We start from the raw sequence: 142448 nt of genomic DNA, 5'->3' as shown, positions 1-142448 counted from the left end.
GCAATCATTTTGCACCAAAGTGCCTTTGGGATCCTTACCCACACTTTCATGAACCATTCCAGTAGATGCTCGACTGCTCCAGGACAGCGTTTCCTCTCCATTCTCCACGTGAGCCGCAGAGTGACCTTGGATACCACCAATCTGACCACACCACTCCCACTCCTACAGAATAAAGGAAAAATGTCTTGGCCAGGCCTTCAAGGCCTCTGCCTATCTGTATCTTCCTCACTCCCTGCATTCCCCCAGCATTCCAGCTGCACTGAGCCTCTGAGGCCCCCCCTGAGAGTGCCATACTGGGCATAAAATGTTCTTCCCACTTTGTGGACAAGCAGAACCCCTGTTTAATCTACACAGCTCAGCTCAGACATCACATCCTTGGAGAAGCCTGCCCCGACCTTCACTCTCCCAGACAGAGTTAATCACTGCTTTTGCTTCCATGGTATTTTTCCATAACCCTTGTTGCATTATTTGTCTACCTGGAATACAGGCAATGTAACCTCCTGCAAATATTTTGTTTAGCTTGCATGGTGATTTGTGTGCATGTGTTTGTGTAAAAGAGAAAGACAGATTTTACATTAAAAAGGGGCGCGGTGCTGGACACAGTAGCTCACACGTGTAATTCCAGCACTTTAGGAGGCTGAGACAGGAGGATCGTTTGAGCCCAGGAGTTCGAGACCAGCCTGGCCAACATGGCGAAACCATATCTCTACAAAAAATACAAAAATTATCTGGGCGTGGTAGCATGCACCTGTAGTTCCAGCTACTCAGGAAGCTGAGATGAGAGGATCGCTTGAGCCTAGCAGGTTGAGATTGCAGTGAGCCATGATTGTGCCACTGCACTCCAGCTTGGGCAACAAAGCGAGACCTTGCCAAAAATAAAAATAAAAAGATTGAGCCGGGCATGGTGGTATGTAGTTAGAGTCCCAGCTACTTGAGAGGCTGAGGCAGAAGATCACTTGAGCCCTGGAGTTTGAGGCTGCAGTACACGAAGATCGTGCCTGTGAATAACCACTGCACTATAGCCTGGGCAACACATCAAAACCCTATCTCTTAAAAAAAAAGAAAAGATTTTCAGTTTCACTTAGAAAATTAGAAGGTCAGGCCAATCAGGGCCTCCATTTCCTTCTAACACCAATCCACTGCAGTGCAGCCACCTGTGCTCCTTTTGGATGGGTATATGGCCCCCAGTTTGCACCTGTCCCCAACTTATACTAGCCTTTTCTAACTTAGGTACCTACCTAGCCCTATAGACATTTGGGTTTTAACCTGCAGACCTAGGTACATCTCCCATATGTTCTGGGCCACTCCCATTTATAAATATTATTCTATCTCCTTATCCCTCTAAATGTCCCAGAAATTCCAATATTTTGGCAAACAGTAATGCATGAATAGAATCGGATCAATAAAAATATACGTAAGTCACAAAATTTCTTTGCTAACTCAAGTGGTCCAGTTTTCAGTTTGGAAAGCCCAGTTGCTGACCTCACCATCCTCCAACTCTCATTCCCATTGTTTTATGTGGGTAAGACCCTCCCACTAGGGTAGGACAAGGAAGATGCATCAGGACCCAGGACCAGTAAATGCCAGGTTTTCCAGAAGGAGGGGTCAAGGCATAGTTGTCTGTTGGAAAAGGGTTGCTTAAGTTATGATTAAATAGCAGGTTTTATAGGTTGAAAAATATTCACTTTTCAAATCAAAGAATGAAGTGGGCTGCTGGAAATGAGGATCCACTGAACAAGCCTATACAGTTAATGTGTTTGCAATTGGATAGAATTGAGAGCATGACGTCAGTGGGAATATGCAGAAGGTGCAGACAGTCCCCTGATGAGATGTATATCGGGGGAGGCAAGGTAGAGGGGTAGGGAGTTTACTGACTGTGCAGCCAGACAAGTGAATACCCAGCTCTGCTATGAGCCTGGAAAGACCCAAGCTAATGTTGGAGTCTTGCTCACTCAATTACATGTAAATCAACATGCTGCTCATCAGAAGACTGTATCTAAAAGGGAGCCTCAGAATCTCCAAAGCAAGGAAGGATTCTCCTATGGTCTCTAGATGTGGGGTGGCTCAGGGCCTGGCTCATGAAACAGTCCACCATGTTTCATACGAAGGATGCAGGTAGGGGTGGTCTAGACACTAGATACCCAGTGTTGCCAAGGATGTCTCAACCCTAGAAAATAGTGCTTACCCCTCAACTCACTGAGCCCTGGACCCTACTTTGCCCCTCATCCCTGTGTGCGTTTTCTTTAAGTCTATCAGACATCTATCAGACATGAGGAGGACATGAAGGTCTAAAGCAGTGGTTCTCAAACATAAGCACACATCACAATTATGGGGAGAAGATGTTAAAACACAGATTGCTGAGGCTCACACCCAGGGTGTCTGATGCTTTTGTAACAATTTCCCGAGAGATGCTGATGCTGTTAAACCCTGGTCCACATTTTGAGAGTCACTGATGTAATGAAATCTTCACTCCTGTTCATTCCTAGTGGCCTCCAGACCCTACAGCTCACTTAAGGAGGGCATGTGCAGTTTCCTCTAGAGAATATTCCCAGGCAGCTGGACATGGTGGCTCACACCTGTAATCCTAGCACTTTGGGAGGCCAAGACGAGAGGATCACTTGAGCCCAGGAATTTGGGACAATCCTGGGCAACATGGCAAAACCCTGTCTCTACAAAAATATACAAAAATTAGCCAAGCATGGTGGCACATGCCCACAGTCCCAGCTACTCAGGAGGCTGAGGTGGGAGGATCACCTGAGCCCCGGAGGTCCAGGCTGCAGTGAACCACGATTGCACCACTGCACTCCAGCCTGGGCAACAGGGCGAGACTTTGTCTCAAAAAAAAAAAAAAAAAAAAAAGAGAGAGAGAGTATTTCTAGGTAATGTTCTGTGCTCCTCCTACTCTTACCATCCAAGCTCCTTAAGGATCTTTATCTGAACTTCACTGAACAGAGAAAGCACTGGCCGACCATGATTTACATGAATTGACTCTTGGTAAAGAAAGTGGTAAAGTGAATCTTTTGATGCCTCTCCCAAGGCAGCCCAAATCCCAAACCACAGCTCTCCTGGGAAAATAGGCAGGGATGGCTTCTTGCTAAATAGTGTTACTCAGATTCAATTCTCCTTTCAAAGGACTTGCCCTTTTATTTAATTCAACACAATCCAATCCAATCAATGTAGCAATTCAGTTCCCTGGCAAGGAGACCCACACCAGCACTGGGGCAGTAAAGCTCAACCTTGAGTGTGAAGATTCCTCTGACTCTGTCCTCAGTCCTGATTCAGTGGATGGGGAAAAGAGAGAGAGAATTCCAGAGAAACTGCACTTTAACCAATCCCTGATGCTTCTGAAGCAAATGAGCTCGCCCATACCTTGAGAAATACTCCAATAGAACTCCAAGGACTCAACAATTTTAGGTGTTCTCATTCTTCAAGTATATTCCAAGAGGAGCCTGCCAAAATCAACCTTTCTTTTTAGGCTGGGGTGCAGTAGTACAATCTTAGTCCCTGCAACCTCCGCCTTCTGGGTTCAAGAGATTCTCATGCCTCAGCCTCCCGAGTAGCTGGGATTACAGGCGCATGCCACCATGCCTGGCTAATTTTTGTATTTTTGGTAGAGACAGGGTTTTGCCATGTTGGCCAGGCTGGTCTTGAACTCCTAACCTCTAGTGATCCACTTGCCTCAGCCTCCCAAAGGGCTGGGATTACAAGCATGAGCCACCGTGCCTGGCCGAAACCAACCTTTCTATCCAGAGTCCAGAAAACCCAGGAAACCTTAATCAACACAGCTTTATTTCCCATCTCCAGAACTGAAGCTGGGGCTTTACAGAGTGTCCCAAAGAGTAAATTATTCTAATTAAATTTAATATAACCAACCTTAATTAGTGACCTATGTATTGGTTAAAAATTGCACTCTGCCGCAAGTAACAAAATCTCAACAGCACTGGCTAAAACAAATTTCAAAAAACTTTTGTAAGTTGATATATAATAGTTGTACATATCCGGGGTATACATGTGATACATGTGCTATTTCATACATGTACACAATGTGCAATGATCAAATCAGGGTAAGTGGGATATTCATTCATCCCCTCAAACATCTATCTTTTCTTTGTGTTGGGAACATTACAATTCTCTTCCAGCTATTTTGAAAAATATAATTAATTATTGTTAACTATAATTTCCCTACTGGCTTAAACTAATTTGTTGTTTATTATGTGAAAAGGTTTGGAAGTAGTTGATCAAGGCTGGTATTGGGGCACCATAAGTTAATCAGAGATCAAGACTCCTTCCTTATTTTGGCACTGGGTAATAAGATGGCTGCCAGGATTCAGCCATCCGGTCTGTATTCCAGGCAGGAAAAGGGGGAGCACAAAACAGGGGAGCCCTGCTTCCAGCTGAGTCATCCTCCCATTAAAAGTTTTCCTGGAAGCCTCAACCCATAATTTCCCCTTCCATATCCCCGGCCACCCCTAGGTGCAAGGAAAGCTGCGTAAGTAGCCTGTTAGCCCAGTACTTTGCCGGCCCAAAGAATGATCAGGATTCTGTAATTACGGAAGAGAGAAGAATGGAAGTTGAGTAAGGCAACTGGCAATCTCTCAGTGGGATGGGATGGGGTGAGGATGGAGGAGACAGAGCTGTATAGCCCTTCATTCATTAGGGAGTAAACCCAGAGCACAGAAACAAGTACTCAGAGGAAAACTGCCACGTGTGCTCATAGAGCCACAGAACAAGTGCTGCCAGGCTCTTGGAAGGAGAGAGCATTGGAGCCGCTCCTCGATGTATGGATAGAACTATAACCCACAGAGGTGGATTGTGAAGAAAGTCACTCTGGGCAGAGGATATGTGCTTGGGGAATATTTGGGCCCAATCAGAAGAACCTACACAGAAAAAGCTTTAGAGCTAGAAAGACCTTTAATAATTGTGCATATTTTGGGCATACATGTGATATATCATACATGTACACAATGTGTAATGATCAAATCAGGGTAATTGGGACCACCGAGCCGACCACTCAGTGACCACTGAGCCGAGAGGTTCTTCACCTGGGATCCAAGCACAGCCCCACTGCATGGGCTGCGTGGGTTCCCTGAACTGCCTGAAATTCTATGCAAAATTTTTTACATATGGGTATATTATATTTTTCTCATGAAAGATGCTGAGAATAATCCTCGTATTATTTCCAATATGCCCCCCCAAGAGCCCACACCACCAACTTTTTTTCTTTTATACACAACATGAATCCCTCATTGCCTAACTCACCAGCCTCCGTGCCCTAACCCAACTTGACTCATGCTGTTCTTCCCTCTTATAATCACTCCTCCTTCCTTCTCCCCTCCCCCAAGATATGAAAAGATGGGTAGTGATTTCCCCGTCACTGAAAGTATTAAGCATAGGCTGCATAAGCACCTAGAAAGGAAATTATAACAAGAGATTTATATTAGTCAGTGTTCTTAATTGCAAGCAGTAGAAGCCAAGCATCAAATTCCAATCCAACCTGATATTCTAGAATTCCTTTTGGTATGAATATCCTTTGGCTGTAGTATTCCCCCATGAAGTCCTCCTTGACTATCCCCACCCACCTTGGTATCTTGTCTCCCTTTAATGCCAATACCTCCTGCACACGACTTGGTATTAGCTTTATAAAACCTATTTCGTATTGTTTCCCATTTTTTCTTATGTATAGATCAAATGTCAAACGAAAGCACCCCAGATTATAACTCATTCAAGAACAAGAACTGAGTCTTCTCTTGCACCTTGACTATGCCTTGGCCATAGGGTGACCAACCATCCCAACATGCCTGCGACTGAAGAGTCTCTGAAGACATGGGACTTCCCTGGCTAAGAGTAGGAAAATCCTAGGCAAATCAGAATGAGTCACCCAACTTGCCCAAGAAGTAGTAACTGCTTGTTAATTGCTAACTATGGTAGACATTATGCTATTTGCCAATATTTCTGATTCTCCTCTCCTTCTGCACACACATTGCACTTTCCCATCCTCTTAAAGTTGGGCATGATTGTGTGACTTGCTTTGGCCAATGAAATGTGAGTGGACCTAATGTGTGTCCCCTCCAAGTGGAAGCAGTTAAGGCCCTATGCACTATTCTCTGTACACTCCCTTTTCTTTGCGCAGCATATCCTAAAGCCATCATGTTGAGAAGACTGTGTTGTACGATGATGTGGAACTTCTCTATGAAGCAGAGCCCTCTGCCTGCCCATTCTGGGCATGTAGTGTGAGCAAAAACTTAGCTTCTCTTGTGCTAAGTCACTGAGATTTTTGACTGGTATGCCAACCATCAAAAATCTCATTGGCAACTTTGTCAGACTCATGCTACTCAAGTTTCTCAGGCATGAACTTCAAAACACATAACCAAAAATCCAGCAGTGGGAAAATGTGAAATCTGAACCTGCTCTCCCAGGAGGCTTAAAGAGGCTGGAGGCAAGACGTCTTGAGAGCAGAGGCTCCAGGGAAAGGACTTGCCTCCTAGTTCCCACCCACCACTCCAAGCTCTTCATTTTATTTTCTTCTACTTTATTTATTTTTAGAGACAGTGTCTTGCTCTGTCACCCAGGCTGGAGTGCAGTGGCATGATCGTAGCTCACTGTAATGACAAACTCCTGGGCTCAAACAATCCTTCTGCCTCTGCCTCCTGAGTAGCTGGGACAACAGGCTCGCGCTACCATGCCCAGCTAATTAAAAAAAAAATTTCTTTTTTACAAGGTCTCATTGTGTTGTCCAGGCTGGTCTCAAACTCCTTGCCTCAAATGTTCCGCCTGCCTAGGCCTCTCAAAATGCTGGGATTACAAGTGTGAGCCACCACGCCTGGCCCCAGGTTACTAATTTCAATTGTTGACATTAAAATTTGGGGTCAATTTTGGAGAGTTCGACTCTTCAACATATGGACGAGAAACTCTCAGAAAGGAGAAATGACTGATTCAGGATCACTTTACAGGTTTGGATCTCATGCTCACAGTTCAGCCATCTTTGCCCTTTATGTTGCTTTCCTACCCAATTAATCACAGTCATTGTCCATTTCTTTAGGATTTCACGGAACTGCCCATGGCTTGATGATGAAAAACTAATGATAGTTTCATGCATGGGTTTAAAAACATATTAAAAGTGAAGTTTTTCATATTAAAATAGTATTTTTTATTATAACAGTAATAAGTGCATACTCTTTTTTTTTTTTTTTTTTTTTTTTTTTTTTGAGATGCTCTGTTGCCCAGGCTGGAGTGCAGTGGCGCTATCTTGGCACTGCAAGCTCCGCCTCCCAGGTTCATGCCATTTTCCTGCCTCAGCCTCCCGAGTAGCTGGGACTGCAAACACCCGGCCACCATGCCCAGGCAAATTTTCTGTATTTTTAGTAGGAAAGGGGTTTCACCGTGTTAACCAGGATGGTCTCCATCTCCTGACCTCATGATCCACCTGCCTCGACCTCCCAAAGTGCTGGGATTACAGGCGTCCTGAGCCACTGCGCCTGGCCCTCATTTTTTAATACAAGGAAATGAAGCCAGTCTCAATGGTTCATGCATGTAATCCCAGCACTTTGGGAGGCTGAGGTGGGAGAATTGCTTGAGGCTAGGAGTTCAAGACCAGCCTGGGCAATATAGTGATACCCTCTATAAATTTTGTTTGTTTGTTTGTTTGTTTGTTTGTTTGAGACGGAATCTCCCTCTGTTGCCCAGGCTGGAGTACAGTGGCACGATCTCAGCTCACTGCAACCTCTGCCTCCCGGGTTCAAGTGATTCTCTTGCCTCAGCCTCCCTAGTAGCTGGGATCCCAGGCATGTACCACCAGGCTTGGCTAATTTTTGTATTTTTAGTAGAGACAGCATTTCACCATGTTGGCCAGGCTAGTCTTGAACTTCTGACCTCAGGTGATCCACCTGCCTCAGCCTCCCAAGGTGCTGGGATTACAGGCATGAGCCACTGAGCCTGGCCTACAAAAACGTTTTTGGTTTTTTTTGTTTTGTTTTTTTGAGAGGGAGTCTCGTTCTGTTGCCCAGGCTAGAGTGCAATGGCACAATCTAGGCTCACTGCAACCTCCGCCTCCCAGGTTCAAACAATTATCCTGTCTCAGCCTCCTGAGTAGCTGAAACTACAGGTGCCTGCCACCACACCCGGCTAATTTTTGTATTTTTAGTAGAGACAGGGTTTCACCAGATTGGTCAGGCTGGTCTCGAACTCCTGACCTCAGGTGATCCATCCACCTCGGCCTCCCAAGGTACTGGGATTACAGGCATGAGCCACTGTGCCTGGCCTACACATTTTGTTTTTTTTTTTTTAATTAGCCGGGCTTGGTGGCATGCACTTGTGGTCCCAGCTACTCGGGAGGCTGAGGTGGGAGGATCACTTAAGCCTGGAAGATTGAGGCTGCAGTGAGCCATGATCACTCCACTGTGCTCCAGCCTGGGTGATATTGCAAGATTCTGTCTCAAAAAACAAACAAACAAACAAAAAACAGTTTTAAAATTTCAAAATCTCACCAATACAGTGGTAGTCACTCAATACTTCTTTTTAATGAAAATGAATTTGTTACGTTTTGTAACACAAAAAAATTCACCTTCGGTATTTTTGCTGGTTATGTGGCATCCTATTTTTATGGATATAGCATAAGATATTTAACCAAGCTTCTTTTCTTGGCTGTTTAGGTTGTTTTGTGTTCTTTGTTTTTAATCACGAGCACTGCTCCAATAAACATTGTGAATTTAGGTATAATTTAAGTATACCCTGTTTCTTCAGGACCTGTGGAGCACGTCTTATGGCAGGGGTTCTCAAATGTAGCCCGGGCCAGACATGCCTGGAGTGCTCATGAAGCTATAGATTCCTAAGCCCCATCCCCAGACTTTAGGCCAGGGGTGGGGCCTGAGAATTTGCATTTCCAACAAAGGCAGCTGGTAGTGCTGACACTGCTGATTTGGGAATCACACTTTGTGAGCCGCCATTCTCTATTATACCTGCTTTTGAGAACCTAATATCACATTTCCTTAGTTTCCTTTCTCACACACTTTTGCAATTGGTTTTGTACTCTATGGAGGGAGCAATTTTTTTGAGGTCTCATATTCTTTCCCCATTCATGAGTCTAAGCACTTTTCGCAGCACACCTTTCCAAGAGTTTTGGGCCTGACTCTAATATTCCAATATACACGCAAATAGGCATACACACTGGTTTTCAAAATTAGTTATCTTTTTCCTGCATTGCCCTTCCAGAAACCTCAGCTAATAACAAAGTGAAGATAAACAAAAGCTCCTTTTCCTAGACACTGACATTTTATGTCTCATAGTCTCACCATACCTGGCCTGCCTCAAGAGGTTGTTGTGATGAATAACATCCATCCAAGATGCATATTACAGATGCTTGTGAGGTGGAAAAAACTATCAGCCCAGAAGTAAGGAGGCATTAAAATTAAACTTAGTATTATTGGCCTGGCATGGGATCCTAGGACTTTGGGAGGCCAAAGCGGGCAGATTACCTGAGGTCAGGAGTTTGAGATCAGCCTGGTCAAAATGGTGAAACCCTGTCTCTACTAAAAATACAAAAATTAGTTGGGTGTTGTGGTGTTTGCCTGTAATTCCAGCTACTTGGGAGGCTGAGGCAGGAGAATCACTTGAACCTGTGAGGCAGAGGTTGCAGTGAGCCAAGATTGTGTCACTGCACTCTAGCCTGGGCAACAGAGCGAGACTCTGTCTCAAAAATAAATAAATAAATAAATAAATAAATAAATAAATAAATAAATAAAATAAACTTATTATTATTTATTTGTAGGCCATTGAGTCAAAGCTTAGGTTCTGGAGTTAGAACTGTATTCTGTGCAGTGGCTCAAGCCTGTAATCCCGACGCTTTGGGAGGCCAGGGTGGGAGGATCGCTTGAGGGCAGTCGTTCAAAATCAGACTGGAAAAAAGAAAAGAAATTAGTTGGGTATGATGGTGTGCCTCTGTAGTCCCAGCTACTCAGGAGGCTTAGCTGGGAGGCTCGCTTGAGCCCAGGAGTTTGAGGCTGCGGTGAGCTATGATAGCGCCAGAAAAAAAAAAAAAAAAAAGGAACTGGATTCTCTCTGGGCTGTGGTAACTTACTAGCCATGTGACCTTAGGCAAATCATTTTGCATCTCTGAACACCATTTTCCTCACCTGTAAAATGGAGGAAGTAATACCTTTGTTGCACGGATATGGCAAGAAATATAAATAAAATGTATAAAACAACTGGGACAAAAACAGCCCTCAATAAATGATAGCTGTTAGTTTATCAAATAATTGTTTCAATTATTTTTTCCCATGGCCCTTTCTTAGCTGAGGGTTTGGAAAAGCATCTGTTGCTCCTCAAGGTTTTTGTTTCTGCCCTGACCAGAGCTTCCTATTATTTAGAAAGATTCTGGTCACCTGCCTCTAGGGTGGCCGCGCCGCTGGCCCTGCAGGCTACGCGGAGGCCCCGCTCTTCGGGTATTTACGGCGCGCGGCCGCCCCAGCTCAGGCTCAATACAGCGCTTCCAGGTTCAGTTTCAGGGTCTCGCCGGCAGCCGCAGCCGGCGGGCGCGGAGCGGGCAGCGGGGCCCGGACCGCAGGCTCCTCTGGGGGCCCCGGAGTTGGGAAGCGGCGTCCGGGAGCCCCCGGAGGAGGATGGGCTGCAGACATAGCAGGCTGAGCAGCTGCAAACCCCCGAAAAAGGTAAAGGGCGCCGGCGGAGAAGTTTGCTTTCCGAGGAGAGGGGAGTGCGGAATCGCTCTGCCTAGGGGACTCGGCGCCCCGGGTTCTCTCTGGTCGGCCCGGGGTACCGGACTGAGAACCTGGAGAGGCCGGCTCAGAGACGAGGGAGGCTCTGCTGGGAGGCGCCCTTTACCCCGACCGGAGCCGCACCAAGCAGCCGAGTTTACAAACACGGCACCCGGGCCAGGCAACGGCAGCTGATTCCCGCTGCCTCGGGTGGGGAGATGTCGTGTGTCTGTGGCAGGTGCCCTCTGCTTTCGGTCTGGGGCTGTTCGCTGTGTGGCCATGGACAAGTGACTTGACCTCTCTGGGCCTTCGGCTTCCTTCCCGCGGGGTTAGAGGCTGATAATCTCAGGGCTGCTCGAAGAGTGTGCCACAGACTCGCAGTATCGGCATCACTTGGGACCTGTTACAAATGCAGAATCTCAGGCTCTGGCCCAGTCTTGCCAGGAGAGAAGCTGCGTTTTAACAATATGCCCAGGTGATGACGCTTTAAAGTTTGAGGCGCTGGTCTTAGGACTCTTGCAGGCCCCGGAGCTGGTGAGTGTGGGCTGCCCTTGGGGTAACTGGGAGGGGCCAAAGAGGGAGGAGATCTACTGCCTTCTGTGGCCCTCTCCTCCCTTCCTGTCCTTCCCCCAAGGGGCCTCGGAGCTGGGTTAGGGCCCAGGGGACAATTCTCAGGTTTCTTGTAGTGAGACCAGCTGCCCCTTGGGGTCTACCGAGCCCAGAAGGTCGGAACCTGGAGCTAGAAGGATAGCCTCCTGGGGGGACACTGTGAAGCAGAGGGGAAGGAGGACCCTCAAATTCTGGCCCCTTTTCCTACCACTGCCTGCCCCCTAGCCGGGTGGGATTAGATAATCCCATAAGCATTATTATCATTCCCCCTTGAGACCCAGAGAGGTCCCAAACTGTGACAATATTTAATAGTTTTGCAGTGAACTTTAGTCCTCCCTCTGCTCCTGCTTTGCTTGTGCCCTGAGTACAGGTTTTTCTGCCTAACAGTACTGTCCTAGCCTGGAGGATTCTACTCCCTGCTCTGTCTGATACCTCCTGGCTTTCCTTGCTCTCCCTTTATTACCAGATCGAAAATCCTCACCAACCCCCGACCTAGAAACCCTCATGTCTTTCCTCACTCCAACAGGGAAACTGAGGCTTGGCTCTATCAGTAGAAGGAAGGGGCTGGCTGACAGGGATAACAAGATGGAGAGACCTGAGCCTCAGCTGGGACTTGTAACTGAGCAAGTGGTAGGCAGACGTTAGTCCTGGGTGTAAGTCCTAGTGGTGCCACAAACATACTGGGTGACCCCAAGCAAGCCCTTGTGGCTCCCTGGGTCTCAGTTTCTCCCTGTATGGGAAATGATGAGCAGGATGATCCCTAAGCATCTGAGAGTCTGTGTTCTCTGCACCTGTGTCAACCTTGTGCCTTGCAAAGTGGACCAAGGGTGAATTCCGTCTACCCAGAGGTAGAGGAAGCAGGGAAGAGCTTGACCCTTCCACAAGCTGGAAGAGGAGGTCACAGTAAGCACAGCTTCTTTGGCTCCTGCTTCTTCTGAGAGACTTACCAGCTGTTCCTGCCTGTCCCTGGCACAGCCAAAGCTCTGAAGGGCAAGTAAAGCTGGCACAGCCTGTCTGAGTTTGAAAGGGCCTTTAGGTACCACCTGGGCTGATGCATCCGCTATACAGATAGGAGGTTAAGGCCTAGAAAAGGGAAGGGACATGACTGAGGTCACAGAGCAACGCAGAGCAGAACGCAGGTATCTAGTCCCCTGGCCCCGTGTTCTTTGTCTCCACCTCATCCCGCTGTGCTTCCAGTGGCTTCTTGATGACTTTAGCATCAAATCTTTTACTTTTGTTGCCTCAGAACAGCCTGGCATGCATTCTTGGCCCCAGCCATGCCAGGCCCCTGCCCCTATATGGCAAGATTTATGGGCTGGTTTTGTTTAAAGTTGCCATCCCTGTAGGCTGTGCTCCTGCCCAGTTTCTCACCCAGGTGCTAACCCCTTGGAAGGCATGAGCTCCCAAGTTCATCCCCAACAGGCTGTCAGCCCCCTGGGAGAGAGGGGGACTCCAGGGATGGGATGGACGAAAATGAGCTCAGGCTACAGAGGAGTTAGGTTCTGATAATCATGACTCACCCTGCATGTTTGCAGAATGCTTTCACATCCTGCCCAGTCTCACAGAAGCCCTGAAAGCTAGGCTGAGCTGCAGAATCTTTCCCACTTTACCGAGGAAACTGAGGCTCAGTGAGGAATGATGGGTCCAAAGTCACACAGCCAGTTGGTGGCAAAGCTGTGCAGTTGAGCCTGGCTTTCTGCACTCCCCATCTGGTGCTCATTGCCTTATGCAGACCGCGGAACAGGTGCTAAGTAGATATTTGAGTGAATGAGGGACAAATAAGAGCCATGCTAGGGGTTGGCCCAGGGAGCAGCAGGAGCATCACATTCAGCCTTGAGAGATGCAGGAAGGGTTTTTGGAGGGAGGGTGGTTTGGAAAGTATGGCAGGAATTACCCACTCATAGCCAAGGCCTAAGCAAAGGCCAAGCCACTGAAAGCACAGCGTGAGGGGGTTCTTTGTGGAGAATGGAGGTGGCAGGCAGCAAGGAATGAGGCTGGTGCTTTTAGCAAGGATTATCCTGGCTAGGGACAGGAGCTTGACTGTGATGCCTTCTCATGTCCCTCCAGGTTCAAGGATCTGGGGGTCTGCTGAGTTCTGTGGTCTATGGTGCCTGTTGGGCTTGGCTGACTAGATGTTCTAGACCACCCTGAGAGGCCTGGCCTGGGACTAGGTCACTGCCTTATTGGGACAAGTTGAAATGCTGGGAATGAATAAATGGGGTTCCCAGCAGACTGGGAGTGGGTGCTGAGGAACCATCTGGATCATGTGGTCCTGCCTAAACCCTTCTTCTTGGCAAAGACCATGGCTAATGTGGTCACATGCCCCAGGAGGACTCAGGAGAAGGCCAGGCAGAATGGGTAGCGGTCAAGGAAACAAGCCTTCTGGGGGCTTGCCGGCCATGGTGGTAAGGAGAGGCCTTCCTATCCCCAACAGGGTACCAGCCTCCCTTGGGCAATAGGGTAGAACGGGGGCGGGGAGGGGCCAGGGGAGCGGTTCAGGAGGCACCTCGCGGCTGACTGCCTTTGTGTGACTCTGCAGAGTACCAGGAATGATGTTTGAACTCTCCAGTCCCAAAGGCTGTGGCTACGGCTCCATAGTTCCAAGCAGGGCCTCTGAGAAGGGGCTCAGCACAGCTGCCAAAGCTGGGCCTCAGGTGACAGGTACTCGGTGGATCAGTCATTCAGCAGCCCTTCATGAGCACGTCCATGTAGCAAGCCAGGTGACAGAAGTGAATGGTATGGAAGAGGCTGGTGCAGGCATGGGTAATTCTGAAATCAACCAGTAGACACCAAGGGCCTGGCCTTTCAAATTGAGTTCACCTATTCGTTTACTAACTTGGCAAACATTTGTGGGTCGACCACACTGGGCTGTGGGTTGGATGCTGGTTCAATCGTGACTACATGCATGGAAGATCCACTAAGTGAATTAAGAGTGGCCTGGCTTCTCCATGCCTCAGTTTCCTCATCTGTAAGACAGGCGTGGTATTAGCTCCTGTGCCATAGGGTTGTTCTAAAGGTTAGATGAAAGACTGTATGTGACAGAGTCCCTAATACCCTGACTAGCAGGAAGGATGCCTCTGAAAGAGATAAGGAGGCATAGGCTTAATGTTATGTTTTAAGGACATCACTGCCTAGAGTGTACCCAAGGCAAGTACCTTGGGACGTGGGAGGTAAAGGATATCAGTGTCCTTGGAAGGCTGATGTGGGCAGGGTGGGAGGATGCAGCCTAACGTCTGGCCTCTGCCTTCAAATCTCTGAAGTCTTATCAAGGGGCATGGAAAGCAGCTTTGTTCTTGTTGTTCCAGAAGGCAGCCCTGTGGCCAGTGGGTGAGGCTAAAGCCAGCAGGTTTCTACTCATGAGGAAGAAGTGGCCAAAAAAAGGCCTCAAAGGGTAGTGAGTTCCCATCACTGGAGGGTTCGAGCAGGGGTCAGGTGGCATTTTGGCAAGAATATTAGAGGGGATGCAAGCTTACAACTAGCAAATATTTACGATTCCATTAAAAAATGGAATTGTTCTGATTATTAGGTTTTGAGTCAAAATTTCAAAATTTGGGCAAGTATAAGAAATTTAAAAATCTTTTAATCTCACCATTAAGAGAGAGCCACTGTGTACATTTCAGTGTCATTCTTTGTACTATTTTTTCCTATGTATATTATAGATGTGAGTATGACTATCTGTATAAAGCTAAGAATATGTTTTATATGGTTATATTCCAGTTACTTAATATTCTTCCGGGGGCATTTTCGCATGTTAAGTAGTCCATGGAAACATGGACGTTTTAATGGCTACCTAATGTCCTGTGGCTGTTCCGTGGCTTATTTAACCGGTTTGGACACATGGTCTGCTCTCCTACCTTGGTAATCGATGAACATCCCTTGTGTTTTCCTCCTACCTGGGGCCAGTGTGGCTTTGGACTCAGAGGGGGTCAAGGAAGGCCCGTTAGAGAGACGGCATCTTGGCTGAGTTTTGAAGATGGGCGGGGGTTAGGCAGTTGTGGGGCAGGTGGGTTATACAGGAGGGCATCCTAGGCAGAAGGAATTTGGGAGCAGCCCTTGACCCCTGGTCAGGAGGAGTGGGCAGATCTGATCTTCTAGCATCGTTGGTAAGGGCAGGACAGTCGAGGAATGTGCAGGAAGGCTGCCTGTGCAGCACTCAGCGCCCTGCCCCAATCATCATGGAGATATTGGCGTGTACATGGCCCCCAAGCCGGTGATTTTGCCCAACCTAGAAACGAATGCCCACCAATCTTCCTAGCTAAAGCCAGTACAGGCCTCCATGCACGGGGCACTCTGGAAGACCTGTGAGATTAAATACCAGATTTTTGTGTTTGGCAACCTAAAACACATTAGAATCATTCCCAATACTCTCTGCCTTTTGAGATACGACCTTTGGTGATATATTTTCTGCACATGTACATATTTTTCATTCTTTTCCTCTATTGAATTCACGGGTGGCTAATATAGGTCCCCTGAGAGCCTGACGAGTTCCTAGACCCCTAAGGACTCCCATTTTTGCTTCAGTTGGCTGTTAGGCTTGGGACATATGCTTCATGTCAGCACTGTGTTTCTTTTTATCATAAAAAGGGCATAAAAGATGAAGTTTTAAATTAATTGCACAGAAGCAGGCTACTATATAAATCAAGACAGGGAAACTCTGGGTAGGAGGGGCTGCCCTGACATCTCAGGGTGCATAGATCAGCCAGTGAACAAGAGTCTGAGACCTGCCCGGAAAAGCAGCTCTAAGGGGTCTCAGTATGAAATTCATGAATGTTCATATTCAAAAAATAAACCTGAAGAGTGTAAGGACCCTCCCAGTGAAAGGAAGAGCCTCTCAGATGACCCTAGTTCTGGTTCTGACACCTCAGGGTGTGCTTGGGCTTCCATCTGCACAGCTGGCACTCTGTCCCCTGCATCCTCCACCCTCAGCAGTGTGAGCTGTCCCCAGTGACCAGGGGAGAGGGCCAGCCTGGGAGCCCCACTGCAGCAGGACTGGCAGCGGGGAGGGAGCTCCTGCTGCCCCACCTTGGCAGAGAGAAGGAGCAAGAGAAGATCCATCCATCTTCAGCAGATCTAAACCCATCCATTACCTGAAGACAGGCCATCCTATTTGTCTTGCCAGGTGAATCTTAATCCCTAAAAATAGTTTATCTTGTGTCACTTTATTTTCAAATCTGAACCTTCCAGAACATCTAGGCCAAACACTGTACTATACCTAAAACAGCCATCCACGTCCATGCATCCCCCCCAAGACAAGTGACATGCAGTCTGACCTACTTCCAGATTTCCTCCTCTCTCTGCAATGGAGTTTTTTTTTCACTGAGTGTACAATGACCTTTGTGGCCTTCCTCGCCATTTTCTACTGCTCCATGTGACCCTGCCCCTGTCCCTTCCTAGTGGGCTGGACATCAGAAAAGCTGTTACCTTTACTGGATTCAGCAGTGTCCCCTCCTACATTTATGTTCACTCAGAACCTGTAAATGTGACATTATTTGAAATAAGGTCTTTGCAGAGGCAATCAAGTTAAAATGAAGTCACACTGGACAGGCCCTAATCCAGTGACTAGTGTCCCAACAAGAAGAGGGAAATTGGGACACAGACACACAGGGAGAAGAGCAGGGAGTGGAGTGACGCATCTTCCAAGCCGGAGAACTGAGGATTGCCAGCACCCACCAGGAGCTGCGAGAGAGGGAGGGAACAGATCCTCCCTCAGAGCCTCCAGAAGAGACAGCTCGGCTGACACCTTGAATCTGGACTTCTAACTTCCAGAACCGTGAGAGAATACATTTCTGTTGTTTTCAGCCACCAAGTGTGTGGTAATTTGTTACAGCAGCTTTAAGAAACTTTCATATCACAAGGTTAACTGCTCCTTACCCACCCTCTCACCCCCTATCCCCATCTTGCCAGCAATCAAAAACAGCAGCAAGAACCCAGTGCCTCCCCTTTGGAACCCAGCTTGGCAGCAGAAGAGGCAGCACTGTAAACAAGGAGGTGCTTGGACAGGGCCCATTGCTTTTGGACACCAGCAGCTGCTTCTGTAGAGGAAAGAGCACTGGACTGGGAGTCAAGAATGGGGCCTGCTTCTTTATATTTTTTATTGATATATAGTATTTTACATACTGACAGGTACAAATGATATTTTGTTAGGTGTATAGACTGTGTAAGGATTAAGTCAGGGTGTTTGGAGTTTCATCACCTCGAGTATTTATCATTTCTATGTGTTGGGAACGTTTCAAGTCCTCTCTTCTAGCTATTTTGAAGTATACAGTTCATAGTTGCTATGGAACATTAGAATGTAGTCATTCTTCTGGCTGTATGTTTGTACCCTTTGACCAGCCTTTCTTTATTCCCCGCACCCCACACGCGTCCTTCCCAACCTCTGGTATTCGTCATTCTAAGAATGGGTCCACTTCTGCCTCTTTTGCTAACTGTTCTCTTCCCCAGCCTTGATTTCCCTGTCTGTACCATGACTCTGTTGGAGGCTTTCAGGTTCCAAGAGAGGTATCTTTTTCTTGTTGTTGTTAATTTCTTTGTATACAAGTAATTCTTGAATGCATTATTGCTTTAAAAATCCTAAGAATTGACCAGGTGTGGTGGCTCACACCTATAATCCCTGCACTTGGGGAGGCTGAGGCGGGCAGATCACCTGAGGTCAGGAGTTCAAGACCAGCCTGGTCAACATGGTAATACCCTGTCTCTACTGAAAATACAAAAATTAGCTGGGCATGGTGGCACGTGCCTATAGTCCCAGTTACTGGGGAGGCTGAGGCAGGAGAATTGCTTGAACCTGGGAGGTGGAGGTTGCAGTGAGCCAAGAATACGCCACTGCACTCCAGCCTGGGTGACAGAAAAGAAATAGTTTAATTTGGATATTGGTATTCTACCAAATGCCTTTCTGTGTTTGTATGTAAAGGTCTACTTCACTCTCTCAAACATATGAATGAAATGACAGAGTATTATGTCCCTGAGTGTATCCAGCCAGTCCCCAGTTTACAGCGTTTCCCTACTGCAAACAGTCCTGCCCTGAGCATCCTGTGCATCCTCTTCGTCCTCACTAATGGGTACTTACTTCTGCTGACAGTGCCACTGTAGAATTGGGAGCATGCTGCATGCAACTTGGGAGGTGGCTGAGCTCTGTCATTCTCTGCTTTCAGGCAATCCTGCCCTCTCTTTTGCAACCACCCTTACACTGGCTGCCGAAGAACAGGGGATGGTGTGGAGGGCTGAGGGCTCCAGGTTCTTACCCAGGCCTCCTGAGCAAGGGCCCCTCCTTTCCTGCTCTCCAGAGAAGCCCCCTCCATGACCAGAGCTAACAGCTGAGTGTGTCAAACTGCCCCTGCCCTGCCCAGAGCAAACAAGCAGGACAGGATCGACAGAAGATGAGATAGCGAGATGGCCTCACTGTGCCCCTTCTTCCCCATCCACAGCATGTCAAAACCAGAAGGGCTCTTACATATCCCATTGCACAATTCCATGCCATGCAGGGAAGGGAACAGAAGCACAGAAAAGGAAGGGTGCCCACCTGAGGTCGCACAGCAAGCAGATGGCAAGCTAGGACCTTGGCTCTGGACTCCCAATTTGCCATCGGACTGGGAGACAGGTATCTGGGCCCTTAGCCTGTCTCTTCCCCCACCCCCATCCAGCTACTGACACCATTTTCTGTCCAGCTCCTTCAGGGTCCTGCCTGCCAGGCTGACCCAAATGCTAGAAATAATGTCTAGTGTTTTTGCCAGCTCCAGGCCCTCTGAGGCAACCAGAACTAGCAGACACTCTGGGAAGCTGATACGGAACAAGAAAATGGGAGCTCTAGGGAGGAAGAAAATAAATGAGAGGTGTATTAGAAAGGCTTTCTCTAGGCCTCAGTGTCACTGTCTGCGAAGTGAGGCCTTGCACTCAAGGCCTTTCTGACGCTTGTCTGCTGTGGTCTGGCTCAGCAGGTGCAGGGGTGTTTAAGAAGGAAGTGGTCCTTTCCTCCCCTGAGACACCGCATCAATCGGTCAGACAGCAGCAGTGGAGACCACATCCGCCCCTGACTTGTGTGCTCTGCGGGTCCTGCGGGCGTTCAGAGCGTAGACTGTGTCCCTGGTGCAGCTGAGTAGTGCAGCCTGGCACTTCTAACCTTAAGTTGGTTGTACAGTCACATTGGACTGTCCTCCAGCCAGTGAGGAAATGTTGACCACACACTGTATGATATGAAGGGGATGAATTAAATCTTTAATGTCCCTGCCAGTGTTTGATTTTCAATGAAATCAAATTCAGGCATTACTTTGGCAGAATATCTCTGCCCATCTTAGAGATGGGGAGGCTGAGGCCTGTATTTATGGTGTTCTTCCTTCTGAGAGCTTCTGTAATTCGCGTGTGAACACTAACATTTCTCAACAGCCCTGAACATTTAGGCCCCGCCCTTCCTCCCTGAAGGCCCTGGAGTGGGGCCCCTTGGGCCTCCACCCCCACCTCCTTCCTGCCTCTACCCTTGGCCAATGGGCTCTGACTGTGGTTACTTAGATCCCAAAACTAGTGGTACTGGGTCAGATACCGGAAAGGCAGCTCTGATACTGAGGAGGGTGTGACCAGAGCCCCTTAAGACTCAGAATCACCTCTCTCCTACAGGCTTAGCTACTCAGATAAAGCTGGCCCTGGCATCAGGGGGCTGGAAAGGACTCCAGCCTCAGCTGTGAGTCTGGATTCTCCCCAGGGCTCTGCTTCCCTGCTTTGCAGCTTCCGACAAGGCATCTGCCCACTCTCCGCTGGGCCTCAGCTTTTCCATCTGGTAAAAGGAGGTGGGGATTGCAGTCAGCTGCCCCCTGGGGCCCTTCCAATCCTGCTCTGGGTCCAAGTAAACCTTCCTCAGCCAGGATAGGTGTGATAGAACTACACGCCAGAGGAAGCCAGGCCTGTGATGTATGGGACAAGGGGGAGCTGGGTGAACGGGTCTTCTTTAATTACTAAATTCTCTAAGTTAAGCAGGAACAATGAGGACACAAAGCACTTAATCCGAAATACACAAGCCTTGAAGGCTGACAAACAGAATGGAGTGATGGTTCCCAAAGAGGGCTAGCTCAAGTGTCTGCAGGACAGGCTGAACCTCCCTTGGGGCTACTCTTGCCTTCTATCCTACTAGGATTCCCAAGGTAGGGAATAGCTGGGCGGCTTCTATCCAAGTTGCTTCTGCCTAATTCACTCTTGCCTGACGAGGCTCAGGATTTGAAGGAAGTTTAGGAGTCTATTCCAAAGGCTTGAGTATGTGACTACAGCCATTTACCCCAAAATACTGCTCCCTGAATAGCATTCAACAGAGCTCCCTGAGGTGCCATTAATGCTGGTGGTCTTTACATACCACCTGTAGTAGATAAATTCTTTATGCTTACCAGAGGCCTTCACCTGCCGAACATCAGTGATGCTTTTTAGAATTACAGAGTGTTAGAGTTCAGGGTTCTCAAAGATCACTTAGTCCAATCTCCAGCATGAAGTTGGACTCTCCAACCTCTTCTTGCCTGCTTCTTGTGATGGAGTGCTCACTTCCGCCACCATGCCCCATCCTCTAGTGAGGCAGCCTACCTGTTTGTGATGGTTCTGAAATTTTTCTTCATACTGAACTGAAACTTCTGGAACCTCCTCGTGCCTAACCACAATTCTGTCCTCCAAGGCTGTAGATGACACACCAGCAGTTTCTACCCGTGACAGTCCTGCTGAGATTTGAAGACAGTAGTCAGGTCTTCCTGCCTGTTCTCAAGGCTGACCAACCCTTGTTCTGTTAACAGCCCCTCCAATAATTTGGTTTTGAGTCACCTCCTACATCCTGTCGGTTTCTTTGGGACATCTTCCAATGTATCAGTTTACCCTCTAAAAGGAGAGCATACTCTAGAGCATCTCACGAGTCCCAATCTCAGCTCGTGTGACTCTCCACGGCTCTGGACCCCTGTCTTCTCATTCTACCTTGACTGTGTCTGCTTTGACAGCTGTGTCCTACTATCTCAGGTTTGCTTCAGGTTGAATCTACGGCAGGGCTCTGGTCTGCTTGACAGCAAGGATCTGGGCCCCAGAGTTGTGAGTGTCACCTGGGTATAGGGGCTCTATTTCCAGACTTCTTAGGAGAAGGGCTGCCCTGGAGCTCAGGAGGACTGAAGAGAGCATCTGTTCCAGCCCTGACCCTTCACAGATGGGGCAACTGAGAAGGAACATGACTTACCTAAACTCACACAGTAAAGCTGGAATTGCGTCTCCTGGCCTCAACCCCAGGCCTGGGTTCTCCCTGCATCCTGTACTGCCGGCAGCCTCCGCTGCAGCTTTCTTGCTCCCAAGTTTCCATTGACTCAGGAAGCTGTCATCCCTCTTGCAGAGTATAGTCCGGATACCCCACCCCAGCCCTATGCTCCCCACCCCTCTTTTGGAAGGGAAAATTCTTATGTCCCCCTCCTAACTCCCCCCACAACCACCACCCACGCACACACACTGCAGGTGCCCTTTGCTCCATGACCTCTGAGGAGGAAGTGGTCAGGGCCGCAACCTGGGGATTTTCCACTCAGTAATTGCTTGTTGAGACCTACCCAGCTCAGGGTCACGTGTCCTCAGGCTTCTGTGGGCATTAGGATCACCTGGCTAGAATGCCAAAGATGGAGATTCTGGCCAGGTGCGGTGGCTCATGCCTGTAATCTCAGCACTTTGGAAGGCTGAAGTGGGTGGATCAGTTGAAGTCAGGAGTTTGAGACCTGCCTGGCCAACATGGTGAAACCCCATCTCTACTAAAAATACAAAAATTAGCCTGATGTGGTGGCATGCGCCTGTAATCTCAGCTACTCTGGAGGCTGAGGCAGAAGAATTGCTTGAGCCCCGGAGGCAGAGGTTGCAACTGAGCTAAGATCGTGCCACTGCACTCCAGCCTGGGCAACAGAGCCAGACTCCATCTCAAACAAACGAACGAACAAAAAGATGTAAATTCCCAGCACACATACTGTAGGTCTAGAATGCAGCCTGGACATTTGTGTTAAGCGGGCTTTCCAGGTGATTCTAGTACAGGAGGTCCATAGACCACATGCCTAAGAAATACTGTTCCGGGCATCATAACATACTGGGGCAAGTCCAATATAGATTTCAAAATCCTGTCCTCAAGGAGCCCCCTGGGCTAACAGGAGAGACAGATAGCCAGCCAGATGTGGATACTCTCAGGGGTGCCTGGAACATGGAGGAGACAGGAACTAACTCCGCCCCGGGGCAGGCCAGGAGAGAAGCAGAGAAATGGTGAGTGCACTGAGCCCGGGGGCCCGAGGTAGACCTGACCATGTGTCACAGTAGGATGGTCTTGAGCAGTGCAGGATGTCTCGAACACACAGATGTCTGTGTTGGGGGCAGGCATGTAATAGGTAGCACTAGGTTATTTTGGTTTGGTTTTGACCTAGCAAATTTGCCAACGTTTTTTTAAAAAGTGATAATATTCCACGTTGGCAAGGTTGCAGTGAAACTGGGCTTTCTTCTTCTTCTTCTTCTTGAGACAGAGTCTTGCTCTGTTGCACAGGCTGGAGTGCAGTGGCCCAATCTCGGTTCACTGTAATCTCCACCTCCCAGGTTCAAACAATTCTCATGCCTCAGCCTCTCAAGTAGCTGGGATTACAGGCATGCGCCACTACACCTGGCTAATTTTGTATTTTTAGTAGAGATGGGGTTTTGCCACGTTGGCCAGGCTGGTCTCGAACTCCTGGCTTCAAGTGATCCTCCCGCCTCAGCCTCCTAAAGTGCTGGGATTACAGGTGTGAGCTACCACACCCTGCTGAAACTGGTCTTCTTGTGTGCCATTTGAAGGTGAGTTAATTGGTCGAAACTTCCAATATTAGACATGTGATATTAGATGTATATAAAATTTTATAAAACAATATGTTTATTTTTTAATTTAAATTTAAATTTTTTATTTTTTGAGACAGGGTCTCACTCTGTCGCCCAGACTGGAGTGCAGTGGTGCGATCTTGGCTTACTGCAACCTCTGCCTCCTGGGTTCAAACGATTCTCCTGCCTTAGCTTCCCAAGTAGCTGGGATTACCGGTGCATGCCATTACCACCTGGTTAATTTTTGTATTTTTAGTAGAGACGGGGTTTCAGCAGGTTGGCCAGGCTAGTCTTGAACTCCAGATCTCAAATGATCCACCCACCTCTGCCTCCCAAAGTGCTCGGATTATAGGCGTGAGCCACCACCGCACCTGGCCTAAATTAATATGTTTATTAAAGCATAATCTGCAAATTAAAAAGTGGAAACAATTTAAACACTCAACAGTGAATGACTAAATTCATCCATAGGGATGTTCTGCTCATCATTACAATTAACACATTTGCAGAATAGTTAATGCTGTGTAGTAAATTCTCATAATGTATTTGAAAAAGTAAGATATGAGGCAGTATATGTAATATCATTGAATATGTGTATGTAGATGAACAATATATGCCACCAGGTTATGGGGTTCTCTCTGGGTCGTGAGATTTTCTTTCTGTATATTCATGTATTTTCTGTATTTTCTACAACAAATGCCTACTACTGGTGTAACTGGAAGAAGATGTTTATAAATATTTAAGTATTAAGAAATTGGGGCTGGGTGTCATGGCTCACGCCTGTAATCCCAGTACTTTGGAAGGCTGAGGCAGACAAATCACTTGAGCCTTGGAGTTCGAGACCATCCTGAGTAGCATGGCAAAATTCCGTCTCTACCAACAATACAAAAATTAGCCAGGTGTGGTAGCACATGCCTGTAGTCCCAGCTACTTGGGAGGCTAAGGCAGGAGAATTGCTTGAGCTTGGGAGGCGGGGGTTGCAGTGAGCCCTGATGACACCACTGCACTCCAGCCTGGGCAACAGAGCAAGACTCCATCTAAAAAAAAAAAAAAAAAAAGCCAGAAAAAAAAAAAAGAAATTGGAGTGGAGGTAGACTGGGGACAGATGGTGATAGCCTTGACTGCCATTCTGAAGGAGTTATCTTGTTTTGTCAAGAGCTGGGGACTCAAGTACAAGGCCACGTGCTGCCTGTGGTCTGAAAGCTGTTTGTGGAGAAGAGTTCTCCACCATTCTCTGGTGGTGGTTATCTGAAAGAAGGCAGCATTTCATGAGTTTATGACCTTATTTCAGATGATAAAACCTGAGACCCAGGGGCCGCCCAAGAGGTCTGCCAAAGCAGATCATGTGGGATCTTTGTTCTTGCCATGTCTCTGAAACGTGGCAATCGTCTTATGCAATATTTGAGCTCTTAATATGTGCCAGACACTGCAATTGCGTTATTTCATCTCATCCTAAAAGAGCCTCATGAGAAATCCGAGGCATGGAGAGGTCAAACAGTCACACGGTGTTGGATTTAGTATTTGAACCCAGACCTATGTGATTCTAGAATTCTAGAGTTCTTAACCACTCTGCTCTGCAGTCTCTAATATTCTGACACCTAGTTCTAATGCTGATTTGAACATTAAGGCACAGTGTGACAGTGTCTTAAACCTGCTTGAGCCTCAGTTTCCTCGCCTGCAGTGACCTTTGCCTCACAGTGCTGTTGAGAGGAGCTGAGATGAGAGCTTAGAGTTTGAACACCATGGGATCCTCATCCCCACCTCACAGAGGAGGAAGCAGAAGACAGAGCGTGAAGGGATTTGCCCAAGTTTGTAACAGAGCTGGAACTAGAATCTAGGCCTTCTGGCTCCCATAAAAACATTGTCTGAGTTCAGCTAATCAGTGGTGGCATCAAGGAAGAGACAACCATTTGTGTTTATCTCCCTCCTTCCCCCAGCCCAGGGTGGGGAGGCTGGCTGCTATCACTTCCCCAGATTCTGGCATTGACAGCTTCTCTGAGTCGTGCCTGGACCAGGCTTCCTCCTCTCCCCTGAAAGGGAGGATTGAGTTTTCACCAGGGTGGTGGGGGAGCTAAATTGTCAGGTCCGCCCAGTTACTCACAGATTTGGGGCACGAGGACCTGGGGGAGGCCCCATGCCTCACTCAGTCTTCCAGGGGCTTACATATGCCAGGCTCTGTGCCCAGCACCATGGGGGAGAAGCAGACTATTCTAGAAGACTTCCCTTGATACCCACCCCAGTGAGAAGCATGCTTTCTAGAAGTATTTCAGTGGTTCTTCAGTTTAGGACATTTAAAATAATTTTTGTCGAACATTTTCATAGCATCTTCATAGTTTGACTTGTGTTTTTGTTTGTTTTTTGAGACAGAGTCTCACTCTATTGCCCAGGCTGGAGTGCGAGATCTCGGCTCACTGCAACCTCCACCTCCTGGGTTCAAGCAATTCTCATGCCTCAGACTCCCAAGTAGTTTGGATTACAAGTGTGCGCCACCACACCCGCCTGATTTTTGTATTTTTATTAGAGAGGAGTTTTTGCCTTGTTGGTCAGGTTGATCTCGAACTACTGACTGCAAATGATCTGCCCACCTCGGCCTCCCAGAGTGCCAAGATTACAGTCATGAGCCACTGCGCCCAGGCCTGACTTGTTTTTCGAAAGTGTTTCTTAAAATTGAGTCTAGAACATCTTCCTTCCTTCCTTTTTTCCTTCCTTTCTGTCCTTTCCCTTCCTTCGTCCCTCTCTCTTTCTTTCTCTTCTTTGTGAGAGCATCTTGAAAAGCATACAAAAGGGCTTACATTTTTTTTACCCAAATCCTGGTCCAGTGACCACCGCCAGACTTCAACCAACTTTTTACCTCTCCCGCATGAAATGAGAAAATGATGGTGTGAGCGAGTGTGTAATGTTCAGTAAGCATGTCAGTTCTCCTTTCCTGGAAGACTGTTCTTAAGCTTTTCCTTACTATATTTTGGAAGATTAAAATGTCCTTTATTTTATAAAATGATGGTAATAATCTACAAATAATCTACAAATCTAAAAAAAATAGATTTTAGATGGTAAAAATCTAAAATGGTAATAATCTACAAATAATCTACAAATACAAAGTTAGGCCAGGTGCAGTGGCTCACACCCGTAATCCCAGCACTTTGGGAGGCCGAGGCAGGCGGATCACGAGGTCAGGAGATCGAGACCATCCTGGCTAACATGGTGAAACCCCGTCTGTACTAAAAATACAAAAAAATTAGCTGGGCGTGGTAGCAGGTGCCTGTAGTCCCAGCTACTCAAGAGGCTGAGACCGGAGAATGGTGTAAACCCGGGAGGTGGAGCTTGCAGTGAGCTGAGATCAAGCCACAGCACTCCAGCCTGGGCGACAGAGTGAGACTCTGTCTAAAAATAATAATAATCTACAAATAGGTTTTTTCAGCATCCTCGTTTATCAGCCCATATCAACTCTCCCATTAAAAAATATTACTCATTTGGCCAGGCACAGTGGCTCATGCCTATAATCCCAGCACTTTGGGATGCTTAGGTGGGCAGACCAGTTGAGGCCAGGATTTCAAGACCAGCCTGGCCAACATGGCGAAACCCCGTCTCTACTAAAAATACAAAACTTAGCCAGGTGTGGTGGCACATGCCTGTAGTCTCAGTCACTCTGGAGGCTGAGGATCACTTGAACCCAGGAGGCGGAGGTTTCAGTGAGCCGAAATCATGCAATTGCACTCCAACTGGGCAACAGAGCAAGACTCTCTCAAAAACAAAAAAAAAAAGGTTGGGCGCGGTGGTTCACGGCTGTAATCCCAGCACTTTGGGAGGCTGAGGTGGGCAGATCAAAAGGTCAGGAGATCGAGACCATCCTGGCTAACACAGTAAAACCCCATCTCTACTAAAAATACAAGAAATTAGCCAGGCAAGGTGGCAGGTGCCTGTAGTCCCAGCTACTTGGGAGGCTGAGGCAGGAGAATCACTTGAACCCAGGAGATGGAGGTTGCAGTGAGCTGAGATTGCACATCTGCACTCCAGCCTGGGCGACAGAGCAAGACTCAGTCTCAAAATTAATTAATTAATTAATTAAATTTTTTTTAAAATTACTCATTTATGAAATCTGGGAGCCACTGACACTGCTTTGTGATGCAGAAAGCCCTTTTGTATTAGTTATTCCTCTTAGAGGTTTGGGACTTTCAGCCCCACCAGACAACCTCTGGGGAGGGGAGAGGGACTAGAATGTCAAGTTGATCACCAGTGGCCAATGGTTCAATCAATCATGCCTAGGTAATGAAGCCTCCATGAAAAACGCAAGAGGATTGGGTTTGGAGAGCTTCCGCATAGCTGAACACGTGGAGGTTCCTGGATGGTGGCCCCCAAGGAGGGCATGGAAGCTCCCGCCCTTTCTCCCATACCTTGTCCTATGCATCTCATCATCTGCATCCTTTGTACTATCCTTTATAATAAACCAGTCACTGTAAGTGTCTTCCCAAGTTCTGTGAGCCACTCCAGCAAATTAATCAAACCCAAAGAGGAGGTCAAGGAAACCTCAACTTGAAGCCCATCTGTCAAAAGCTCTGGAGGCCCAGACTTGTGACACTGTCTCTGGGTAGGTAGTGTCAGAACTGATGTCCGCTGCAGAGCTGATTGTTTGTTTGGCGGTGGTGAGAGCCCCTCCCACACACACGGAAGTCTTGCATGTGGATGCTTATTGTGGTGTGAGAGCAGAAGAAAAATGGTGTGAGTTTTCTCCAAACAAAACTCATCTCTGAATTGGGGGTCGGGAGGTTTTTAGGGCACCTCAAGTGCATAGCTGGAGTGAGAATAATAGCAGGTCTGGTCAGATCCTGGGAGAAGAAAGAGGTGGTCTGGGAGGCCCCCAGGGATGGCAACAGGAGCCAGACTGCAAGGATCTAGGAACAGGTCAAGCAGTGTCAAACTCCCCCTTGGGTTTCCCTGACAGGGATGAGAAGTCCTGTTCTAGGGCCCCTCCCCTGGTAGAGGGTCTGCTGCCTGGGGCTGCAAGGCAGCCCTAATGCACAGGGCATGGGGCAGGGTCTAGTGTAACTGAAGGTCCTGCCTTGCCTTTGGAAGAATCGCATTGTAGCAGCCCATCCTCGCATTGACCTCCCACCCTCTACCCACACCTCACTGTTATCTCATTTCTTCCAGAAGCGCCAAGAACCAGAACCAGACCAGCCACCCAGACCAGAGCCCCAGGAATTAGGTCCCCTCAATGGGGACACAGGTGAGTAGCCAGCCCCACAAAGGCCCCAACCGCCATCTATGAGGTTTCCTACCTTATAATCAACACAGATGATATAGCTACTGAAATATCTCATGAGATCTTAGATAGGTTACCTTAATAGGAGTATTGTGTCTAAAATCAGGGAGGTAATAGTCCTGACCTGTGCTTCCCTATTCTGGGCTGTTGATACCACACCTAGAGTGCTATATATGTTTCTAGAAAGTACATTTTTAAAGGGATCTAGAAAAAAATTGGAGGGAGTGCAATGGAGCAAGATCAGACTGGTGAAGAATCTGGAAAACATGTCCTATAAGGAACAGTTAAAGGAACAGAGAATGTTCATCTGGAAAGAAGATGTGGCCATAGGGAGGGAGGGATGGGAACAAGGGTTGAAAAACTGTTGGGTACTATTCTTAGTACCTGGGTGACAGGATCATTTGTATCCCAAAACTCAGCATCACCCAATATACCCAGGTAATGAATCTGCATGCGTACCCCTAAATCTAAACAAAAGTTGAAAAAGAAAAAAATATATGTATAAAATAAGTTAAAAATCAATTTTAATTTGTAATGGATTGTCTGGGAACCTTCTAATTTAAATATGTAATTTTCTTTTTCAAATGAATACAGCTAAATACAATGAAATAGTATTTATTTTGTTTTGTTTTCTTTTCTTTGAAATTTGCGTGGTGTGAAAATAAAAATTACTACATCCAGAAAAACATATATGTTGCCATAAAACAACAGTTTTCTCCACGTGTCTGAAGTGCCCTAATGGAGAAGAAAGATGAGCCTTGTTTAGTGTGATACAGAGGTCAGTATTAAGGCCTCAGGGTAGCAGCAACATGCAGGCAGAATTCAGCTCATTCTCAAAGAATGTTTTGTGTGGTTGCTGATTTAAAACCGTCAGAGCTACCTGGTAATAGGAGGAGCTCCCTATCTCTGAAGGTGTTTAGTTACAGCCTAGAGGCTTTTGGGAATATTGTAGGTGAAGTTCAAGTACCGCGTAAGTAATTGAACCACAAAATCCAATCTGATTGTATATAAGAATTATCCAGGCCAGGTGCAGTGGCTCTTGCCTAAAATCCCAGCACTTTGAGATGGAATGCTTGAGCCCAAGAGTTCAAGACCAGCCTGGGCAACATGGTGAAACCCTGTCTCTACCAAAAATACACACACAAAAAATTAGCTGGGCATGGTGGCGTGCCTGTAGTCCCAGCTACTTGAGAAACTGAGGTGGGAGGATCATCTGAGCCAGGGAGGTTGAGACTGCAGTGAGCTGTGATTGCACCACTGCACTCCAACCTGGACAACAGAGCAAGACCCTGTCTCAAAAAAAGAAAAATTACCTGGAGAACTTCAAAGATGCAGATTCTAGGGACCTACCACAGACCAAATAAATAAAAATCTCAGTGGGGCTGAAGAAGCTGCATTTTTAATAAAATATATATATATGCTATACATATATTCATTTTTAATCTTTATTTTTATATTTTTGAGACAGAGTTTCGCTCTTGTTACTAGGCTGGAGTGCAGTGGCAGGATCTCAGCTCACTGCAACCTCCAACTCCCAGGTTCAAGCAATTCTCCTTCCTCAGCCTCCCAAGTAGCTGGGATTACAGGCACCTGCCACCACGCCCAGTTAAATTTTTTGTATTTTTGGTAGAGATGGGGCTTCACCATGGCCAGGCTAGTCTCGAACTCCTGACCTCAAGTGATTCACTCACCTCGGCTTCCCAAAGTGCTGGGATTACAGGTGTGAGCCACTGCACAAGGCAAAGAAAGATAGATAGATAGATAGATAGATAGATAGATAGATAGATAGATAGATAGATTGATTGATTTCTAATAAGCTTCTCTTCAGTTGGGGTCAATCTGGTACTAATCTTGTGGACCAAAATTTGAGCCAAATGAATTGTGAGAATTCAGGGCTTTCTGATCTTAACTGTTGCCATCACCTGACCTCTGTCTATCTGCTCATGGCCTCTGGGACTCAGTGGCACCAGCTCACTCCTCCTGTCCTGACAGGATTGACCAGCATTGGGGTCGTCCTCATCCTCACATTTCTTCCATATCCATTGCCAGACCTTGCTTATGGAATTTTCTAATAATAATCCTAACATTAATAATAATGCCAACAACACTAGTATTAGGCTCTAATGCTTGTCGTGAGCACTGATAAATATTTAGAGAACATTTCCTGAATAATAAGGAACATTTATTGAGTACTTCCAAAGTGCCTGGGCAACCACCATGTTGCCCAGGCCGGTCTCAAACTCCTAGGCTCAAGCAATGCAGACTCATTGGCTTCCCAAAGTGCTAGGATTACAGGCGTGAGCCACTGCAACCCGCCTGCACCAAGTATTTTTGTTTTTTGAAACGGAGTCTCTGTGGCCCAGGCTGGAGTGCAGTGGTGCCATCTTGGCTCACTGCAACCTCTGCCTCCCGGGTTCAAGTGATTCTCCTGCCTCGGCCTTCCGAGTAGCTGGGATTTTTTTGTATTTTTAGTAGAGACAGGGTTTCACTATGCTGTCCAGGCTGGTCTTGAACTCCTGGGCTCAAGTGATCCACTCACCTCGGCCTTCCAAAGTGCTGGGATTACAAGTGTGAGCCACCGTGGCTGGCCTACATTTCGTTTTGTGCACAAGCAAGCAGGATAAGGTGGTAGTTAGGAGTATTTGCTGTGGAAACAGATTGTGTAGGTTCATATCCCTGCTTCCTTAATTTTGAACTGGGTGACCTTGAACAAGTAGCATGACTCCTCTGAGCCTCAGCTTCCTCGTCTGTAGGTTGGGGGTAATAACATTACTCACGACTATTGGGTAGCTGTGAGGAGCAGGTGAGTCAGTCATCCCTCTGAGGTACTTGGAACAGTGCTGGCCATGTTGCAGGCATGGTAAGTTCTCAGTCCTCCTACCCTGATTTTGTTATTTTTATTGCCATTGTTTCCTGATTTAATCATCTCAGCCTCACTCATGTGGTAGGTGCCATAATTATCCTGATCCCATGTATTAGGTAACTGAGGCACAGAGAGGATGACCACTGCCTTAGGTCCTACCTAGCATCTGATAGACTCGGTGGTGTGGCATTGGCGGAGCCTGTTTTGGAGTTTCCTTAAGCAGGGACTAGACTTCCTGGTTGTGTTTGCTTCCTGCTCTCAAGTAGCACCCTCTACTACCAGCTGAGGAGATGATAAAGGTGAGGGGCCACACGCTCAGATGCTCATGGGCCCCAGCAGGTAAAGCAAATGACACATGGCCCTTTGTATACATTTTTAATAATAGCAGGAGGTGAAGACTGTAGCCAACTGCAGAGCCACATCTTGGCCAGCCAAAGAGGAGGCAGCTGCTTCTGGGTCCAGCCCATGGTTGACATGAAGGCATACATTGCCAGTTCTTCTTTGGATTCTTCAAGAAAAATTGGAAATCAGAATTCTTAAGTAAAAACTCCCCAGTTGTTAATCATCAACAACCAATTTTTAAATTATTATTATTATTTTAGAGAGAGGGTCTTGCTCTGTTGCCCAGACTGGAGTGCAGTGGTGTAGTGATAACTTACTGCAGCCTCGAACTCCTGTGCTCAAGCCATCCTCCTGCTTTGGTCTCCCTAGTAGCTGGGACTGCAGGTGCATGACATCATGCCCAGCGTTTTTTTGTTTGTTTGTTTGTTTGTTTTTTTAAGAGATAGGGTCTCACTATGTTGCCCAGTCTAGTCTCCAACTCTTGGTCTCAAGTGATCCTCCCACCTCAGCCTCCCAAAGTGCTGGGACTACAGATGTGAGCCACCATATCTGGCCAGCAACTGATTTTTTTAAAAATGGGATAGAACATGGAGACCCGGGACAAAATGAGACCATTGGCTTATCCCTTGAAAGAGGATCTCCAAATCCAAAGAGACTTGAGGGGCTGTTTCTGGAGACTGGTCCCACCTGAGATCATTCTTGAGGCAGAGACCAGAGTTCTCATTCCTTAGCCCCATTTCCCACACGCTCTCTGCCAGCTCTGACTGTACTTCCACTCTGTGAGATTTTTTTTTGCTTTTTCATCTCTAGCTGTAACTGTCCAGCTCTGTGCATCAGAGGAGGCTGAGCGGCACCAGAAGGATGTAACCAGAATTCTCCAGCAACATGAGGAGGAAAAGAAGAAATGGGCACAACAGGTAAGTCCAGGTGCCCCCACCCCCTGTCTTTCTCCTGCTCAGCTAACTTTGGTGAATCCCAGAGTGAGTGCCTACCTTAGGTTTTTGTTGCTGTTCTAAGAGTCCCTTACTCATTTTGCCAAGAATGGAGTCCTTTATCTGTTGAACACATACTTTTATCAGGGCACTGTGTGCTGGGCACATTAGTTAAAACAAGCAGAGCTGGCAGCTGCTTTCATGAAGCCAAGAGTTTATTTGGGAAGAGTAAAAGCTGTTGATGCTGCTAGATTAATTGCCTTTCTGGGCCCACCTCATGGTTGGGCAGGACCACGGAACTCATTCTGGCTGATGCATTGTAGAAAGAATAACCAGTGTCACTTCTAGGGCAAGCATTTAGTTGCCAGTTCAAGACCCTCAAGGTCTTTCCATCTAGCTAAGTGACAGGACTGTTAGAATGGCCGTTCCATCAGCCTCATCTCTGGATGATTATCCCTGGATAATTCCTGGGCAGCAGAGCTCCCTGCCACACAAAATGGGTAGGTAGTGAGGGCAGAATAAACCTTTTGTCTTAAGCCACTGAGACTTTGCCATTGTTTGTTATGGCCGCATGATTTAGCCTATCCTGACTGAGATAGGACATCAGACGCTAAACACAATTACACAGAACTACTTATTGCAATGATAAGTGCTATGAAAAGTTTACAGTGCCATGAAAGGACACAATAGAACCAAGGCTGTGGGATCAGAGAAGCCTTGACCTTAGCCAAGGCTGTGGGATCAGAGAAGGCTTCTCTAAAGGGATGATACTGAGGCTTTAAAATTACCCAGAAATGAAAATTGAGGGACATTCTATAGAATTTCCCACCTATATTAGTCAAATGTCAAGGCCATGAGACATGAGGAAAGACAGGGGAACAATTCTAGATTGAAGGACACTAAGCGATGGGATGACTGAATGTAACCTGCAGTCCGGGATTTCCTTTTCCTCATTCTAACTTGGTCACTCACCCTTCACCTCTCTTTGCCTCCATTTCTTCCTTTACCAGAGTGAGTGGGTAGAGCAGCAGGAAAGATTTGGTGGTGTACACAAGTTTTCTCTAAATTTTCTTTTTTTTTTTTTTTTTTTTTTTTTTTTGAGACAGAGTCTCGCTTAGTCGCCCAGGCTGGAGTGCAATGGCGCGATCTCGGCTCACTGCAAGCTCCGCCTCCCAGGTTCACGCCATTCTCCTGCCTCAGCCTCCCGAGTAGCTGGGACTACAGGCGCCCGCCGCCTCGCCCGGCTAATTTTTTGCATTTTTAGTAGAGACGGGGTTTCACCGTGTTAGCCAGGATGGTCTCGATCTCCTGACCTCGTGATCCGCCCGCCTCGGCCTCCCAAAGGGCTGGGATTACAGGCGTGAGCCACCGTGCCCGGCCTAAATTTTCTTTAGTTTAAATTATAAATATGAAATATGTTCAGGTAAATATTCAAAATTCTGAAATTTAAAGTCACTTCTTTCAAATGGATCTGGGCCAGGCACGCCTATAATCCCAGCACTTTGGGAGGCCGAGGCAGGCAGATCACCTGAGGTCAGGAGTTCGAGACCAGCCTGGGCAACATGGTGAGACCGTCTCCACAAAAATACAAACATTAGCCAGGCGTGGTAGCACGTGCCTGTAATCCCAGCTACTTGGGAGCCTGAGGCAGGAGAATCACTTGAACCCGGGAGGCAGAGGTTGCAGTGAGCTGAGATCACACTACTGCATTCTAGCCTGGGTGGCAGAGCAAGAATCTATCTCAAAAAAAAAAAAAAAAAAGGCTCTGTAGTTATAAACTAATTGCTCTATTAAATTGCATGGTTATTTATTACTAAAAGATTTTCTGCTAGATTTTATTCACTCAGTCGACTTGCTGGGGGAGATTACTGTGTGCAGGGAGGCTGCGGCCTCGGCACTGCCAGGGGTACAGGGAGAAATCGGGTCCAGACCCTGCCCTCAGGTGTTCGCTGTGTGGAAGACTGCAGGGAGTGCCCCCACACACATTAAAATGGTCTTAGCTTAGACGCGTTTTTCAGAAACACACCTTTTATGAAAGGTAGGTTAACTGTATGCATCTGCCGGTCTTTAGTTTGTTTTGGTAGAGTTACCATGGTGATGTCATTTGGCCCTGACCATTACCTGTGGAATCCTTAACCTTGAGACTTGAAGGGCCCTAGGAATTGTCAAGTTGAGTCCCTTCATTATATAGGGGAGGGAGCTCATTACACAGGAACTTAGTGGTATGCCAGGGCTAGAACCCCTTTAAGTCATGCCTTGCCTCTGGACATGCCCCATCAGCTGGACCTTCCAGGTGGCAAAGGGACTGGAAAACATCTCAAGTGCAGGACAGTGAGAATGGCTGGCAGGGTTCAGCCTGGAGAATAGAAACGTTGGGAACACGGGCCACTGTGCTCAGATCTCTGAGGGGCTGCCTGGGTTGAGGGAACAGTCTGGCTCTGTGTGACCCCCAGAGGGAAGATCTGGGACCTGATGGTAGAAGTTGGAGGTCACTTGCAACAGTAAGCCTTATGCGAGCAGAGAAACACCATAGAAGGCTTCCTGCCTTGAGTAAGCATCAGGATTAGAATACTCCCAAATCCGGCCAGGCGCAGTGGCTCACACCTGTAATCCCAGCACTCTGGGAGGCCGAGGCAGGTGGACCACGAGGTCAGGAGATCGAGACCATCCTGGTTAACACGGTGAAACCCCGTCTCTACTAAAAATACAAAAAATTAGCCGGGCGTGGTGGCGGGTGCCTGTAGTCCCAGCTACTCGAGAGGCTGAGGCAGGAGAATGGCGTGAACCCGGGAGGCGGAGCTTGCAGTGAGCCGAGATCGCTCCACTGCACTCCAGTCTGGGCGACAGAGTGAGACTCCATCTCAAAAAAAAAAAAAAAAAAGAATACTCCTAAATCATTTTCCATGTAGATAATTCTGTGGGAACCCCTTGCTAAACCCTAAAGAAGGCAAATTCTGCCATGCCTGCTGTGTCTTGGAAGTCTTGTGTCCTCTCTGGGCATGGCATTCCCATCCCTCAGAGGAAGGGTTAAGACTCCAGTCACCAAGTTCCACACAGGCCCAGGTGAGTACATAAGAGATGCTGTGCTGATCCTGCTCAACTTCAGTCCTGCCCGGGACTCTCTGCCCCCAGGTGGAGAAGGAAAGGGAGCTAGAACTTCGAGACAGACTGGATGAGCAGCAAAGGGTCCTGGAAGGAAAGAATGAAGAGTCCCTGCAAGGTAAGAATGAAGAGTCCCTGCAAGGTAAGGGTAGAGATGTTCCACTGGCCAAGGGGTGGGAGGCGCTTCCTTCTGGCCCCACTTGACGAGTTCACCTGGGCACTCCCACTGGTCCCTCCCTCTCTGTCTGGTCCACAAGCAATTGACTCAAATCAACAGGATCCTTGGCCCGAGAGGGATGATAGACTTTTCCTTTGGGGCATGGCTTTAAGAGGCTGGCATCAAGCTTTCTTTTTCCTTATTTGAGAGGTGTTTTTTCTTTCCATTTAAAAAGCAATGCATATTTATTAAGGGAAATTTGGAAAACTCAGACAAATAGAAGAATTTTTAAATACACATATTCCATCCTCACAATGATGGTAGCTCTATTTATTGTTAGATTGATTATTTTGAAAAATAACTTTCTTTCCTCTTATATCACCAAATGTGATCATCATAGAAAATTTGGAAACTCTAGATTAGACAAAAAGATCTTACAGCACAGTGGTTAAGATCTCATTCTTGGCTGGACATGGTGGCTCACGCCTGTATTCCCAGCACTTTGAGAGTCCAAGGTGGATAGATTGCTTGAGCCCAGGAGTTCAAGGCCAACCTGGGCAACATAGCTGGATAGCAACATGCTGTCACTATGAAAAATAGATGATTGATTGATTGATTGATTGATTGATAGATCTCATTCTCTAGAACTCCAGTCCCTGGGTCTAAACTTCAGCTCCACTGCTAACCAGCTCTGTAAACTTGAAGAAGTTACTTTACCACCCCAATAGGTTCTTTGTAAGAATTAAACAATTTAATGATAGATAGACAGAGATAGAATTTAGAACAGTGCGAGATACTTAGCAATAACTTTTAGCACTGATTTTATTATTGAGAAAATTTAAATCATAATTCCACCCAGAGTTAACCACTGTTATCCCTTTGCTATAGATTCTTTCCGTTTCTTTTTCTGTGTATATACATAGAATATACATCTATACACACACACTTTGGGGAGGGGAGGTAAATTATTTTTTTCACTTTGTGTTGCATTAGCATCTTCTCATTAAACTCTTCTATACCAAGAGTTTTAGTAACTACATAGCATTCCAATGTGCACCCTTGTTCATTTAACTGAGTCCCTTTGTTAGGCATTTAGGTAATTACAAGATTTTTGTCATTGTTTATAACAGTAATGATGCTTACATAATGAACCCCGCTTTGTAAAATCTTTGTCACATTCATTATTTCAGCTTTAGAATAACATCCTAGTAGAATTGGTGTGGCAAAGTTTATGTGTATATATATATTTTTATTTTGGTAAAGTAGGCATAAGATTTACCATTAGTGACATTTAGTACATTCACAGTGCCATCACTCCAAAAGGAAACTCCCACCCACCAAGCAGTCACTTTTTTTTTTTTTTTTTTTGAGACAGGGTCTCACTCTGTTGTCCAGGCTGGAGTACAGTGGCGCAATCCGACTCACTTCAACCTCCGCCTCTTGGGCTCAAGCAATCCTCCCACCTCAGCCTTCTGAGTAGCTACAGGTGCATGCCACTATGCCTGGCTAATTTTTATATTTTTTTGTAGAGATGGGGTTTGCCATGTTTCCCAGGCTGGTCTCAAACTCCTGGGCTTAAATGATCCACCACTTCAGCCTCCCAAAGTGCTGGGATTACAGGCATGAGCCGCAGTGTCTGGCCTAAGCTGTCACTTACCTTACCACTAGCCCCTGGCAACCACCAATTCACTGTCTTTCTCTATGGCCTTGTCCATTCTGGACGCTCATATAAATGGGATTGTATAAACCATATGATCACCCACATGTGACTTCTTTCACCTTGGAATGTTTCCAAGACTTATCTGTGTTGCAGCATGCATCTATACTTTGTTTCTTTTTATGGCTGGGTAATTTGCTGTTGCACAGACACACCACACTCTACCCATTCATCATTAGTTGATGGACACCTAGGCTGTCTCCACCATTTAGCCACTGTGAATAGTGCCACTGGTACAAGCACCTGCTTGAACAGCTGTTTCAGTTCCCCCTGGGTGTACACCCAGGAGAATTGCTGGGTCATACGATCATTCTGTGCTTAACTTTTTGAGCAACTGCCAAACTGTTTTCCACAAGAGCTGTACCACTGGTGTTCCCATCAGCAACCCACAAGAGTTCCAATGGTGGCACATCCTTGTCAACACTTGTTATTTTCTGCAACACTTGTTGCTATCCTAGTGCAAGTAAAGTGGTATGGCATTGTGGTTGTGATTTGCGTTTCCCTAATGCCTAATTCTGTTGAACATCTTTTCATGTGCTTCTTGGTGACTTGTGTATCTTCTTTGGAGAAGGTCATGTATGTTACTGATGTTATTGAAATTGACCTTGAAAATGCTCTACTGATTTTTCCTTTCATCATCAGTATTCGCATGACCTTTCCTCAGAATAATTTATCTACTTAAAACATGGCTGTGGCTGGGTGCGGTGGCTCATGCCTGTAGTGTCAGCACTTTGGGAGGCCGAGGCGGGCGGATCACAAGGTCATGAGTTCGAGATCAGCCTGGCCAACATGATGAAACCCTGTCTCTACTAAAAATAAAAAAAAAAATTAGCCTGGTGTGGTGGTGTGCACCTGTAATCCCAGCTACTCGGGATACTGAGGAGGCTGAGGCAGAATTGCTTGAACCTGGGAGGCAGAGGTTGCAGTGAGCCAAGATCTCACCACTGTACTCCAGCCTGGGGGACAGAGCAAGACTCCATCTAAAAAACAAAACAAAACAAAACAAAACAAAACATGGTTGTGATTATTTTATACATCAAAGTTTATATCCTATTCTTTTCATTTAACATTGTATCAAATATGTTTCCAAGTAATTATGCTACTAAAATTTTTATAAAGGCAAGACCATAAAGTACATGGCTTTCCTTATTTCTTGTGTCTAGACCTCTAGATCTCAAAACAGCTTTTGCATAATGTTGCCCATATTTCACATTGTGTCCTTTGATTTACCCAAATGGAATAACTAGAACAGAGGTCTGAATGATTTTAAGAATCTCGAAACATATTGCAACATTAGCGCACATTATTGCAAACATTGCGAAATGGAATTCAAGTCCTTGCCTGGAAATTGAAGAATTGTGGTTCTGTGTGTGTGGGGGTGTGTGTGTGTGTGTGTGTGTGTGTGTGTGTGTGTGTGTGTTTGCTTTTGTTGTTTTTGTTTTTGTTTTGAGATGGAGTCTCGCTCTGTCGCCCAGGCTGGAGTGCAGTGGTGTCATCTCGGTTCACAGCAATCTCCGCCTCCCGGATTCAAGTGATTCTTCTGCCTCAGCCTCCCGAGTAGCTGGGATTACAGGTGCCCACAACCACGCCTGGCTAATTTTTGTATTTTTAGTTGAGACAGGGTTTCACCATGTTGGCCAGGCTGGTCCCGAACTCCTGACCTCATAATCCGCCTGCCTCGGCCTCCTAAAGTGCTGGGATTACAGGGTGAGCCACCTCGCCCAGCCAAAGAATTGTGTTTTAATAATACCATACCCTGTTGAACTGGGGCTATCACTCAACCTCCTTGAATCTCAGTGCAGTTTCTCTCTCTCTAAAATCTACCTTCCGTACCTCACAAGACTTTATGGGAAAACAACTTTATTATCCAAGCATTGCTTTGATATTATTTTTAGTGTTATAAGAAGAATTTCCTACTGTAAAACCCAGGGGAGAAGAGATTGCCTGTCTTGAATTCTTCCCATCAGTCATAATTCTTCTATAGTTATTTTTAAATTGCTTGGCACATATTAAGTGCTACATAAGTCTATAATGAATGAATGAAAGCATAGCATGGTGGAAATATATGAGATTTTATACGTATGGGGAGAGGTACACAGATAAGAGACTAGTGGTGGTTTTCCACATTCGATGACCCTTTGTTGTCTTTTTAAAATTATCACATAGTAAAATTGACTGTTTTTGAGGGAGTGTGCATTTTCATAAATTCTAATGCATGTATCAATTCTTTTTTTTTTTTTTTTTTTTTTTTTTGAGACAGAGGCTCGCTCTGTCGCCCAGGCTGGAGTGCAGTAGCGTGATCTCGGCTCGCTGCAACCTCTGCCTCTTGGGTTCAAGCAATTCTTTGCCTGAGCCTTCCAAGTAGCTGGGATTACAGGCACATGCCACTATGCCCGGCTAATTTTTGTATTTTTAGTAGAGACAGTGTTTCACCATCTTGGCCAGGCTGGTCTTCAACTCCTGACCTCGTGATCCACCCACCTCGGCCTCCCAAAGTGCTGGGATTACAGGCGTGAGCCATTGCGCCCAGCCACATGTATAGATTCTTGTAACCATCGCCACAATCAGGATACAAAACAGTTTTATCACCCCCAAAAAGCTATCTCAAACTACCCTTGCATTCACATCCTCCTCCCACCCTAAACCCTGGCAATTATTGATCTGTTCTCCATCTCTGTAGCTTTGTCTTTTCTAGGCTATTACATAAATGAAATAATACGATACGATTTTTTTATATTGGCTTCCTTCACTCGTCACGATGCCTTTGACATTCATTCCAATTGTTGCATATCTCAGTAATTCATACTTTTTCATTGTGGAGTTATATTCCATTGTTTACTCATTCACTGTTCCAGGACATTTGAGGCAATTATGAATACAGCTGTTGTAACATTCTTGTGCAGGCTTTGTGTGGACATAGGTTTTCATTTATCTTGGGTGAATACACAGGAGTGGGATAGGTCATATGATGAATGTATGTTTAGCTTTATGAGAAACAGCTAAACTGTCTTCCAGAGTGACCACTATTTTGTATTACCATCTGTGATGTATGAGTTATACTGTTCCTACTCCATGCCAATACTTGTTGTCACTGGTTTTTTATTTTAGCTGTTCTAATAAGTGTGCAGTAATCTTCATGATAGGTTCAATTTACATTTCAGTAACGATTCATGTGCTTATTTGCTGTCTACATATCCTCTTTGATCAAATGTGTGTCCAGGTGTCTTTCCCATTTAAATTAACTTGCTTGTCCTTACTGTAGAGTTTTGAGAGATCTTTATATATTTTGGACAAGAGTTCTTTGTATTTGCAAATACTTTCTCTTAGCCAGTGGGGTTATTTTTTCATTCTCTTAATAATGTCTTTCACAAAGCCAAGCTTTTAATTTTGATAAAGTCCAATTTTTTTTTCTTTGATTATACTTCTTATGTCATGTCTATGAACTCTTTGCTAAACCCCAGGTAACAAAGATTTTCTTCAATGTTTTCTTCCAAAGACTTATGGTTTTATATTTAGATCTAAGGTGCATATAATCATGTGGTCTTTCTTTCTTTCTTTCTTTCTTTCTTTCTTTCTTTCTTTCTTTCTTTCTTTCTTTCTCTCTTTCTTCTTTCTTCCTCTTTCTTTCCCTCTCCTCTCCTGTCTTCTTTTTTTTTTTTCTTTTCTTTTCTTTCTGATGCCCAGGCTAGAGTGCAGTGGTGCTATCTTGGTTCACTGCAGCCTTGACCTCCGGGGCTCAGGTGATCCTCCCACCACAGCCTCCCAAGTAGTTGGGACTATAGTGCACATCACCATGCCTAGCTAATTTTTTTTTTTTTTTGTAGAAATGGATTTTTGCCATGTTGCCCAGCCTGGTCTCTAACTCCTGAGCTCAAATGAACCACTGGACTTACCCTCCCAAAGTACTGGGATTGCAGGTGTGAGCCACCACACCTGGCCTGGTTTTTCTTTAAATAGTTAATATAGTGGATCACATTGGTTTGAGTTTTCAAATATAGTTATCCCTAGGTATCCATGGGGAATTGATTCTAGGACCCACTTTGGATACCAAAATCTGCAAATGCTCCAGTCCCTTATATAAAATGGTGTATTATTTGCATATAACCTGTGTACATCCTTCCATACATTTTAAATCATCTCTAGATTCCTTATAATGCCTAATACAATGTAAAAGTAAAGTGAATAGTTGTTAGACTGTTTATTTGTATTATCTTTTGTTGTTATTTGGCATTTTTTATTTTTATTTTTTCAAATATTTTTTTATCCACGCTTGGTTGAATCTAAGGATGAGAAACCTGCAAATACAGAAGGCTGCCTGCATTGAACTAGCCTTGCATTCCTGGCATAAGCTCCACTTGGTTGTGTTATATTACTCTTTTTATGTATTGATGAATTTGATTTGCTAATGTTTTACTGAGGATGTTTGTGTCTATGTTCATGAGGAATGTTGGCCTGTAGTTTTCTTACACTATCTGGTTTTAGTATCACGATAAATCTTGTGCCATGTAGTAATGTCCTCTCATCTTCTCTTTCTGGGAGAGATTATATAGAATGGGTGTTCTATCATTTTTAAATGTTTAATAGAATTTTTCAATGAAATAATCTGTGCTTGGGCATATCTTTCAAAGTGTTTAACTACAAATTCAATTTCTTTTTAATAGTTATAGGAATTTCAGGTTATGTACTTCACTTTGGGTGAGTTTTGGTCATTTTTTTTTTTTTTTTTTTTGAAGAACTGGTACATTCATCTAAGTTTTTGAATCTAGGTGCATAGGATTGTTCAGCATATTTCCTTAATATCATTTCATATATCTGCTGTGTCTGTAGTGATATTTCATTCCTGATATTGGTCATGTGTGTATTCTCCTTTTTCTTTGTCAGTCTTGCTTGAGGTTATCCATTTTATTAATTATTTCAAAGAATGAGCTTTTTGGTTTCATTGATTTCCCCACCCCACCCACCTTATTTTATCATTTTCCATCTCACTGGTTTCTGTTATTTTTATTTCCTTCCTTCTGTGTGCTTGCTTTATGTTTGGTTAGCTCTTCTTTTTTTTCTTTCTTTCTTTTCATTCTTCTTCTTCTTTTTTTTTTTTTTTTTTTCCCCCTGAGACAGGGTTTTGCTCTCTCCCAGGCTGGAGTACAGTGTCATGATCATTGCTCAGTGCAGCCTCAAACTCCTCGACTCAAGCAATCTTCCTGCCTCAGCCTCCTGAGTGGTTGAGACTATAGATACCCCACCACACCTAGCCAGCTAATTTTTAAATTTTCAATAGAGGCAGGTCTCTCTATGTTAACCAGACTGGTCTCAAATTCCCGGCTTTAGCAGTCCTCCTGACTCAGCCTCTCAAAGTGATGGGATTACAGGTGTGAGTCACTGGGCCTGATCCTTTTTCCTGATTTCTTCAGCTTAGAATATTGATTTGAGACCTTTCTCCTTTTCTAATATAAACAGTTAAAACTATAAATTTTTGCCTAAACTCTGCTTTATCCCACAAATTGATGTTTTTATTTTCATTTCTTTGAGTTCAAAATATTTTCAATCTTATTTTCCTTGAGACTTCCTCTCTGGCATTGAATATGTAGAAGTGTATTCCTAAGTGTTGGGAGATTTTCTGGTTCTCTTTCTATTATTTGATTTCCAGTTTGATTGCATTACAGTCAGAGAACATAGTTTGTATTTTGCGGCTTTTATAGTTTGTTAAGGTTTGTTTTATGACTCAGGGTATGGTCTATCTTGTTTCATGTATACTTGAAAGGAATGTGTTTTCTGCTATTGTTGGGTTGCGTATTTTAAAAATAAATCAATTAGATAAAGTTTGGTTGATGGTAGTATTGAGTTCTGTATTCTTGCTGATTTTCTCACTGTTTTATGTGGAATGCTGAGGAGTGTTGAAGTCTCTAATTATAATGCATATTTGTCTATTTCTCCTTTCAGTTCTTTATCTGAAAATAATATAGCTACTATGACTTTCTTTTGATTAGTGTTTCTTTTTCCACCCTTTTACTTATGACCTACCTATAGCATATATTTAAACTGAGTTTCTTGTAAATAGCACATAGTTGGTGGGTGTTTTTTTGGTTTTTTTTTTAATTTTGACTTTAATTTTAGATTCAGGGCACACATGCAGGTTTGTTACATGGGTATAGTACATGATGTTGAGGTTTGGGGTATGAATGATACCATTAGGTGGGTTTTTAAAAACCCATTCTAACATCCTCTTTTGTTTGGTATGTTTAAGCCATTTAATTTACTGTTGTTATTGATAATGCTGATGTTCATAATGCTGGGTTGAGGTCTACCATTTTAGGATGTGTTTTCTGTTTGTTCTCCCTGATCTTTATCCTGTTTTCCCTTTCCTGCTTTCTTTCAGAGTATTTAAACATTTTTTAGTATTCCATTTTAACTTATTTATTGTCTTACTGTATCTCTGTATTTTTTTTTAGTGGTTACTCTAAGAATTACGATATACTTAACAATCTACTTAGAGTTGCTTTTTTTTTTTTTTTTTTGAGACAGAGTTTCGCTCAGTCACCCAGGCTGGAGTGCAATGGCATGAGCTGGGCTCATTGCAAACTCCGCCTCCTGGGTTCAAGTGATTCTCCTGCCTCAGCCACCCAAGTAACTAGGATTGCAGCCACCCACCACCAGGCCCAGCTAATCTTTGTATTTTTAGTAGAGACCATGTTTCACCATGTTGGCCATGAACTCCTGACCTCAGATGATCCACCCATCTCGGCCTCCCAGAGTGCTGGGATTACAGGTGTGAGCCACTATGCCCAGCCTAGAATTGCTATTTTATCACATCTAATGGAATGTAGAAAGCTTACCGTCGTGTAGGTTCCTCTGTTCTCTCCCGTTTTTGTTACATTTTTCTTATGTATTACATCTACATACATCTAATGCCCCATCAGACAAGGTTATAATTTTTGCATTTAATCATCAATCATATTTTAAAGAGCTCAAGAGAAGAGGAATAGTCTTTTGTATTTACTTAGTTCTTTACCAGTTCTGTTACTCTTCCTACATTCTTGAAGTTTCAAGTTTCCCTCTGGTTTCACTTGAAGAATTTCCTGTAGCAATTCTTTTAGAGCAGGTTTGCTGGTGATGAATTCTAAGTTTCCTTCATCTGAGGATATCTCAATTTAATCTTCTTTCCTGAAGGATATTTTCACTGCATATGGGATTCTGGGCTTATTGTTTTGGTTTTGTACTCCAGAAGAAAGCAGGAAAGGGAAAATAGAGGATAAAGGTCAGCAAGAACAAACAGAAAACACATCCTAAAATGGTAGACCTCAACCCAACATTATGAACATCAACATTTTCCAGCAATTTTTAAATTTTTTTCTTCTGGCCTCTAAGGTTTCTGATGAGAAACATACAGTTATTCAAGCTGTTGTTCCCTATATGTAGTGTACCATTTTTGTCTGGTTCCATTCCACACCTTTTCTGTGTCATTCGCTTTTGGAAAAGATGTGTCTGGGTGCGGATTTCTTTCGGCTTACTTTGGAGTTCAGTGATCTTTAATTTGTAGGTTTATGTTTTCGAAAATTTGTGGAATATTCAATCATTCTTTTATTTTTTTGGACTGCACCCTTTTTCCTCCGATTCTTTGACTGTGATGATAGAAATGTTAGATATTTGGGCATTATCTTACAGGTCTCTGAAGCTCTGTTCATTTTTTTTTTTCTAATCTTTGTTTCCTCTCTACTGTCCATATTGGATAATTTCTATTGATCTATTTTGAAGTTCACTGGCTCTTTCTTATCTCATCTCCATTCTGCCATTGATTCCACCTAGTGAGTTTTTATTTCACTTATTGTACTTTTTAGTTCTAAAATTTCCTTTTGGTTCTTCTTAATAACTCTATTTATTTCCTAAGACTTTCTATTTTTCTATAATTTCTAAAAGTATGTTCACTCTTACTTTCCTTTTCTCTTTTTCCTTCTTGCCATCAGTGGCAGGACACCCATACTTCTTGGAGTCTTTTTCTACTGGTTACCGTAAAAATTCTGTTAATAATTCCTACATTATAGGATCTCAGTGTAGGCATCTGTTGAATATCTTTTCTCAAGGGAGTTTTTTCCTGCTTCTTTTTAGGCTGAGTAATTTTTTGTATTGTATGCTGAGAAATTTGGGGTTGTATCCTAGACATTTTAAATGTTTAAATACATGAGATTCTGGGTTTGTTTAAATCTGTCAGGTCAGTGGTATTTCAAATTCTGGTCTTCTTGCTCAGTCTGCTGCTACCATTTACTTTTCAGTCTGCAAATAACTGCAGAATTCATTCTGTCCAGGTTTTGTAGCTAATTCGGTAGGAAAAACTGGATGAAGTGTGCTTCCTTCATCTTACCTAAAACCAGAACCTGTCTTGATAGGCAAATTAACAAATTAGGCCAATATTTTTTAAAAGTTAAGGCTATAATTTTTATATGACTATTCTTATCAATTTTTTACTACTCTATCACCATTATATTACTGAACATTATTTTTTTCTTTTTTTTCTTTCTTTTTTTTTTGGAGACAGAGTCTCTGTTGCCCAGGCTGGAGTGCAGTGGTATGATCTCAGCTTGCTGCAACTTCTGCCTCCCAAGTTTAAGCCATTCTCCTGCCTCAGCCTCCTGAGTAGCTGGACTTGTGCCACCACGCCTGGCTAATTTTTGTGTTTTTAGTAGAGACAGAGGTTCGCCATGTCGGCCAGGCTGGTCTCAAACTCCTGACCTCAAGTAATCCTTCCACCTCAGCCTCCCAAAGTGCTGGGATAATAGGCATGAGCCACCGCTCCCGGCCTTGAACATTATTTTTTTCATCACTGCCATACACCTGGCTCTTTGGCTGTATTATACTTTCCTGTCTCCTCTGTTCTATTTCCCATTCTGCCCATTGATTGCCATTTGCCTATTGTCTTTTTTCAGTTGAGACAAGGTTGGAATTTTCCAAAAGGAACTTTATGAAGGAGGTGGGATGATACATACAACTGTATTGATTTGGGGAATGACGATAATTTCAGCTGTGTACAGCACCGCCCTGTCTGTAAAGCCCTTGCACGTCCTTCTCATGTTATCCTCAAATGACCCCTTTGAGACAGTCCAACCCAGTTTATTGATCCCATTTCACAGTTGAGATAACAGGACTTTTAGATGTCTGATGTGATCTTCTCAAGGTCTCTCAGTTTTGGAAAGGCAGAGCCAGGACCAAGTGGATTTCCTAGCCACAAATCTAATGTACCTACCGCAGTTTTGTGCTTTAGTTTGACAACTAAGGATTTAATGATTTTGTGATTTGGCTAGTCCAGTTTACAAAGCATTGTCCTCTGCATTTTCCATGGCCTGAGGTGGTCTTAGATGAACATGCTTGCTGCAAGATCTTTGGATCTTAGCCTTAGTGAGGTGTGAATGGCACCCGCAATCTGGTAGGCTTCCTCCCAGGCTATAGTTTATTTCAATTTCCATGAGGTTTTATTAAATACCTAGTACATTTCTGGCACTGCCCCCAAGCAAGCCTAGGAGATAGAAGGATAAATAAGACCATTCCCAGACTCCTGGCCTCTATGGGCCCCAGGTAATCATCTGGACCTTTCTGACCATCAAGGGGCCTGCCAGAAGGCTTTGGGGAGAAGTGTCTGAGCTTATGGAGTTCTCCTTTCCCTACAGTCCTCCGGGCCTCATATGAACAGGAGAAAGAAGCGCTTACCCACTCTTTCCAGGAGGCCAGTGCTGCCCAGCAGGTGAGAGGGGCTGGGTCATGTCAGTCTTGGGTGAGGGCGGGGGAGAACCAGTGGGAAAGCAGCATGGAGCCCCAAGGCAGCCAGAACTGATTATGTGTGCCTAGGAGTGAGGGGCTGAGGTGATTGTCTTCTGTGTATCCAGGCCCCTACATGTGGTAACCAGGCTATTAGCTCAAGAAGGCTGGGTTTGAAATTGAGTTGGGCCTATTTTTCCAGGGACTATCAGGAGGATCTTGGAGAGGCATGGGCCAGGTGCCACAGTGTGATAGATTCATGGGTGGATGCACATAGACCTGTGGAAGGATGCAGGGAAGCATCTGACTCAATGTGGCTGTGCAGGAAAGATTTTCTAGAGGGAGTGAGATCTAAGCTGGAGTCTGAAGGATGGGTTGGAATTCTTTGGTAAAGAAGGATAGGAAGGGTGCCCCAGGCAGAAAAAAAGCAATGTGTTCAAAGACATGGAGGAAAAAGGGAAAATGTGGGATACCTGAGGAACTGAAAGATGTCCAGGATGCCTGGGGTATGAGTTTCAGTGGCAGAGGGGACTAAGGCTAAGGAAGTGAGCAAGGGTCAGAGTGGGAGCTGGCTAGCCATCTTAAGGAGTTGTGCTCTATCCTAATGGTAATGGTCACAGTTGGTTCAAGTAGAGGAAGTTCTTGGCAGTGAAACAGTTTGGAGATAAGAATGTACCCTGAAGCTGGGGGAGTATTGTGATGTTTGGCTGCAGTAGAGGATGTATAGGAGGAGCAGTAAGAGGTGAGCCTGGAAAAATTCATTGAGCCTCATTTGGATGGGTTTTGAATGCCAGGCTAACAATGATCTTTTATACCAGGACATTGTGCCCTACAGTATGGGGAGCCATTAGAGGCATTAAAGCAAGAGATGGGGTTGGTGTGTTCCTTTCGTCTCCTCTCCTTCTCCTTCTCCCTCCGCCTCCCTTTATGCATCCCCCTCCCCCTTCCCCTCCCCTCTCCCTCCCTCTCCTTCTCCTCTTCCCCCCCTTCTCCCCTTCCCTCTCCCTCTCCCTCCCCTTCCCTCCCCCACCCCTCCCTTCCCCTCTTCTTTTCTTTCCTCTTTTCTTTTCTCTTCTTTCTTTCTCTTTCCAGCATGCAATTCTGCACTGTAAGGGCTGATAGATCTCAAGCAGTGGTCAAAGTATGTTGATCTTGCATTGTCTTGTAGGGTAGAACAAAGACAGATAGAAGAACCCAAAACTGTTCTCCCTCTGGGATGTGGCGAAGTTCACCTATAGCCTTTATGAGGCAGGCTTTGATTGTCTCCATCCCACTCCCTGCTCCAGGAGACCATAGACAGACTGACCTCACAGCTGGAGGCTTTCCAGGCCAAAATGAAGAGGGTGGAGGAGTCCATTATGAGCCGAAACTATAAGAAGCATATCCAGGTAGGTGGCAGCACCCTGGGGGCTTTTCCTCCTTGAACCTCCAGGGAGGTCAGGGCCAGGCAACAGGAAACACCAGCCCCTCTTCAAGGACAAGATTCAGACCTGACACTCTTACCTACACAAGGGCCTGGAAATAAAAGAGTTCCCATTTCACTGATGGGAAAATTAAGGCCCAGAGAGCAGCGTCTGGAATAGTCAAGTGCTCACGTTCTGGATTCAGAGAGAACTAGGTGCACATAGCAAACCTTCCACTTAGCACAAGTGACTCAACCTATCCAAACCACAGTCTCCTCATCTGTGGGGCTAGTACATGTCTCAAAAGGTGTTATTCGGATCCAGAGAGATAAAGCATATTAAGCACTTAACATAGGCTGAGAGAAGAAGGTGGGTGACTTGTGAAAGTCCAGCTGAGTTGGCCGGGAGCGGTGGCTCAAGCCTGTAATCCCAGCACTTTGGGAGGCCGAGGCGGGTGGATCACGAGGTCAGGAGATCGAGACTATCCTGGCTAACATGGTGAAACCCCGTCTCTACTAAAAATACAAAAAACTAGCCGGGCGTGGTGGCAGGCGCCTGTAGTCTCAGCTACTTGGGAGGCTGAGGCAGGAGAATGGCGTGAACCCGGGAGGCGGAGCTTGCAGTGAGCCGAGATCACGCCACTGCACTCCAGCCCGGGAGACACAGCGAGACTCCGTCTCAAAAAAAAAAAAAAAAAAAAAAGAAAGTCCAGCTGAGTTTCTGGCAGAATGGGGAGGAGGGAGGTAGCCTACTGGCCTAATGAGGTCACTCTCTCCCTGTCTAGGATTATGGGAGCCCCAGCCAGTTCTGGGAGCAGGAGCTGGAGAGCTTACACTTTGTCATTGAGATGAAGAATGAGCGTATTCATGAGCTGGACAAGCGGCTGATCCTCATGGAAACAGTGGTCTGTGGCTGGGAGCGGCTGGGGGATGCAGCCTCAGGCTCCCGCTTTCTGGGTGTTTCCTTTGTAAAGCATGCAGAGGGGCGGTGGTTTAAGGAGGTCCCAGCCTGGTTCACTCCAGCTTTGACCTGCCACCTGTGCTGACCACTGAGCATGGTCTGTGGCCAGGCTGGGTCAAGCAGTGGCTTCTTATCATCTGAGTCCTGTGCCTTTCAAGGCTACTGATGTTGCTGTAGCTTGGGTGACACTAGGGCAGGTAGCATTGAGAACACAGGAGGACAGAAGCCTCAGAAACCCTAGGGTTGAATCTAAGCAGAGATGATGTTGCTCTGGAAGAGTCTCCCTGGCCTCCTGTGTGCCATACAACTTATAATTAAAAAAATAAAACTAAGCAATTAACAGAAAGCTGCTGGCTTTTAATTTTGCCACAGGAGAATGTTAAAAAAGAAAAAAAATCTTCCAGGCACTACCATCTCATATCACCATCAGTTCTTTTCTCAGGAAGGAAACAGGGTGGGAGTGAGATGAGCCAGGGTGCGTGCCCAGTGAGCCCTGGGGGCTTGAGTCACATGACATGGAATCACCCACAGGGCTTTATTTTAATCAGATCGTCTCAAACATTCCCTATAGATTTTGTTCACCCATTTTTGTGGAAACACATAACAGACAAACTTAATTTTATTTATATAGATCATATCCTTCTGACTTTTGGAGAACAAAAACTATTCTTTCTTCCATGAACTCATGGTGATATGAGATGGTAGGGCCTGTAATTTTTTTTAACATTCTCCTGTGGCAAAAAGTCAGCAGCCCTTTGTTAACTTTTTAGTTTTATTTTTTTCTAAGTTACCTTATTGCTCCATGAAATGTAACATATAGTCTAGAAGGAATCAGTGCTTTCAGTGACCACAGATAAGAGGGAGGTGTCAGCACACATCGTGCAGCGTGAGTTTGGCAGCTTTCTGAGCTCATTCTGATGTGTTACAGAAAGAGAAAAATCTGATATTGGAGGAAAAAATCACGACCCTGCAGCAGGAGAATGAGGACCTCCACGTCCGAAGCCGCAACCAGGTGGTCCTGTCAAGGTAGCTGTCTTCCTGCCTCCTTTCCTCCCGTCCCCACCCTTTGTGCCAAAATTTCCAGTTGGGAGAGTCTTAGAGGGACCTGAGGAATGGACTGACAGGTGGGCCCAGGGCCTCTTTAGGGAATGTGGCTACTCTTTCCCTGGGAGTCAGGAAACCCAAGGGGGCAGCTTTGCCCGGAAACCAAAGTTCCAGTGCCTTGATGAGTATCTGTGGGTCTCCGTCCTGGCTGAGTGTACTCCATGGGAAAGCCCGATATAGGGAAGAGGAAACAGGAAATTGATAGTGCACCAGGCCTAAGTGGAATGAATCAGTTCTTAGGACTTAGTAAATAAGAGCTAGTATCATGTGTCAGACATAATTTATTGAATACTGTACATATTTTCTCATCTAATCCTCATAATTACTCTAAAAGCTGGGTCCTATTCTTCTTCTTCTTCCCGTTTTACAAATGAGGAGCCTGAAATTGAAGAAGAATGAATAACTTGTTTAAGATTATATAGCTAAGTGGTGGAGCAGAGATTTGGAGCAGCTCAGAACTGCCTGCCTGTCTGTGAGGCCACGCTCCTTGGTCAAGAGATTGAATTGCCTCTTGTATACAGGCCAACAAGGAGGGCGGTGGAGACCCTGCAGCAGGCTGCTGGTCCATCTGAGGAAGGCTCCCTGGGGGAATGGGTCGGTCTCTGTGGTACCCGCTCCCAGTAGGCAACCCTGGGCTCTGTGTGCATCCACAGGCAGCTCTCAGAAGACCTGCTTCTCACGCGTGAGGCCCTGGAGAAGGAGGTGCAGCTGCGGCGACAGCTCCAGCAGGAGAAGGAGGAGCTGTTGTACCGGGTCCTCGGGGCCAATGCCTCGCCCGCCTTCCCCCTGGCCCCTGTCACTCCCACTGAGGTCTCCTTCCTCGCCACATAGGGTGCAAGGCCTGGGCCTACCACGACGCCTGAAGTCACAGCTCCTTCCAAGGTTTTTCTGGAGAAGACAGCAGGAGCCTCTCAGTTCTTTTCCAGGAAGGAACGAGGGTGGGAGCGAGATGGGGAGCCAGGGTGTGTGCCCAGTGAGCCCTGGGTTCTTGGGCTACATGGAATCACCCACAGGGCTTTGGAGGCCCCGAGAAGCGTCTTCCCTTGAGTTGGCCTAGGGAATAAGCAAGAGGAGACATTTCCTCCCTCCCCCGGCACTCTGTCCCAATCCGAGAAGTTCCGAGGCTTTCCCAGGGGCAGCCTGTGTCACGTTGGCCATCTGACATAAAGGAGACAGCCCCGGGTCCCAGTTTGTCAGCTCTGCTGCCAACTTGCTGACTTGTCAACTTCCTGTAGGTGTTCCCACTCCACCCTGGCCTGCTCACAGCCTCAGTTTATCCCCTGCACTAAAATGGTGGGGGGACTACTCAAATGACTCTTCTGTCACTGCAGGGTCCCATTCTAGGATTGTCTGAAGGCCAGAGTAGGGGTTGGGGAGGAGTGTGGACAAACACTGCAAATCAGAGTGGGAAAGGTGAGTGGCAGGGTGGGGGTCTCTGAAGGCCCTTGGGGCTGACAGGGCCAGGCAGCCTCCCCAGCTGAGGCTCCGTTCCTGGGCCAGAGTTGGGTCTACTAAGGGACAGTAGCCAGAGCTCCTCTTTCTTTACCAGGCAAGGCACATCCCTTCAGCTCTCCTGGCCCTTCAGTCTTGGTGCCACCTGGCCACAGCGGCCAGCTTGGTGGTTCTGAGTCCATTGATCTGTCAGAGCTGGAACCTCATCCCTGCACAGATGAGGAAACCGAGGCATGGAGCAGTTCCCAGAGTCAAATCTAGATCTCATCTGTCATCCAGGTCTTATCCTTTGCTCTGTTTTTCTGTTCAGGCTTTGGAAGATCAGATCTGTAACTTAATCTTCCTGACTTAATCTTCCTCTCCCTGACCCTCACCCACTTAGTTTCTTTTTCACTCCTGCTCTCTGCCTTAACTCTTCCTCCCACTGCCCCTGATCCCAGGCCCAGGCTTTTACAACCTGGCGCTCAGCTTCCCCATCAGTGACAAGGGGTGGCTAGAGTAACTAACCTCAGTAGGCCGACCAGTCCTGATAGTCTGTGGATTTCAGATCCTTCTCAGGAAGCTTCAGGTCTACTGGAGACTATAATTATAACTCCTGTTCTGCATAGAGCATTTGCATCAAATACTTTCCATACGCCTCCCTCCCCTGGTCCTCATAAGATCCTTGAAGCAGGTTCCTGTTTCTCATTGGCAACAGGGCAAGCAGATCACAGGAGTCAAAGGGTCTTGCTCAAGGTCCCCAGCTTCAGCCCCAGGCCCTAAGCCAGCATCAGAACAGTCAATCTGCATTTTTCATCAGTCATTCTGTAGTGACATTATCCCAGACTGCCTTCTGTATTCCCCTGTGTACAGTCTCCTTCTGTTTCTAGGTTTAGAAGTTCAGAGGTGACTGTGTTTCTCCATTTCCCCAGCCAAATGGGGGAAGAGGTGAGGCTAGGGGAGTGCTGTGCCCATTTTCCAGCCTTGGTCAGACAGGTCACCCGGGAGCCTCGAGGAAAGCTCTGGAGGGAATCACGTGTACTTTTTCATGAAGCTTTTTGCAAAGTACATCTAAGATACACTAGTTTATTGGACTAATGTCCAGGAGTAGACACGATTGGTGGCCAAGTTATCTGGGGACACCTAAACAGGTCACCGACCTACATGACTTCTCAGAACCTTTAATATGCCAATGTGTGTGACAGACTTACAAGAAGGGAGCTGAGTATCCAGCCTCTCCCAAACCTCTTTGAGCAAAGCTTCCGTCCCTCCCACACCTCTGACCTCACAGGCACATCAGGCCGCAGAATGCGCTTTAGAAAGCATTGTTGTAATTGAGAGGGGCAGGGCTGGAGAAGGAGCAGGTAGTGGGGAGCCAGGCTTCCCTCATGCAGCCTGTGGTGGATGTGGGAAGGAGATCAACTTCTCCTCACTCTGGGACAGACAATGTATGGAAACTAAAAAGAACATGCAGCACCTTATTCACGTGGCTTCTGTGTTTTTCTGGGAGAGTGGGGAGGTCGGTCTTCGCTGAGGACTTCTGCCAGGGGCAGGGATCTCTGAAGAAGAAATCCTGGGGCCTGGGTAGCCCACTCATGGTTCTGGGCACCCTCCTCAAGTACCAAAGCCCCACTGGCCCTTGCTTTGCCCTAACTGTGGATCTGGGGCTAGGGTGAAGCCTGGATTAAAGGATGACCTTCAAAATAGACCAAGGCTTGGAGTGAGGCTGAGGTTGAAGTGAGCAGTGAAAACAGAGTGATGGGGTGGGAGAGTGTGAGGAATGAATGAGAAGCCACTTTCTGCACTGCGGGGCCCCTCTTTGGCATCAGAAACACTGAGGTTCCCACAGGTACCTACCCTGATTCTGCCTATTGCTCCACATCCAGATGCCTGTGGCCAGGGAGGGAGCTAGGAAGGGGTAGAGGAGACACCAGGACCTCGAGTCATGTGGATATGGGTGGTGGCCAAACCAGTGCCCTGAAGGTTGGTGGCCCAGCAGGTTTAGACGTCAGCATCCCTGGCCCAGGTCTCCTCCACATACAGGGTGCCCTCTGCCTCCTGCTGCCTCCTGCTGTACCTGGCCCTCCCAGTGTACCACGTGAGCCTGTTCATTGATGTAGAGTGGTCAGCCTGATGGTAGGGGATAAAAATGGACGCACATTAGCTGTCCCTGGTGCATCTCTGACTCACACACCAGTCAGGTAAGAGGCACTATCCCTTTGGGGAAAGGAGAAGTGACTTGCCCAAGGTCACACTTCGGCTTGGTGTCAGAGCATCTTAAAGGCCAGGTTCTTTGTGAAAAACGTTAAGCTTCTCAAGTCTGCAGAGAGAAGCTGGGGTTCCCTCCCCTACTCAAAGAATGTCCAGAGGTAACTGAGTCCAGGGAAGCACTTCCCAATGTGGGTTTTGTGGCCCTCTGCTTCTGTAGGGATGCTACCTCCTCAAAGGGGAGGAAGGGGAAGAATTTTGTTAACACAAGTGTTTGAGAAACATTAAGAAAAGCAAAGTGAAATTGGGTAGACTCCAACCACTGAGTCTGTTACATGTACACATGTATTTTGAATCTCCAAGACAGGTAATCGTTACAAAAGGAAGTGGGGTAGGGTGGGAGGGAACTTTCTGGTATTCCACCCTTCTAAAGAACATGTTGGGGAAATCCTGGTGGAGGCAAGCCAGTGTCTCCCGACCATCTGTGTGGTCCTTTCCCCTTCTTGGGTCTCAGTTTCCTCTTCTGACAAGTAGGAGAATGATCCCTTACCCTTTCCAACTCCTAAGCCTTCTGTGGAGTTCACCTTTATCACATCTTTGCAGCCACTGCAGGGAATGGAGAGATGAACTCGAGAAGTAGCCATGTGCTAGCTCAGGCTACACAAATGACTGGAGCGAGGTGGAGCCAGAGCATTTTAAGTTCAGGGGGAACAGGGTACCCTCACTGGGTTCTACTGGCCTCCTTTTCAGGGCTGCTGAAAGTAGTGATCCTATCAAGTCACAGCTTGCAGAGCACCTTGTTTCTCTATCCTATACTTTTCTTAAATGGCCTCCAGCTAGGTGATAGCCCCTCATGGGTCTTTCTGACCACTCTTTCCCTGGGACCCATACAAGATCAGCTCACTGCTCAGGCGTCATTGATGGCTCCCGGGAGTCTCAAGAATGATGCTTGAGTTCCTGGGCCCACATGCTCCCTGCATTCTCCACAGGTGGCAGTGGTGGGACAGATGAGTCTCTGGGTCTCACGTGGGTGTGACCTGTTTGCCCTTATTCTTTCTCCTAGTATCACAGGTCTGGATCTTCCCCCTCTGCCTCCACAAGGCTCCTATCAAATTCCAGCGCTTCCGGGAAGTCCTTTTACAAATTCCTCAGGTCCTGGATGTTGGTAACATACCTTTTAGCACAGCTGTTCTCCAGATGTTTGAATTTCATGGGAGTAAGTTCTTTGAGAAGAAAGAACCACTACCTCTCCAAAACCACTTGGGAAGGTCTGATCTCACAGCAGATGCCAAGGAAACAGTTGCTAACGTTCATCTCCTGGTACACGTACACACCCAGCCACAGAACCTGAGCATTTGCTCCAGCCCCATGTTGGTGTGACTGAGGCCAGTCTGGTCTCGGCTTGAATGTCACCTCGGAGATGACTCCCTAACCACCATATCTTAGGTAGACCCTAACACATTGCCCTGTTTTATGCTTATTGTAGCATTTGGCATTGTCTACATGGTCACTTTTGTCCATATTTCACTTCCTCCTTCCTGCTTAGATGATAAGCTTGCAGATAGCAGAAGCCATCTCTTTTAGACTCATCCTCATAACCTTAGTATCTAATCCAGTGTCTGGCATGTGGCAAGTGCTCATCTTTGGTTAAATTAAGAAAGGAACAAATTGCCGGGCGCGGTGGCTCAAGCCTGTAATCCCAGCACTTTGGGAGGCTGAGATGGGCGGATCACAAGGTCAGGAGATCGAGACCATCCTGGCTAACACGGTGAAACCCCGTCTCTACTAAAAAAATACAAAAAACTAGCCAGGCAAGGTGGCGGGCGCCTGTAGTCCCAGCTACTCAGGAGGCTGAGGCAGGAGAATGGCGTAAACCCGGGAGGCGGAGCTTGCAGTGAGCTGAGATCATGCCACTGCACTCCAGCCTGGGCGACAGAGCGAGACTACGTCTCAAAAAAAAAAAAAGAAAGGAACAAATTATGCATTCTTACACAGTAACCTGAGAAGTTACTACTTGACAGATGAGGAAACTGGGGCCCAGAGAAGGGAAATGATTTACCCCAGGTCACTCAGAGAAGCAGCATCAGAGCTGGGACCAGAATCCAGGTTCATCAGATTCCCAGTCAAGCAGTAGCTCCATCCCACCATGATTGCTCTTGGTCCTAACTAATCCTTCACTCATACCTCCCTGCCCCAACACTCCGCCACCATGTACACACATACACATAGCCTCCATTACCCGCTGCTTACCTTCTGCCCTGGATATCACCAGCTAAAGTTCACAGCAATCTCTGGCTCGCTTAGAACCATGCAGGTCACACTGAAGTTTTCTCCTAATTATACTGATGTTGCTGAAGTTTGGATGGTGGGTTTGAGGGAGGAGGATGTGTCTGCCACGGTTAAGAGGGTAGAGAAGTTAGAGACAAACATGTTGACTTGATTGTTAAAATTGTTGAACTGATGGTTCCCTTAGTATTTATTGATAATTATCTTTATCATCTTTTTTTTTTTTTTTTTTTTTTTGAGACGGAGTCTCGCTCTGTCGCCCAGGCTGGAGTGAAGTGGCCGGGTCTCAGCTCACTGCAAGCTCCGCCTCCCGGGTTCACGCCATTCTCCTGCCTCAGCCTCCGGAGTAGCTGGGACTACAGGCGCCCGCCACCTCGCCCGGCTAGTTTTTTGTATTTTTAGTAGAGACGGGGTTTCACCATGTTAGCCAGGATGGTCTCGATCTCCTGACCTTGTGATCCGCCCGTCTCGGCCTCCCAAAGTGCTGGGATTACAGGCTTGAGCCACCGCGCCCGGCCTAATTATCTTTATCATCTTAAAGATAAGGGAGTGGCTGGACAATAGGATCATTGTAGGGAGGAAATCAGCAGTAAGACATATGAACAAAAATCTCTGTGACATGAATAAGTTTAAAGGAAAATGCTGTGCCTTGAGATGCATATGCGAACATCTCCATAAACCTTTTAGCAGCATTGTTTCAGCCTATCACATGGGGAGAAACCTTGGACAATACCTAGCTTTCCTAGGCAGAGGTCCCTGTGACCTTTGGCCGTGTACCTGTCCCTGGGTAGTTGAAATTAAGAGAATAGTGATGACTTTTAACCAACAAGCTGCCTTCAGGCACTTGTTTAACAAAGACACATCCTGCACAGCCCAAAATCCATTAAACCTTGAGTCACCACAGCACATGTCTCTTGCAAGAACAAGGTTGGGGGTAGGGTCACAGATTAACAGCATCTCAAATACAGAACAAAATGGAGTCTCATGTCTACTTCTTTCTATATAGACACAGTAACAGGCTGATCTCTTTCTTTTCCCCACAGATGGTAGATAGGAGGATGGAGAGACGGATGAATAGAATGAATGGGCAGAATGGCTAAATGGGTAGAGGGTGAATGATGGAGGTGGTTGAATTGATAGAGGGTGTGTAGATGTATGAATGGGTAAAATGAATTAAGGGAGTATGGGTAGGTGATGGAATGATTGAGTGACGGAGGATTCATGCATGGAACAGTTTGACTTGATAGTGAATAGGTCAATGGATAGAAAGGCTGAGCTGATACCAGCTGGTTCCATGGCTGACCAGCTGGCTGGACAAAATGACTGACTACATGGAGCATTATTGAAAGCTGATGTTATTTAGGGCTCCATGATCCACAGAGCCGACATCAGAGGTTCCTGAAGAAGGTATATCTCCCCATATCCTCCCCTTCCCTGCCCACCCAGAGCCCCAGACCCATGTGCAATTGATACAGACCAGCATGTACTTGGTAGAGATTTGTCTCATGCCGCCTAGGCTGGCCAAGCCGAAGAGGGAGCCAGCCAAGGAAGCCTGGGCCTGGTGGATAGTGAAGCCCTTCTTCACGTCAAAGGAGATGCCTGTCCCCCACTGGGACCTCCTGGGGGGAACTCCCTGTATAGTGTCATCTGGGCCAGGGGATTTTTAACTTGGAAGGGAAGCAGGGCTGGATGATGCGTGCGCAGCTGTACCACCTCATAGTAGTTATCTGTAGGGACAAAGAGCTCCCCAGGGTCTGGGAATGTGGGGGAAAGATGTGTTGCTTCCCAGTGACTCTACCACCACCCAGGAACATGAGGTCTTTCTTGGGGACCTGAAACCTCCCTTTCTCTTCCCATCCCCATTCTCTGTGCTCTTTTCTATCTCATAAGGAAGGGGTCCTGGACTGAGGATGCTGAAGACAAGCCTCCTAGTTCTAGCTCTGTCATTAGTTTGCTGTGTGTATTAAAGAAATCTTTCCCTCTCTGCACATGCAATCATGCACAATTCAAGGATTCAGACTGCTTGATCTTTAAGGGCCCTGCAATGTAAAAAATGCAAAATGATTATAGGACGGCCAGGCACAGTGGCTCATGCCTGTAATTCTAGCACTTTCGGAGGCCGAAGCAGGCGGATCACAAGGTCAGGAGTTCAAGACTAGCCTGGACAACATAGTGAAACCCTGTTCCTACTAAAAATACAAAAATTTTCCAGGCATGGTGGCGTGCGCCTGTAGTCCCAGCTACTTGGGAGGCTGAAGCAGGAGAATCGCTTGAACCCAGGAGGCAGAAGTTGTGGTGAACTGAGATCACGCCACTGCACTCCAGTCTGGGCAACAGAGTGAGACTCCGTCTGAAAAAAAACGATTCCAGGAAATACTGAACTTCTTGAAGTCAAGGTTTGATTCCCAATCCTACCACTTGCTAGCTGTAGGATCTTGGTTCTCAATGTCAGTTGGGAGCAAGAATCCCATCCCAGCCTACTTTGTAGAACTGATAAGAAGCAAATGAGATACTGGCTATGAGCATGAGGTCCATGGGACAAAAACATTCATTAAACTCTATCAAGAGACTTTTTATTTTATTTTTTTGAGAAAGAGTCTCACTCTGTCACACAGGCTGGAATGCAGTGGTGCCATCTCGGCTCACTGCAACCTCTGCCTCCCAGGTTCAAGTGATTCTTGTGCTTCAGCCACCCGAGCAGATGGGATTATAGGCGAAAGCCACCACGCCTAGCTACTTTTGTATTTTTGGTAGAGATGGGGCTTCACCATGTTGGACAGCCTGGTCTCGAACTCTTGACCTCAGGTGGTCCGCCCACCTTGGCCTCCCAGAGTGCTGGGATTACAGGCATAAGCCACCACACCCGGCCTTCAAGGTACTTTTTAACAACACAATCTCAGGTCAGATTCTTGGGTACACTATGATATAATGAGCAGGATTGGTCTGGGGACCAGCTTTTTAGAGTGGAGCTATCCAATGGAACTTTTTGTGTTGATGAAAATGTCCTGTATTTATGTTGCCCAATATGTAACTACTCAGCATATGTGGCTCCTGGGCACTTGACATACAGTTAGTGCAGCTGGGGAACTGAACAATTAATTTTCTTTAACTCTAATTAACTTAAATAGCCACATCTGTTTACTGGCTTCTGTATTGCGTGAAGTTGGAATCACCTGACGTGCTTTTAAAATGACCAGTTTGTGACCCCCAGACCAAGTGAATTAGAACTTGCCTTGGAGGAAAGGGGATTGGTGTCTGTGCTTTTAAAGTTCTACAGATGACCCTAATGTGCAGCCAGCGTTGAGAAGCACTGACCACGGGTTCCCACAGCTGTCTGAAGATTGGAATCACCTGTAGGGTTTTTTTGACATGACAGGTGCCCAGACTCCACACAGTCTTAATGGGAGTGAGGTCCAGGAATCTGTGTTTTCAACAGGCTCCCAGGTGATGCTTGGTCGTAGGGGATCATGAACCTCTAGATAGGGCCAGGCACAGTGGCTCATGCCTGTAATCCTAGCACTTTGGGAGGCCAAGGCAGGAAGACAGCTTGAGCCCAGGAGTTCAAGACAAACCTGGGCAACATAGTGAAATGCCATCTCTACAAAAAATACAAAAATTAACTAGGTATAGTGGTATATACCTGTAGTCCCACTTACTTGGGAGGCTGAAGTGGGAGAATTACCTGTTCTCAGGAGGTCAAGGCTGCAGTGAGCTGTGATCATGCCACTGCACTCCAGCCTGGGCAGCAGAGTAAGACCCAGCCTCAAAAAAAAAAAACAAAAGCAACAGCATCTAGATTGGATAATTATTACCGTTTTGGTTGCATTTGAGTAAGAGACATTGCTGACTGTGAAAAGTGCTGTGTTTTCTCTGTTGGACAAAGCTGGACTCTGTGACTACTCGGTTCTCCATGGAACTAGCCATAGAATCTTAGAATGTCCACGAAGGATCTTGGAGGACTACTACACTCCCCTCATTTTACAGGTGAGTCTAAAGAGAAAGCCTGAAGAAGGTTATGTTTGGAGGACTTTCCTGGACGCAGGTTCTTGGAGACCCTGACTCCAGGGCACCTGTAAAGAAGATGAAGGTCTTTCCCTGGTGGGCCTGGCACTCAGCACATGCGCCATCCTGGCAGTGCGGAGTCCAGCAGCTGTATTCCCCAGTGTCCACGCCAGTGGAGTTCACCAGCAGCAGCTGGCTGCACTGGCTGAAGTGCTTGATTCTGAAGACAGATGGTAGGGGCGGGCTGGGCAGGCGATGGGGATGGCCCAAGACTCCTAGTGGGCAGCATTTGGTCTACTGATAGTCCTCCCTCCCATCACTGACTCTCATCACCCACCCACCCAATCTTTCCCCCTTTCTCAATGGATCTGTTAGGATTTGCATTGGCTCCACCCCTAGTTTCTGGTTGGCTCACCTAACCTGCTGGCCTCATGCACAACTTTTAATTGGTCCACCTACTCCTTCCCTTTGACTTTGCACTTCCCGAATGGAATGCCACAAGCGCCATTGTGCTCCTCGGCACCTTCCTTATGTCTCTTAGTGCAAGCCAGCAAATGCTTTCCATGCACCTCCACCCACAAAGGAGGCAGAGTTCCAGGAGATCCCATCTTAAGAGGCTGGAGTGAGAGAAGATAGGCGAATATTTGGAACCCAGTTTTCTACCCCAGCCTCTGCCTGGTTTCCTTCTGGATTGGCAGAGGGAAATGCTGGTGGGGTCAACTTTGCTTTCATTTTTGGCCCCCCTGTTATGGTGTCCTTGGCAGAAGAGTGGTATCCAACCTGCCATCTACCACAGATACGTCAGATAGACAGGCAACCTCTTGCCTTTCCATTGGCACCTCTCTGCCTAGGGGCACTATTTGTGGCCCACCCCCTACCCCAATTTAAGTAGCCCAGGATTGTGGGAAGGTTGCTTGTTTCCTACTCTGTTCAATCACTATGCATCTGATGGGGCTCACGGGCCCATCTTACTGTTTCTTTTAGGTGCCTATGGTTGTACATAACAGGATGGCCAGCGTGGGTCCTGAGCCATCTTAATCCCTGTAAACTGTTGTCACTGTGCTTGTGAACTGCTGCCCAGCATTCTCTGACACACTTCTGGACCCATTAAAATTTTGCCAGAGTTCTTCCACCCCATACCTCAGGCGTCCCTCACCCTCCTCCTCCAGATACACAGGCACCCTCCAGCAGACCACCTTCCCCCTGCAGTGCAGTTCCAGGGGCTCGCAGGCCCGCAGGCTCACAGAGTCCCCCATCTTTGGGAAAGGGCCCTTCCCTAACACCTGGGTCAGGATGGAGGGGCGTTGGGGGCTTGGGATTGCAGAGGCCATAGCCTCCATGGGGGTCTTCATCTGCATGGACTTCTGGCTCCCGTCTGCTTTGTGTTTTCTCTGGCGGGTGGCTCCTGAAAGCTTCACCTCACTGGGGCCAGCTGCTTTGGAGCCCCTCATTTTCTGAGCCTTTGGAGTTCTGCCATGCTCCGGGATTTCACCTGCAGAGAAGACAGGGTGGGTCTGGGATCACCAGCCTTCACTTACCTCAGTGGAACCTCGGAGTTCTGTCATCTTTTACATTTATTACTACCACAAATAATTCTTACTCAGAGAAAAAATTATACAGTCAACCGGCGCGGTGGCTCACGCCTGTATCCCAGCACTTTGGGAAGCCGAGGCGGATGGATCATGAGGTCAGGAGTTCGAGACCAGCCTGGCCAACATGGTGAAACCCCATTTCTACTAAAAATACAAAAATTAACCGGGTGTGTTGGCTCATGCCTGTAATCCCAGCTACTCGGGAGGCTGAGGTAGTTGAATCACTTGAACCCAGGAGGCAGAGGTTGCAGTGAGCTGAGATCGTGCCACTGCATGATCTAGCCTGAGTGACAGAGAAAGACTCCATCTCAGAAAAAATAATAAATAAATAAATAACAAATTATACAGCCAAACCAAGACAAAGGATTAAATTTCCTCGGAAGCTTACCATCTAGAGATAACCACTGTTAATATTTTGAAGCATATTTTTCCAAGGCTTTCAAATGCAAATATTTTAAATATTTGCCCCACCCCTAGTTTCTGATTGGCTCACCTAACCTGCTGGCCTCATGCACAACTTTTAATTGGTCCACCTACTCCTTTGACTTTGCACTTCCTGAGTGGAATGCCACAAGCGCATTTTGACCTAAACAAAAAATATTTTGTTAAAAAATAAAATGGAAAAATGTAAGACATATTGTTAATCTGCATTTTCACTTAGGAATATGTTATGATTGTCATTCTATGTCAGGAAATACACGTGCACCAAATTTTTATTTTATTTTATTTATTTTATTTTTTGAGACAGAATCTCACTCTGTTGCCTAGGCTGGAGTGCAGTGGCACTATCTCGGCTCACTGCAACCTCTGCCTCATGGGTTCAAGTGAGTCTCATGCCTCAGCCTCCCAAGCAGCTGGAATTACAGGCTCATGCCACCACACCCTGCTAATTTTTGTATTTTTTATAGAGATGGGATTTCACCAGGCTGGTCTCGAACTCCTGACCTTAAGTGATCCGCCCACCTCAGCCTTCGAAAGTGCTGGGATTACAGGTGTGAGCCACCGCACCCTGCCTACACCAACTTTTTTTTTTCTTTTTTTTTTTTTTTTGAGACAGCGTTTCACTCTGTCACCCAGGTTGGAGTGCAGTGGTACGATCTTGGCTCACTGCAACCCCTGCCCTTCAGGTTCAAACAATTTTCATGCCTCAACCTCCCAAGTAGCTGGGACTACGGGTGTGCACCACCACGCCCAGCTAATTTTTGTATTTTTAGTAGAAACGGGGTTTTGCCATGTTGGTCAGGCTGGTCTCAAACTCCTGACCTCAGGTGATCCGCCCACCTCAGCCTCCCAAAGTGCTGGGATTACAGGCATGAGCCACCACGCCTGGCCCTGCACCAACATTTTAAATGACCTGCATGGTATTTTATGGTAGGGATGTATCATGTTTTATTTCTTCATTGTTGAGTATTTAGGTTATTTCATATTCTAACTGAAATAAACAATTATGGAATAAACATCTTGTGCATGCACCTTTGAACAGATCAATTCCTTAGAATGAATTCCTTAGAAGGAGAACTACTGGTGGGTCCTGGAAGGGATTTTACACATTGTTTTTTCCAAGTTTCTACCAAGATTTCAAAACCTTCTAGAACATGCTACAAAAGAGGTCATTCAACATGAGGTTAAATATGTCTAATGATAGGGAACTCAGCACTTAACAATATCAAGACCTATCACTGGCAAAGCCTACAGTATTTCTGGAACAGTACTAGCCCCTTTTTTTTTTTTTTTTTTTTTTTTTTTTGAGATGGAGTCTCACGCTGTTGCCCAGGCTGGAGTGCAGTGGCGCGATCTCGGCTCACTGCAAGCTCCGCCTCCCGGGTTCCCGCCATTCTCCTGCCTCAGCCTCCTGAGTAGCTGGGACTACAGGCGCCCGCCACCGCGCCCGGCTAATTTTTTTTTGTATTTTTAGTAGAGACGGGGTTTCACTGTGGTCTCGATCTCCTGACCTTGTGATCCGCCCGCCTCGGCCTCCCAAAGTGCTGGGATTACAGACTTGAGCCACCGCGCCCAGCCTACTAGCCCCTTAAAATACATTTTCTTATTCCACTCTCTTAATGACTGCAAAGAAGGTATTATTCTGATTTTACAGGTGAGGCACCTGAGGCTTGTAGAGACTAACTTTTCCAGAGTCTCTTGTACTGTGCCAAGAAGGAGACCCAGAACTCAAACCCAGGCCAGCCTAACTCCAGAGCCCATGGCAGTCCCATCTGTGGCCTTAGTGCAGAATGGGTACAACTGCTGGGAAGCCCTTTTAGATATTGACCTAGTGATCTCATTTTTCTTCCTTGTGGAAGAGGAAGAAAAATTGTCCTTAACTTTTACCCACTGATCTCATTTTTCTTCCTCATGGAGGAGGAAGCAATACTGTTCCATATGCCTCTCTGCCACCCCAGCCCCAAATCATCTCTGCATACAGAAAAGGTTGCACAATTTGTGCCAAGTCCTGAGGCTCTTTCTTGTCCTTCCTAATAGTTCACAGAGGCATCCTTTTCTCTCCATCGTTACTGCTAACACCATCTGTGCAAGCCCTGGTCAGATTGCATCTGGACTATTACATTAGCCCCCTATTTGTCACCTGGCCTCTAATCTGCCTTACACACAATATCACATACATCTTCTTCTTTTTTTTTTTGTTTTTGAGACGGGGTTTCACTCTTGTCGCCCAGGCTGGAGTGCAATGGTACGATCTCAGCTCACTGCAACCTCCCCATCCCTGGTTCAAGCATTTCTCCTGCCTCAGCCTCCTGAGTACCTGGGGTTACAGGCACCCGCCATCTTGCCTGGCTAATTCTTGTATTTTTAGTAGAGACAGGGTTTCACCACATTGGCCAGGCTGGTCTCAAACTCCTGACCTCAGACGATCCGCCGGTCTTGGCCTCCCGAAGTGTGTTGGGATTACAGGTATGAGCTACTGTGCCCAGCGTTTTGTTTGTTTGTTTGTTTGTTTGTTTTAAATAGAGACAGGGCCCTGCTCTTTTGTCTAGGCTGGTCTCAACCTCCTGGCCTCAAATGATCCTCCCGCCTTGGCCTCCCAAAGCACTAGGATTACAGGCATGAGCCACCATACCCAGCCCTCATCTTTGAAAAAAAGAGATGAACAAACCAGTCAAGAGGTTGATTATAGATAGCAGAACAATTCCTTGAAATAGTGAATGGTCAATGTTAAAAGAGAAATAATAGGGTTATTCTGATTGGAGAGGGTGGGAGCTGGCGACCTACCCATCAGCTTCTCGGTCACCACCCACCCTTACCCTAAGGCAGGCAGTAGGGCAGCCGAATTCCTCAGAACATAGTTTTAAATCCCTGGACTACATGAACTCTCAGGGCTCCTTCTCACTACTCATGACCTATCTGTCTAAGATCACCTCACTCCCAGCACCCCCATTCTCCAGTTCCTTCTCCTTCCAACAAACCCACCAACCCCAACCATCAGCCCTTTGCTAAACTACTTTCTTACCATGAAGGTGCCTGCCCCTTTCCTTCCATGTGAGGCTCCCTGAGGAGCATCTGACAGCCAGGCAATATCTGGAAGAGGAAATCTGGGATGACGACATCTCTCTAACTCCTGTTCTGAGCACAGCCACGCTTTTGCAGAGATTGGTGTGGCCCCAACCTCTTCCTAGAGTGTCTGGAAACTGAGAGACAGAGGTGATAGCTCTCTGGGGCCTCAGCCTCTCGTGGAGATCTATCTGCTATCAAGTTCTGGGCTACAGATTCTTCAGGCCCTGCCCCTGATAAAGCCCTACAACTGTTGATTTTTGTGAACAAAATTATAGATGCTTAGATTCAAAGAAGCTAGGAGTAAACACTTAGGATCGTAAGATTATATAATCTCAGTATGATGAACTCAGGGTGTTTTTTGTTTTTTGTTTCACTTGTTTGCTTGTTTTGTTTTGTTTTTTTAGCGACAGGGTCTCTCTCTGTCACCCAAGCTGGAGTGCAGTAGCACAACCATAGCTCACTGCAGCCTCGAACCTCTGGGCTCAAGTGATCTTCCTGCCTCAACCTCCTGAGTAGCTAGGACCGCAGGTGCATAGCACTATGCCTGGCTAGACTCAGGGTATTTAAAATTAAAATAATATTGCTATTATTTATTGAGTGTTTATGTACTAGGCTGTAGGCTAAGCATTTATATACACCATTTAAAACCACCCTATAATTTTGAGGTTGTTGTTATTCCCATTATATTCCTAAGTAAACAGAGTCTTAAGACTTGGTCTCATTAAATCTTGCCAGTTAGTGGAGGAGCCAGAATTAGTTCCATCAGATTCCAGAGTTCCATGCTCTCCAAACCATGGCATGAGTCCCAGATTGCTAGACTAAAAATGATCTTTCAGATCAGAGGGGACATTTAGGTCTGGAAAAGATCTGCAAGAGCACCCAGTGCAACCTTGTCATTGCACAGATGAAGAAGCTGAGCTCAGAGAGGTGATTTGGCCAAAGCAGCACAATGAGCAAAGGAGCTGAGCTGGGAACTCAGCCTCCTGACACCAGCTTCCAGTGCTCATCGCCCTTCTGCTCCTGCAGGGAAACGTGATCACACCAGGAGTGCTCCTGGGAAATGAAGAGATGGGGGCCTTGGGACACTGCAGGGGAGTAAAAAGATTTGCTGAGATGGAAGATGTCCATACCTGAAATGGCACAGATGAGCAGGCAATAGGCCAAGAAGCAAAGAACTCTGGGGTCCTTGGCGGAGCAACCAGGAGCCAAGACACAGATGTTGGTAGCAGGGAATGTAGGAGAGAGACTATTGGGGCGTGGGCAGGGAAGTGGGCAGGGACCCTTGCGCATGGGAGGGGAGGGGACCTGATTTCAAAAGCAAATCAAAGTCCTGAGTCCTGGTTTCTCCAGGACTCCAAACAAAATTCCTTTCTCTGGATTCCCCCTGCCAAGGCAAATGGAGCTATTATGAGTCCTGCTCATGAAAAACAGTCCTGCAGCCAGGAGAAGAGGGTCCCCAAGGGCAGACAGACAGTGCTGGGCAGCAGCTGGAGGGGCCACTGAAGGTCATAGGAAGGTCATGGGGGTGCTGTAGTACAGGAAGATCAGAGGACAAAATAGGTCAGTGGGGCTAGGAAGGTGGTGAGGCTTAAACTGGCCTTGAAGCCGTGGGCCAAATCTGGCTGGTGGTCTGCTTTTGCATAGCCTGTGAGCTAAGAATGGTTTTAACATTTTTAAATGGTTGAAAAAAAATTTAGTAACAAGTGAAAATTGTAAGAAATTCAGATTTCAATGTGTGTCAATAAAGTTTTATTGGAACACAGCCACACTCATTCCTGCACATCCTGTCTATGGCTGCTTTTGCACTACAACAGCAGAATGGAAGAGTTGGGACAGAGACTCTGTGGCCCACCAAGTCTAATTTATTGTCTACATTTTTACAGAAAATGTTTGTTGACACTTGTGCAGACGTATGGTATTTCTAGAAAACAATTTCATTTAAATAACATAGAAACAAAATTCACTCTAAAAAAAAATAAAATACAGATAAAGCTTAAGTTCCAATTGACCAACCCATCAGCCCCCTCCCAACACACATGGCCATCCCCACCTTTCCTCAGAGGTTAGCACCTTGGTGTGTTTCCTTTCAGACCTTTTTTCTGCATTTATATACATATGCGTGTATCTACAGAAAAATACAGCATTTTCTTTTCTTTTTTTTTTTTTTGAGACGGAGTCTTGCTCTGTCGCCCAGGCTGGAGTGCAGTGGCCGGATCTCAGCTCACTGCAAGCTCCGCCTCCCGGGTTCACGCCATTCTCCTGCCTCAGCCTCCCGAGGAGCTGGGACTACAGGCGCCCGCCACCTCGCCCGGCTAGTTTTTTGTACTTTTTTTAGTAGAGACGGGGTTTCACCATGTTAGCCAGGATGGTCTCGATCTCCTGACCTCGTGATCCGCCCGTCTCGGCCTCCCAAAGTGCTGGGATTATAGGCTTGAGCCACCACGCCTGGCCAAAATACAGTATTTTCATGAGTTCTTTTTTCTGTAAATGGTTTTACACTGTATATGTTTTTTTTAAAATTTGCATTTTTTTTACTCAACAATGTGCTTTAGTTCCCTATATAGACCTACCTTTGTTCCCCCCCATCCCCTGCCTTTTTTTTTTTTTTGGAACAGGGTACCACCATGCTACCCAGGCTGGAGTGCAGTGGTGTGATCACAGCTCACTGCAGCCTCAATCTCCTGAGCTCAAGCAATCCTCCCACTTCAGCCTCCTGAGTATTGGGACCATAAGTGCACACCACAAGGCCTGGCTTTTTATTTTTTTGTAGCAACTGAGTCTCACTATGTTGCCCAGGCTGTTGCCCAGGCTGGTTTCAAACTCCTGGTCTCAACTTTCATTATTTTTTAAATGCTGCGTTATACTCTGAGGCTGGGCTTTACCACAGTTTATCCATTCCTTTGCGAAAGGAAATTTATATTGTTTCAGTTTTTTGCTACTGGAAACAACACTGCAAAATGCAAGAACTAGCATTTCAAGGCTCAAATAGCTACATTTTCCTTGAAGAAAATGTTTATTAAATGAAAGAATGCTATTCAACCCAAACATGTCACCTGATGTATTTTCCCTCATGTGTGTTTGTGTCCTAAGTAACCACTAGAGGGCAAACCCCTCCAAATGTAGCTGTAAGATTCTTGCCCTCCTGCTGCAGAATGTTTATGTCCTAACTATTGCTTGTAGCCAGTGGAAAACCTTCCAGGTTCTGGTCGAAACGGTATTCCCTCTATAAAATCAATGACCATTCTTGGAACAAGGGAGGTAGGGTAGAAAGCAGCAGATAATGGGGCGCTGGGGAGCTTGTGTTCTCGTTATCGCTTTGCCCTTTGCTGTGTGACCTTGCACAGCCTCTTCTCATTAGGCCCCAGTTTCCTGGCCTGTTCAAGGAGAGTGTCAGACAACTAGAGTTCTGGCCTTCCAGGGCTTTACCATTCTCTTTTCAGTGACCAAGTCCACTGAAAAGGAGGGGAAGGGATTTGAGAGGTGATTGCTTAGCTTCCAGCCTCACAGGATTACGAATCTCAAGGACAGTGCTGGGAGCGTGGCAGGCCACCACCTTGAACCCAAGTTCTAGCTGATGGTTTCCCAGGGCAGAGATTCCACAAGAAGAGTATCCACGTGTCTCAGATAATGCTCATGTAGGACCCGCCCAAGGCCCCGTTGTGCCCTTGAGCCCAAGGTCCTGGATCTAGACTGTGAACTGTTGTATGCTCTCAGAGCAGCCTGTTCCTCTCCATCCCAAAGCACTTACCATGGTTTGTAATTTTATGAGAATTCGTGAGATTGAGTCATGAATGTCTGCCTCTGGGCTTCTAGGCTCTGAGCTCTCCAGAAGCTGGGACTGGGTCTGCTTTGCTCATGCTTTGTCCCCAGTACCTTAGCACAGTGCCTGGCACTTTGTGGGCACTAGACAAATATATGCTGTGAATGAATAGCTGCTGCAGGCTGGTTTCAATAGCAGAGACATGGCTCAGCCTTCTCTTCTAATCCAAGGCATCCCAAAGAGGCCAATAACGGAGGGGTGGGAAACCAAGCGGGCAGGGCACACATGGTCCAGGCAACATTATGAAACTGGAAAGGTCACTCCCTTCCCAGGTGTCAACCTTGAGGTGGGGCAGGTGGTGTGGAGTGTTTGAAATGGAAGACCGTGGCAATAAACACTCATGGAATCTTTGAATTGAAGAATTCATTCATATTCATTTTCATTCAGCTAATAGTTATTATCTACTTTACCAAGTAATGGAAACATAAAGAAGACAGGCATTAACCAAAATCACATAAATAAAAATATAATTACCAATTAAGATCTGTACGATCACGGAAAAAAACAGAATTTTAGGAGAGACGATGGGAAGGGGTGCGTAAAGGACCATTGAGAGGCCGAGCGCAGTGGCTCACACCTGTAATCCTAACACTTTAGGAGGACGAGGCAGGCAGGTGGCTTGAGCTCAGGAGTTCAAGACCAGCCTGGGCAACATGGCAAAACCCCATCTCTACCAATAAATAAATAAACAGAAATTAAATAAATAAAAAAGGACAGCGGAGGGCTGGGCACAGTGGCTTATACCTATAATCCCAGCACTTTGCGAGGCCGAGGCAGGCAGATTATTTGAGCCCCTGAGGTCAAGACCATCCTGGGCAACATGGCAAAACCTCATCTCTACAAAAAATACAAAAATTAGTTGGGTGTGGTGGCACATGCCTATAGTCCCAGCTCCTCAGGAGGCTGAGGTAGGAGGATCGTTTGAGCCCAGGCGATGGAGGTTGATCATGCCACTGCTCTCCAGACTGGGCAACAGGATGAGACTCTGTCTCATAAAAAATGAAACAGAATAAAATAAAAATAAAAGACATTGGAGGATGAATTAGGAAGGAATTTCTGAGAAGGGCTGTTTAAGGCAAAATGTGCAGTAAGAGCTAGTGAGGCAAGCTCTTCCAGGCTTGGAAGAACTTTCATTCCATGCAGAGGGAATACCTTGTGCAAATGGAACCTTTCAGTAGAATTTTGAGTGAGTTATAGAACCCTGGAATTCCAGAAAGAGGATCTCAGAGTCATAGAGTCTTGAAACAGGCTCTTCAACCAGGAAATGGACCCTTAGATGGTTAGAGACTCAGAATCATCATGTCTGAACACAAAAAGAATCTTAAGACATAATTCATTCTCATTCCCCTCTCTGTACATATAGAAACAAAACTCAAGAGCAAGGTAATAGAATCCAGTTAGAACTAGCTCTCACCTCTTATGATGAATAGGCCAGGACTTCATCCATTAAATTAATAGTAATAGTAACGCTTATATTTATTCTCATTATTATGTGCTAGTTGCTGCTAAATGATTTGTTGTCATATCAGTGCATTCCATAACAATCTTACAAGGTGGATACTTTTATAGTACTCATTATTATAACTGAGCTAACAGAAACTCAGACAAAAAAAAAAAAATGGTTCACAGTCACTGAGCTAGGACGTTGTGGAAACAGAAGCCCAGGGCTTTTTCGTTCATTTTCTTTTAAATGTAAAGGCTGTACTGTAAAGCATTGTACTACCCTGCTTTTTCTAACTACAGCTGTTTTCAGGCCTATCCTTCTCCCAGGGGCTCCTGCCATCCTACAACTTGGCCTCCTGTTGCTGAGACCTCATAGTAGAAAATAATGTTTCATGCCAAGTGGTTAGAATCTTCTTATTTCCTCTCTTATAAAAACAAACAATCCTCAACCCTTATGGAGGAATTCCAGACACCGAGAAGGTCTTAAGGGGACTTTTTGTGGAGGAAGTGGGTGTTCCAGGTCATCATTTGAGCAGTATCCCCTGGGGCCCCTTCCTCTAGTGAGCTTCAAGTGAGACCCATCTCTGGGAACATACGTCTTCTGACGGAAGTCAGGCCGAGCTGGAACTTGCCAGCAGGTGGCAATATTTGATCATTTCCAGCTTCCTCAGTGGGCAACTGGGAGATCTTGAACTTTCTTGTCCTATAATCAGAGAAACTATAGCCCTGACGAGGGAAGTGAGAAAATCTGGAATCTCAGTCCATTGTTCCAGCCCAAATCACAGCATCATGCCATTTCCCTTACAGACACCTGTAGACGGGCCACTCCACAGAGGAAGGGGCCTGGGAAGTGCCAAAAAGATGATGTCATCTTCACGTGTTTCCAATCCACATATGCTTCCTTCCAGGGTTTGTTTCCAGCTGGAAGCAAGGCTGCGTGACCCCGGCTTGTTGCAATTCCACAGCTCCTGGATGTGTAGGCTGTTTCCTTTTTGCACTTCAAAAATATAGTGTTGCTGCCGGTGAGGGAAGGTAAACTAGTACAACCACTATGGAAAACAGTATGGAGATGCCTTAAAGAACTGAAAATAGAACTACCATTTGATCCAGCAATCCCACTACGAGTATCTACTTAGAGAAAAACAAGTCATTATATGTAAAAGACACTTGCACACACATTTATAGCAGCACAATTTACGATTGCAAAAATATGGAACCAGCCTAAATGTTCGTCGACCAATGAGTAAATAAAGAAAATGTGGGCTGAGCGCGGTGGCTCACGCCTGTAATCCCAGCACTTTGGGAGGCCGAGGTGGGCGGAACACCTGAGGTCAGGAGTTCGAGAACAGACTGGCCAACAAGGTGAAACCCCGCCTCTAATAAAAAAAAAAATACAAAAATCAGCTGGGAGTGGTGGTAGGTGCCTGTAATCCCAGCTACTCAGGAGGCTGAGGCAGGAGAATCACTTGAACCCGGGAGGCAGAGGTTGCAGTGAGCCAAGATTGCACCACTGCACTCCAGCCTGGGCGACAGAGCAAGACTCCATCTTAAAAAACAAACAAAAAAAGAATATGTAGTATATATACACCATGGAGTACTACTCAGCCATAAAAAATGAACAAAATAATGGCATTCATGACAACCTGCATTGGAGTTGGAGGCAATTATTCTAAGTGAAGCAACTCAGGAATGGAAAACCAAATATCATGTGTCTCACTTATAAGTGGGAGATAAGCTATAAGGACACAAATACATAAGAATGATATATAATGGACTTTGGGGACTCTGGGGTGATGGGGGAGAAATAAAAAACTACACATTAGGTACAGTGTACACTGCTTGGGTGACAGGTGCACTAATGTCTCAGAAATTACCACTAAAGAACTTATCCATGTAACAAAAAACTACCTGTTCCCCAAAAACTATTGAAATAAAAACCAATTTTAAAAATACAGTGTTGGATAGTGAAACCTCATCTCTACAAAAAAAATGAAAAAAATTAGCTGGGTGTGGTGGTGCGCACCTGTAGTTCCAGCTACTCCATAGGCTGAAGTGGCAGGATAGCTTGAGCCCAGGACGTTGAGGCTGAAGTGAGCCGAGATCATGCTACTGCTCCAGCCTGGGGGACAGAAGGAGACCCTGTTTCAGGAAAAAAAAAAAAAAAAAAGTTGGGCATGGTGGCTCACATTATACCAATGCTGGTGTAATCCCAGTATTTTGGGAGGCTGAGGCAGGAGGACAGCTTGAGCACAGGAGACCAGCCTAGGCAAGACGGTGACACACCATCTCTACAAAAAATATAAAAATTAGCCTGGCATGGTGGCACACACCTGTAGTCTCAGCTACTTGGGAGGCTGAGGTGAGGGGATCACCTGAGCCTGGGGAGGTAGGCCAAGGCTGCAGTTGAGCCATGATCACACCACTGCAGTCCAGCCTGAGTGACAGAGCGAGACCCCGTCTCCAAAAACAACAATAAAACAGTGTTGGGCCTACAGCTTCCTCTGTATTTTAGGTTATTCTCTTAGGATTGATTCTAGTAAGTGATGATTAGCTCAAAGAGAATGAGCAGTATATTAGCATTTAGTCCTAACTGCTGCTGCAGCTCAGGAAGTAAGGCCCTGGGCTCTGCAGTCAAGGGAATCTGGCTTTCAATCCTGCCTCAGTCACGTGGGCTGAATTTGGGCAAAGACCAAAAATTTCAGTTACTTTTATTGCAAATTAAGAATAGACCTAACTTTGCACACTACAGCCCATTCTGTCTCCAAACATTGCTGCAGGAATTCTCCCTTCTCTCTCCTCCATCGATTTTTTTTACTTTCTATCGGATAATTCCCACCAGCATACAAATATGCTATTATGTCTTCAGTCTTTAAAAAAATCAAATAAAAGCCCTTCTCTTGACACCAATTCCCTTGCCAGACACTGCCTCATTCCCTTGCTGGCCTTCACAGCAAAACTCCTGGAATAAGTAGTTTACGCTTATTATCTTACACCAGTTCCTATCAGGCCTTTACCCCCAACATTCTGCAATTCACAGCAAGAGATATGTTGGCTTTCACACTGTTACAAATGATAGATTTGTAGACCTTGTCCTACTTTACCTAAAAGCAGCATTTGACACACCTGATCACTCCTTTATTTTTCACTTTGCTACCACATTCTCCTGGAGTAGTTTCCTCCCATCTTACTACAATCGCCTTCCCAGTCACCTTTGCTGAATTCTTTTCTTCTCCCCAACTCTTTTTTTTTTTAACTTATTTTATTTTATTTTATTTGAGAGTCTTACTCTGTCCCTCAGGCTGGAGTGCAATGGTGCCATCTCAGCTCACTGCAATCTTCACCTCCTGGGAGTGATTCTCCTGCCTCAGCCTCCCAAGTAGCTGGGATTACAGCATGCGCCACCACACCCAGCTAATTTTTTGTATTTTTAGTAGAGATGGGGTTTAGCTATGTTGGTCAGGCTGGTCTCGAACTCCTGGCCTCAAGTGATCCACCCACCTCAGCCTCCCAAAGCGCTGGAATTTCAGGCATGAGTCACCAGGCCCAGCCTCTCCCCAACTGGTAACATGAGCGTGTCTCAGACTTGGTCTTTGGTGTCACAGGTGATCAGCAACCTCTTGGGGCTGGTGGTACAGGCAGGTACCAAGGCAGTTGTAGGTAAAGAAAGGCAGATTTATTAGAGAAGGTATGAAAATATGTTGGTGCCAGGCATGGTGGCTTATGCCTATAATCCCACCACTTTGGGAGGCCGAGGCGGATCACGAGGTCAGGAGTTTGAGACCAGCCTGACCAACATGGTGAAACCCCATCTCTACTAAAAACACAACAATTAGCCAGGTGTGGTGGCACGCACCTGTAATCCCATCTACTCAGGAGGCTAAGGCAGAAGAATCGCTTGAATCCGGGAGGCGGAGGTTGTGGTGAGCTGAGATTGTGCCACTGCACTACAGCCTGGGTGACAGAGTGAGACTTCATCTTAAAAAAAATAAATAAATAAAAGAAAAGAAAATACGTTGCAAGGGTGCAATGGGCAAGTTAGCAAAACAGAAGCTAACCGCAAGAAAACAAAGTCTGGTTAAGGATTTTATAGGATGGTGCTTGTGCTGTGTGCTGGAGGGCTTTGTGCAGTACCGATAACATCAAGGGTGCAGGGAGCTTGCGTGCATTTTTCTATCAGCTGAGGGTCTGGTGATAGCTGGGCATAGATAAGATTGTGAGTTATTGGCACAGGAGGGCTATGCATCCTGGTCCATGAAGAAAGGCAGACTTACAGCTTATCTGCTTTCTCTTTTTGCTTTCCCTTGGTCCCACCAGCCTGATTGCTTTTCCCAAATTAGGACTCCATTTTTAGTTCTCTTCTGCCTTAAGGATCTCATCTCTTGAACTCCAGACTTGACTAGCCAGCTGCCTACTTGACATCGCCTGTCAGTATCTAATAGAAATGTTCTAACAGAAATGTCTAATAGAAATGTTCTAATAGAAATGTTGTCTAATAGAAATGTTCAACAAACTGGTCAAAAACCAAACTCCTGATCTTTTCCCCACTTCTAACTCCCAAAATTGCTTTCCCTGCAGCCTTGCTCATTTCAGGTGATAACAACTCCATCCTTCCAGTGGCTCAGGCCAGGATCCCTGAAGCCATTCTTGACTCTTTCTCCCCTCCCAACCGATCCTTCGGAAATCATGTTCAACCTTCAAATACATCCCATCTCCAACCACTTCCCCCACCTGCATTTATACCAGGCTGGCTGAGCCACCATCATCTCTTGCCTGGATTACTGCAAAATCTCCTAGCAGATCCCTTCTTCTACTCTTCCCCCTAAGAGTATTCGGTATTCTCAACACAGGAGACTTCAGTGACGCTTTAAAAAATACGTCTTGGCCAGCGCGGTGGCTCACACCTGTAATCCCAGCACTTTGGGAGACCAAGGTGGGTGGATCACCTGAGGTCAGGAGTTCAAGACCAACCTGGCCAATATGGTGAAACCCCATCTCTATTAAAAAAAAATACAAAAATTAACTGGGCATGGTGGCTGGTGCCTGTAATCCCAGCTATTTGGGAGGCTGAGGCAGAAATAATTGCTTGAACCCATGAAGCGAAGGTTGCAGTGAGCCGACGTGGCACCACTGCACTCCAGCCTGGGCAACAGAACGAGACTCTGTCTCAAACAAACAAAAAAACGCCAAAGTCTTATCCAGAATATATAAAAAACTCATATAACTTAACAACAAAAAAGACAAACAACCCAATTTAAAAATGAGCAAAAGGCATGAATAGATATTTTTCCAAAGAAGATGTACAAATAGCGGCCAATGAGCACACAAAAAAGATGCTCCATATCATTAGTCAGAAGGGAAATGAAACTCAAAAACGCAATTATAGGTGCCATTTCAAAATGACTAGAGCACAAGTTTTTTGTATTTTTGTTTTTTTGAGACACAGTCTCACTCTGTCACCCAGGCTGGAGTGTAGTGGTGCGATCATGGCTCACTGCAGCCTCTACCTCCCAGCTTCAAGGGATCCTCCCACCTCAGCCTCTCCAGTAGCTGGGATTGCAGGCGTGCGCCACTACACCTGGCTAATTTTTTGTAGAGATGAAGTTTCGCTATTTTATCCAAGCTAGTCTCAAACTCCTGGGCTCAAGCAATTCACCCACCTCGGCCCTCCCGAAGTACTGGCATTACAGGCATGAGCCACTGTGCCTGGCCGGATACAAATTTTTAAAAAATAAAATATAAGTGTTGGCAAGGACATGGAGAAATTAAAAGCCTCATACATGACATGGCTGATTGGAATATAAAATGTTGCAGCCACTCTGAAAAAAATGCTTGGCAGTTCCTCAAAAAGTTAAATGTAGAATTACTATATGACCCAGCAATTTCATTCCTAGGTAAATACACAAAGACAACTGAAAACAGGTACTCAAATAAGTATTTGTATACAAATGTTCATTAGCAGCACTATTCACAATGAGCAAAAGGGGGAAACAATGCACTATCCGTCAACAGATGGATGGATAAACAAACTACGGTGTACTTATACAATGGAAAAATATTCAGCCATTAAAAGGAATGGAGTGCTGGGCCTGGCGCCTGTAATCCCAACACTTTGGGAGGCAAAGGCAGGTAGATCACCTGAGGTCAGGAGTTCGAGACCAGCCTAACTAACATGGTGAAACCCCATCTCTACTAAATACAAAAATAAACTAGCTACGCGCGGTGGCGCATGCCTGTAATTGCAGCTACTCCGGAGGCTGAGGCAGGAGAATTCCTTGAATCCGAGAGCGCAGGTTGTAGTGAGCCGAGATCACGCCACTGCACTCCAGCCTTGGCAACGAGAGCGAAACTCCAACTGAAAAAAAAAAAGTAATGGAGTGCTGATACATGCTACAGTGTGGATGAACTTCAAAAACATGCCACATGAGGCCAGGCGCGCCTGTAATCCCAGCACTTTGGGAGGCCGAGGCAGGTGGATCACCTGAGGTCGGGAGTTCAAGACTAACCTGACCAATATGGAGAAATCCCATCTCTACTAAAAATATAAAATTAGCTGGGTGCGGTGGCGCATGCCTGTAATCCCACCTACTCGGGAGGCTGAGGCAGGAGAATCGCTTGAACCCAGGAGGCGGAGGTTGTGGTGAGCCGAGATCACACCACTGCACTCCAGTCTGGGCGACAAGAGTGAAATTCTGTCTCAAAACAACAACAAAAACAAACAAAAAACAAAACAAATAAATGCCACATGAAAGAAGTCAGACAAGAAAGGTTGCATATCACGTGATTCCATTTGTATGAAATATCCAGAAGAGGCACATCCATAGCAGAAAGCAAATTGGTGGCTGCCAGAGACTAGGGGTAAGGGGAAGTCAGGAGTGGCTGCTTAATGGGTATAGGGTTTTCTTTTTCCGTGATGAGAATGTTTTGGAACTAGATAGAAGTGGTGGGTGCACGACATTGTGTCTGTGCAAAATGCCACTGAATTACTGACTTTAAAATGGTTAATTTTATGTTATGTGGATTTCACCTACCCAAAAATAACGGGTAGGTGGATTTCATCTGCCCAAAAATAATGTCCTTCCTTTGCTAACCTGCAATGGCTCCCCAGTTGACTCAAAGTAAAAGACAGAGTGCCTTCAAGGGCCCGGGAGGTCCCACCTGATTGGGTCCCTCTTATCTCTCCTCTCCCTCCCACTCACTCCATTCCAGCCACACTGGCCCCCCTGCTGATCCTCGGAGGCGCCAGGTCGCCCCCTGCTAGGAGCATTTGCTCCAGCAGTTTCCTCTGCCTGGAACACTCTTTCCACAGGTATCTGTCCAATTCTTCTAACTTCCTCATCGCCTTGCCAATACCCTGGGGACAATAATTCTGTTTCATCTGTATTCTATTTATCAATTTTTCCTGTTCTAGCGCTGAATTACAACTGCTGGTCTCCCTGCCTGCCTTCCCCTGCTTCCCAGAGCACGAAGGAGCGTGCCTCCGCAACTCACTATTTGTGTGACCTTGGTCCAGGAACTGGACTGGGCTCTCCTCCTGAAAGTGGGTAAATAATGCCACCGACCTGATGAAGCTGTTGAGGCAGGGAATCTGATCTGGCAGATAAAGTGCCCCTGGCAAACCTCAATTTTCTGTTTCTCAACAAAGCTTTGGCGAGTTGTAAGGATTTGCGGGGAAGTGTCCAGAATCGGGAGTCGGGAGCCCTGACTTCTTAGCCCTGAAGGGCCGCGTGACCTTGGCCGAAGCCCCTACTCCTTCTCGGTCTCAGGTCCGGGGGCCGGGAACTGAGGAGGTTCTCCCGGCGAGCCCCTCGGGTTAGTGACATTCTAAGATTCCAAGAGCAAAGGAGCTGGAGGGGTGGGGTGGAGGAGGGAGGCGGGCGCTCTGGATTGGCCTCTGCGCGCCACGTGTCCGGCTCGGAGCCCACGGCTGTCCTCCCGGCCCGCCCCGCGCTGCGGCTGCTGCTGGGCTAACGGGCTCCCATCCAGCGAGCGCTGCGTCCTCGAGTCCCTGCGCCCGTGCGTCCGTCCGCGACCCGAGGCCTCCGCTGCGCGGTGAGTGAGCTGAGGCTGTAGAGGGGAGTCGCTCTGGGAACCCCTTCCCGAGGGCTGCAGGGACACAAGCAATAAGCGCCCAGTCATCGGCTGATCCGTGCCCCGCGCCTGGAGCGGGGACGGGAGGGCGCGGTAACCTGAGAGTGTCGCGGACTGGGTGTGTCTGGGGGCCTCAGCGAAGCAAATCTGGGGCCGGGGCGGAGAGGCGTGGGCGGAGGGCGCCCTGGCTAGGGGAGGGGAGGGGAGGGGAGGGGAGGGGAAGGGAGGGAGTCCTGGCGCCGCAGAGGGTCTGGTTGAGGGTGGGGGCGCCGGGGCTAAGCCAGGGGCTGGTCCTGCCGGCCTTAACTTGGGGGGCTCAAGGGACTTTGAAGGTCCGGGGTTGGGTCAGCTGGACGCCAGTCAAAGGACCCGCAGAGAAGGGTGTGGCTGAGGCCCAAGGCTGAGAGCTGGAGCGTTGGACCCTCCAGCTGCTTATGAAATGGCTTGTGTGTGGTGTTGAGGGAGGGCTGTCTGCGTGCGGACAGCTGAACGTCTGGCCGTACATACCTCAAGGCCTCATGGACCCCATCCCCTTTGGGCCACTGCTCGTCTATGAATGCAGTCCCCCAGCGGGGCTCCGAGGCTTCCTATGGTGAGGCAGGGGCATTACCCTTCTTTCTGCTTCCCCTGAGAGGTCTAGGCCTTCCCAGAGTTTGGGGGCTTCAGATGATTCCCCATATACCAGCATGGGAGCGAAATACTCTGAATCGGAATCCCAGCCCCTCTTGCAGTGTGACCTTGGGCGGTGGCTTTCCCTCTCTGAGCCTGGATTTCCTTATCCAAGTCCATAGTTGAGAAACCTAGTCTCTTTCAAAGGAAACAATGGCTTTGCAAATTGATTTGTTTGTCAGCTGTATGGAATGATTGCAGGTTTGGGAGTCTTGATTATAGGTTTGGGAAGCCTGGCACAACCCTTGTAGGCCCTACAAGGGGAAGGGGCAGGAGGTCCTTTGGGACAATTAATCTGGCCATGGCTTCCTGCCTCCTCCTTCTTTTCCCTAGATTCTAGTGGGTCTTCTCTGACAATTCCAAATTTGGACATATGGCTCCCGGGTTTGTGAAAGGACTCTGGTTTCCCCCCAAGAGTCCGCCCTTTTCTCTCCATCATTCCTTCCCCTTGCCCAAAACATGCTTGGAATTGCTCCCACTGACCCAGACAGGATATCTTGACCTGCTTAACCCTTCATTGTGAAGTCAACAGCTGCCCCAGTTTCAGCCCCTGTGGACCCTGACCTTCTAGCAGCAGGCCCTGAGCCATGCAGAGGGCACTGGCCTGGGGTCAGAGGAAAGCCGGGTTACAGTCCAGGTGTGCTGGGGCTTCTTGAGCAAGCCCTTTCTCTAAGCCTTTGTGCCCCATCTGGAGCAAAGTCTGCTGAACTGCCTGCTACTTCCAGTGCAGACATTCTAGGATTCTACTGCTTGAATTTAGGATTCTGGGAGTTGGGTGGAGCCGGGGAGGGCAGGAGGCAGAGGCTTTCATCCCCCTCTGCAGCTGTGACAATCATTCATCCATCCTTCTTTGCCTTATCTACCCTTTGTTCCTAAGGCGGCATCTGCTGAGATACAGAAAATATTTGCAGTTTCTGGATAAGGGCCCCAGCTGTTGCTGGGGCAAAATGTAGACGTGAGTGTGCAGAGGAGGGGCCAGGGAAGCCCAAGGCCTGGCCTCTTGAGACTGACTCCTGGGATGAGGCGGGGGAGACTGCAGTGTTGGGTAGCTGCCAGTGACTGGCAAATCTGCACTGCAGCACCCAGAGGGAGCCCTGGGCCGCCAGGATCCAGCCTCAGACCCAGCCCCTGCCCTGCCACTAACCAGCTAGGCGCCCTGGGCACACCTACTACCCCTCTGGGGCTTAGCCCCTTCCTCTGTACAGGGATAGGACATATACGCAGGACACCTCACTGGTATTAATAAAATGGGTTGGGTCTGAATGGTTCTTGCTCTACCATTCTAGGATTTTCTGGGGAGGCCCAGTGGAGTCACCAGCCTCACCCCACCCAGCCCCTCCGACATACTTCCTGGGTGGCAACAAAGCACAGGATGTGGTCTCTACCATGATTCCTGAGCTTGCATGTCCCCCTTCTCCTGCCAGTAGAGGAGAAGAAGTCGGAGGGGTGTCTTGATGCCTATAAACTTGCCTTGGAATCCAGCCTCATTCCCTTTTCTCCTGGAGCTGAGAAGCCCCCACAGAGACTGGCTATGGAGGAGTGACTGTCCATAGGTTCCTTGGACGTCCCGCCTATCTGCAAAATGAGAATGAGATTGATACCTTCAGGAGGCTGTAAGATGGCAGATATGAAAGTGCTGTGTTATCTCAAAAGGGTGTGATGCTTGAGAAGGCAGGTGACCTGATCGGGTTCCTCTTCTGAAAAACCCATGTCCTGGAGGTCCTTAAATAATAGCAATAAAATGGTAACCACTGGGGAACATCACACACTGGGGTCTGTCGTGGGTTGGGGGGAGAGGGGAGGGATAGCATTAGGAGATATACCTAATGTAAATGATAAGTTAATGGGTGCAGCACACCAACATGGCACATGTGTACATATGTAACAATCTTGCACGTTGTGCACATGTACCCTAGAACTTAAAGTATAATAAAAAAAAAAGAGAAAAAAATATAAACAGAGAGGAATGAGATATAAAGGTGCAATTTTCTTGAACTGTATTAAATACCTGTTAATTAACAAGAACAAAAAAATGCTAACCACTATTATCTCTCAAACCCTTAAACTTGCCAGGCCCCGGCTGAAGCCTTGATATGTTAGATGCTGTTATTAATGCCCATTTTGCAGACGTGGAAACTCCAGCCCTTAAAAGTTTAAGGAAGAAATAATAATGACAAATGCTTATAAAATATAGTGCTTCCTGTGTGCCAGGTCCTCTTCTAAGCTCTAGACTTGTCTTAATTTTTTTATCCTCATCATAACTCCTATGAGGGAGGTGCTATTTTTATCCCATCATTTTTTTTTTTTTTTAAGTGTGAAACAGGCACAGAGAGGCTTAATACTTGCACAAGACTACACAGCTACTAAATATCGCCCTCAGGCTTCAGTCTCAGGCAGTCTGGCTCCAGCCTCTACACTGTGAGACACTACTTTGCTGCCTCTCACAAAAGTGACCTGAGCTGGAGTTCAAACCTAGGCTAGACTATTTCCAATCCTGAAGCAGACAGATGATCTCCTAAGGCCTTGTCCAGCCCTAGGATCAATGGTTCTGGGTCAGGAGAGGAAAAGACATTGCTCTCTAAGAAAGCCGAGTGCGTCAAGCTGGGGGGTGTGCGCATGCACAGAGCCGGGGGATGGCATTTACCCCAGCTTCATCAGAATCAAGGCTCCTGGAGGGTTATGGAGCGGGTCCTGAGTGTCTTCCTGCAGACTGGGGGAGAAGCCAGCAAGAAGGGGGAAAGAGGGAAGGATCTAGATTTTATAGGCCAGGGGCCTTCTAAGTGGGATGGATATACCCCAGGAGTCACTGAAGATGATCTTTTGGGGGTATAGGAAGAAACTATTGGACTCTTTATTAAATGTACTTTCAATGTCATATTTTAAAAGTATATTTCTGTTTATCATGGTACATACTCAATTTTTCCTTGGTTATGGGTTGTGTATAGGATCTATATATATATACTGCAAACTGCTGTATAACATCACCACGTCACCAGCTTTGTGGGGCCAGGAGCCTTGTCTGTCTCATTTTCTGTTCAACCCCCAACTGCTACCAGTGGGCCTAGTCTGCAGGAGGTGCTCAAATAAATGTTTATGGAAAAACATGCCCCCGCTTAGTGACTGATTTTCTTCTGATGTTGGGTAAGTGACTTAACCGCTCTAGTTTATCTCCTGGCTATAGAAAGAGGAGTAAAGCACAGTTCGAAAACCAATAGTAGATGGTTCCATTTGCTGAGGTCACTAAAGAAAGCATGAAAGTCATTTAGTGCATTTTACCCCCAACCATCCTAGGAGCCACGCCCTGTGGGAGGGGGTGCAGGAAAGAGGCATATGCAGTAATTTTCTAAAAACGGTAAAATTATGACTCATACAGATACAAAAATGATCATGTGCTGTTCTACTTATTAATCAATGACCGCACCAGGCAGATGTTATAACCAACTCAAAAGATACCTTTGTATTGAAAGCAATGTACAATTAGAGACAAAACTGGTTTTTCTACCTGAGGGGGTGGGAAATCAATTGGACCTTTACCAGAGAGGGCAAGGAGTATATATTAGAATTACTTTGTGTTACCATCAATTATCTGCAACTTACTGACCTGTAAAATAGCTCAAAAACAATGAAAGTCTAGAGTCAGACAACCTGGAGGGTTTTCCTTTGAAGTACAGATTTTTTCCCATGATACCTTGGAGGCTAGCAGCCCTTATCTAATGGAGAAATGATAAATCCACAGTGGTTGACCAAAGCCAGTCAAATCAAGGTGGTTTCAGAGCACCCAAGGAGGAATACCTTCTGGCTTGTTAGAAAAGGTAGTATTTGAATCCAACAGATAACAGTGGTTCTCAGGCTCCTTGGTTGCCATGAAAATCACCTAGGAAAGTTTTTAGAAATTACCAAAGCCCAGACCTCACCCCAGCAGTTGAGTCAGAATCTCTAAGGTCTGACCTTAAATCTTTGGTAATTTTGAAAAATTCCCCAGGTTCTATTAGTGAAGCTAGAATTGAGAAGCACTGGTATAGATTCTGGAAAGCTGGATTAAAAATGTTGGTGGAAGGCGTTCCTGGTTTAGCAGGGGAGAGAGGGCGAAGAGGAAGGTGGTGATGCCAAAGAAGTCAGGAAGGAGAACCAAGGGCCTTGACTGCTGAGCTTAGAAGCCCAATGTTAAGGGGCACCATTGGAGACTTATGAGCAGAGGAGTACTGTGGCTCAGGCTGTAGCCCCTCAGGCACTCCCCTGAGGCAGAGGTCTGGGTGGGTTTTTTGTTTGTTTGTTTGCATGATTTTCCATACTATTTCTTTTTTCTTAAATCACCCTCCTACCACACCTGATTTCACCCCCTTACGCTCAACATCTCCTTTCCCTCAAAAGTGCACTCTGTTCCTCCACAGCCCAAGCTACCTTTCAAGGACAGAAATGCTTTTTCTTAGCCTGGTGTTACTATTCTTCCTGGCATGCCCCACCCCAATTCCATTGAATCCAAATTTTGACTGTGCACCTCTATCAGCCTGCACCCCTAATATTTTCTTTAACTTTATACATGTGTAACAAATGAAAATGGAACATAAAAGGGCAAGATTAAAACATTTGGAAAGTGGTGATATTCTTGTTCTGCACCCCAGTGGATTGTCATACCCATTACCCCACTTTGGAGACTGCTGCTGTAATAATGATGATTGTGACAACGGAAGTCACCGTTTATTAAACACTTAATCTGTACCTGGCCATGCTTAGTATTTCACCTGCCTTATTTCATTGAATCTTCGCAGAAACCTTAACGAAAGTGTCATTTCAGAGATGAAGAAACTGAGGCAGAGAAATTCCATAACTTGCCCAAGTTACTGAGCTCGGAATTTGCATGGTCAGGATTTGAACTTGGGCATTGACCACAAAGCCTGCATTGATTCTAATGCCACATTGCCTCCATTGTAAATGTTTGGGCTTATCATAATAAAAGCCACCGTTTCTTGAGCCTTTACTGTGTGCCAGGCGCTGTGCTACGTGTTTTCCATGTGTTATTTCATTTATTTCTCAGTATCTGTGGGTATTTCTGTCTGCATTTTGCAGGCATGGAAATTGAAATTCAGTTTAAGTAACTTACTTAAATAAAAAACTGCTTTGCAACATCTGTGCCTCAAAGCCCATGCCTTCACATGACTTGGACAAAACCCTTCCCCTATCCACATCTCTGTGGTTGAGCCTTTCCTTCTAGAGTCAGCCTGGAGCTCTCAAAGGGGAAGGAAGAAACATGATTGATTGCAGGCAAAAGGATGAGGCAAGGGGTGGCCAGAGCAGCACAAAGCCACCCAGACCATTCTTTCTGCTCTTGTGTGGGTTTCAGGAATGATCAGTCATGATAAGTCGTCACAATGAATCTCATCTAGATCTGAGAGAATCAGGTTCCTGGGAGGAAAGAGGCACAGGTCTGGAATGACCCCGTTTACTAGTCTTGAACAGCTCTTTCAACCAAGATGATGAACGTTGCATATTGGCAGGTGGAGATGGGGAGCAATCCTGTGGCCTGGGAGATAACCCTCCTAGGACTGATATTCTGCTGTGAAAATCCTGGGTTGAAATCTCTAAAAGCCTCTAACTGTAGATCCTACCAAAGAGGGAGTGATGTATTGTTCCCACTTTAGAGATAAGAAACTAAGGTTCAGAGAGGGATCTGGCTTGCCTGAAGTTACATGGGGCAGACTGGGAACCAGAACCGGGGTCTTGTTCTTTGGACTCTTCCTGGTGTCCCATTGCAGCCAAGACCCACAGTTGTGTGGCGGCTTGTTATGATCGAGGGCTGCTAGGCAGAGATGTTGGCTGCTTCCTGGGCCCTGGCAAGTCACTTTCCCTTTCTGAGATGCCTTTACCCCGTCTAGAAAATGAGGGACTTGGAGTCGTGGATTATTAAAGGCCTTTCTGGGATTCTGAAATGCTGGATGTAAAATATTCAGCCCATTTGAGCAGTATGGTCTGGGTTGCTCTGGAAGGGTTCAGAAGCCATCTTAAAGCCAGAGTAAATGGTGTATTTATGATTAGCTCAGGAGCTTCCCAGAGCCCTCAGAGGAGGGGCTGTGGAATCAGCAGGGGAACTGGCTCTCAGAACTGCAGTCTGAACATCTAGTTCTGAAAGGAGCTTGCTTTTTACATATGAACCGTGCACTCACACAAGGCACATAGAAACTGCTCTCAGAGCTGAGAATATCTTCCCAAGAAGTAGGAAGCACCTCCTTGGAGCCATCTCTCCTTGGAAAGGGGTGTTCCTCCAGATGGGCCTGGGCTGCAGCCAGCAGCTGAAATTTCCAGCAACAAGCCCAGAGGAAAGTGCTTCAAGGCTGGAGGTGCAGGTGACAGGCCTCAGGCCTCCCTCTGCCTGTGTCAACTAACTTCCTGGGTCTCATTCAGTCCCTGGTTCTCTGCTAGCCTTGGGCTTCCTTCACTGTCTCTCCCTACCATCCCCCAGGTCAGAGGAAACCCAGAGCTGGCCTCCAGCCATATCCTGGGGTAGATGTGGGCCCCCTCCTCCCCCCAACACACACTGGAAAGGGGGTACAGTTTCCATTTCCTGGTGAGAGCTGCACAGTTGTACCAACGGGCCGCCGGTTGCCAGGGAAACCGCAGGGTTTCCTCAAGCTGAGCTGAGCTGAGCTGAGCTGCATTTATTTGCAGGCAGATCCGTCCTCTGCCTTTCACTTCCAACCCCATCTGATGACTGTCCTCTACTGACTGCAGCTTGGGGGACTCATAATCAGCCAGTGGGGACGCAGAGGCAACACAAGAGAGCCCCTGTCCTCAACTTCCCACCAGCACAGTGAATATCACCATTTACTAAGAGGGGGTCTCGCGCCTGGGCCTCTTATGTGCTGCCTTTGACATAACTTAGGTCTTATCCTCCAACAACCCTACAAAGCAGGAAAGAGAAAGCTTCAGTTTTGTGCTTGAGATCACCTTGAACTCAAAAATGAGCAATAAGCCCATGGTCACATGGCTAAGATTTTCCCTAAGTCTTGGGGGAACAGGGACTATGTGGAGAACTGGAAGGCATTGAGCTGAAATGTCTCCATGATTTCTACTCTCCTAGTTCTGTTCCTTTTAGGTCTTACTGGGTAAATCTGATTGACTTTGTTATGTTTACCTTTTTTTCTTTTTCTTTTTTTTTTTTTTTTTTTTGAGAGGGAGTCTGGCTCTGTCGCCCAGGCTGGAGTGCAGTGGCCGGATCTCAGCTCACTGCAAGCTCCGCCTCCCGGGTTTACGCCATTCTCCTGCCTCAGCCTCCCGAGTAGCTGGGACTACAGGCGCCCGCCACCTCGCCCGGCTAGTTTTTTTTGTATTTTTTAGTAGAGATGGGGTTTCACCGTGTTAGCCAGGATGGTCTTGATCTCCTGACCTCGTGATCCGCCCGTCTCGGCCTCCCTTCTTTTTCTTTTTTTGAGTCAGAGTCTCACTCAGTCGCCTAGCCTGGAGTGCAGTGGTGCCATCTCTGCTCACTGCAACCTCTGCCTCCCCAGCTCAAGCGATTCACCTGCCTCAGCCTCCTGACTAGCTTGACTACAGGCACACACCATCACACCTGGCTAATTTTTGTATATTTTAATAGAAACGGGGTTTCGCATGTTGGCCAGGCTGGTCTCAAACTTCTGGTCCCAGGTGGTCCTCCCTGCTTGGCCTCCCAAAGTGCTGGGATTACAGGCACAAGCCACTGCTTGTGGACTCTGTTATGTTTACTTTTAAAAAGCAATGCATAGGCATTGTTAAAAGAGATCAGGCTGAGCTTGGTGGCTCACACCTATAATCCCAGCACTTGGGAGGCTGAGACAGGCAGATCACAAGGTCAGGAGTTCGAGACCAGCCTGGCCAACATGGTGAAACCCATCTCTACTAAAAATACAAAAATTAGCCAGGCATGGTGCCATACGCCTGTAATCCCAGCTACTCAGGAGGCTGAGGCAGGAGAATTGCTTGAACCTGGGAGGTGGAGGTTACAGGGAGCTGAGATTGCGCCACTGCACTCCAGCCTGGGTAACAGAGCGAGACTCCATCTCAAAAAAGGAAGAGATCAAATTGCCCAGAACTGCTTAAAGTGGAAAGTAGTGGTCCTTTGTTTCTCTTCTCCTTGTCTTAAGACGATTGTTAAACTTTCATCTGTTGCCCTCCTGAGTGCTCATTAGCCAGCTCCCCACCCCCTTCTCTTCTTCCCAAATCAGTTACATCTCTTTTTGCATTTATTTTTACATATCATATCTTTGTTCCTTCACTGTAGACCCCGTCTCCTGATACCTCCACCCCCACTCCTTATCCATTTTCAATGAGATATGTGTCCTGTTTTCCTGTGTGTTCCAGTCTTTTTTTTTTTGAGACAGGGTCTTGCCCTGTTGCTCAGGCTGGAGTGCAGTGGTGCAATCTTGGCTCACTGCAGCCTCCACCTCCTGAGTTCAAGCAATTCTCCCGCCTCAGCCTCCCAAGTAGCTGGGACTATAGGAATGTGTCACCACGTCCAGCTATTTAAAAAAAAATTTTTTAATAGAGATCAGGTCTCAGTATGTTACCTAGGCTGGTCTCGAACTCCTGGGCTCAAATTATTCTCCCACCTCAGCTTCCCAAAGAGCCAGGATTACAGGCATGGGCTACCATGACCAGCCTGAAAAATCCAGTCTTTACGGTGGCCGCAGGCACTGGTCCCAGACTCTACATCCTACCACACCACTCCCTGCTACCACATCAGCCACACTGAGCTCCTGGTGGTTCCTCACTTGCACTGCCCCCTGGTGTGCCCCTAGTTGCATTCATGAGATCCTCTGACCCCCTCCACCTGGGACTACACCCCTTGTCACTCTCCTCACCAACTCTTGTCTTTTCTCTGTAGTTCTTATCTCAGCCTGATGAGTGCATTTGTTATTCATTCCCATTACAGCATAAGCTCCAGAGAAACCGAGTTTAAAAAATCTCTCATAATTTCTGTATGCACAGTGCCCAGAGCAATGCCTGACTCAGAGTAGGTGCTAAATGAGTGCATATCGACTTGTTCAGGAATGACAGTCCTTCAGATACTGCAGCAGGTGGTTGGAAGCCCTTTGAGTCCTATCTGCAGGCAGTCAAGCTCTGGGTTCTGAAGCCATCCTTGTTGACTTGAAAAGAGGGCATGCATGGTGCAGATAGTATAGACTCTGGGATCTAGAAATTGTTGAATTCAGTTCTAAGCTGTGTGATCTTGGCTCATTTATTGTGATACTCCAGCCTCAGTTTCCTCTCTATAAAAAAGGAGAATCTGATGTGTGGAAGGATTTCTGTGAGTGTTAACTGAGACGGTGGTGAGACAGGTACCCTGCCTAGTCTGGAGGAGTCAAGGGGTCAGTGGTGGGTCAGTGCCCTGCCCGCCCTCCCTCGGGGATGCACGTCCCTTTCCCATACTGCTATGAATGTCTGGACACCATCTAGTCTGTCCATTGTCTTCTGAAAAAAATGCGATCGGTCCTGAGCTGGGTCATTGGGTCTGATTTAACCTGAAGGGCTGGGGGCAGCTGGAAAACAGCAGAGGGAGGAAATGTAAGGGAAAGAAAGGGGCTGATTAGATCTGGGGGGAGTCTCATACGCTCTCTTTCTTTTCCACAGTGGATTCTGCTGCAGAACCGGAGACCATGGCCAAACCAGCACAGGTGAGGGGCCTCTCTTTCCTGAAGGTGATACTCTGCTTTCTCTGGGCCTGGGATCCTCCTGGAGTCACCAGGCCTGCTGCAGAGACCCCTAGTACCTTCAGCTTGAAAGAAGGAGGAAAGGTTCTTAGGCTTTGCTTGCTCCTGTTACAAGTCTCGGCTCTTCAGATGCAGCTCACCATAATGCAATATCACCCACAATATCCTAAGCAGAAAAGGATGTATATTGGCTTACCTGACAGAGAGGCCCAGGGCTTCAGGTCTGGTTGAATCCAGGGGTTCAAATGATAGTGTCAAGGTTCTGCCTGTGTGAGCTGGGCTTCTTCTCGTGGCTTCATTCTTGGGTAGGTTCTTCCTCGCATTGACGTGGTAGTCATCAGCAGCTCCAGGCTTCCACTCTGCTGTCTTGGCAGCCCAGGGAGAAAACAACGTAACTCACGCCCAGTGATTCCAGGGGAAGGCCCAGGCCTGGTTCTCATTGGCTGGGCCTGGGTAACCTGTTCTTTCTTGGAGCGAGGAAGTGGAGTTGGTCCCACCTGAACTATTTGGCCTGAGGAAGGGAAATAGAAACTTGACAGGCAAAAAGGCAATAGAGGGGTTTCTCTCCTCTGGATATGCAAATGTTCTCTGTCACACCCATTTGGGATTGAATTTCCTTGGCTTGGGAGACTCTAACCTCAGTCTTTCATGTCTGACCACTCTGCCGGGCAATAGAATTGGAGGCACATGAGAACTTTTACTCCCATGTGGCTGAGACTGGGTTCCGGCCATGGTCAGAGGTAGGACTCTGACCTCGACTCTACTCTGTTGAGGCTGGGCACGGTGTCTCTCACCTATAATCCCAGCACTTTGGGAAGCTGAAGTGGGCAGATCACTTGAGCTCAGGATTTCGACACCAGCCTGGACAATATGGCGGAACCCCATCTCTAGAAAAAATACGAAGGTGGCATGTACTTGTAGTCCTAGCTGCTTAGGAGGCTAAGGTGGGAAAATCACCTGAGCCCAGGAGATTGAGGCTGTGATGAGCCGAGATCATGCCACTGCACTCCAGCCTGGGTTACAGAGCAAGTCTCAAAAAACAAAAAACCCCGCTGCCCTCCGTTGGGGTTTGCCTGAGGGTGCTGTCTGTTGGCTGGCCTTGGAGAAAGTGATGCAGTCAGTGTGATGATGGGATTGGCAGGGAGAAAAAACTCAGGGATCTTGAAGAAAATCATGGGACTTGGCCCCGTTGTCCCTTACTCCAACCAACCCAGAACTACTGGCCACAGAATGCACAGACAGAAGCTGTCTGTGAGGTCTCTGGGCCTCATGTTCCCCTTATGGAATGGCTGAACTCAGTAATACCAAAACTCCATCCATCCTTGACATCATGACTGCCCCCAGTGAACCTGGGCTTATAGGATATTCAGTTTCTGAAGAGCACAGGATGTTACAGGATCAGTACCTTCAGAGAAGTCCTAGCTATGGCCTTCATCTCAGCCACTGAGGAGTGCACTGTGTGTACAAGTGGCCTCTCTGCCTAGAAGGAAAGACTGTTACTGATTATGGGCAAAAATCCAAGGTGAAACTTTCACTGTTCCCCATTTCCTATGTGGAGTCATACTAGAGCTACTTCCTGAAGGGCATTTGAACTGCAGGATTCTAGATGATCGAAGTGGACAGGACAGGCCCTGGGAGATCAGAGAGGCCACGACCTAGGGTGCAGATCTTTGGACCTTGGTCCGGTGCTCTTGGGCCATGCATTCTGCCCGGCTGATCTATGGTTTCTTGTTGCCATGGACCGGGGGCCAGCAGACCTCCTGCAAGCAAGTCCCAGGGTGGCAGGGCCTTAGGGAACCCTCCTCCTTTGGGGTGAGTTGGCACCCTCCATGTACAGTGTTCTGGTGGGGCAGTAAAGGAGCTCTGGGGCACGCAGGAGGGCACCCCACCTAGGTTGAGGAGAGAGGGGAAGTTGCCTAGGGAGAGCTACTCAGGGGAAGAACAAGGGGGCTGAGAGTGGTCTAGGTAGGGACAACTGGGACAGGCTAGAGGGAGAGCAAATGCAGCATGCTCAGGGGAGTAAAAGTAATTTGGTGTGCTTGGGGTGCAGTGGTTTGGGGGAGAGGAGGGTTGCAGAAGACAATAACAGAGAAATGTGAGAAAAGCCTCCCTGCCGTTGAGCTGAAGTTGTTGCTTCCAGTTTTTAGCTGGGTTTTTAATTATTAGCTTGAATCTGGTGTCTTCCAAAACCCCAACACACGCACACATGCATGCATGCATACACACATGTGCATGCACACAGCAAACTGCTCCCTCTTCTCTGGCCTAGTCACACCCCCCAGTTCCTTCCACTGTGGTTATTGTGCTGTTCTCCCTATCTCTCTTTTCGGAAGAGGAGAACTTGAGGCCCGAAGACATGAAGAAATAGGGTGGTGTCATGGAAGACCCAGGAGGCATGGCGCTGGGGCCTCCATTTCACAGGGACGTTCTGGGTTTGAATGCAATAATGAACGTAAAAACACCTTGAGGACAGGGCAGGATAGGCAGGTGCTTGTGTCTGGGACTTCTGGGCTGTGGAGGTGAGGCCTGGGTCAGGACCGGCCAAGGCAGCTCTCAGCTGGAGTCCTGGCCATGTACCTGTCTCTCTGGGGACATTGCCTCTGCTCCCAAGAGGCCACCAAGACTCCTGCTCCAGCAGCAGCCTGGGTAGGGCCCAGCCCCGCAGAGCCCCAGGGCCCGGCTGCTCACCATCTGGCACCAGGACCTGCTGAATATTTCAGGGTGGAAAGTCCCTTCTCTGCTGTCCCCTGCCTTGATCATGGGTTCCTGCAGCCAGGTGCGACAGGCAGTCGGGGTGGGGTGGGTGAGAAGCCTGTGCAGCTGCGCAGGTGGCGCTTAGAGATGAAGAATTCACGAAGCTGGTGTGAGAATGACACGGTGGGAAGCCTGGGCCTGGATGATTTGAGGGGCTGTCTCTGTGTCTCCAAATGTGACCAGTGCTAAGCCCCCTACCTTTGCTTCTAGTGGCTATGATCCTGGGGGGTCCCAGGACAACTAATCTAGTAGGTCCTCACTTGGAAGATCTTACTAGTCCTGTGCAAAGAACTCTGCAGGAGCCCAAGCTTGCTTCTTGAGAAGCTTGTCTCTAAGTGAGCGTTTTGATCAAGGCTTGTATAGGTCATTAGGTGCCCTTCCCTCAGCGTAGCACTTCAGCCCCTTCCCCAGACACTGCTGTGACCACCCACATTGTATGAGGGGGAGAACCGTGGAGGGGGAGGAGCGGCAATAGGAAAGGGGGTCTGCGTGCTGCCTCATCCCCCGCCCTTCCTCCTGGGGACATGCTTCCCTCTTCTCCTCATCCCTTCCCGGCAGCTTACAATCCCATGACCTTAGCGACTCTGGGCATCTGGCTGTGAGCTCTGAAGAATCTGGACTCACACTCTATCTTGGTGCTGGTCACCACCAACACACCTCCACCCCAGCAGACAGGTTAAAATAGTTTCTAGATGCTACATATCAACCAGACAGGTATTGATTTGAACCATTTGAAATCTGCTGCTATTTGACTGTTTTTAATCTACCTACAAGGCAAGTTACATGGCTCAACCTAGTAAAGAATGCCAAATACTAGGGACAGGGTTTTGAGTGGCCAGCTTTGTGTAATACATAAGAAAAACAATGCCAGGGTGCCAGAGCCTTGCCTTACCCAGATCCTGGCTTAGGTGTTGCGCCCAGGCTAGCCCAGCAGGGCTAGAGCTGCCCTTGCCAGCATTACAAGAGTCTGAATTGTTTATCCCCATCATCTTCTCCAGCCTCATCCCTTTGCCTTCCCCGCTTCTAGTGGATGATCTTAGTGACACCCAGCGTCTGCTCTGAGCACTGGAGACTCTGGGCTGGCTTTCCCAAGTGCCTCTTGCTTCCCTCCAGGCCTTTGCCATGTGTCTCCTCTGTGTGATACCTTCTTCCTCTTCACCTTTCCCCTCCCTCCTCTACTCCTTGGGGCTAGCCTGTTGCTCATCCCTCAGGACTCAGCTTAGACATCACCTCCAGAAAACCTTCTCTGATCTGCTTGCAATATATGCACAGTCATTCATCCATCCATTCATGAAACAAATATTCAGTGAGTGCTTGATTGCTCCAGGCCCTGTACTTGGTGCTAGAAATGCATCAGTGAGGCCGGGCGCGGTGGCTCACGCCTGTAATCCCAGCACTTTGGGAGGCCGAGGCGGGCGGATCACGAGGTCAGGAGATCGAGACCATCCTGGCTAACATGGTGAAACCCCGTCTCTACTAAAAATACAAAAAAAACTAGCCGGGCGAGGCGGCGGGCGCCTGTAGTCCCAGCTACTCGGGAGGCTGAGGCAGGAGAATGGCGTGAACCCGGGAGGCGGAGCTTGCAGTGAGCCGAGATTGCGCCATTGCACTCCAGCCTGGGCAACTAAGCGAGACTCTGTCTCAAAAAAAAAAAAAAAAAAAAAAAAGAAATGCATCAGTGAGCAAGAGAGACACAGTCCCTGTCCTCCCAGAGCTTCTAAGGGAAATATCTCCTAGCTCCCATGCTGCCCTTAGCCTCGTATCCACCACACTGTCTTGTAGTTGAAGTTGTCATGTATCTCTCTACCAGATTCTGAGCTCTTAGTGGTCCTTGGTCCTAAGCATCTACTTAGTAGACTCTCAGTAAATGTCACTTGCTTGCTTGATTGATTGATTGAATGAATGGTAGGGTAGCCCTAGCTGCCCTGGAAGTGTGAGTATGTGAGTGTGAGAAGCACTTAGGATGCTGTGGATTGGACAGCATTACTGCCTTTTTATAGCCTTGAATATAGGGTCAAAATGGCATAGAGGCAAACAGCACAGGGCAATAACTCAGATGTTTCAGTATTCAAGGAGAGGGGCAGGCTGGTGTGGTTGACCAGGAGGAAGCACTGGGCTGTGTGGTGGTTGCCCCTTCTTATCTCCAGCTCTGGTTGATATGTGGGATCCATCTCCCACCCAGATGGAATCTGAGGGGAAGGGAGACATTGGTCTGTTAGAAAGAGCCTTGGATTCCCTTCCTAGCTGGGCCTCTGACTTGCTGTGTGGTCTTGACATGTCACCTGCCCTCTCTGTTCTGGGTCTTCTGGGCCACAGGTGGTAATATTGAGACCAACTTTCCTCATTTAGTTCTCAGCTTGTGGTTCTCAAAGTCCTTTCCCTCTCTTTTTCCAAGTGAACCGTGGGAGGGACATCCTACTACTGAGGTGGATTACAGGCTGGTGCTACTGTGGATTAGGACAGGTTGGTCCAGACAGGTGGAAGGAAAAACAGCCATGAATCATGGCAACAGGCCAGTCTGCAGAGGGCCCGGACAGACCCTGGAGAACCTGCCCCTGGTGGCATCTTTCAAAGCTTAATATTTCCACACTGCTCCCAGGAGGCCCTGGCATTGGGGACAGCATTGCTAGGGATCCAGTGCCAGCGAGGTCTCCCTTCACCGTCTTCCCCTTCAGCGTCCTCCATCTCAGGGCTTGGGCCGTCATGGGTGTCTCCATCCATTCATTCAGCCCAGTCACAGTTCCTTCCAGCCTCTGTGCCAAGCCCGTGCTAGAGCTGGGGCTCCACGGTTCTTCTTAGGCAGAATGATTTGTCTTATTCTCAACAGTCTCCGTTCTCCATGGACTCAATAACTGAGTGGGAAGCTGAACTAAAAGGTCTTTAAGGATCCTTGCAAAGAAATAATTTTGATCTTCTGAGCCTTCTTGTTTCTCTCTCTCTCTCATTTTTTTTTTTTTTTTTTTGAGACAGTCAGTCTCATTCTGTCACCCAGGTTGGAGTGCAGTGATGCAATCTTAGCTCGCTACAACCTCTGCCTCCCAGGTTCAAGTGATTCTCCTGCCCCAGCCTCCCGAGTAGCTGGGATTACAGGTGCCTGCCACCATGACTGGCTCATTTTTGTATTTTTAGCTGAGACAGGGTTTCATTACGTTGGCCAGGCTGGTCTCTAACTCCCGACCTCAAGTGGTCTCCCGCCTAGCCTCCCAAAGTGCTGGGATTACAGGCGTGAGCCACTGCGCCCAGCCACCTCTTGTTTCCCCATCCATCTGAGAAGCTAATCTTGTCTGCTGTACCTTTTTGATGTTGCTGGGCTGGAGGTGTCCAGAAAGAAAGAGAAAAGAATTTAGAAGTGAAATTCCTAGAGGACCCCAGTTGTTCCATGTTCTTGTTCATTTATTCATGTGGCAAATACTTGAGTGCCCCCTTTGGTCAGTCTCTGTGCAGTGGGCAGAATGGATCTGGTGTCTGCTCTCAGAGGTTTCTGGATCAAACTGCCTGCTGGGGTGGAGGAGGCAGCAGGAATGTCTCAGGCTCCAGTTGTGAGGTCTGAAGTAAGGCCAAGGGGAGCGCTGGCAGTAAAGCCCCCATCCTGCACTCACCCAGCTCTTTGCAAGGCGCCCTGCTCTGGGCGCCCTGCTCTGGGTATGTGTTACTCTTTACATCTCTACCCAGGGGCGTGATCAGGTTGCAGGGGATTCCCAGGTGGTAGGAAGACAGCTGTGTTCCTTTCTGGTCAGAACTTTAAATAGTAACTCCACGCCCACGCATGCATACCTCAGAGGAGCCAGCCTCTGCAGACAGCGACCAGAGAGCAAGCAGAGGCCTGGCCCGGGTCCTGCAGTGCAGACACTGGGAGGCACGGAGACCGGGAGACCGGGAGGCGGGGAGGCGGGGAGGCGGTCCAGTCCAGGTCCGAGTCCAGGGCTTGTTCTGCTCCACCTCTGCCTCCCTGAAGGCAAGGTCTATGTGAACCACCCTCAATTCCCTCTTTTTTGGATTCTTTCCTGATTTCCTGCAGCTGGATCAGCCTCTGCTGTTTTCCCACATTACCTTATTTTTGTCTTAGTGTATTTACTACAAGCTTTATAGTAATTGATGTGCTTGTCTGTCTCTGCCACTGGGCCAGGAGCTCGTGAAAGACAGGAATTGGGTCCCCTTTATCCCCAGTTCCTCAGCCATTAGCGTAGGGCCTAGCACAGATGAAGTGCCTTGTCACTGTGCTGTGTGCTCAGTGACAGGCTCTGGCATCCTCCACTCTGCCAGCTCTCCCAGACCCCCCACTTCTCAGTGCCGTGTAACTGACCCACATCTGACTTCTCTGTGAACCAGTCCCATTGTGCATTCAGGTTCAGGTTCGATATCTAAGATCCCCTGGCTCTCTGCCGCTTCTCTCCTTCCCCTCAAAGACCAAGCCAGCTTGTCCTCAGATGCCGGTTCACAGCGCAGTTTACTGGGCCCAGAGGGGCAGCACCTCATCTTGGCATTGAACTGAGAGTGTCTCTGGACCCCCTGTGCCCAGGACCCCACCCTCAGTAGCTGACATCTGCAAGTTTCCTGGAGCTGGAGAGCAGGGGGAAAAGGTCTGGGTTCTGTGTGACCTCCCACTAGTGGCTCTTCTTTGGGCTTGGCTTCCGCAATAGAAATAAAATTAAGAGCATCTACAAATGGCTACACTAATCACATTCACAGAGGTGAAAGTGTAAACATAAAATGCTGTACAAATATGAGGGGCTGGCTGCGTGCACTGGCTCATGCCTGTAATCCCAGCACTTTGGGAGGCCAAGGTGGGAGGAATGTTTGAGGCCAGGCATTCAAAACTAGCCAGGGCAATAGAGTGAGACCCCATCTCTTTAAAAAAAAATTTATATATATATATGACTCTTGCTATTTTTGCAGGGATCATTTTCATCTCCTACACTCAGCCAGGCTTTTTTACCCTCTCCTGGATGCTTTGGAAGATGGTACAGGGCTGCAGGCCTTGGCCAAGCCCCTCTCCCTTGGGGAAATGGCACTGTCCTTTGGGTGGGTTGCAGCAGGTGGTATGAGAGAGTCATCCACACCGCTACCCGGGGTGTATGTGGCCAGCACTCGATTTTGCAGGGAAAGGAGCTCAGCCTGGACTGGGGTAGGCATCTGACCCGAGGTTGGGGGACTGGGTGCTTGGGCTCAGTCCGGGGTTGGCAGCTCACCCTCTACTTTTCTCTCCACAGGGTGCCAAATACCGGGGCTCCATCCATGACTTCCCAGGCTTTGACCCCAACCAGGATGCTGAGGCTCTGTACACTGCCATGAAGGGCTTTGGTGGGTGTCAGGCTTCACGGGAGCTTGGGGGGTATCCCCCAAATGTAGACACAGCCCAGAGCCCTTCTGGTGGTGGTGGTAGGATCTGTGAAATGGTGAAGTGCACTTATTCATTGTTTTTGGTCTCCTCTTTTTATTAATTTTCATGATGTTATAATAAAATGTTTCAGAAAAAAAGGTATAGGCCGGGCGCAGTGGCTCAAGCCTGTAATCCCAGCACTTTGGGAGGCCGAGACGGGCAGATCACGAGGTCAGGAGATCGAGACCATCCTGGCTAAAACGGTGAAACCCCGTCTCTACTAAAAAATACAAAAAACTAGCCGGGCGAGGTGGCGGGCGCCTGTAGTCCCAGCTACTCGGGAGGCTGAGGCAGGAGAATGGCTTGAACCCGGGAGGCAGAGCTTGCAGTGAGCTGAGATCCGGCCACTGCACTCCAGCCTGGGCAACAGAGCAAGACTCCGTCTCAAAAAAAAAAAAAAAAGAAAAAAAAGAAAAAAAGGTATAAAGAGTAATAGAAATTTCACCCATAGATTTACCACCCAACTTAAGAGCTAGTGCTTCATTCGTGTAGCTGAAATTTCCTTGGTAGATCCCCCTCCTGGTAATGCCGCCTGCTGCCTTTGCTCAGAGATAGCCACAGTCTGAAGGTGGTGCTTATATTCTTCTTTGTCTTGTGGTGGAAAGAACCCTGTACTGGGTGTTAGGACTCCTGGGTTTTCTAAGCCAGGTTCATTGTGAGACCTTGGACAAGTTCTTTCCCCTCTCTGGGCCTTAATTCCCTGACTTGTGCAGTGAGGAGCTGGATGGGGGTCTTCTGAGCGCAGATAGTGTGTGTGCTGTGTCCGCTTTCAGTCGTGACTTAGTAAGTCCCCACTGACCCTCTCCCCTGACACCAGCACCTGATGAGTGGAAGGCTCATGCTGAGGCCTGCAGGGAGCTACTAGGCCTGTGTCCAGGGAAGGAAGCGGCCCTGGTGGGCTTCCTGGAGGCAGGGTGGGTAGGATGATGATTGCTGTCTCCTATTCCAGGCAGTGACAAGGAGGCCATACTGGACATAATCACCTCCCGGAGCAACAGGCAGAGGCAGGAGATCTGTCAGAGCTACAAGTCCCTCTACGGCAAGGTAACCACGGCAACCGGAGGGCCCATGGGGTGTGGGGGGGTGGAAGAATGATTTCATTCACCTGTGTGCTCATTCAGGTTATTTCCTGGATATGGCACTGCAGGTCAGCCTGTGGGCTGACACCTTACCCTGCTCTTTTTCTTCTCATCAGCTGGGGTCTTTCAGCCCTTCATACACCCACAGCACCTGCTGTATGCTGGGCTCATGCTAGGGGTTAGGGCTGCAGTAGTGAATAAGATGGTTGAGGTATCAACTCTGGACTGCCAGATAGTGAGAGAGATACACAGTAAATGAGGAAGCAGACAGCGGTGGGGAAGTGGCACAGGGCTGTGGACTTGGCCCTGCACTGCCGTTTGCTAGCAGCATAACTTGGAGTAAGACCCCTGTTGTCTCTGAGCCTGTCTCTTAGGGTTGGTAACAATACATACCTCCGAGGGTGACGATTTAATGAGATTACTTAGCCCAGCACCTGCCAGAGTAGGTGCTCATTAAGTGTAATTCTTACCATTGTAACTACTCTTCCTGTTTCCTCTTCTCTCTCCTCTTCCTCCCCACCCGCCAGGACCTCATTGCTGATTTAAAGTATGAATTGACGGGCAAGTTTGAACGGCTGATTGTGGGCCTGATGAGACCACCTGCCTATTGTGATGCCAAAGAAATTAAAGATGCCATCTCGGTAAGAAGTGGGGGGTGTATGTGTGTGCTGGGGTGGGGATGTGGTTAATGGGAAGATTGTGGGCTCTTCCAAAAGCAACTGGTGAGCCCCATAGCCGCCCAGCAGATGTGAGATGTGTCCTGCTTCACAGACACATCTCAGTTTATTCCAGAGGAGCATCCCGGTCTTCACACAGACAGATGCAGACCGATGTCAGCGTGATGCACACCCCATGAAAGGGGCCCATGGCGCAGACCCCCTTACCAGGAGCTTGTAGTCCAAGGATGCAGGTTATAGGGACATGAAGACAAATTGTGTCTAACACTCCTGAGGCCAAGGGCACACTAAAGGTAATCAACACGACCCTGGGCCAAGGGTTGTTTAAGAGGGCATCTTAAAGGATAATAGGATCAAGTTAAGCCCCAAATCCCAGAGAGGATTTGGTGGATAGGAGTGTCAAGGTCATTGCAGGGGGTAAAAATGGCAGGAGAAGTTGTGGTCCTGTGTTTAGGGTACGAGGAGTAGCTCAGCCTGGTTGAAGTAGAGGTAGAGAATTGCCCCCTAGAAAGAAGAGAGACAAAGCCCTTCAGGTGTATCTAGCACTTTACAGTCTATAAAGTGCTATGATCTTTGTCTTCTATGAGCTATTAAGCATGAGTTCATTTTATAAACTGATGAACTTAGCAATGTGAGATTATTATCTTCTCCTCCTCCCTGTGAGTTTGGCAGAGCAACTAGTATCATCTACATTTTACAGATGAGAAAACTGAGGCCCAAAAAGATAGTTTCTGAAGAGAATTCACAAAGCTGGAAGAGGCAGAACTAGAACCTATGTGTTTTAGTCCATTCTCATAGTCCATTCTTACTCATAAGTCCATTCTTGTTGCTATAAAGAAACACCTGAGATTGGGTAATTTATAAAGAAAAGAGGTTGAATTGGCTCATGGTTCTGCAGGCTGAACAGGAAGCATCGTGGCTTCTGCTTCTGGGGAAGCCTCAAGAAGCTTCCAATCTTGGTAGAAGGCAAAGAGGGAGCAGGCATCTCACACGGTGGGAGCAGGAGCAAGTGGGGAGGTGGGGAAGTGCTACATACTTTTAAACAACCAGATCTCACAAGAACTTATGATCGTGAGAACAGCACCAAGGGGATGGTGCTAACTCTTCATGAGAAAGTGCCCCCATGGTCCAATCACCTCCCACCAGGCCCCACTTCCAACATTCAGGTCTACATTTCGACATGAGATTTGGTGAGGATACTCATCCAAATCATATAACCGTGTCTTAGGAGTCTCAGGGCAGCAGTTCCCAATCGGTGCCTAAGAGCTTGAGAGGAGCCTCCTGAGTGCTGGGGTGTCATAGCCCTGGCTATGACCTGATCTCAGCCTGTGTCCAGTGGCCTCCCATCCCTGCCCTTAACTCATGCGCTCCTTTTCTTCTCCCAGGGCATTGGCACTGATGAAAAGTGCCTCATTGAGATCTTGGCTTCCCGGACCAATGAGCAGATGCACCAGCTGGTGGCAGCATACAAAGATGGTGAGATGGGCAGGAGGGGCCACTTAGGATCTTCAGATATGAAATGAAGATGATTGCAAGGGTGGAGACACTAAGATTCTAGCCATCTACCTTCTCTCCTCCTTTCTTCTGATCCATTTGTCCACCCATTCATCTATCCAATAAGTACTTGCTTTGTGCTGGGTGATGTGCTAGATTCTCAGGATATGGTGGAATCCACCCCTGGTGGATAAAACCAAAGGGGTCCCTCTCTCTTAGACCAATGAGATAATGAGATAATGGAGGAGACAGATAATAAACAGGTAAACAGATAAACAGATAAACACAATGATGATGTATTTTAGCTAAGTGTTACGAAGGAAACAAGGTAACAAGAATCAAACTTTTACCAGTGAGGTCTTGGGAGGAAATGAGGAACCAATTATATACAGAATAGAGAGAAGATCTTTCCAACAAAGGGCATGGCAAGTGCCAAGGCCCTGAAATAGAAATGAGCCTGGTAGCTGGTACGAGGCTAGACGGGTAGAAGACAGGGCAGGATCACACAGGGCCTGCAGGCCAGGAGACAGATGGTGTTTTATTCTGAGTCTAATGAGAAGTTGAGGAGTATCATGATCAGTTATGGGTTTTAAGACAGCCACCCTTGTTGCCATGAATTGTAAAGGCATTGAGAATAGGGGAGGAGAGAACCATCAGAAAACTATAGCCACTGTCCAGGTGGGCCATCATGGTACAGGTGGGGTAGAGAGAGTGGACAGATTCCATTTCATCACACCATGGTCAGTACGAAGAGCTGTGAAAATACACCCTGGGTCTTGCCATGATGGTCGCGTAGACTGGGTTTGGGAATTTTTTAAAAATATCTGATCATTTTGGGGGCATCAGGGGCCTTTATCCTGGATCCCTGAGGTCTCTGGGGATGAGACTAGAGCTTGCATTCCTTTCTGCAGCCTACGAGCGGGACCTGGAGGCTGACATCATCGGCGACACCTCTGGCCACTTCCAGAAGATGCTTGTGGTCCTGCTCCAGGTTGGTTCACAGCCTGTTTTTTTCCTCTGGAGTTTGGGATGGCTTCTGTCTGGCTCACCTGGCTGTAGATCTGAATGTCCAGGGGTCTGGTCAGCTTCCCCTGGTTTGTGCAGGCAGGTGTATTTGGCTAACGCGCTTTCCCTCTGGCACACAGTCCTCTCTTGCCCAGGAGCGTCTTCTGCTGTGACTTTCTTCCTCTCTCCACACTCACTCCTCCCGCTCCTCTCTGGGCCTCCTTCCTGCCGTGGCTTCTGCAGCTGCACATGTCGCATTTCTGGACCCCAGCATTCCTGGGGCTGCTGTGTGGAGTCTCCCACGTCTGAGCTTTATTGTCTCCTCACAGCCCGCCCAAAGTATATCACAAAGAGACTATTAGGAGGCTACAAATTGGCGTCTGTGGCTGAATTCAACCTGCCAAGTTGGATTTTTTTTCCCCATGCAATGTGTTTTAAGAAGCAAAGCAAAACAAGTTTGAGTTAGTTGCTAACATTTGGAAATTGTGAGATTTTGCTTAAAAACCAAATTTCTGTATCATTTTGATATATTGAAAGTTGGGGTAGCAGCAGACCTGCATTCTGCATGACTGCAGTGGGCTGGAGATCATATGCCTCCTGCCCGCTTCACCACAAATGTTGTCTACCTGGCCCTCTAGGTATCTCTGTGACCACAGGCACGGTGGGAACAGGCATTGAGATGTCTCAAGCTCAGCTCCAAGGACCAGATGGTTATGAAACTTTGTGTATAAATTAAGCCACCACTATGTTTCCTCTCTCCCCCATTTCCCATTTTATACCAGCTCCTCCCAACTCTGTTCCTCTCATTGCCGTAACAATACCATATTAACCAGTTGGGGAATGATCAGGAGAAACCTCAGGAGTGAGATAGTGTGACCTGTGCCCCATTTTCAAAGTTGCTTCTTCTGGAGAGGAGCGTTGTATCCCTGTATCTTGGAGTCAAGCATTTTGTGTCCTCAAGGTCTGACAGTAAGCAGCAGCGTGGCACACGTTGTAAGCTTGCCAGCCCTGTCTTCTGCTCAGTCCCAAAGAGAACCCAGGGGATTTGAGATCCTAGAATGCACAATCCAGGGCGAAGAAGGGGTGGCTGTAGACCTCTCCAGGCCACCTGCAGACCTCTGCCCATGTAAGAACGAGTTGAGTACTGCTCTCCCCTGTTTCCTTTGTGCATCCTCCTCTATTTGTAAGCCTTCTTATCAGGTGGGGCAAAGGGCTTGGGCAGAACGACAGAAGCACCGTTAGGATTTGGTGACTTTGTAGCTTGTGAGCTCAGATCTTGGGCCCAAATCCTTATTGGTGAATTCTTTAAGTTAGGCATAAGAGCTCCTAATAGAATGCAAATGTTCAGATCCTTTGCCCCTGTGGAATCATTGCTGGAGGAGTGTCATGGGCCATGCCAGGATCTGTGGCAGGGACCCTCGAGAACCTGGGGCCCTGTCCTCAGAGATGTCCTCAGGACAAGGCTCTGCCTACCTCTGGGCTGGGGACACCTGGAAGAACCTCGGTTGTTCTTGGGACCCTCCTGTGTGGACCCAGCCCTGACGATGAAGGGAAAGGCCAGAGGGAGGGACCCTTTCATTGCCTCACAAAATAGATACTGTGGTCTTCATGCAATAGCAGTCACTGCTTCTGGACACACCTGGGCCACCAGGTTTCCCTGCTTTCCCTGTCTCCACCACTGGCATTCAGGCCTCCCTCCTGGCTTGGCTTTGCAGTGTTTGAAACACACATTCTTTGTCTCTCTGCCCAGGGAACCAGGGAGGAGGATGATGTAGTGAGCGAGGATCTGGTACAACAGGATGTCCAGGTAAACAAGCACCGTTGAAAGTCCCTGAGGCACAGCAGAAGAGCCTCGGGAGGGGAGAGGTTGGGGCCCTGGGAAGGGCTGGAGGTGAAGTCCTTTGCATCAAATACCAGAAATAACCCAGCCACAGCTATCATGTATACTGGTGCTTTGTTGAAGAAAAGATATGTTATCTTTCAAAGGTATATTCCGTATGTAATATTGGTGAGATGTACTTTGGAGCTTTCTTTATTCATTCAGTTATTTAATATTATTGAAGTTAAATACGTAGTATGTGCTAGGCACTCTGCCAAGCGTTGGGAAATCACTAACGAACAAAATCAAGTGGTACCGGGAGAGACAGGTATGCATTAATCACACTAACACCTTCTCTATCAATATATTGTACATTGCAGGCATTTTGAGTACCCAGTACATGCCAGCAGCACTACAGGGGCAGATACAGAGAATGCTATGACAGAGTCCCTGTTGTTAAGGAGCTCATACAATAGTGTGGAGATAGACATGTGAAGAAGTCATTATCATATACGGTAGATCAAAGTGATAAAGAAGCAGAAAGCTATGGGAGCCTAGGAGAGGGAGGAAAGGAGGGAAACAGAACTCTGCCTGGGAGCATCGGGAAGTACTTTGAGAAAAAATGGAATACTTAATCTGGGCCTTGAAGGTTGAGTAGGAGTTTCTCCAGAAAGAAAGGAAGAAAGGCATATAGGTATAGTCATATACCACGTAATGACGTTTTGGTTAATGATGGACCACATATATGATGCTAGTCCCAATAGATTATGGACCACATATATGATGCTAGTCCTATAAGATTATAATCCCATGTTTTTACTGTGCCTTTTCTATGATTATGTGTGTCTAGGTACACAAATTCTTGCCATTGTATTGCAGTTGCCTATGGTATTCGGTAAGGTAACATGCCAAACAAGTGTGCTGACTAGGAGCGATAGGCTATACCATGAATTCTGGGTGTGTAGTAGACTATGCCATCTAGGTGTGTGTACGTGCTCTACGATCCTCACACAATGGCAAAGTCGCCTAACAATGGCAGTTCTCAGAGTGTATCCCTATCATTAAAAGATGCATGACTGTTTTATACGCAGAGGTCCTCAGGCTACCAATTACTGGTGTGTTCAGGGATCAGGCAGCAGTTCTGAGTGGCCTGGTCAGCGTGTCCTGTCTCCTGAGGTTTCCTCTTTCAGTCAAGTGCCACCTCTTCCCCTTTAGGACCTATACGAGGCAGGGGAACTGAAATGGGGAACAGATGAAGCCCAGTTCATTTACATCTTGGGAAATCGCAGCAAGCAGCATCTTCGGTTGGGTAAGCTCCAGAGAAGACCTAAAGCTGCTCCCTTGGGTTTATGCCAAGAATTCCTTTCTTTATCTCGTTTCTTTACCACTGATGGAACATGACAGCTACTTCAGTCCCAATTCAAACTCTACTCCTGAGTTTATTAGGTTGTTGCGAAAGTAATTGTGGTTTTTACCATTACTTTTAAAAAAAAAATGGCAAAAACCGCAATTACTTTTGCACCAACCTAATATTAGACAGTGGTTTGTACAGTCCCTCAGCAAAGTCATTAACAGGATGCTTGGCCTTCCATCTCCAGTGCCAGTCCTGCCTCCGTGTTAGGGGATGAGGTGCAGTCCCTCACCAGCTGTGAAGCTCATCTGCACGACGCTGGTGATGTGCGTGATCTCCCAGGTGCCTCCATCAGAGCACCAGCCCTAGCTTCATGGTGGACAGTCAGGTCCTGGCCGCTGCGCCCCCCTGCTCTTGAAGTCCTCATTTCTTCTCAGGGTTACAGAGGCATTCTCAAACCTCCCTGTCTCTCTGTCTGACGCAGTGTTCGATGAGTATCTGAAGACCACAGGGAAGCCGATCGAAGCCAGCATCCGAGGGGAGCTGTCTGGGGACTTTGAGAAGCTGATGCTGGCCGTAGGTATGTCCTGACATTGGATTCCTGCGGGTTTTAGGGGATTCTGGAACACTGGCCTAGGAACAAGGAGCTGAGAATGGAAAGGGGAATTACATGGTATAGAATTGGGAAGGAGAAAACCAGGTGGGCCGTGAATTCTAAAAGTTTCTCTAGGGCAGCGTGGCTGAGGCTGGGCAAGGAAAAGGGGTTTGAGCCTCAGGTACTGACTTCCTCCAGCTCCCTTCTCCACCATGGCAGGTGACAAAGAGCTCTGAACTTGGGCTGAGGATAATGATGATCATAATAGTTGACTTGTGGAGCGTCTGCTGCGTGCCAGGCACTGTGCTGAGTGTGTAATCTTTAAAAAAGACCCAGGAGTGGCCACTGCCATGATCTCTATTTCACAGATGAGGAAACTGAGTCTCACCAAGGCTCATCATTTGCTGAGGGGTAGTTTTGTAATGAGTTGAGGGTACTGAGAATGTGAGCTGGCTAGTCAGTGGTGGAGCCAAGATTCAAACCAGGGCTTCTCCCAAATTGGCTTGGAGCAAGTCACTTCTGCTTACTGGGCTCAGTTTCCTCGTCTGTTAAGTGGGGTGGGGGGTGGGCAGGAAGGATGGACTGCCTTAATTGCCTCCCCAGAAGCCCTTGCAATTCCAGCATTCCAGCAGTTAGCATGTCTGAGTCAGGAATATGTTGTGTGTTTGTATTTCTTGGGGGAAACCTGCAGCTCCTTTATTGTCCCTCCCAGAGCCATCCCCTGCCTTCCATGTTTGAAGTAGTCAGCCAGTGGGACTCACAGTGATTCAGTGGGATTCACAATGACTCAGCTGCCAGTACCTTTCTGGTGTAGCAGGTCTAAACAAATGCCTTTTCCTCCTTCACCCCAGACCCTTCCCCCACCCCAGCTCAATTCCCTGTGAAAACCAAAAGGACTAGAAAGATAAAGGAGGTCTGTCTTTGTGATGGACTTCAACAGGATTATTTCAACAAGATTATTTCCTGTTTATTCCCTGGGTTTGCGGTGAAAGTGGAGTGGTCTGGGGTGCTCTGGGACTGTGAGCTATCAGGAACCACGGTTCTTCCTGTATTGAGCTAGGTGGTCCTCAAGGAACAGAAACAAAGAGGGAGTCAGGCCATCCCATCCCCCTTCAGAGGAAGCCGGAATAACTCTACCTCTTCCTCCCTCTTCACAGTGAAATGTATCCGGAGCACCCCGGAATATTTTGCTGAAAGGCTCTTCAAGGCTATGAAGGTGCGTGGCAGGGCTCATGTGAATGAGGTTTGGGGAGAGGACTATTGGCCTCTTTGACAAGTCCTTGGGATCCAGTGGCCAAAGAGAGCCCTTCAGGGATGGCCACAGGGCTGACCCTGGTGAAGGTGCTGCATCCCAGGCGAGCTCTAGGGCCAGGAATGCTGCTGGTCACATGTCCTTCCATCTGCATACCTGGCTGATGTCATGAGTCAACAGATGGACTTAGGGTGGCAGCCTGCACCTGATCCCTCCAGCCAAATGGGTTGGCGGTTCCGACTTTGAAAAAGTATTAACCAGAATGTTCATATACAGCGTATGTAGGCAAGACCACTTTGGCCTTGCCTGCTAAGACTCATCATGTTCACCCCATGACAGTTCCACTCTGGGTGTGTTTCTGAGAAAGCTTCCCAGGCTTTTACACATATGACACACAGAGAAACTGGTATTTTTGTGATGCACTGGAGGAAATGAATATAGTCATTTGCTGCCAGAGGCCAGAGGCCCGAGACCCAGAAGCTTGGGCTTTCCTGGCCCTGGTTGGCCATTCCAAAAGTGCAAAGTAGACTGTCAGCCATTCTCTGCCCACCAGTGTGCCATAATGAGGTGGGGCAGCTCAGCCCTAGAGAGATGTTTGCCTATATGCATGAATTCATAAGAATGCCCATCACAGGCTGCGTGCATGCAGTGGCTCACACCTGTAATCTCAGCACTCTGGGAGACCAAAGTCGGAGGATCCCTTGAGGCCCAAAGTTCAAGAGCAGCCTGGGCAACATAGTAAGACCTTTGTCTCTACAAAAATGAAAACTAGAACTAGCCAGGGGCTGTGGCACATACCTGTAGTCCTAACTACTCGAGAGGCTGAGGCAGAAGGATTTCTGGAGCACAGGGCCCCTAGGTTTGAGGCTTCAGTGGACGCAGTGTGCTATGTGATCGCACCACTGTACTCCAGCCTGGAAAACAGAGTGAGGCCCTGTCTCTTCAAAAAAAAAAAAAAAAGAATACTTATAACAGTATTGCCTATATTAGGAAAAAGCTAGAAACAACCCGGTGAGTGACCATCAAGAATAGCATGGCAAAAAAAATAAATGCACAGCGGTATATTTGCAAAGTTCCAAAATGTGTAAATCTAAGTGTATTGCTTAGAGTTACAAAGCTATGGTAAAATTATAAGGAAAATCAAGTGTGAAAATTATGCATGAAGAGAGAAGAAGAGGTTTATAACAGTGAGAGGGCTGGGCACGGTGGCTCACGTGTGTAATCGTAGCATTTTGGGAGGCTAAGGCAGCCCTTGAGGCCAGGAGTTCAAGACCAGCCTGGCCAACATGGCAAGACCCCATCTTTACTAAAAGTACAAAAATTACCTGGGCGTAGTGGCAGGTACCTGTACTCCCAGCTGCTCGGGAAGCTGAGGCAGGAGAATTGCTTGAGCCTGGAAGGCAGAGGCTGTAGTGAGCTGAGATCATACCACTGCACTCCAGCCTGGGCAACAGAGACCCTATCTCAGAAAAAAAAAACAACAACAACAACAGTAAGAGGAGCATAGATAGAGCTTCAATGGGAGTGGCAATGTCTGCTTCTTTTGCTCTAATTTTTAACTTTTTATTATGAAAGTAGGATTTTCAACTAAGCTGGGAGCTATCGGCACTCTAGCCTCCTCTCAAGTCCATGTTCCCCAAACCCACTTGTCTTGCAGGGCCTGGGGACTCGGGACAACACCCTCATCCGCATCATGGTCTCCCGTAGTGAGCTGGACATGCTCGACATTCGGGAGATCTTCCGGACCAAGTATGAAAAGTCCCTCTACAGCATGATCAAGGTCAGCAGAGCTCATGGGGGCAGAGAAGGGAGCATAGAGCTTTTCGCCAAGACGGAGGGCTTAGGGACTATTCCCAGGAAAAGGAAATGTCCCAGGAAGTGGGAGTCTCTTGGACATTCCAGGAGCCCCTGTCTTGTGGGTCATTCAGGCAATTTAAGGATATTCAACAGAAAAGCAACTGTTAGGGGTGTTTGTGAGTGCTAAGGCTACAGACGGAGGCAGGGGCTGGGTCATGAAGGACACACAAGCTGAATTAAGGGCGAGGACTCTGCCCCAAGGGCAGTGAGAGTTCACAGTCTCCTGGAGGAAGGCTGGGAAACGCTGAAGAACACAAATGAGGGTTAATGGGGAAGGGTTAATGGGGAACCTTTGGCCTGAGCCGGGTGATTGGTGATGACCCTGGGACATCCGGCCCCTGAGGCTTTATCAGGAGACATATGTAAAGTTAGGGAAGTTTTCCCTTTTTTTTTGGATGACTGAAATAAAGCTTTATGGGGTGACAGAGAAAGAGATCCAAGTTGTGTTCTCCAAAGTATGTTTCCAAAGGGTAATTTTTTTAGGTGTTATGTGCAAAATGTTCTATGGGAAAATAAGTTCGTAATAAACCAGAATAAGCAAAGATAAATAAGCCAGTTTCTTTACCTCAGAGCGAGCTTCTCATAGCCTTTCATATTTTGAAGTCCATTATGAAGCCCCAAGAGGGATATGGAATATGCATCTCTATGGATATGTGCATCTGTGTAATATACATATTTGTTTAATTTTTTGCATTTCCCAATGTTTTTGCTCATGGAACCCCATTCCCATGCATATTTCACGTGGAAGGGCTGGGCTGGGGACTGTCTGGTGGCACTGCTGTGCTGGGGCACTGGCTTGAAAGGGCAGCTAGCGTCTCCTCTCAACTCCGCATATTGGTAGTGAAGTCATATTGGTAACTTGAAATTGTCCATTGCTAGAAGTATTTACACCACAGAAATTGGCAAATGCTATAAATTAGGGCTTCCCCCAACCTCCCGCTAAGAACCGGTTATTCAATATTAACCAGCACAGGAGGGCCAGGGCTGCTATGAATAAGTGTTCATTCAGCCTTCCCCTCTTTTAGGCTGTGCAGAACCTTCACGTCCTTGCCTGAGAGGAGCCTAGGGCTGGGTGAGAGGTAACCTTTCTTTCTCTCTCTCCAGAATGACACCTCTGGCGAGTACAAGAAGTCTCTACTGAAGCTGTGTGGGGGAGATGATGAGTAAGTGGCTTCTTGGCCCCCGGCTGGAGGGCATGGCCTTGGGGTGGCAGGCAGGGACTCTCCTGGCTCGCATCCTGATGGGTGAATTGGATGAGCTGGGGATTCCCTTGAGCCAGGAGCGTCGCAAAAGTGAAAGGCAGCCTTTGCTGGTACCTTTTGTGCTTGTGGATCTGTGTGTCTGAGCGTGTGGTGGTCTGAACGTGAGCGTGGTCTCCTGTATATGGAGATGTCTGCTCTTGTGAACCTGGAAAGTCAGTCTGGGGTTGTGGACCAGGAACCAGATAATGAGCGTCCAAGCCCTGCTATTTCATAGCCGTTTTTCGGTTTCATCACCTGTTAAATGGGAAAAGGAAACATTCCTGCTCTGCATATTCATTTATGCAGCATATGTGTGTTAAGTGCCTTCTGGGTGCAGACCCTGTGAGGAAGCCCCTGATGAAGGCCATAGCCCAGAAGGGGATACAGACCAGTTTCCAGAAGGGAGCAGTCCTGTGCTGGGGAGAACTGGCGGTGCCATGTAGAAAGCGTATATAAAAGCACACAGAGATGCCCTAGCCCAGACCAAGGGGAGGCTCTTTGGAGATACACGGTGACACCCAAGGAGGAAGGGGAAGAGCCAGGTGAAGAGAGGGTCTGGGGACAGTGTTTGGGTGGAGGACATCACCTATAGAAAAGCCTAGGAGTGAGAAGGAGCAGCCTGATTCTTTCATATGTCCCAGGTCACGCATTTATGGAGTACTAGGGAGAGAAATAAGGCAGAGAAGTGGGAGGACCTGGGGGCCTCTTCCCAGAGTATTAAATTGGGGCATTACTTGACCAAATTTGTGTGCTGGAAAGGGAACAGGAGGCACTCTGATTTCCTTTCTCTGGGACTTAAAAAGATCCAATTACGGAAGGGATGCAAGAATTTCCCGTGAACCTTTGGTAAGGACCATAGAGATTGATGCAGTTCAGCAGATATTACTGAGTTGATACATCCAGGCACTTTGCAGGAGGAGATGTAGGGCTTGCATGGCCATAGCTGCTCATTGGCCTGTTTGAGATGGGAGAGTTGGATAGAAGACACTCAAATTCTAAGGAAGAAAGGGGAGGCTGAAAGATTGGAAAAATCCTATCCTGCTTGGACCCTGCAGCAAGAAAGGCTGCCCTTAAAAGCCAGCATTGGTCGGGCGCAGTGGCACACGCCTGTAATACCAACACTTTGAGAGGCTGAGGCGGGAGGATCACCTGAGGTCAGGAGTTCAAGACCAGCCTCGCCAACATGGTGAAACCCCGTCTCTACTAAAAATACAAGAATTAGCCAGGCGTGTGGCCTGTAATCCCAGCTACTCAGGAGGCTGAGGCAGGAGAATCGCTTGAACCTGGGGGGCAGAGGTCTCAGTGAGCTGAGATCGCGCCACTGCACTCCAGCCTGGGTGACAAGAGCGAAACTCCATCTCAAAAAAAGAGGCAGCATTGCAGGGGGTGTCGAGAGATGGAAGGTTCTCAGAAATAGAGGGAGGACCCTGGTGAATGGAGGAGGCATAGGCTGGAGAGAAAGAAAGCTTAACGTGTGTGTGGTGCGTGCACGTGTGTGTATGTGTTGGGGTGTGTGTGTGTGTGTGTGTGTGTGTGTTGTGTGGAGCGTTGCCCGTGATGACATTCCTTCCTGTCCTCTCCCTAAACCCTCCATTCCAGTGCTGCTGGCCAGTTCTTCCCGGAGGCAGCGCAGGTGGCCTATCAGATGTGGGAACTTAGTGCAGTGGCCCGAGTAGAGGTCAGACCTTCCCCTCCTCCTGCTTGACCTCTTGACCACAGCTTTTCTGCTTGCGCCTTCCTGCTGCTCTGGTTGGCACCCAGCTGCCCCCTGGCGGCCAACCCGACACGTTAATTCTCACATCTGAAGCTTCCTTTTCTCCCTTGGAGGGATGAATCGGTGGAGGGGTGCACCTGGTTTCTGCATTAGCTTCTGACACGCTGGAAAGGGTTCTGGCCCACTTACTAACGAGGCTTGCTGGAATGGAGACCTGGCTGGTTCCATGGAGGGGCCTGTCCTGCCCAGGGTCCAAAGAGTTGGCCTCAGAGACACGAAAGCTGAGAACAGATGGGCGTCCCTGGGTGCACTGGAGGATTTCAGGTTGTCCTCCTGAGCATCCTCAGACTGGGGGTCCACAAAGGACAGGAATGGGAGGTTTCACTAAAGTACTTTAGGCAAACCATTCCAGAGACTGCAACGCTTGGCCCACACAAAAATGTACAGGACCTTGGAGCTCTCTGTTACTTACTCACTATGCGACCTTTGGAAGATGCCCCCTCCCTCTGGGCCTCTATGTCTCCATCTTTAAAGTGAGGGGTTAACATGGCAATCTCGGTGATCTCTTAGGGCTCTTGGGCTCTGATGTTCTAGGACAGCGTTCCCCAAATAAGTCAAGAGATCTTTGCAGATGATCATAGGTGATGTGAGAAGTGAATTTAGTTTGGCAGGGTTGAATAACGCAGAACTCCACATAGTGAATGAGAAAGGCACTCCTTTTCAATTTCATCAGCGTTTCTGATTATGTCAAAGAGGAAGTCTTGGTTTGGTGCCACCATCTCTGCAACACGTGCTGATTTTCCCATTTCACAAAGAGAAAGCTGAGAGAGCTCGCTTTAAGTTTCGGAGCTCCTAGCAAGCAGAGGCATCATGTTCAATTTCATGGTATTTCACCTCTTTTGTTTTTATTACATTGATTTTTGTGGTAAATTTCAGTTTATGATACATGGTATCAACTTCCTAATTCATGGTAGTAATATGAAAGTAATTTCATCCTTTTTTTTTTTTTTTTTTTTTGAGATACAGTCTCACTCTGTTACCCAGGCTGGAGTACAGGGGCACGATCATGGCTCACTGCAGCTTCCCCAGGCTCAGGTGATCGTTCCACCTTAGCCTCCCAAGTAGCTGGGACCTCAGGTGGACACCACCACACCTGGCTAATTTTTGTAGAGACAGGGTTTCACCGTGTTGCCCAGGCTGGTCTTGAAGTCATGGGCTCAAGCAATTCTCCTGCCTTGGCCTCCCAAAGTGCTGAGATTACAGGCATGGGCCATTGTGCCAAGCCTCATTAATTCACTTAACAATTATTTTTTAAGTGTGCCTATTATATGTCAGACACTGTTGTAGGCACCTGGGATATATAACAGGATAAAACGGATACAATTCCTTGCCCTTTGGGAGTAATTTTAAATGCACTTCAAAAATGGATGTATTTAAGTCAGAAAAGAAGTTGAATTACATAAAACCATTAAGAGATGGCATAGTGTGTGTGCTGATTTGGAAAAGTGAAAGTCCTTCAGGAGTGACTGAAATTTGGGAAACTCTGTTCTGGTATTTCAGAACATTTCTGCTGCCTTTTCAGGGGGAATGACTCTTTAAGGGGCAGAGGGGGTCTCGGGGGCAGGGTAGGATTCAGAAGAATTGGGGAGGCTCCGGTGGAATAAGTAGCCAAGGGGCACTAGAACCAAGGCAGATCCTGTGGCAGGCAGGAGCCTAGCCAATTTCCCTTGACCAGGACTTGCCCTGCTCCCAGCCCTGAGTCCCTCTCTCCCTCTCTCTATCTTTCTGTCTCTTTCTCTCTCTCTCTCTCTGTCTCTCAGCTCTTGTGCAGGGTCTGTCTGCTGTGGCTTCACCTCTGCCTCTTTCCCCACCCACGCCGCTTGGTTTGGGCTCGTGAGGAGAGCTTCCCACCCTTGCATGCTGCCTCTCAGCCTGGCCCCCAGGGGGGCCTTCAGACACCTGCTGAGTCTCTTTCTGCTTCTCACAGCTGAAGGGAACTGTGCGCCCAGCCAATGACTTCAACCCTGATGCAGATGCCAAAGCGCTGCGGAAAGCCATGAAGGGACTCGGTACGGGGGATGGGAAGGGAGCAGGGTTGGTCTTGGGTCAGCAGGTTTGGTGGGTTCGGCCATGGGCTGGCAGAGGACAGAGTGAGGTTTCAAATTAGAGTCTGCAGGATGAGGAAGACTTGATCTCAAGTTTCCACCCTCCTGGCTTCTGGAGTATAAGGAGGAGGGGCAGGAGAGGGTTCATAAGGAACTTGACAGAAGCCCTTCCCAGGGACCAAGGTGTCCCCCAGCCTCCTGGGAGCAGTATTCTGGCACTGAAGAAAGTACCAGGTCATAGAATTGGTGCGGTGCCCCGGCTCTGCTGCCGACTCACCATGTGACTCTGGGTGAGCCTCTCAGCCACTCTGGGTCTGAATTTCCCCACGTGTAAAATAGGACTGTGGACCCTGGAACCCCAGAGCCCCAGTTCTATGGTGGGAGTGTGCCCTGCTGGGCAGGTCTTTCAGACCTACATTTGGCACCAGTGGGAGGAGTACTGCACCCACAGGTTCAGATCAGCTGGGCCTGTGCTCAGAAAGTCGAGCCTGGGACTGGCCATGTAGGGTTTGGCTTTCTTTGCCTTTTCTGCCCTGTCTGTCTGACAGCAACTCCCAGGAGGCTTTAGGTTAAGTCCATCACCTCCTGGGCTTCCTTTCCACGTGTCTCATGGGAATGATGATATCTGCCAAGCTCGCCTGGGACTGTAGGATGATAGAAGTAAAAATGCCGTGAAGGACCCCCATGCTGGGTCTGCGGTTGATGGCATTAATCTGAGAAGCAGGAAGTGGTATCCTAATGCCTTCCAGAGTCAACCTGCTGTGGTTAGAGGGACTCAGGGTCCAGCTCCCAGAGAGTTGAAGAGAAAGGACATAGAGTCGCTAACAGGACTTGGACTGTCAGGGTTGGAAGGATCCGTTGGTAACGACTCCAGCCTCTTCAGGTTACAGATGTGGAAACCAAGTCCCATCAAGGGAAGGGGACTTGCCCAGGGTGGGTAGCCATTGCCAGAGCCAGACCTAGAACTCAGAGGCCCTGACTCCCAACCCAGTACTCTCTACCTCCCAGCTGTCCTTGTTCCTTAGCGTGTCAACAAGAAAGGGAGGGAGGAGCCCAGCAGAAATCAGTGACCTGAGCCATAGGCAAGCAGACTGCAGGGACTCAGAAGCACATGGCCGCCTAGCCAGGCTTCTACCCTGACAAAGATTGACGAGGGACCATCAGCGGGCAGTGTATGGGGAAAGCCGAGAGCCACGGGCCTTCTTCTGAGGCATGTGGCTTTGGTGACTCAGGGACTGACGAAGATACAATCATCGATATCATCACACACCGCAGCAATGCCCAGCGGCAGCAGATCCGGCAGACCTTCAAGTCTCACTTTGGCCGGGTAAGGACCTCCTCCTGGGCTCTGGGTGCGACATGCATGCACCTTGCCTCACTGAGCTCAGCCTGTCCCCATCAGTTCTGCACAGTTGGGCACCAGGGTCTTCATGGCAGTGGGACCCTGTGTGGTCACGTGATCTCAGAGTGTCTCCAGCACTGGGTTTGGGCAGACGTATCTTTCCATTCCCCCAGTTCCTTGTGATGGGCAACACGTGTGTGAGACGCTCAGTGGTCTCAGAGGTGCAGCATGGGGCCAAGATCAGGGCTATGAGTTGTTTTCAATGTGCTTTGGGCGTCTTGCAGTTCCTCTGCACAGAGAGAGCTGGCTTCAAGGCCTCAACTGAGTGTCAGTGATTATTGCACATTGGTGGCATCTGGCTTAGGTGGGTGCGTTTCCCCCAGGATGGAAACAGTGTCCTTCAGCACTGCTCCCTTCCTGTTCCTGTCTCCTGTGTCAAGGAGAGTGGGTCTTCCTCCTGGTTGTTTTTTCCCTACCCTCTTTGGCTTCATCTAAATAATAAGTGCAACATCAGCAAAGACAGACACAAGCCTCCACGATCCCTCATGTGGAACCCCTGTTTTCTCTCTCCATCTCCCCCATCCTGGGTCATGTGTGGGCAAGTGTTGATGTTGGCATGACTGGGGCTCTGCCCTTCGCAGGACTTAATGAGTGACCTGAAGTCTGAGATCTCTGGAGACCTGGCAAGGCTGATTCTGGGGCTCATGATGCCACCGGCCCATTACGATGCCAAGCAGTTGAAGAAGGCCATGGAGGTACAGTTGGCACCGGAGGGTCTAGTGTCTGCGGGTGCCGGTGGGGATACAGGTGGTCCTCAGAAGCCCAGGTGGATTAGCCATAACTTCTTGGTAGAACTCCTCCCACACTCAGTTCAAACTGGCATAAACACAGAAGGAGATGTTGGCTCCTATAACTGAAAACTACAGGACTAGATCTGAGTCCAGAGACTCAAATGATGTTCTGTGGACCCTTGGCTCACCCCTGTCTCGGATCTGCTGTCCTCTCTTACGGCTTCACTCTCAGGCAGCCTTTCTCCCCATGGTGGCAGGGTGGCTTATGTCCGTCCTGCCAGCTAGCAGCTCCAGCAGAAAGAGTTCCTTCTTCCTAGGAGTTCCAACAACAGTCTTGGCATTTACTCCAAGTTGATTCAACTTGAGTCACACGCCCACTGGTGTCAGAAGAGTCTCGTGGAGCCGCTGGAGGAAGTGGGGTGGGTCTCAAAGGAAAGCAGCAGCAGTTGGAGTCTGTACTCCAGCCCAGCCCTGCCACTCATTCATTGTGTGACTGGGCCATTCCTTACATTTCCCAATCCTCTGTGCCTTCATCTGGGAAATGGAAATGGTCACCTCTGCCCTTCAAACTAGGACAGGTCAATCAAAGTCACAGGTATGAAGGGCATTGTTAACTCTGAAGACCTGACCCTACATTAAACAAGAAAGCATTATGTCCTGGCCCAGAAGTTGCTAGAACTGCTTTGCTTCCCAAGGTACCAGCTGTACTAGTGGATACTGTTTATAAGGAGCATATGGTAAGTATCCCAGGCTCAGTACATTAGTTCAATTAGTTGCCTCCTCGAGCCACAAGGCGAGGCTCTTATTTTGTCCCCATTTTACAGATGAGGAAACTGAGACTTGGAGGTTAGGTTGCTTGGTCACGGTCATAGAGCTATGAAGTAGCAAAGCTGAGGTTCAGACCAGTCTGTCTGACTCTAGAGCCTGTCTTGACAACCACATAAAACCAGTAGTGCTTTTGGCCCCTTGAGCATTAAGAGGAAGGCAGCAATGGGGAGCTAGAGGACTTTATAAAAACGTTGCCTAGGCTGAGCAGATTAAGGTGATTGTTTTTTAAAATACCTAAGCCAAAAAGCAAATGATCTAAAGACATGGGGTTCAGAAATAGAAGAGATCAATGAGCTAACCCAACTCAATCCTTTCCATTTTCAAAGTTTCCAAGTGGGAAACAGAGGCTCAGAGAGTCAGTGAGTTAGGGGGAGACCAGGGCTAGACCCTAGTCTCAGGACTTTCTTGATTGCCTCACTACACACCTGCTTCTAACAAAGAAATGATTGAAGATCTCAATCAGGATGAGTCTCCTAGGATCTGAGAAGGCAGGACCATTAGTAACCTCTTTGAGGACAGAGAACATGTCTTGCCTCTTGCCCTTTTTTTTTTTTTTTTTTTTTTTTTTTTTGAGATGGAGTCTCGCTCTTTCACCCAGGCTGGAGTGTAATGGTGTGATCTCGGCTCACTGCAACCTCTGCCTCCCAGGTTCAAGTGATTCTCCTGCCCTCAGCCTCCTGAGTAGTTGTGATTACAGGCGCCTGCCACCATGCCCAGCTAATTTTTTTGTCTTTCTAGTAGAGAAGGGGTTTCACCATGTTTGCCAGGATGGTCTTGAACTCCTGACTTCAGGTGATCTACCCGCCTCAGCTTCCCAAAGCGCTGGGATTACAGGCGTTAGCCACCATGCCTGGACTTTTTTTTTTTCCTTTTTGGTAGCTGTAGCCCCAGCACCTTGCACAGTGGCTAACACATAATAGGTGCCTTAACAGGTATTTGAATGAGTGAATTAGTCATTGACTCAATCAATCAATCAATCTTGCCTGCCTTCTCTCCCTGATAGTTTTTCCCACTTCCCTGTATGCAGATATTTGTATAACAGGTCCCCAGCCTGCCGTAGTCCAGGGCGTGTAGTGTCTCAATTCACAAATCACTCCTCAAATACAAGAATAAACATGTAAGCCAGCCATGGTGGCTCACGCCTGTATTCTTAAAACTTTGGGCTTGAGTCCAGAAGTTCCAGACCAGCCTGGGCAATATGGTGAAGCCCTGTCTCTGCAAAAAATATAAAAATGAGCCAAGCATGGTGGCATGCTTCTGTGGCCCCAGCTACTTGGGAGGCTGAAGTAGGAGGATCACCTGAGTCTGGGAGGTTGAGGCTGCAGTAATCATGCCACTGCACTCCAGCCTGGGCAACAGAGCAAGACTCTGTCTCAAAAGAAAAAATAATGTAGCATTTTATCTTAAGCACAAAACTTTTTTTCTTCTAACAAAATAATACATGTCCACTGTGAAGACTTGAAGAAATATAGAGTAAAAAAGAAGAAAATAGCAATCGTCTGTGATCCTTCACTCAAGCAGAGAGCACACCACTAGTTAACACCGTGAGCATGTGCGTGTCCTTCTGTTCTCTTCAGATACTAACATGTGGATATTTCCATTCAGATGTTCATGTGTGTATGTGGTGTTATACACACACGGCTATATACCTTTTCTTTTTGGGGGGCTGGAAGGCAAAGCAGTTCCCTTGGGAGGTTCTGGGAATCTTGAGAGGCTGGCACAGTCAGCCTTGGTTGTGCCACGGTCTCGGGCCTGGGGGCCATGTCTGGAGGTGAGGAGAAAATCCAGGAAGGCCTGGCCTGAGCTTTAGCCATCCGGGCCCCATGGACCTCTGCACAGGTGGTCAGAACTATGGCTGAGATCATCTTTGTCTTGACATTCCAGGGAGCCGGCACAGATGAAAAGGCTCTTATTGAAATCCTGGCCACTCGGACCAATGCCGAAATTCGGGCCATCAATGAGGCCTATAAGGAGGGTGAGTTTGGGAGGCCTGGCCCAGATGCTGGGAGAAGAGCCAGGCCCCCCAGCTTCCAACCCCAGCTCTGCCCAGGACTCTGGCCTGTCTCCTTTCCTTCAGTCCTTGAGGATTTGATAAGCCCCTTGGGTGTGCCCATTCCTGTGTCTAGGGAAAGACAGGTGTCCTGGAAGGACAAAGGCCTGGAGGTATAAGAAGGCTTGGCTGGAAGTGGGAGGAGAGAACGTTCCAGAGAGGGAGGGCAACTTTAGGGGTGTGTAGTCCATGCAGTTCTACATGGCCCCACAGCCAGAAGGGCCCCACACTTGGTTGCATGCTATGCTCTCACTGTCCAGAAATTCTTAATTTTTAAGCAAGTGGCCCCATATTTTCATTCTGAAGAATCTTGAGTACCGGTCAAAAATGTTTAAATTGGCTAGGTGCAGTGGCTTACACCTGTAATCCCAGCACTTTGGGAGTCTGAGGCAGGTGGATAGCTTGAGCCCAGGAGTTCGAGACCAGCCTGGGCAACATGGCAAAACCCCATCTCTACAAAAAATATAAAAATTGGCTGGGTGCAGTGGCTCACTCCATTAATCCCAGCACTTTGGGAGGCCAGGGTGGGTGTATCACTTGAGGTCAGGAGTTCGAGACCAACTTGGCTAACATGGTGAGACCCAATCTCTACTAAAAATGCAAAAATTAGCCAGGCGTGGTGGCATGCGCCTGTAGCCCCAGCTACTCAGGAGGCTGAGGCAGGAGGATCACTTGAACTTGGGAAGCAGAGGTTGCAGTGAGCCAAGATCACGCCACTGCACTCCAACCTGGGTGACAGAACGAGACTCGGCCTCAAAAAAAAAAAAAGTTAGCTAAGTGTGGCGGCACATGCCTATAGTCCCAGCTACTCAGGAGACTGAGGTGGGAGGATCACCTGAGCCCAAGGAGGTCGAGGCTGTAGTGAGCCTTGATCATACCAACCACACTCCAGCCTGGGTGACAGAGTGAGACCCTGTCTCAAAAAAAAAAGTTTAAGGCCGGGCGCGGTGGCTCAAGCCTGTAATCCCAGCACTTTGGGAGGCCGAGACGGGCGGATCACGAGCTCAGGAGATCGAGACCATCCTGGCTAACACGGTGAAACCCCGTCTCTACTAAAAAATACAAAAAACTAGCCGGGCGCGGTGGCGGGCGCCTGTAGTCCCAACTACTCGGGAGGCTGAGGCAGGAGAATGGTGTGAACCCGGGAGGCGGAGCTTGCAGTGAGCTGAGATCCGGCCACTGCACTCCAGCCTGGGCGGCAGAGCGAGACTCCGTCTCAAAAAAAAAAAAAAAAAAAAAAAAGTTTAAATTTTTTATCTTATAAGCAGCTTTAAAATGGTAGAATTTTTGAGTACATGAGTGACATAGTCAGAGCTCTGCTTTTGGGTTTAGCAACTGCCATGCAGGAGGGAAGATGGAAGAGAGAATGACAACAGGGAGGTGACTTAAGAGGCTGTTAAATATTAAAGGCGAGATGCAATGGGACCTCAAGTGGCACAGCGCCGAGGGGATAGAGTGGAGGTGATGGGTTGATGAGAATGCCCATTGTCTTACAAAATCAGCAGGAGGATGGCTGGATGCCCCCCTGAGCCAGTTACAAACCCTTTCATTCCCACCTCCCCCTGCCAATACTGCCCTAGCTCAAGCCTGAGTTTCCTGGACCTCCCTCCCCACAACGAAATCCTTCTTGCCAGCAGCTACCCACACCTCCTTTCTCTGTCTCAGACTATCACAAGTCCCTGGAGGATGCTCTGAGCTCAGACACATCCGGCCACTTCAGGAGGATCCTCATTTCTCTGGCCACGGTGAGTGAATTCATGGGCCTCAGGTCTGCTTGCCCATCTGGAGGCCTGGGAGGAAGGGAAGGTTCACTGAGTGGAGGGTACAGGGGAGTTAGAAGGAGTTGATAGAGAGGGAGTGTCTCCCCACTTGCCTCCTTAGAGTCCCACCACCTACCCCTGGTGTTGACTTGTCAGAGCTGGCGTGGTGCCACCTTCTCCAGACAGTCCTCCCTGGTGGCCCTTGGCCTGGGTTTTTGGGCCCCCAGCTCACACAACAAAGCCATGTGGGTGACCCTCTCCTGTGTTGTTACCTGGGAGCTTCTGTCACCATCTCTTGAATTGCCATAACAAAAATGGCAGGCCCTCATTGATGGCTACTGAGAGCTTCCTGTGTGTCGGGCATTGGTGCTGAGCGCCTTGCACACATTCTCAGTTAATGACCACAACAGCCTACTTATGGAGGCAGGATTTTCATCCCTGTGTAACTGATGAGGAAGAGCATTCAGAGAGGTGGAAATGAGCAGGGTGTGTGGTGCTGCAGAGATGGAGATGGGTCGATGCTTGGGGACTGACCTTTCTTGCTGCTTCTGCTGCAGGGGAATCGTGAGGAGGGAGGAGAAAACCTGGACCAGGCACGGGAAGATGCCCAGGTAAGACCCCCAGCCCACCCCAGTCACCTCTGCTGGGTGTCCCTGAGAAGTAGGTCCAGCTTACGCGTGTCTACGCCAGGCCCTGTCTGCAAGTGAAGGCTCCTGGCAGGGACGTGGTTGGTTTGATTGGCTGATTCTTAGACTGCAGAAATGAGGTTTAGGAGTGTGGTGCTGGTATTACTGACATTTCCTAGGGGAATAGCAGGACCTTCAGAGCTGGCAGGGACCTGCAGATCACCCAGGTCAAAGCCCTGATGTTACAGTGGGAAAATGGAGGTCCAGAAAGGACAAATGACTTCTGAAAGTCACACAACAAGTCAGTGGCCCCAGTAGAATTGACCCCTAGAGAGCTGGTCTGGGAACTTGCTGAGAAGGGGGCTAACGGTCTTGGTTTATTATCAGTAAAATGGGACTGAGATTGGAGGGAGTGTCCTGGGACAAGCCTAGAAAGTAAGTTCCTCAAGGGCTGGACTCTTCATTTTGTTCACTAATATATCCAAAGTAACACATGATCAGTACTCAATAAATATTTGTTGAATGAATAGCAGGGAAAAGGGTTCTCTAGGAGTCTCTTGCCTAGTGAGCTTGAGGTTTGGAAATGGCTTCTTACGGAAGTTGGACAACCCCAAATTCATTTTCCCTGAGGGTTCCTGTGGCTGGGCAGTCCCTACTGAGGCCAGTGCATTGTCCCCCACTGACCTACACCTTGATCCCAGCACCCAGTAGCTTGACCCAGGTCCATGTCTCCATCTCTTCTGCCTGCCTCATCCTCCCACCCCCAAAAGCTGTGTCCAGAGATGTGGGGGAACAGATACCACAGACTGTGAATCCAGCCCCCATATTTTATAGTTGGTGAGTTAAAAAGAGCACTGATGGATTGAGAGGGAACCAACTTTTCTGTTCCCAGGTCCCATAACAGAAGTGTGGTATATTACAACAGCATCTGAGCTGGAACCTGACAGTTACAGAACTGTAATTATAATTATTAGAATGCATACTACGATGCCAAGATTATTCTATATGTTTTTATGTTCCCCCTTTTTACTAGAGGAAAATGAAGCTCCTTAACCTATTGAAGGATACAGTTTCTAAGTGGTGGTGGTTTGATCTGAACTCAGGCTTGCCTGACTCCAGAGTCTATGCTTAATTCCATTTACAGTAATATCCTCCAAGACCCAGTACAGTTAAGGTCTCCTGCAGCTTCCACATCAAGTAGCTGTTGTTGTCCAGTTGTCCAACCCTTGCTTTGGAATATGGTTGTCAAAAGCTGCAGGGTTACATTTAAATGTATGGTATTTCAGCTACATTGTGGGCACATGGATGGGGGCTAGGCTGAGAACCCAGCCAGATACTAGGGGGGCTTGCTGAGACCACATTTCATTCACTCATTCAACGGATGTTTATTAAGTATTACTGTGAACAGCCTTGTGTGCTGCTGAGAGGTTTTTTTTTTAAATCTCAGCTCTCACCCCAAATCTGTCCTCCAACCCTAAATTGATCTTCCGGGGAATGTTTCTGCCTGTGCCTGGTTTGCCAATGAGGCTGTGCTTCCAATTGCCGCTAGCAGGGGGCAGTGGTGGGCCTTGCTGATAGCTGCTTCGCAAAAGGAGAGAAGTGGAGAGAGAGAACCCGGGTGGAAATAGCTAAGGGACCCTTGAGCCAGATCCCTGCCCAACTCGGCTATTTCTCCAGATTTAGGATGCTAGACCCCAGCTCATTTTCTTGTAACTAGCAGTACATTCTTTTATAGAAACTAGAAAATAAAGAGAAGCCGAAAAAGACTCCATAACCTAATAGTAATAACCATTGTCAGTATTGTAGTATACATTATTGTAGTTGTTTCTCTATGTATATATAAAAGTGGATTCTTGGCCGGGCGCGGTGGCTCAAGCCTGTAATCCCAGCACTTTGGGAGGCCGAGGCAGGCGGATCACGAGGTCAGGAGATCGAGACCATCCTGGCTAACACAGTGAAACCCCTTCTCTACTAAAAAATACAAAAAACTAGCCAGGCGAGGTGGCAGGCACCTGTAGTCCCAGCTACTCCGGAGGCTGAGGCAGGAGAATGGCGTGAACCCGGGAGGTGGAGCTTGCAGTGAGCTGAGATCCGGCCACTGCACTCCAGCCCTGGCCACAGAGCGAGACTCCGTCTCAAAAAAAAAAAAAAAAGTGGATTCTTTATTTCTGACAGTTAAAAATTAATACTATGTGAATATTGTTGCACTTTTTAATCAACAATATCATTTAATGGCTGTATACTGTTCGTATCTGAATCTATCATGTTATTTAACCAGGCTTCTTCCTAGTAGCAAACTCTTTTATCACATTCATGAATTATTCCTTAGAATGAATTTCCAGAGATGAAATGGAAACGCGGGAGCAAAATGTGTATAAAAATTAAGGGCATTTGATAGAGCTGAGTCAAGCTCCTCCTTAGATAATGCACATGAGTACTTGGCAGTTTGTATTTGCCTGTTTTATACTCCCTGGCGGTCTCTCACTCTGGATGTCTAGAACACCCTCAAGCTCTTAGAAGTCTGGGTCTGTTATTAACCAGTTGAACATATGTCCAGTTTCCACCTGTGGCCCCACAGTAATTGTTAATAGCTTCCCCTTTCACTCTGTCATCCAATTTGAGCAATAAATTATAGATAACTAATTATTATAGACCCACCATGAAATGAAGGATTGTGGTCATTTTTAGATAATCAATACTCAGACCTTTTTTTTTTTTTCTTTTTTCTTTTCATTTTCATTTTTTTTAGATGGAGTCTTGCTCTGTCACCCAGGCTGGAGTGCAGTGGTGCAATCTCAGCTCACTGCAACCTCTGCCTCCTGGGTTCAAGCAATTCTCCTGCCTCAGCCTCCTGAGTAGCTGGGATTATAGGCGCCCACCACCATGCCCAGCTAATTTTTTTGTATTTTTAGTAAAGACGGGGTTTCACCATATTGGCCAGGCTGGTCTCGAACTCCTGACTTCAAGTGATCCGTCCGCCTCAGCCTCCCAAAGTGCTAGGATTACAGGTGTGAGCCACCATGCTCGGACCAGACTTTTAAAAATATAACAGCTTTCTTGAAATAGAATTAATCTACCATATTATTGACCAGCTTTATTGAAATAGAATTCACCTACCATATTATTGACCAGCTTTATTGAAATAGAATTCATCTACCATACTATTGACCAGCTTTACTGAAATAGAATTCATCTACCGTACTATTGACCCATTTAAAATATTGAAATAGAATTCATCTACAATACTATTGACCCATTTAAAGTGTACAATTCAGTGGTTTTTAGTATCTTCACAGACTTAATGCAACCATCACCACAATCAATTTTAGAACATTTCATCACCCCCAAAAGAAACTCCATACACATTAGCTGTCACTCCTTATGTCCTCCTAACCCCCCAGCCCTAAGCAACTGCTAATCTACTTTCTGTGTCTCCAGATGTGCCTCTTCTGAACATCTCATGTAAATACAGTGATATAATACGTGGCCTTTTGGACTGGCTTCTTCACTTAAGAAAACACTAATTTAAACACTGTTAAACACTTAACAGTGTTTTCAAGGGTCACCCATGTTGTAGCATGTTGGGACTCCCTTTTCATTGCCAAATAATATTCCATTATCCATTCATCAGCTGTTGGACATTTGGGTTATTTCCACCTTTTGGCTACTATGACTAATGCTGCTCTAAACATTTGTGTACAAGTTTGTGTACCAGTTTTTGTGTGCACATATGTTTTCATTTCTCTTAGATAGAATTTCTGGGTCATATGAGAACTCTAAGTTTAACCATTTGAAGAACTGTCCAGATTAATTTTTGCATGAAGTAGCTAGGCTAATAAGAACAAGCTTTTGTGGTGAATATTAATTTAGTGCCCCATCACTTTTTTTTTTTTTTTTTACATTACAGATATTATTATCTTAAAGATGCTTTGAAAAACCTAATATGTCTAGGGTTCTCTGACCTGTGTAAATGAGAAGGATTGGGACTTTTGAGTCTTTTCTGTTAAATCTTTAAAACATGTCCCTCTCCCTCTCTTCTTAAAAATGATACAGTTTTATTTAGCATAAGTTTTTACAAATTTTTGATAAAATACATATAAACTTTACCATATTAATCATTTTATTTATTTATTTTTGGAGATGGAGTTTTCCTCTTGTTGCCCAGGCTGGAGTGCAATGTTGCAATTTGGCTCACTACAACCTCCGCCTCCCGGGTTCAAGTGATTCTCCTGCCTCACCCTCCTGAGTAGCTGGGATTACAGGCACCCACGACCACGCCCAGCTAATTTTTTTGTAGTTTTAGTAGAGACAGGGTTTCACCATGTTGGCCAGACTGGTCTCAAACTCCTGACCTCAGGTGATCCACCTGCCTCAGCCTCCCAAAGTGCTGGGATTACAGGCATGAGTCATCATGCCTGGCCAATCATTTTAAAGTATACAGTTCAGTGGCATTAAGTACATTCACATGTTGGGCAGCCATCACCACCAGCCATCTCGAAAACTGTTTTCATCGTGCAAAACCAAAACTCTGGACCCATTCAACAGTCACTTCCCATTCTCCCTTCCCCCAGCCCCTGGCAACCACCATTCTTCCTATGTCTGTGAATTTGACTACTCTAGGGACTTCATGTAAGTGGAATTATACAGTATTTATGCTTTTATGACTGGCTTCCTTTACCTAGTATGATGTCCTTGGGGTTCAACTAGGTTTTTGTTTTGTGACGTTTGAGACATAACGGGGTGACAGGTTCTCACACTGTCACACAGGTTGGAGTGCAGAGGTGCAATCTTGGCTCACTGCAACCTCCGCCTTCTAGGCTCAAGCAATCCTCCCACCTCAGCGCCCCAAGTAGCTGGGATTACAGGCGTGCGCCACCATGCTCAGCGAATTTTTTGGTAGAGCAGGGTTTCTCCATGTTGTCCAGGCTGGTCTCAAACTCATAGGCTCAAGTGATCCTCCCACCTGGGCCTCCCAAAGTCCTGGGATAACAGGTGTGAGCTACTGCACCTGGTGTAGGTTGTTTTTAATACAGAAAAATATTTTAAAAACCAGAAACAGCCTATAATCCTAGTAGCCTTGATAACTCTTATTTAAGATTTAAAATGAAATAATATTTTTGCATATTTAAGAAATAAAACTTCAGGAAGAATAAAAAGAAATGCAAAAGCTTTCCTGCATAGTACCTCTCCTCGAAGGTGTCTTGACAGTTTCTTAAGTCCTTCCCAGGAAGTATGAGAAAGTGAGTGTTTATTTATTTATTTATTTTTGAATCTAGATGAAAGAAACACTATTTTACACAAAAATATGCTATACTTTACTTCTTCACTTAATTTAAATGGAAACTCTCGTTATCAGCATTGTAGATTAATTTCATCCTTTGTAAGAATTGCATGGATTGTTACCATTGATTGGATAATCCATAGCCTGTTTAACAAGTCAATCTCAGGATGGTTTACAGTTTTTCTCTGTTACGAAAAATGCTGACCGGGCGTGGTGGCTCAAGCCTGTAATCCCAGCACTTTGGGAGGCCGAGGCGGGTGGACCACCTAAGGTCAGGAGTTGGAGATCATCCTGGTCAGCATTGTGAAACCCCATCTCTACTAAAAATACAAACAAAAATTAACTGGACGTGGTGGCACATGCCTGTAATCCCAGCTACAGGCTGAGGCAGGAGAATCGCTTGAATCTGGGAGGTGGAGGTTGCAGCGAGCCGAGATCGTGCCACTGCACTCCAGTCTGGGCAACAGAGTGAGACGAAAGAGAGAGAGAGAGAGAGAGAGAAAGGGAAAGAATGGAAGGAAGGAGAAGGAAGGAAAGAAAGATGCTGCCATGGGAAGGAAGGAAGGGAGGGAGGGAGGGAGAAAGGGAGGAAGGGGAGAGAAGAGAAGAGAAAGATGCTGCTATGGGCCAGGTGCGGTGTCTCATGCCTATGATCTCCACTTTGGGGGACCAACGCAGGAGGATCGCTTGAGGCTAGACTGGACAACAAAGTGAGACCCCTTCTCTACAAAAAATTAAAAAATTAGCTGGGTGTGGTGGCACACACCTGTAGTCCCAGCTACTCACTAGGCTGAGGCAGGAGAATCACTTGAGCCTAGGAGGTCAAGGTTGCAGTGAGCTGTGATTATGCCACCGTACTCCAGCCTGGGCAATAGAGCAAGCAAGACCCTGTCTCCAAAAACAAGAAAGAATGCTGCAGTGAATAGTCTTGTATTCTATCGTGGAAGACTTTTGCCAGAATATCTGTAGGGCAAATTCCTAGCAATATAATTGCTTGATCAAATGTCATAGGCCTTTTAACTTTTAATGGACATTGCCAATTATGCAATGAAAAGAAGAGGAAGGTTTCCAGAGCATAGGCTGTAGTGAAGTTTATAAAGAGTTCAGTCTATCCAATAGAATAAAGTCAGCAGAGTTTCTGGGGGAAAGGCGAAAGCAATACGCAGCTTGGGTACACGAGCCTGGGTATTTTGTTCCCAGGCTCCTCAAGTCACAGCTATTTGCCTAACAAAATTGTGTCCTAACCACAGAATTCTGCGCTCTGCATAGTGCAGTGATTAAAAGTAACCCTTGTAAAATGACTTTCCCCTCACTGTTTGCTGTGTGCCCCCAGGCAGGTCAGCTCCCCTCAAGGCCTCAGCTGTCTGGTCTTTCCTGTCTTTAACACGAAAGCTAAAATGACATGTCTCTTGCCTTGGAACTCTGAATATGCTAAAGGGTGCGGAGAACTTTGCACTGCTCACATTTACATCTCAGTGGTTCTGTAAGGAAGTGGCAGCGATTATTTCTTTCCACTTTCAGACAAAGAAACCGAGGCCTGGAATCTGCTCTAGGTTTTGGGGTGCGACGAGCAGAGTGTTCCCCGTTTCTGTGTCTTTCTCTTATCCCTCAGGTGGACACGTTTTTAGTTATTGCCAGGCCTTTCCCCATTCTGAGCTCCAGCCCAAAAGGTCATAGGAAGGTATTTTTCTGTTGTCCCTGCCCCACTTCCCATCGCATCCCGGGTTCTCTCCAGTCTCTTGGGACATCTCCCACTCCCAGCCAGGCCCCTCACCCTGCACCCCAGGGCCCCAGCACCAGCCTCCCCGGCCTCCTCTGACTCTTGCCTCCCTTCTCTCCCTCCTCTCCCCCCTCCCTGCTCTCAGGTGGCTGCTGAGATCTTGGTGAGTGTCCTGTTCTTCATTTGGGTTTTAACGGCCTCTGAGTAAAGTCCGCCTTTACTGGGCCAAGCGGGGCAGTATCAAGCAGTGATTTGGGAGCTTGCTGTGCGGCTTCTCTCTCTCCCCTTCGGGGCGCCTTAAGGACCCTGCTTGGTAAAAGATAGGCCAGGCAAGTGTTTCCCAAACTTCAGCTAATCATCTCTGGCATGATTTGTGCTGTGTAACCACCAACTGTTAATACTGATCTTTAAATCGACTCACTTTTAAACCCAAAATGAGTTAAGGGGAATTTAGTATCAGTATAAATAGAACTAGTAGCTGGCTAGAAGACAACCGTGGAAACACTAATATGCAGTGTGATCGGGTATGTTTGCCCTTGACGCCGCTTGGGGAAACACTGGCCAGGCCATCTTCCCTGCATATGACCCCATACACACTTCCCAGAGGGCCTTGCGGAAAGGTTGAGGGATGGAAGGGGAACTCCCAGTTGCTACGCTCAGGGCCTGTGCGGGTCCTCCCAGGAGCCCCGGTCCCATGGCCCCGAGGCTAGGATGGAAGTTCCCAGTGCTAAGCCCATCTGTGTCAGATCACAGGGTCCTTGTGAACTGGAGAGGGGAATGTAGAAGCCATTGTGCTTGAGGAAGGAAGAGGGGACCAGTCTCAGCCCCCTTGGATGGCTGTGTGAGCCCAGCTTCTGATTGCCCTCAGCCCAGGCAAAGACATGAAAGTGAATAATAACCAAGGCTTTCTCATGTCTCCCCTCCCAAATCCTTACTCCAACCGGGGCTCTGCAGGAAATAGCAGACACACCCAGCGGAGACAAAACTTCCTTGGAGACACGGTTCATGACGATCCTGTGTACCCGGAGCTATCCGCACCTCCGGAGAGGTGAGGCCTGACCTCCTCCCTTCCCAGCTCAGCAGGAAGAGCCCGGAATCTGATGAGAGCCTCTCATCTCTCTGTGGCAAGAGGAGCCAGTTGCCCACCCACCCCCTCCTTAACCCAGCAGTAGCGTATCATGGGTGACGGTGACTCTGGAGCCCTGGATTCTAGTCCTGGCTCTACCGCTTATACCTCACCTTCCTTCTCCTCCTTAAGGAAGCAGGTGGGATGGCGGGGATTAGGGATAGCAACTGGATTTCACCTCAAAGGCCAACTCTGACAGAGTGGTAGCAGCTGCCTAGAATGCTGGGTTGAGAAGGATTCTGGGACCCCGCGTCATGATTCACTGGCGATGCCTGCCAGGAGCAAGGCAGTGAGAGGTGGTGGCGGCACAAGACCCACATAGATGTCTTTGAACCACAGACTGCCACATGCACAGGGCACACCTGTATGCAGTGACCCTGGTGCTCAGTGATCATGAAGTGTCCTGCACTGAGACATTTACATTTTAATATGCATTTGTCTAGCACTTCGCAGTATTTAAGGTGCTTTAGCATAGTGGCTAAAAGAATGGACTTGGGCACTGGACCGCCTTGATTTGAATACCCACTTAACAGCCATGTGACCTTAGGCAAGTTACCAAATCTCTGCGCCTGAGCTCCCTTACGTAGGAATCAGGGTTTTAGTTCCACCTCACATGACGGTTGTGAAGATACAAAAAACACAACACACATAAAGCACTGGCGCAATGCCTGACTCAGTGAGTGTTTCCTGAGTATTATCGTTGTGTCTTTATCCCAACCGGACATGGGAGGAAGAGGAGGCCCAGAAAGGAGAGGATTCACCCAAGGTCCCTCAGTGAGCTGGGGCAGAACCATGACTAGGACCCATGCTCCTTTTACTACCCCAGCCTGGGTTGCCAGAACTTGGCCGAGGTTCTGAGGCCATTGGCCAGGCACGGGGACTGACTTGGGACAGATTTGGCTCTGAGCTCACAGCAGCCTTGATGTCAGAGCTTCTCTATCAGGATGATCTTGCCCAGTGCATTTAGGCCTGGGCTGTGGCCATATCTGCTGCCCTTCCACTTTCTCAGGCACAGCCTGTGGGAGGCACTGGGTGGGGCTGAGTAGGGGTCCTCCCCCTCCTGCACTGAAGCTCACCCCCACCTCTGGGGCTTCTCTTGTGGCCAGTCTTCCAGGAGTTCATCAAGATGACCAACTATGACGTGGAGCACACCATCAAGAAGGAGATGTCTGGGGATGTCAGGGACGCATTCGTGGCCATTGGTAACTGGCAGGGACTAAGGGAAGGGCTGGGGGCACTGGCAACTTGCCCAGATTCTCTGGAAGAATAGAACCTTGGCAGCCTCCGAAGCTAGTACTGGAAAGTAAACACTGCCACAGTTCACCTCCAGGGGTGCTGCCAAATGTGTGATTGTGCAGGAGTGTCATGAGGTCTGTTCCAGGCTGCAGGAGAAGGTGAGAAAATAGCTGTCGCTGGGGAAGGACCAGGAAGACTGGGGCAGGCAGGGGAGGGGCACGCTGTCCTGCACAACTAGGGTGTGTACACACACACACCATACACACACTTGACACACACACTTAACATGTACAAGACACATACTGTACATACACACATTCTCACATGTGACTTATACATAAAACACGTTACATATGCATGTGACAGGTGCATACCACACATACACACATCACATACACACATACTTCACACACAGAACACATTATACATACACATACATGCTACGCCCCCACAAGACACTACACCTGCACACACACACCACTCACACACTATGCACACATGACCCATGCACACCACATATACACACCACACATGCACACACATACAAGACACATACACGTTAGATGCAGACGACACACACACACACCCTCGTCTCCTCTCAGTACCTGGCTTTTTGGTTACACTTATATAATTTGAGCTCTTGACTTTGAAAAGGTTTTTTCCTTTTGGATCTTAATTTCACGGTGTATAAATATGGATGAGTGGATATGGGTTGGGGCTGAAGTTATTCTCATTAGTATTCATCATTAGTGGTATCTTGTTTCATTTACTGTAAAACGCATTACATCAATGCACTTTTTTAAAATCTTACCAAGAGGTGTCGGGGGAAGATTTTCACATAATTGCCATCAATTATAAAACACATCTTGATTTCAGAGACACTAAAATGTGGGGGAAAGGTGTGTTAGATTGGGTGAAGTACAGATGGTGGTAGGGGGTTGTTTAGCATGTGATGGGCCTTTACCACCCAGGACCAATATCTAGGAGGCGGGATAGCCCAGTGGGTAAAAGCATGGACTCCAGGTTGAATCTCTGCTCTGCCACTTCCACACTGTGTATCCTTGGGCAGGTCACGAAACCTCTGTGTCTCAATTTCCTCCTTTGTAAAGTGGAGATAACAATAGTGCCCAGCCCATAGGGTGGATTTTGTAAGGCTGAAATTAGCTAATTATACGTAAGGCACTTGGAACGGTGCCTCTTGGCATGTAATACTCACTGGGCAAGGGTTAGTTTTTATTGTTGTTTCACGCCAAGCCCTGTGCAAAGTTAGTTGCACACAGGTTTAGTTGCATTCTCACCAGGTGCTCTTACCAGCTTATCTTACAAAGAGGACACTGCATTCAGAGAGGTTTGTAGTAGTAGAACCAGGCCTCAAACCACAGGCTGCCTACATCCAAAGCTCATGTTCTGTAGCCTTTGGAGACACTTTGAGATTCCTACCCTCCTCGTGTATTTCCCTCTTTCCTTTCTCCTCCCACCTTGAACAGGTCTACACATGCAAACACACACCACAACACCATTTCACACCCCTCCATCTAGTGTCAGGCATCAGGGTCCCCTGTGACAGATGGACAGGCTCAGTTCTTAGGATGGCTTGTGGGGTTGGTTACAAAGGAGAGAAGTTTCTGCCCAGCGTGCTTCTTAGCCAGACTGATAAAGCCCTAGGTCTGAAGTCAGGGGAGGCTTCCTGGAGGTGGTGTCATGACTGGGGACGTGGACATCAAGTACAGCCTTGCAGGATGGGACTTGATTTAGAGAGAGAGTGTAGTGAAGGGCAGATAGGAAATGCATCTATCCAGGAAGGACAGAGGGACACAGGAATTTGCAGTTCTGGGAATGGAGGAGCAAGGGCCATGAGGTTGCAAAGGAGGCCAGGAGCTTTGACGTTCAAGCCAAGGAGCTTGGGATTTGTTTGGGAGGTAGTAGGGAGATATGTAAGGAGCTGGAGATGGGAGATGTGTGATGTGATCTTTCCCACGGGATTCCTGAGCCTGTGGCAGAAGAGTCTCTTGCTTGACTCTGCCACTGGACTACACAACTCCAGCCTCTTGCCATCTCTTCTCGTTATATCCAGAGTCATTCCAGCTATAGTACTGGTGTCTGGTTTCTCCTTTCTAAGCTGTCTGAGACACGCGTGCGTGGGCTCTGGAGCCTTGCAGTCAAGCAGCTGTGAAGGGCTAGAGAACCCTAGGCCTTGAGAAAGGGCAGGGTTGGTGAAACCAGGCAGGCATTATCTGGGGTCAGGGTAGGGAGCAGCAGCTGCCAATACTGCAAGATTGTTCAGGCCCTGGGGCAACACTCAGCCCCAGGGATTTACATGGTCCCTTAAGTTTTACCAGCGGACAGCCATTCTTTGGAGCAGTATGTCTCTACATCAGTAACTCTCAAGCATTAGGCTGCACCAACGCAGGTTGGCCAGCCATCCTGATTCGCACAAGGCTTTCAGTGCTATTAGGGTGGTGCAAAAGTCATTGCAGTTTTGCCATTGAAAGTGATGGCAAAAATTGGAATTACTTTGGCACCAACCTAACAAAACCTGGAATGTCCCAGGCAAACTAGGACAAGCTGGTCACTCACCTCCAGAGTTTCATATTCAGCATATCTGGCGTGACGCGTGAGAATCTGCCTTCCTTCCAAGTTTTCAAGCGATGCTAATGTTGTTGGTCCGGAAACCACACTTTGAGAACCACTGCTCAAGATCTTTCTAAAATCTGAGTCTTCAGGGTGGATCCTAAACCCTGAGTTTTAAACAAGCTTCTTGGGTGATTCCGACGCATTTAAAAGTTTTGAGGCCCTATGCTTTGGGTTCGTGAGGAGTTAATTACCTTTGAATCCTCTCCTAACCTTGGTTAGCTGTAAGCACCTTAGAAGGAAGAGAGTTGCGACCAAGTGAGAGCCAGGCCTAGGGATGAGCCAGAGGAGGAAGCATGGGGAAGGGGAGCGAAGGTGTTGCCTGAGCATGACCCTGGGGTTGACAATGATCTGCAGACCCATGAAAGGATAGACGAGGTGGGGAGATGGGGGAGGCCAGTCCAGAGTCTGGGTTCACAGCCTCTGACCACATTCCCCGCATCTCTCTGCTCTTCCTACCAGTTCAAAGTGTCAAGAACAAACCTCTCTTCTTTGCCGACAAACTTTACAAATCCATGAAGGTAAGAAAACGTGCTGGCGTTCCTTTCCCTTCAAGCACTGACTTATGTACACACACACAGATGTGCACCGTCCCCCAGATCAGGATTCCTGGCAGCTGTTTCTTCCCATTTGACATTTATCAGCATCTGCCCTTTTCTGGCTGTAGGATGGTATTTCCCCGTTGAGGGTGATTTCCCCCGCCTTCCCCCCCGGAGGATATTTGGCAATATCCAGACACATTTTTGGTCATCACAACTTGGAGGGTGTTGCTACCGGCATCTGGTGGGGAGAGAGCAGGGATGCTGACGGGGAGAGAACAGGGATGCTGGCGGGGAGAGAACAGGGATGCTGGCGGGGAGAGAACAGGGATGCTGGCGGGGAGAGAACAGGGATGCTGGCGGGGAGAGAACAGGGATGCTGGCGGGGAGAGAACAGGGATGCTGGCGGGGAGAGAACAGGGATGCTGGCGGGGAGAGAACAGGGATGCTGGCGGGGAGAGAACAGGGATGCTGGCGGGGAGAGAACAGGGATGCTGGCGGGGAGAGAACAGGGATGCTGGCGGGGAGAGAACAGGGATGCTGGCGGGGAGAGAACAGGGATGCTGGCGGGGAGAGAACAGGGATGCTGGCGGGGAGAGAACAGGGATGCTGGCGGGGAGAGAACAGGGATGCTGGCGGGGAGAGAACAGGGATGCTGGCGGGGAGAGAACAGGGATGCTGGCGGGGAGAGAACAGGGATGCTGTTAAACAGCCTCAGCGCACAGGATTAGCTTGCGCAACAAAGAATGATCCAGCCCCAAATGCCAAAGTTGGGAAATGTGCTCTGGTTGCACAGGGCTGGGTAGGACACAGTCTCTGCCCTCTCAGAGCTCACAGCCTATCAGGTGACACAGGATCTCCTATGACAAATAGTCATCAGAGGTCACAGGCGCTCCCCTCTGAGCCTAGGCCTGCCCTTCCGGGAGAGCCCAAGCCACACTGACCACCCTCTCCACCACTGGAGTCTCAACTGCTGACAACCTGGGCAGGCAGGAGGGTAGGAAGGAGCCTGAGACTCTCAGCCTACTGTCTCCAAATGTGACAACCATTCATTGAGCACTCACTGTGCGTCAAGCCTGTGCTAAGGGCTTCATCTCTCTGACCACAGTTGACCCTCATGGCAGTCCTGTGAAGTTGTGGTAGCATCCTCATTTGATAGAGGAGGAAACTCAGGCCTAGGTAGGGTAAAACGTAGCCCACATTTACGCAGCTCCTAAGAGGCAGAGCTGGGACTCGAACCTAGCTCTGACTCCTAGGCTGGTGCTTGTAGCTCCCTGGGGGCAGAGGCAGCTCTGGCTGCCTACACATTCCATGCCCTGTGCCTACTCTTTGGGCTCGGTGGTAATTTCCTAGGGCTGGTATAACAAATTCCACAAATCGGGTGACAACAGAAATTTATTCTCTCATAGTTCTGGAGGCCAAAAGTCTAAAATCAAGGTGTTGCCTGGGTTGGGTCCTCCTGGAGGCTCTGGGGGAGAAACTCTCCCCTGCCTCTCCTAGCTTCTGGTGGTTGCCAGAAGTCCCTGGTGTTTCCTGGCTGTGAATGCATCACTCCAGTCTCTGCCTCTATCCTCACCTCATCTCTTTGCTGTTTGTATGTCTGTGCTCTCCCTCTTCTTATAAAGATATTGGTTATTGGTTTAGGCTTCAGTCTAATTCAGTATGCCTTCATCTTAACTAATTACATGTGCAAAGACCTTATTTCTAAATTACATCATATTCTGAGGTTCCAGGTGGACATGAATTTTGGAGGGGACACTATTCAACCCATACACGTCTTTTTTGCATGTCAGTCTGGACAGTCCTGGGCACGGGGGGATTTTGGTCAGGACTATTTGCAGAAGACAGAGGGAGAACATACACCCTGTTGTTGGAAGGAACAAGGGAGAGAGGCAGATGGGATACCACTGTTTCTTGCCTGACTGGGCTCTGTCTCTCCTTCTGCCTGTGTCTCCCTCCTGCCTGGCTCCACCAGGGTGCTGGCACAGATGAGAAGACTCTCACCAGGATCATGGTCTCCCGCAGTGAGATTGACCTGCTCAACATCCGGCGGGAATTCATTGAGAAATACGACAAGTCTCTCCACCAAGCCATTGAGGTAAGCGGAGGGGCTAGAGGTTAGCGAGAAGGGGATGACTGTCAGATCCCTAATGTAAGATTAGGAGTCTTCATTCCCATGGACTTTCTCCCAGTGGGTTACTGCTTAGAACAGCCAGGATATCGAAATGAAGGGGGTCTGTATTGCATTGTTTATACCAAAATCAATTCCAGAAGAATCAAAGGTTTATAATTAAAGATTTCCAAATAAAACAGGAGCCCATTTTTTGCTTTTTTTAAAACAATGTTATGGAAGTGTAACTTACATATCATGGGTAGGTGCGGTGGCTCACACCTGTAATCACAGCACGTTGGGAGGCCAAGGCGGGTGGATCACTTGAGGTCAAAAGTTCAAGACCAGCCTGGCCAACATAGTGAAAACCCCGTCTCTACTAAAGATACAAAAATTAACCGGGTGTGTTGGCTAATGCCTGTAGTCCCAGCTACTCGGGAGGCTGAGGCAGGAGAATCGCTTGAACCCAGGAGGCAGAGGTTGCAGTGAGCTGAGATCATGCCACTGCACTCCGGCCTGGGCAACAGAGCAAGACTCCGTCTCAAAAACAGACAAACAAAAAACTTACAAATCATAAAATTCACCAATTTTAAGGGTACAATTCAACAGTTTTTAGTACATTTACTGAGTTATACAACCATCCCCATAATGCAGCCAGTTTCCAAACACTTCTCTCATCCCACTAAGCTCTCTCATACCTGTTTATCTAGTTCCATCCCCAGCCATAGGCAAACACCAAGCTACTTTGTGTCTCTGTAGATTTGCCTTTTCTGAATATTTCATATAAATGGAATCACCTAATATGTGACCTTTTGTGTCTGACTTTTGTTTTGTTTTGTTTTGTTTGTTTATTTGTTTTGAGATGGAGTCTTGCTCTGTGGCCCAGGCTGGAGTGCAGCAGTGCCATCTCATCTCACTGCAACCTCTGCCTCCTGGGTTCAAGTGATTCTCCTGCCTCAGCCTCCTGAGTAGCTGGGACTGCAGGCATATGTCACTACGCCCGGCTAATTTTTGTATTTTTAGTAGAGACGGTTTCACTGTGTTGGCCAGGCTGGTTGCTAGCTCCTGACCTCAAGTGATCCACCTGCCTCAGCCTCCCGAAGTGCTGGGATTACAGGTGTGAGCCACCACACCTGGCTGTGTCTGACTTTTTTGACATATGGAGCTTATATTTTTGTTCTTTGAGATCAGCCAAGATCTTAAAGTTTGATGCTTGGTTCTACTTGGCTAACAAGACTATGGGCATCTCACAGGCAGTCTCTTAGACTTAGTAGGAATGTCAGCAAATTGTTAGCACATTTTGATACTATATTATGTTTTAAAATCATACATCAAAAAATACCAGAACAAACAAAATCCCAAAAACTCAAAAAATACCAGAACAAACAAAATCCCAAAAACCATGTCTCATAGCAACGATGGGAGTACCTCAGAAAGGAGATCCATACCATATGGGTCAGGAAGTTTGGCCTCCCCAGTCTGAACGTATGGCAGACCATTGTGATGTGTGGTGAGCATGATGGTGTTCGCACCCATTCCCAGCAATGGCCTGGCAGTTAGTGCTCAATAGTGTTTGTTCAAATAAGGAATCACCTAACACGATATGCCAAGGTGGAGGGTATCAGCAGAGTGCCAGAGGAACCACGGGAGGCAGGAGTTCACTCTGCCTCCCGAGGCAAGAGAGTGGTCAGGGTGCTTCTCAGAGGAGAGGGCCCCGCTGGCAGACGGTATTGGGGGTGCACAGGGGCGTGCTGGATAGGGGAGTGGCAGGTGGAGAGAGGACTGAGATGCTCCTGGGGGAAAGGAACAGGTGAAGCCGCAGAGCTCTGCACAGGTCAGATCCCAAAGGCCCTTGAAGCCAGGCCGAGAGCTTGCACATCTTCCTGGGGATAAACAAAAGGGATGTGGTCACATTTATGTGTCAGGGAGATCCCTCTGGCCTACATGTGGCAGTTATGCTGGCCATGGAGAGAAGCCGAGGGAGATGTCCAGACAGATGGGCAGCCGGGAGGAGGGGGCACTGAGGCTGGAAGGACTGTTTTCACTCACTCTGCTCTCTGCCTCTGCCAGGGTGACACCTCCGGAGACTTCCTGAAGGCCTTGCTGGCTCTCTGTGGTGGCGAGGACTAGGGCCACAGCTTTGGTGGGCACCTCTGCCAAGAAATGGTCATCAGCACCAGCCGCCACGGCCAAGCCTGATTGTTCCAGCTCCAGAGACTAAGGAAGGGGCAGGGGTGGGGGGAGGGGTTGGGGTTGGGCTCTTATCTTCAGTGGAGCTTAGGAGAGGCTCCCACTCCCACGGGCCATCGAGGGCCCAGCACGACTGAGCGACTGAAAAACCGTAGCCATAGATCCTGTCCACCTCCACTCCCCTCTGACTCCTCAGCCTTTCCCAGCTTCCTCCCCTTGCTACAGCCTCTGCCCTGGTTTGGGCTATGTCAGATCCAAAAACATCCTGAACCTCTGTCTGTAAAATGAGTTGTGTCCGTACTTTGATGCGGGTGGTGGCAGGGGCCAGCTGAATGTGCTAAGCGGGGTGGTGAAAAGGGTAGTAAATGTGCTGGGGCAAACTGACAAATCTTCCCATCCATTTCACCACCCATCCCCTTCCAGGCCGCGCTAGAGTACTGGACCAGGCATTGGGATGCCTGGGTTCAAATCTGCATCTGCCATGCACTTGCTTCCTGACCTTAGGCCAGCCCCTTTCCCTCCCTGAGTCTCTATTTTCTTATCTACAATGAGAGAGTTGGACAAAAAAATCTTGGCTTCCTTTCTAACATTAACACCCTAAAGTATGCCTCCAATTCATTCCCTTGACACTTTTTATTTCTAAGGAAGAAATAAAAAGAGATGCACAAACCCATAAACACATTTCCAGTGAGGGCCTCTGTCTTCTGCCTAGAGCCTCATTAGGGCTTGAGGTTGTAAAGTCTGTCCAGGAGACAGGATTTTCCTCATCAGAGCTTGAGGTTGTAAAGTCTGTCCAGGAGCGAGTCATGTCTTTCAGTTCTTGCAAGGTGTTTCCCGGGAAGCGCACAGGAGAATCTGAGTTTGCAGCAAGCCTGGGAAGGCTGGCCCAGCTGTGCTCTGGGCCTCAGGTCCCCCCCATCCCCTCTCGCTGCCTGGACATTTCTATATGCTCTTCATCCATTTCAACCAAGCCCAAACTTCCTGTTTTGAACTGTGCAAGGGCACCCGATGCGATCTTGATCTGGAGAGATGCATGGAAAGTTTCCTTCATGCAGGTCACTGATCAGCAAGTAGGCGCAACTGCAGTTCCTCTGCCTTCCTGCCCCCAGCCCTACTTCCGGTCTGTGGCTTCGGTCTCAGATTGTCCAATGACCATGGCATGGGGCTGGCTGCTGTCCAAAGGGCGCAATTCCCTACCCTGGCTGACCAGACTAGTTTATTGAAGGTTAGTGTGTGTTTCTTTTCTTTTCTTTTTTTTTTTTTGAGACAGAGTTTCGCTCTTGTTGCCCAGGCTGGAGTGCAATGGCGCGAATTTGGCTCACTGCAACCTCCGCCTCCCGGCTTCAAGCAATTCTCCTGCCTTAGCCCCCCGAGTAGCTGGGATTACAGACATGCGCTACCACGCCTGGCTAATTTTGTATTTTTAATAGAGATGGAGTTTCTCCATGTTGGTCAGGCTGGTCTCAAACTCCCGACCTCAGGTGATCTGCCTGCCTCAGCCTCCCAAAGTGCTGGGATTACAGGCGTGAGCCACTGTGCCCGGCGCGTGTGTTTGTTTTCTTTTCTTTTTTTTTTTTTTTTTTTTGAGACAGTCTCGCTCTGTCGCCCAGGCTGGAGTGCAGCGGCGCGATCTCAGCTCACTGCAAGCTCCATCTCCTGGGTTCACGCCATTCTCCTGCCTCAGCCTCCCGAGTAGCTGGGACTACAGGCGCCCGCCACCTCGCCCGGCTAGTTTTTTGTATTTTTTAGTAGAGACGGGGTTTCACCATGTTAGCCAGGATGGTCTCGATCTCCTGACCTCGTGATCCACCCGTCTCGGCCTCCCAAAGTGCTGGAATTACAGGCTTGAGCCACCGCGCCCGGCCAACGTGTGTTTGTTTTCATAGCTGTGAAGACAGCAACAGGCAGGTGAGAGAATCTGGTCTTGTCCCTCCCTCACTTGTGACCTCAGACCAGCCATTGCCCTCACTGGGCCGCAGTTACTCCATCTTTATAGTTGGGGGTTGGATCCAACGATTTTGAAGAGCTCTTTCTTAATCTCTGACATAATGAGTCTGAAACAAAAAAAACTTACCTTACCGTGTCTTCACTTCCTTTCTTCTGGGCTATGAACTCAAGTGCCTTGAGGGCCAGCTAAGAGCTTTTTGGGATATTTGTCTAACTTCATTGAACTGTTACTGAAAGATAAATTAACAAAATGGTTCAGAGTTTTGGATTAAGACCTTTGGAACGAACTGACGGTGAGCACAGCAGCGTCAGTTTCCTTCTCTGTAAAACAGGGTTCCTCATTCCAATTCCACCTGTGCTGTAGCCTCGTGGGAGTAAAAGGAGGTACCACTTGGAGGTGCTTGGCAGGGTGCCTGCCTGGCTCGGAGTCAGTGTCACTACCTGCCCTGAACCAGGCTCAGTTGTAGGGGCTGAAAGGTGGAGGCCATGATGCTTTATGGCTTTGATTTCATGAAATCAGTCAGCTGCAGATCACAAAGACATTTGAACCCAGAAAGAAAAGTGCCTTAAAATATATACTGAGGGAAATGGGCTTGGGACAGAAAGGAAAGAAGAGTGGAATCAGGGAATAGAAGTGAGGAGAGCCCATGGGGCTAAGGGGAACACGGAAGAGGAGGCCTAGAAAGCAGGACTGAGGACAGCTAAAATCGGGCACTCGCTGTGTATCAGATGCCGCCCTAATACCTCAACATGCATTTTCCACATAATTTTCAGTTAAGGTAGTTGTGTTCTGGGACCGGTCGGTAGCAGGAAGGAAACCCCTAAGAGTTTGCGAGGTGAGGTAGACAAGATGAGAAGTGACAGTGTGTCTCCAATTAAGGAGGACTTTAAATGTCAGGATTTTCTCTGATAACCTAGGGGAAGCCTTTGGAGTTCTTGAGTGGGGAAGGTGTGCGTCTAGCTATGCTCTCAGGACAAATGTAGGAAGGCAGGGTGCCCGTTGGGAGCCTTTTGCAACAGTCCTACTAAGAGCCAGGTGCCTGCTGAACAAACCACATTTTTTTCTCGGAGAGTTGTAGCAGAGGAGGAGAGAAGCCACTGCTCTGAACCGGAGCACCCCATTCGTGCATGCATGCAGTTTACACTTAATGAGTGGCTCCTCTGTTCCCTGTCACGTGCTAGGTGCAAAAGATACGAACCAATGTGTTCTGGTGCTTAAGGAGCTTCCGCTGAGTGTCCCTCCTGCTCAGCTCTCTCCAAAATGACACTGGAGAGTGCTTCTGTGGCCAAAGTTTAATCGGGAGAAGTGATGGGGGCCAATTTAAAACTAAAAGGAAAGAGAAAGCAGAAGCCCAAACCATTGCTGTCTCAAAGTGGGAGAAAGGGAGGATGGCTGTGATGTTCTAAGGGTGGAAGGGGCCCTCAGAAATTCTCACCTCCCTCTCTAACTTGCCGATGAAACAACCGTCACTTCCAGAGAGGAAGCAACCGGCCCGGGGTACGTAGCAAGATAGCAGCAGACAGAACTGGCACTGCCATCCCGGCCAGGGCCGGTGCTTTTAGAAGCAGCCTGTGTTTTCTCCTTGTGTCGTCACCCATGGAGGTGGGCTTCAATACTCCCTAGCGCCTCACTGCTCCCCAGCCTGCCTTGAGCCTTGCATTTTCCCTTTAGGGCAAACTGTTCCCAAGCTCTGGACTGGGATAGGCCGATCATGGTCTTTGGGGCCACTAGGAAATATCCGAAGGAAGTTGCCCATTGGGAGGGGGGTGCCCTTTTAACCTGAGCGGCGAGCAGTTATTTGGGAATTGCCGCTCAGCCTCCTGCCCGTGGCGGTGGTGTGGAACCACTGGCCGTTTAAAATTTCCCTATAGCCAGGTGCAGTGGCTCATGCCTGTAACTGCAGCACTTTGGAAGGCCAAAGTGGGCAGATCGCTTGAACCCAGTTCAAGACCAGCCTGTGTGTAGCAAAACCCCGTCTCTACAAAAAAAAAAAAAATATAGGAAAAAAAGAAAATGTTGGAAGTAGAGGTGCATGCCTGCAGTCTCGAGAGGCTGAGGTGGGAGGATCGCTTGAGCCCAGGACGCCGAGGTTGCAGTGAGCCATGATCGTGACACTGCACTCCAGCCTGGACTACCAAGGGACACCATGTCTCAAAAAAAAAAAAAAAAAAAAAAAACCCTATATTCATGGTGCCCCAGCACAGCTGCAAGCAATAAGTCGCCACCAGAATAATCCCGCTTGAGAAGCTTTGCTCCCATGGCCATTACTTCCTTTGCTGTAGTAAAGGGGTGATCACCTCATTTTACCAATGAGGAAACTTGGGCTCCAAGCAGTGAAACAAATTGCCTGAAGACATAGGCAGTGCATCGGGGATTGGCCTGCTGGAAATGGTCTTAGAGATGGTCCCAACCAACCCTCTCATTTCACAGGTTTGGTAACTGAGGCCAGAGACAGGACTGTGACCATGGTGTTAGTAAGGGCCAGATCTGAGGCTGGAATGCAGCTGTGCT

At 47.7% G+C, this 142448-nt stretch overlaps 2 protein-coding genes and 1 long non-coding RNA gene across 5 annotated transcripts; 2 read left to right on the top strand and 1 right to left on the bottom strand.

Annotated features, from left to right (window-relative positions):
• Positions 1-10491: 10491 nt before the first annotated feature.
• On the top strand, positions 10492-53619 carry CCDC69 (coiled-coil domain containing 69). Of its 2 annotated transcripts, none has more exons than XM_015141196.3 (9): positions 10492-10661; positions 28278-28350; positions 32402-32508; positions 35656-35743; positions 47153-47226; positions 48527-48628; positions 49428-49547; positions 50532-50629; positions 51361-53619. In XM_015141196.3, the coding sequence occupies exons 1-9, from the start codon at positions 10614-10616 to the stop codon at positions 51536-51538; spliced, it is 888 nt and encodes a 295-aa protein (XP_014996682.1). In that variant the 5' UTR covers positions 10492-10613; the 3' UTR covers positions 51539-53619.
• Positions 53620-69899: 16280 nt separating this feature from the next.
• On the bottom strand, positions 69900-79045 carry LOC144329587 (uncharacterized). Its single transcript, XR_013394962.1, has 3 exons — positions 78556-79045; positions 73020-73135; positions 69900-72045 (listed from the first exon to the last, which is right to left on the bottom strand). It is a non-coding gene; the product is annotated as an uncharacterized LOC144329587 (long non-coding RNA).
• ANXA6 (annexin A6) lies at positions 78923-138274 on the top strand. Of its 2 annotated transcripts, XM_015141252.2 has the most exons (26): positions 78923-79045; positions 89357-89400; positions 97401-97491; positions 98520-98614; positions 99177-99290; positions 100712-100802; positions 101732-101811; positions 103576-103632; positions 104860-104953; positions 105480-105575; positions 106748-106806; positions 108500-108622; positions 109804-109862; positions 111540-111618; positions 113642-113723; positions 114992-115086; positions 115743-115856; positions 118605-118695; positions 120436-120515; positions 121088-121141; positions 128303-128320; positions 129112-129205; positions 130390-130485; positions 133613-133671; positions 135665-135787; positions 137870-138274. In XM_015141252.2, exons 2-26 carry the CDS (start codon positions 89383-89385, stop codon positions 137927-137929), a joined length of 2022 nt encoding a protein of 673 aa, XP_014996738.2. In that variant the 5' UTR covers positions 78923-79045; positions 89357-89382; the 3' UTR covers positions 137930-138274. The 2 variants fall into 2 exon arrangements, with proteins under 2 accessions (XP_014996738.2, XP_028705677.2); XM_028849844.2 differs by lacking the exon at positions 128303-128320.
• Positions 138275-142448: the final 4174 nt, after the last annotated feature.

Source organism: Macaca mulatta, chromosome 6, assembly GCF_049350105.2.
Source record: "Macaca mulatta isolate MMU2019108-1 chromosome 6, T2T-MMU8v2.0, whole genome shotgun sequence".
In the NCBI taxonomy this organism is placed as follows: Eukaryota; Metazoa; Chordata; class Mammalia; order Primates; family Cercopithecidae; genus Macaca; species Macaca mulatta.
Note: the sequence above shows the minus strand (reverse complement) of the source record. Positions and strands in the feature narration are given on the sequence as shown.

Excerpts from the sequence above, each read along its gene's own strand:
- ANXA6 (XM_015141252.2), top strand. Across the intron at positions 101,812-103,575 it reads TGCTTGTGGTCCTGCTCCAG|GGAACCAGGGAGGAGGATGA; the intron begins GTTGGTTCACAG and ends CTCTCTGCCCAG. Across the intron at positions 118,696-120,435 it reads CAATGAGGCCTATAAGGAGG|ACTATCACAAGTCCCTGGAG; the intron begins GTGAGTTTGGGA and ends TCTCTGTCTCAG.
- CCDC69 (XM_015141196.3), top strand. The coding sequence starts at position 10,614 with ATGGGCTGCAGACATAGCAGGCTGAGCAGCTGCAAACCCCCGAAAAAG. Across the intron at positions 10,662-28,277 it reads GCTGCAAACCCCCGAAAAAG|CGCCAAGAACCAGAACCAGA; the intron begins GTAAAGGGCGCC and ends TTCTTCCAGAAG. Across the intron at positions 32,509-35,655 it reads AGAAGAAATGGGCACAACAG|GTGGAGAAGGAAAGGGAGCT; the intron begins GTAAGTCCAGGT and ends CTCTGCCCCCAG.